General features: G+C 37.0%; 1 protein-coding gene across 1 annotated transcript; it reads right to left on the bottom strand.

The window, feature by feature from the left end:
• Nucleotides 1-26,563: 26,563 nt before the first annotated feature.
• On the bottom strand, nt 26,564-87,377 carry SMC2 (structural maintenance of chromosomes 2). Its single transcript, XM_021691350.1, has 24 exons — nt 87,210-87,377; nt 86,442-86,591; nt 83,769-83,891; nt 82,734-82,772; nt 79,648-79,758; nt 79,429-79,473; nt 77,963-78,196; nt 77,392-77,541; nt 75,145-75,378; nt 73,380-73,539; nt 66,345-66,462; nt 64,955-65,093; nt 64,480-64,599; nt 62,409-62,613; nt 51,760-51,895; nt 49,211-49,335; nt 44,688-44,881; nt 43,588-43,731; nt 40,128-40,322; nt 37,787-37,987; nt 35,100-35,216; nt 31,942-32,102; nt 27,776-27,923; nt 26,564-26,755 (listed from the first exon to the last, which is right to left on the bottom strand). Exons 1-24 carry the CDS (start codon nt 87,375-87,377, stop codon nt 26,597-26,599), a joined length of 3,576 nt encoding a protein of 1,191 aa, XP_021547025.1. The 3' UTR covers nt 26,564-26,596.
• Nucleotides 87,378-107,354: the final 19,977 nt, after the last annotated feature.

The raw sequence follows: 107,354 nt of genomic DNA, 5'->3' as shown, positions 1-107,354 counted from the left end.
CACACACACACACACACACACACACACACACACACACACACACACACAGTGTCTTCTTGTTGATCCTCTGGCCATTAAGCTGAAGTTTTAGTGTCTTGTGCTATCATAGACTTCCTAGAATTGGGTCTACCTCAGCCGCAAAATGGTGTGAGAAAAAAAGAGAAAAATAACATGAATCCCACACTCTTTGGACCATGGATACTTACTTTGTGGGTTCTTTTGGTCAGAATGAAGGATTTTTATCTCACAGTTTTAGGTGCCTGAGCAGTCATCACTGTAGTCCTTGCTAAGCAAGAGCAGCTTCATGGCTGGGGCTTTGCATAGGGCTGGACTGGGAGAATTTTTTTTAAACTAGAATTTCCTTTACAACTATTGGACAGGGCTCCCTTTCCTCAACCTTTGGCCAGAAAAGGAGGGAGAATTTCTTGGTGATTTTTTTCTGTCCATACCCACAGATTTGGGGTACCCTAAAACCTAAGGTAGGGGTCATGCGAGAAAAAAACAAAACAGGAGACTCAAGGCTGTATTGGTTATTCTTTGAGTTTTAATTTCTCTCTGAAATCTGCTTGCTGTTATTTACTTTTCAGGCTTCTCAGTTAGTGCCTTTATGTATTTGGTCTAGAGCTTTTAATTAGTCTTAATAAGTGGAAGAAGTAGGGTGGAGTGTATTTACTCCATCCTAATTGGAATTTGAACCCCAAAACCCAGTCTAAAAAATTTAGAAATAGATTATTGTGAACCTCACAAAAGAATGTTAAGCATTACTTAGTCATTACTATTCTGATAAATTAGGGTCATGACATTTAAGAAACCTAAACAAAATAACAGTAAGGAACATTCAGTAGTTTCTTTCTTATTAGACCATTTTTACTTGGCTGGTTTTTGAATTATCCTGTAGCTTCAGTTCTTATGCATTAAATGATTTCACCACTCCTTGACATAATAAAGACTTTAAGTGTTTGTTTGACAAATGGCTCATTTGACCTATTTATGAATGAATGCAGTTGTTTGACATTTCTAGTACAAAGAGTAAAGATCTCTTAATTTTTCTGTGTTTTTCTTTCTAAGTGAAATGACTTCTTAAATGTTAAGGATTTTAGTCATTTTTGAGAATAAATTGCTTTATTGAAAAAATGATTTTAACATCTACATCACAATAATATAATAGCATCTCTATATTCTCTTTGTGCAACTAAAACTTTTTTAAATGCAGCATAACAAGAACGTTGACCATAATACTATGTCTTGGTGATGCACTAAATTAAATAGTTCTTGTAATAAAAAGGAACAACTTAGCTTCTAATAATTGCCATGCCTCCTAAAAATTCTTACCTTCATCAAATTCCCATAAATATTTTAGTCCTGGTCATGACATTTAAATTAAAAAAATAAGACTTTTTTCTGTTCCCCCTCTTACTAACAACCACCCTAAGCAAGTTTCTTCATCTGTCTGTGCTGCAGCTTCTCTGAGTGGTGTTTGTGCGATATAGTCCTTCCTCTGTGCCTCTCGTTCTCTTATGTGAAAATCTTGCCAGAACAATGCACTATCATTGCACTGAGCAAAAATCACAAATTCTATTTTTTGTTACATTTTCATTAAAGTAGTGAGAGTCAGAGGCCTGCCATGGAACAAGAAAAGAATGAAGGATGCTATCTGCCCCGAAAGCACGGGTAGTCCTAGCAGCTCCTACAGTCTCGTGGACCCCAGGGAAGGACACACTTCTATGGCAGATTGCTTAAGCCTCTCGGCTTGCTTCTGGTTTCTGTAAGTGTGTTTCAGTGAGATATTGTAAATCCCCAGTCACATCTATTCTCTCTCCAGTTCTTCGTTTTAATCCATATAGCTCTGAATTCTCATCTCTAGGTTCTCTATAGGAACAAATACAAATATAGAGTGAGAGCAAGTTAAGCCTGGGGCATAAGTGAGGGCATAAGTGAGAAATAATTGAATTTGAAATAAAGATGTTGATTAAAATATATTACATATTTAAATGTGTTATACACTGTGGAGCATAGCCTCCAGCCCTGCCTGACGGGGAGGCCTGGTCAGAGCCCCGGGCAGACAGGTCTGCCCTACAGCTGTGTTACTGCATGAACTAAGGCCTGCCCTCGGTGCAGCATAGACTCAAGCTCCGCCTGACCAGGGGACCCTGATAAAGGACTCCAGGCAGCCATGGGGCCCAGACTTCTACATGTATTTTTTCCAGCACCACAAAGCAATTAACTCAATTCTCGGCAGACACTGACCCCATGTCCCACAAATTTAACTCCATTCTGATACTATCTACCTGGGGATGGTGTCAGATTCCACAGATTAAGGGCTCAGTCCCAGAAGACTGCCCAAACTTCAGATATTAATTTCAGGTCCAGATGGTTACCTATGTTTCTGACCACTGGCTATAAAGATCCCACAAGCTTCTCCTTGGGTTTCATTAATTTGCTAGAGCAGCTCACCAAACTCAGGAAACCAGTTTATTTATTAGATTATGGGTTTATTACAAAAGGTATTAAAGGATATGAATGAACAGCCACATGGAAAGATCCATAGGACAAGGTGTGGGGAAGGGGCCTGGAGCTTCCATGCCCACTCCCATTGTGTCACTCTCCCAGCACCTCCACAATTCACCAACCTGGAAGCCAGCCCAAGCCCAGCCTTTTGGGTTTTTATGGAGGCTTCATGATTAATTAAATCAATGGCCATTGGTAACTGAACTCAATCTCTGGAGTCTCTCCCTTCCTCAGAGGTTGGGGAGGGAGAGGGATATAAGGGCTGAAAGTTCCAACCCTCTAACCAGGCTGTTGGTTCCCCTAGCAACCAGCCCCAATCCTTAGGTTACCTGAGAGCGGTTCAATAGTCATTCATTAACATAACAAAAGACACCTTTATCATTCTCGTCACTTAGCAAATTCTAGGAGCTTTAGGAGCTCCTTGCTGATATCCCAGGGCTAGACCAACTGTAGATGTCCTATAATCACAATATTACAAACACCCACTCTTCAGAGAGCCCAGCCTACAGCTCCCCTCAGCAGCCAGTCCAGGCCAAGGCCCTACCCAAATGCAAAGCCCAGCCTGTGGCCTCTATCAGACAGGGAGCCCAGCCACTGACCCCACCCAACTATAAAGCACAGCTTCCATCCCCACTAAACTGCATGGTATAGCTAGAAGCCCTATCTGAATAGAGAGCCCAGGCAGAAACCATGTCCAAATGCAGAGCCTAACCAGCTGCCAGCCCATTCAGCAAGCCCAACTACTGGATGTACCGCGTGACCCCATCTGTGTCCCCATCCAATTGGGAAGCCCTGCCTGCAGTCTTACCTGAATGTGGAGTACAGCCAGTGGCACCATCCAGTGGGGGAGCACAGCCTGAGGTCCCACCCAACCAGGAATCATTGGGGAGCCCTCCCCCATTTTGGAATTCCACTGGGGGCACCAGCAGGCCAGGGAGCGCGGTCTGCCATTCCCACCCATCCGCTGTGACTGAGGAGTCCAAGGAGGGTCCCTGGCTGACTGCAGAGCCCAACTAGCAGCCCCACCGGCCAAGGAGCCCAGTAAGTGGCCATTCCTCACTAGCTCCCCACCTCAGAACATGGGCAGCATCCTCACCGGACTAGAGACCCCAACAGCAAGCCCCACCTGCTTGTGGATCTACCAGCTGACCCACGCAGCCCCCCAGGCTGAGCTGACTGAAGGTCTTTCCCTGCCAAAGCAAACCTGTAAACACTGGAGGAGATCTTATTTTCAAATGCAGTAAGATGTTATTCAAAGGGTACAAACTTCCAGCTACAGATGAGTAGGTTCTGGGGATCTAATGTATAGCATGGTGACTATAGTTAACAGTACTGTATTGTGTACCTGATAGCTGCTAAGAGAATAGATTTTAAGTGTTCTCACCACACCCACACAAATGGTATGATGGATGTGTTAACTAATCGTACTGTGGTAATCATTTTGCAATGTATATCAAATCATCATGTTTTCTACATTAAACCTATACAATGTGGGATGCCAATTATATCTCAATAAGCCTGGAAAAATAGAAGTGTTTTATTCTCTCCCTATGAGCCTGGTAAAAAGACCAGTGTAGAAATAAAGCTTGTTATTTGCCACTTGTAATTCATTTGAGCATTTCCTTTTCTCTTTTTTCCTCTGTTCCTTCAATCCCCACTTTCCAGAACCTCCTTCTCCACCATTGATTCCCCCCTCCACATCCTACCTCCCAACAACTGCTAGCATTGGTCTTCTCTGAGGCTTCACTGGTAGTCAGAATACCTTAGTATGTCAGGGATAAACCCTGGTGGTCCCTTAGATGCTAAATCATAACACTCCTTATTCACTCCCTCCTTGGCCCAGATCTTAGGACTGTGTTTCTTCTTTACTGTTCATGTTCTGCTTTCCTGGGAATGGAACTATATAAATTCAACTCCAAGTCATGTCCCCAGGACTACCTCCCTTTCCGATAATATTGCCAGTCCTAACTTCTCCCATACAGGTATTCTGGAAACAACGGGTCCCCAGCCACTTGGGTGGATGCATTCATTCTAATTCATCAAGCTATACTCTTATGATTTGTATACTTTTCTCTACCATGTTGTACTTAACAAGATGTTTATTAAAGTAAAAAATATAAGCAGAAAACAAGAGGGCTGAGTACAGAATGCCAAGGATGTGGGAAAAGTGGCTATATCTCTTAGAGGAAATAAGATTTGGTAAGAGAAAGTCTGCATGGTTGAGGGGACTGATAAAAGCTGCTCAGGGTGGGTGGATAAAGTCATCTCTGTTTGGCATGGAGAGGGGTGTGTGTGTGCAAAGAAGGCAAGCAGCTAGAAAGCCCCTGGAGATTGAGGAGTCTCGCCTTTTGGGTTAAACCCAGCAATGCTTTTAATAAAATGGCTTATCTCGTGCTTCTCTGCTTGATGTTTCCAGAGCTGCTTGGCGACTCCAGGTCTTCCTGGGTTCTCCTTGCTATGTCCCTAACTGCCTCAGTGGCATCTCCAGATGACAGAATAAGGACTCTTCCACCCCAGGGCCTTCTCAAGCATCAGCCTGTTTCAGGGTCTGTTTCTATAGGCCCTGCCCCACTCCCTGTGCCTGCCTGAACACCCATCCTGTAGTGACCCCAATATGCCCACATCAGCAGCCTGTTTTTGCACATAATATAAACGTTTCTGTTCTCTAATGTTGAGTCAGGTCATAAAACATACTCAGCACTGTTACTTAAAGTTCATCTTGACCTGGCTCCCTGGTTGACTGGGGTGAGAAAATTCAGAGCATGAGAAGGCTATGAGTTTCCATGAGTCAGGAAAGCTCATTTAAGTGATAAATCTGGAGGACAAGAGTAAAAATTGTCTATAGATAAGTTATATCATGACAAGACTGAATAACCCTAATCTACCTCAACGATGCTACCCTGGATAAAACTTTAATTCTTTTTCCTTTAGGACACTTTGAGGTCGCTCTAGGCCATACTTTCTAATTACTGTGGAGTTTTGTTTGTCTGTGGACTTCTCTCCTAGTCACACAAAGAAGAATACGGAGCTTGAGCAAAGAAAAAATGAAACCATATTATAGAGATTATATTTTAAATTCATTTTGTTTGAAACTGGAGATAGGTGAACTCCAGAAGTCAGTTGTAGTGTCTGTCTTTGCCAAAAAATGGACTTTGTAAATGCTAAGTTCCTGAGACTACCAGTTCTGCTCTGTAAAGTGTAACAGGATTTGGCCACTTTGATTACTGAAAGCGAGGTGCTGAAAATCATCAGGAGTGTGTGAAGCATTGTAGTTACTCTCTTTATTCTGAACCCGCTCTGAGGAAAATGGATTATTCATTAATTGTCATGAAGGTGCTAGGGAAACATAGGTGAAAATATTGTTCTTGAACCCAAGCAGTTGATGGTCTAATTTAGGATACAGAAATACAAACAAATACAGTTCAGAGTCGTGAGGGCTCTAACGGAAGAACTAGCTTCTCGGAAGCGTAGGTGTGTGGAGAAATGCATGATGCAAAGAAAGTCATGCTTACATTGGGCTTTCAAGAATGAGGGTTCATCAAGAAGAAATGCTGCCTGAGGTGTGGAGCAAGAATGAGCATGTGCCTCACGCTACGCCCGGAGCAAGCTGAGCAGGAGCCAAGGAGTCCTGTGGTGGAGGCTGGCCTGGCAGCGCAGACCAGTTTAAGTATGACAGCCCTTGCATACTTAGTTTGTAGCTAAAGGGGAATAAATAGAGAGTTTTAAGAGAATGAGATGATCAGATCTGCATTTTAGAAGGATACTGGAGGGGCGCCTGGGTGGCTCAGTCGGTTAAGCGTCTGCCTTCGGCTCAGGTCATGATCTCAGGGTCCTGGGATCGAGCCCCACATCGGGCTCCCTGCTCTGTGGGAGGCCTGCTTCTCCCTCTCCCACTCCCCCTGCTTGTGTTCCCTCTCTTGCTGTGTCTCTCTCTGTCAAATAAATAAATAAAATCTTTAAAAAAAAAAAAAAAGAAGGATACTGGAAGTAGCGTGAGCAATGGACTCACGAAAAATAGACAAAAGACGAGACCTGTTACAAGGCCCTGGCAAAAATCTCAGAAATAAAACTATCATATTTAACATATTTTAAGTGTTGGAAAGATCTTATCAAAGGCAGAATTATATGTTTGAAATTACATCTATAAAGGCTTTGAAAATTATTCATTTAATAAACACATTCATTTAATACACTATCATGTATCAAGCATTGAAAAAGCAGATATATAGGATGTGTGCAAAAGATTTAATTATAGCACTGTTCATTGCAAAGTTACAACTAAATATCTGCAAATAATCAAAGGACCCACAATTATGAGATTGCCTAAAATATTTTTCTACTTTATACATACACATTATACATATATAGTATGTATATACACAACTTTTTTAAAAGGCACATGACTTTTGTACATTTTTTTTTCAAAATATGAACAATTTCCATAATTATTTGTCATTTAAATGTAAATGCATTCCATCATAATGTTATCAGATAGAGAACCGGTTCCAAACTCAGGTTCAGCTGCTCGCTGCTTGAAAATCAGTACTCTAGAAACAAGTGATGGTGGGAAAGAAAAGGTTGCTTTATTCAGGAAATCGGCAACCTAGGAAGATGGTGAAATAATGTCTCAAAGGCCATCTTCCCCGTCCAGGCGAAGCTAGAGGGCTTTAAAGGGGAAGACATGGGGAAAACGGGGGAGGGGGGGAGGCGCGCGCTATGTGCAGGACAAGCAGGTGCCCAGGCGGTGAGTGGAATGTGGACATGACCCTGAACAGACTCTCTGACATCTGTATGAGAATGAAGTTAGGCCTTACCTTCTGGGGAAGTTTGGTCCTCCACTCCTAAGGCCCGTGGTCTGCAAATCTCAAAGAAAGTAAGTTCTGCTACAGATCAAGAGGCTTAGGCCAATAAGCAAGGAGTGCATAAACTTGAAGCAAGTTAACCCTTAAGCCCAGCTGGTGCTGTGTACAGCCCAGATGCAGACTGTAACTTATATGTGTATAGTAAGATGTCACATATAAAAACAAATGCTATAACTGATGGAAGGAGTTTAATTATACATACCATTTTAAATTATGTAGTAAAAGAACATTTAAAGATATGCAAGTTTTGTTCATATGTTGTTAAAGAAAAAATAATGTCATAAAAACACGCACCTTTAAAAAAAAAGAAAGTAGGGCGCCTGGGTGGCTCAGATGGTTAAGCGTCTGCCTTCGGCTCAGGTCATGATCTCAGGGTCCTGGGATCGAGTCCCGCGTCGGGCTCCCTGCTCCTTGGGAGCCTGCTTCTCCCTCTGCCTTTCTCTCTCGCTCTGTCTCTCATGAATAAAAAAAATAAAATAAAAAATAAAAAATAAATAAATAAATAAATAAAAATTAAAAAAAAGAAAGTATATGCCTTACATATAATAGAAGTACCAAAACGTGACCATCTGGACAGGTCATAACTGGGTAATGACACTGCAAGTGATTTTTATGTTTTTGATTTATTTTATTTCTTTCCAAGTGATTTTTATTATCTTTTGTGTGTTTTCAATAGCAAACCACATTTTTGTGAAAAGCTTGTTAAAAAACATATAGTCAGAACTTGTCCTTCGTTTTATGAGGTTGCAAAGGCCAATAAAAATTTGTACCATCTATTTCATGACCTGTGTATGCAAGATGGAAGGTGAATATGTTTGCCTGTGTTTGAACTGGTGACTATCTATACATGATGGTTACTTATAAATCTTTTGAACTTAAGTATCAATATCTGAGTCTTAGTTCTGTCATGGTTTTCCTGCGTTTCTGAATGTTACCTTAACTTTAGAGCAGAGTGGCTTATACCAGATTATGACTGTCTCCAAGTTCATGGCATTGAAGTATTCATCCTAAATCCAGATCCATGGACACCAATCTGAACCACATGCACTTAATTAATGTTTAAATGCACACATTGAGTTAATTTGGCCTGTGAGGTTGACTTTTTCTTTAACAGTATGTCAGTATATTGGGAGCTAAATTGTTTCTAATTTTATTTTAGTGCTTCTAATAAAATTTAAAGCCCCAATAAATTTAAGGCAAAATAATTATAATACATTATGATTATAACAAATTTTTATTTTCATGAAATACAGATTTGTGACCACTTAATAATTAAAATGTAGACTTCTAATGGAAATGTAGTAAACATCACTATGCTGTACAGCTTCTCTGTTTTATGAAACTCAGTTGTACATTGTAAATCTAACCTATTTGAATTCTGTTCAGGTAGTTTGTTAAATTTAAAAATCAGAAGGAAAAGCATTTAAGTTGGGCACCACTGGGATATAATAAAGACTACATGCAATTTAAAATTTAATTCTGGTATAGTTAACATATAGGGCTAGATTAGTTTCAGGTGTACAATACAGTGATTCAACAATTCTGTACATTACTCAGTGCTCATCCTGGTAAGTGTGCTCTTGATCCCCTTCACCTGTTTCACCCATCCCCCACCTGCCTTTCCTCTGGTGACTAGTTTGTTCTCTATGGTTAAAAGTATGTTTTTTGGTTTGTCTTTTTTTCTTTGCTTGTGTCTTAAATTACACATGAGTGAAACCATGTGTTATTTGTCTTTCTCTGACTTATTTCACTGAGCATTATACTCTCTAGCTCCACGCATGTTGTTGCAAATAGCAAGATTTCATTCTTTTTTATGGCTGAGTAATATTCCAGTGTGTGTGTGTGTGTGTGTGTGTGTGTGTGTGTGTGTGTTTGACATCTTTGTCCATTCATCTATCAATGGACACTTGGGCTGCTTCCATAATTTGATTATTGTAAATAATGCTGTAATAAAGATGGGGTGCATATTTTTTCAAATTAGTGTTTTCTAATCTTTGGGTAAATACCCAGTAGTGGAATCACTGGATCATATGATAGCTCCATTTTTTAATTTTTTGAGGAACCTCCATACTATTTTCCATAGTGGCTACACCAGCTTGCATTCCCACCAATGGTGCATGAAGGTTCCTTTTTCTTTGCATTGTCGTCACCACTTACTGTCTCTTGTGTTTTTGATTTTAGCCTTTCTGACAAGTGTGAGGTGATCTCATTGTGGTTTTGATTTGCTTTTCCCTGATGATGAGTGATGTTGAGCATCTTTTCATGTGTCTGTTGGCCATCTGTATGTCTTCTTTGGAGAAATGTCTGTTCATGTCTTCTGCCCATTTTGAATTGGATTATTTGGTTTTTTTGGTGTTGAGTTATATAAGTTCTTTATATATTTTGGATACTAATCCTTTATTGGATATGTCATTTACAAATATCTCCTCCCATTCAGTAGGTTGTCTTTTAGTTTTGTTGACTGTTGCCTTCGCTGTACAGAAGCTTTTTATTTTGATGGAGTCCCAGTTGTCTATTTTTGGTTTTGTTTCCCTTGCCTCAGGAAACATACCTAGAAAATGTTACTGTGGCTGATGTCAGAGGAATGAATGCCTGCGCTCCCTTCTAAGGATTGGTTTCAGGTCTCACATTTAGGTCCTTAGTCCATTTTGAGTTTATTTTTGTGTATGAGGTTAAAAAGTGGCCCAGTTTCATTCTTTTGCATGTAGCTATCCAGTTTTCTCCACACTGTTGAACAGACTGTCTTTTTCCCATTACATATTCTTGCCTCCTTTATCAAAGATGAATTTACTGTATAACTGTGGGTCTATTTCTGGGCTCCTTGTTCTGTTCTATTGATCAATGTGTGTATTTTTGTGCCAGTACCATACTGTTTTGATTACTACAGCTTTGTAGTATATGTTGAAACCTGGGATTGTGATACCTCCAGTTTTGTTCTTTTTTCAAGATTGCTTTGGCTATTTGGGGTCTTTTGTGGCTCCATACAAATTTTAGGATTATTTGTTCTAGTTCTGTGAAAAATGCTATTGGTATTTTGATAGGGATTGCATTACATCTGTAGATTGCAGACTATATACAATTTTAAATGGAAACATTGCTTTGGAATTATTTTGCTGTGTGAAATCACTATTAGGACATGTTTATTGGGGGTTTTCCTGTTTTAAAAGGTGATATATATATGGTTCTCTGTGATGATTCGTGAGAACAATCATGGATTTTAAAATGGGTCAAACAGGTGTAATCTTAGAATAATTTATACAGTACACATTGTCTATTGAAAAAACAGAGGCTGCTCAATGTTAAACTGCTAAGTTTAGCCTAGGATAAGATGAAGATAAAAAGTTTCTGTCTTAAGTGATTCGTGAAACCGTTTAACTGGACATTGATGGGAATGGTATAATGGGGACAGGAAATGCCCAGGCTTTGGAATGGAATGTCCAGGCTTTGGAATGACATGACCTGTATTCAAATCTTAGCTCTATCGTATATTATCCATACAACCTTGGACACATTACTTAACAGCCTGATTCTTATTGTCCACATCTGTATAATAGACTTGATGATACTACCTTTCAACATGTTGTAAGAATTAAGCATGCAAAAATAGCACCCAGTAGAGACAGTAAAGTGCCTAGTAGAGATATTATACAAATATTAACTAAAACAATTGTTTTCTATCCACTTTATTCCATTTCCTATGGACAAATAGGGCATCAGTACTTGTTAGTGTACATCTATGGAAGCAGGATTAAAGCCTTTTTCCCTGATAATTTTTTAAGAAAAGTATGTGATATTTTGGCACACCTCAAAGATTGATTCTGTTCTCCATTTGTTGACCAGGTACATCTCATGGTGAATTGATTGTTTTCTTTCAGTAATTATTTTTACATTTGCATTATTTTATAAGATCATTTAAAAATAATTTCAACAATCCCAATTTCAGTGGTCACCATTAAACATCTTAAACTGCACCCTCCCTATTTGATTCTGTATTTTGATTTATCCCTTGTGTACCTGGACTATTTATTGGAGGTTTTGTTGTTGTTGTTGGTTTGTTTTGCTTTCCCAGGAAGACTAAGTAGGTGATACTTCTTTTTTTCTAACTTTGCATATCTGAGATACTATTCTATTGCTTTCTCACCTGATTTAACAAATTGGCTGAATATAGAATTCATCTGTTACAATTTTTTCCATTGTAGATTCTAAACATCTTCTGATATATAATATTGTGATGGAGATGTCAAGACCAGCCAGAGTTTTTCCCTTGGTACAGAATCTTTGCCAAAATGCTTATGAAATTATTTATATTTTAAATGAATATTTATATATTATCTATGTACATTTAAATTTTATATATATTTAAATATCATATATTTAAAGGATTTATCCATGTGTTTTTATTAAGCATTAAACACTCAGACCTTTTCAGCTCAAATCTTTTTTCACCTTAGGAAAATATTCTTCTCTTATGTCTTAATTTTTTGGTCCATTTGTTCTGGACTCTTCTTCAAGAAGTAATTATTGTGTGTTGTCTCTTTTGGCTAAACTCTACATTGTTATTTTAATTCTTTTTCTCTGTTCTTTCTTTTTCTGTAACTGAAAGAGTACCTTGCATTTTTTCCCGTAATATCAATTTGATTTTTCAGACTGATCTTAACTGCTGGTAATGTAAATTTTAATTCTATTTGCTATCACCATAAATTTTCTTGTCTTATGCTGTTTCTTTTAATTTGTCTCTCAGCACTATTTTATTTCAGGCTCTTGTTTCATTTATCATATATTGTTTTATGTATTTTATCTTGTTTCATAAATATTGGGAAAAGGAATTGCTTAATTCCTAATTTTTTGAGTATTTATAGTTTTAAAAGTTTTAAAGCATATTTTCTCTGTATTGGGAATACTTTATTCTTTATATTTATATTGCAGAATCATGTCATATGCAATATTCTAGGTGATTTTTTTTTTTTGGTTAATTTGTTTACTAGAAGCTTCTGACAGCCTACTGCTTCTTCATATGTAGGTGGTTATTTCTTAGATATTCTCTCTATCCACTTTCACTGCTGTTAGAATCTTCCTTTTTTCAGATGATGGCTAATAAATTGCTATAAATGTGTATGATCAGCTCAGACTAGACTGATTTGGAAACAAAATAGAGTTAAGGATATCCTGTTTAAGCAGGGAAATTTCACATCACAAGGCTTCTTCTACACTGAATCTGTTTTAACTTCCTTTGTGTCCCAGCATCCAATTCGGATACAAACTATGGTTGTTCCTAGCCTTTTTCACAATGTTATCCTGAAAAACACTTTAAACATGAAGTATACTACTATAACAATAATATGGATGAATTATTCGAATATAAAGAATTCATTATACCACTATCCTGTGATTTCACATTTTTTGCATACCATCTTCTAAACCTTTTATGTAATCTTTTACCACTTGATATAATAAGCAAAAAAAGTAAACATATGTAGTATTCTCCTAAAAGCGTTCACATTTATAAATAAGGAAAAATTAGGAATAAATAAGCAAAAATTCCTATTTGTTTGAACCAAGAAAACCTTTATAAGGCTCTGGGGCCTAGAGAGTTTGTTCCTCCCTCAGGATATAATTTTCTTTCTACCCAGAGGGGAGTGAGAAAGGTCAGTGGACCATGGTAAAATTGATTCAACATTATCTAAACAAAGTTCAAACTATATAGAAACTATACCATTCATTGTTGAATGGTATAGATAGACTAGATACACGAGCAGCAGCAGAAAACCTGACACAAAACATTGTCTTGAATTCTTTTGTAAAAATAACTGAATGGGATCAGAGACAAACTCATGTTCTATGTTTAGAGTAGAAGTGAAGGATTGTTATAGCACTCAAATCTGAGTCTTAGGCTAGAGTTGATCTGCCATGTCTAGCTTGTGAGAAGTCCAATACCCAACAAGGAGTAGTCAGATGACAGTATTTAATTGAGAATGCAAATAAGAAGTACAACGCATGGACACCTGGGTGGCTCAGTTGGTTAAGCGTCTGCTTTCGGCTCAGGTGGTGAACCTGGGGTCCTGGGATCGAGCCCCGTATGGGGTTCGTTGCTTGTGTTCTCTCTCTCTGTGTCAAATAATTTTTTTTTAAAAATCTTAATTAAAAACAAAAAACACATGATGGAATTTCTGTTCAAAGCCAGTTAAATAGGAAGGTCACTTCCATATCTTCTAGATCAACAAGTAACTTGCTCAAATAAAACCTTGGAACTTGGCGATACTGACAGGTGATCCTAATGCAGTGGGATGGGAATACTGATTAGAAAAGCAAGACTAAAACAGAAGTGATCTAAAGGGGTTAGTCTGGAGATAGGAATGTGGGTGGAGAGGGGGAGAAACCATTTTCTTTTTCATTTACAGATATCAATTTTGCACTTCTTTTGCTGTGCACATCCATTTTTCTTATAACTCAGAATAAATTTTTAAAAATTTCATGATTTTAATGATGTAAAGTTTGAAAAGAGGAGAATACCCCAGAATAATTCTAAAATCCTAGCACTACTGTTAGTACATTTTAATTTTGTTCCATATGCATAGGGAATGGAAAACCTGTATGTTGTTTGAGGCTGTTTTGCTCTAAGAAATGTCCGATAGCACAAGTGTTCAGCGTATAGCTTGCCTCCATATTTTCTCTCGAAATAATTGCTGCATACTTATTTTATATCCTGAATCATATTAATCAAAAAGAAGATGTAGGTTTTATTAAAAAAAAAAAAAACAAACTCATTCTGAAACCTTTTAACATTCAGTAATCTGTACATGCTGTAAGAACATACCAATTGAAATGGAATGTTTTCTGCAAACAGGAATTCAGATTAAGAATGGCAATTTGGGTGAGGTTAAAAACTAGGACTGAAAGGCTGTGAGCATGTGTTCTCAGGAAAGATGTAAAAACACAAAGACTGCTAATTGCAGTTTCAGTGGAATCTGTAACAAACTGCACATGACTAAAACAGGCTTGTGTACACTTAGTTAATCTGATGTTTTTGACCCTGAATGATTCAGCACTAAGAAATCCTTCCATTCGTGGCAGTTGCTACATATATAAACTTAACGTGCAATAAGACTTTTTATCTGGATTATTTGCTAATGTTCCCAGTGATATGTTAGAGGACATCATTGATTTAAAGGATTCTGCAATAACTGATTGCTTAGATTAGTTGGCATTACTCTCAAACTTTTTTTTTAAAGATTTTATTTATTTGACAGAGAGAGAACACAAGCAGGGGGAGCAGCAGAGGGAGAGGGAGAAGCAGACTCCCCGCTGAGTAGGGGGCCTGATGCGGGGCTCGATCCCAGGACCCTGGGATCATGACCTGAGCCAAAGGCAGAAACTTACCCGACTGAACCACTCAGGCGCCCCACTCTCAAACTTTTGATGTTCTTTTAGATAAAGAAAAAATGTAATGACTCACGTTGCCCTTTAGAATATTTTTAGTTAAAAATATTACAAGGATCCAAACTTCCTTCCCAGACAAGCAGGGGATCCAAGGCTTAGCCTAGCCTGCACTATTGTTCTAGAAGCTAAGGCTGGACCTGGGAGTCTGGTAGGAACAGGGCTTTGGAGGAAAAACTGTGGTTTGAGAGGAAAAATGTCCTGCAGAAATTCTGGCATGGGACCTACAAGAGCTTGACAGTGATTAAAGACCAAAAGGAGGCTGGGTGAAAATATGAGCTCAGGTTTGTCAGCAAGACTTGACTGGGTAGGTTCAGGAGGAAGGAAGGAGAGAGGGGGCTACCTGAGGCGGGTTAAAGACACTTGATTCTGATACTCTGTCAGGCAGACTCAGAGATCTCTAAGGGTTAAACATCTAATATGGGTCAAGCCTGATTCCCATCCTTGTTACTGTTAGGTCTGTCATCATGTCTGTAGTTTACACAAAGCAAGTGGCAGCAAAAAAGTAGTAGATTTTCATAGTGTGCCTGGAGTTAGTGAATTGACAATTGACACACCGTGAATTCAAGTCTGAATGTATCAAACTTCAAATTTCAATTTAGTTATGGATGATGCCTTTGACAAAAAGCAAATCATAAGTGGATAGTTTCTGTTGTGTTTTCTTTTCCACTGATTTTGCCAAAAATACATGAATATCGTTTACCTGCCTCTGCAGCGTTTTTCTCCCCATTCAGGAAGATTTTAATCATGTCTCTGGTTACTGCTTTTGTTAGAATTGTGCTAAATTTCCAAGGTTGCATCTTGGGTCCATATCCACATATTATTGACTTTCGTCATATTGTTTTTCTCTTGTTTGACTGTTTTCCTTTTTTTTAATTTTTAAATTTATTTTTTAATTTTTTAATTTTTTTTATTTTTTTAAAGATTTTATTTATTTATTTGACAGAGAGAGGAACACAAGCAGGGGGAGTGGGAGAGGGACAAGCAGGCTCCCCGCTGAGCGGGGAGCCCGATATGGGGCTCAATCCCAGGATCCTGGGATCATGACCTGAGCTGAAGGCAGACGCTTAATGACTGAGCCACCCAGGTGCCCCTAAATTTATTTTTTTAAAGATTTTATCTATTTTAGAGAGCGAGCGAGCAGGGGAGGAGCACAGGGAGCGGGAGAGGGAAACAATCACCAGCAGACTCCATGCTGAATGCAGAGCCTGATGCGGGGCTCAATCCCAGGACCAAGACCATGACCTGAGCTAAAACCAAGAGTTGGACACTTAACCAACTGAGCCACCCAGGTACCCCTGACCATTTTCTTTTTATATTTTAGGAGGGAGTTTCCATTTTTATTTTCCTGATTGCTGATTAGATTTTCTAGCATCAATTTTCCATTCACATCAGACTTGTTAAGAGGACAGTTTAAAGTCAAATCGTTTTTTCAGTCCAGTCCTTGACTGCTTTTCCAGCTTCATTTTCTTTTACTGACCTGTAACATTATATTAGTTTCTGGTATACAACATAATGATTCAATATTTGTATGTGTTAAAATGATCACCACAATAAGTCTAGTTAACATCTGTCACCATGCATTGTTACAAATTCTTTTCTTGTGATGGGAACTTTTAAGATACCTTTAAGAACTATCAAATGTACACTACCGTATGGCTAACTACGGTCCCCATGCTGTACATCCCCATGACTAAATGTTTGTACCTTTTGACCCCCTTCACCCATTTTGCACACCCCCCGCCTCTGGCAACCACCAGTCTACTCTGTATCTGTGAGCTTGGGGGTTTTGTTGGTTTATTTTACATTCCACATTTAAGTGAGATCATACAATATTTGTCTTTCTCTGACTTACTTCACTTTGCAAAATGCCCTCAAACTCCAACCATATTGTCACAAATGGCAAGGTTTCCTTCTTTTTTTTTTTTAAGGCTAGATAATATTCCACTGTGTATATACACACCACATTTTCTTTATCCATTCATCCGTCGATGGATGCACAGGCTGTTTTAATATTTTGGATATTGTAAATAATGCTGCAGTGAACACAGGGGTGCAGGTATCTTTTCAAGTAAGTATTTTTGTTTTCTTCAGATAGTGTTTTGTTTTCTTCATATGGCAGTCCTACTTTCAATTTTTTGAGGGTCTTCCAAACTATGTTTTCTGTAGTTCCTGCACCAATTTACATTCCCACCAACAGAACCAAGGGTTCCTTTTTCCTCCTTATCCTTCAGCTTCATTTCTTGATTACATGTGCACAGTCTATAATCCAGGCATATAGAAAAAAATTCATTTCCCCAACATTCAGTGTCCTGTTGTCATGACTTACGCATGTTCTTCTCTCTTGCCTGGAATGGCATCGCCTTCTGTTTCCAGTCTGTTTTTCCTTCTGCTTCTCTCAGTGAAGCAGTCCCTCCATAATATTCTCATCAACAGCATACCCATTCTTCAAGGTTCTATTCAAAAGACACCACATCTATGGATCCTTCTCTATTCCCATCTCCCTTTCATAAGGCATCAAAAAAAAATTCTATAATAGTAACTGACACATCTATCTTTTTGAATTAGTGTTTTTGTCTTTGAGTAAATGCCTAGTAGTGGGATGCTGGATAGTATACTAATTCTATTTTTAATTCTTTGAGGAACCTCCATGCTATTTTGCACAGTGGCTGCACCAATCTACATTCCCACCAACAGTGGGTTCCTTTTTTTCCATATCCTCACGAACACTTTTTATTTTTTTTGATTTTAGCCATTCTGACAGGACTAAGGTGATCTCATTGTTTTGGTCTGTATTTCCCTGATGATGAGTGATGTTGAGCATCTTTTCATGTGTCTGTTGGCCATCGGTAGTCTTCTTTGAAGAAATGTCTATTCAGGTCCTCTGCCCATTTTTTAATAGGATTATTTGTTTTTGTTTTTTTTGTGTGTGTTGAGTTGCCTAGGTTCTTTATATATTTTGGATATTAACTCCTTTTTGGATATATCGTTTGCAAATACCTTCTCCCACTCAGTAGATTACCTTTGGTTTTGCTGATGGTTCCATTTGCTGTGCAAAATCTTATTTTGGTATTGTCTCAATTGTTTATTTTTGCTTTTGCTTCCCTTGCCTGAGGGGAGAACAGGATTATTCTTAATCTGTATATGGTGTATTCCTAGTAGGTGATGACCAAATGCCATTATGGCACACTGTGCAAGGTTTTATTGTGGTGCAAGGTGAGGGCAGTGGTGGGAAAAATTAGTCATGGTTCACATTAACATGTGAAAATTAAAAGAATTTGCTCTGCAGCAGATAGCACCATAGTCTCTTTCTAAGCAACAACTTTATTTTACCCTTCATCTGCATAATTAGATAAATGCTGAGCTAAACTTTTGTTTCTGTGGTGGTTTGTACTTATTTTGTATTTTCTTGTTATTTTACAGTTTTATGAGACTGGAGGCAAAAGGAGTTCATTTCAAAGTTTATGCTCATACATATTTAAATCTCCCGTGAAAAGTTTTTCCCTTTAAATAGTTTTTACATTACTAAATAATGTGTTGGAAACAATTGTGTAGTTGAAAGATCATGAACTTTGGACTTAAAGAAACATAATCAAATTCTGATTGGCTGCACCTTAACTGAGCAAGGAAAGGAATTTGTCTTGAGCCTGTGTTTTCTCATCTGTGAGAATGCTAATGGCAACTTTGTTGAGCTGTTAAAATCAGGTCATAGATGAAACTGGGTGCAGTCACTGTATGCTTGTTTTCTTTTCTTTATCCTAAATCTACATTTTGCCGTCTAAATTTTTTAGCAGCAACCAGGGAATAGCATGGGCATAGATTAGCAGCATAGTACATTTTTGGTCCATTTAGCCCTGATAGAAATTATGAGAGAGGGAGTGGAAAATATGGCTTAAAGCATTGGAATTATTTATAAAAGTAAATTAACTCATACTCTTTCTGGTCCCGAAAGCAGAGGCAATCAGGATGTGTTTAATTTCTGCTTCCTTATGTTGAGCTAGAAGCAATCTCAGGATAAACATTTTTTTAGGTATTTTTTTTTCCTCTTCTTCAAACTAATATGCCTTGAATTTTTAATCTTAATTAGTACAAAAGCAAACTTCTAGATCTAAATTACTAAGCGATTTAAAGTTTTGTATATTCTTGCCTCCTTTGTGGCAGATTGATTACCATATAAGCAGTTTTATTTTTGAACACTTTATCCTGTTCCACTTATCTATGGGTCGACTTTTGTGCCCGTACCACACTATTTTGATTATTATAACTTTGTGGTGGATCTTGATCCTGGGGATTGTGATACCTCCAGCTTTGTTCTTTAAGATTGCTTTGGCTATCTTGTGACTCCATACAAATTTTAGTATCATTTGTTCTAGTTCAGTGAAAAATGCTGGTGGTATAATAGGGATTGCACTGAATCTGCAGATTGCTTTGGGTAGTGTGGACATTTTAACACAATTCTTCCAATCCATAAGCACAGAACATATTTCCATTTGTGTGTGTCATCTTCAATTTTTCATGAAAGCTGACAGATGTGAAATAAAAACCTTTCAACTCTGGAACACAATAGTTTAGACAACTTATATACTTCCCACACCTACAAAACATAGAAGAGAAAGTAATAGATACAACATATAAAAAGGGCTGATACTATAGATTCTTTGAATTCCTTGGAGGAAAAGTCTCTAGCATGAAATCTTTGCTTATAAAATTTTACTGTGGGACTTCATTACACATATGATTGTATGTCAAACCCCAATGGTAACTTTTCATAGTGAATGTGGGTCAATCTCAGTTTGCTAATCCATAGCGTGGTACATGAGCTAAGTACCATGGTCTATTTCATCTTTAACTTTTATGAGTTCTTACACTCTTTCATTAAGGGTATCATCTTTGAGATCATTTAGTAGGTTATGGGCTCTAAAGAGTTGCACTTAGCAATTTTCAATCTACTAGAACTTTAATACGATGAGTACAGTTACTATTAGGCAATATTTTTTGATGACTTATGAAAGGAACATGGGAATAGAGAATGATCCATAGAGGTCATGTTTTCTGAGTAGAACCCTGCAAGATGGGTTGATAGGAATGGTACAGAATGACTTGAGAAGAACATGAACCAAAACAAAGCAGCAAGCTGTGTCCAGGAGTGGCAACTGTTGCAGCTTGGGTGGCATGTGGGGTTCATAAAGGCAGTTAGGTTAGCATAGGCTGGAACTCCATAAAGTGGGTGCTTAGAGGTATAGAATGCCAAACTGTTAAACAGGGCAGTAATGTACACAAGGAACAATATACAGAAAGGAGCAATGAGCCTTGAGGTAAACTTTAGAAGATACTTAGGACCATCGAGTAACAGAGCCCATCCTACAATCCACATAAGAAAAGTTGTCTTGGGGCGCCTGGGTGGCTCAGTTGGTTAAGCGACTGCCTTCGGCTCAGGTCATGATCCTGGAGTCCCTGGATCGAGTCCCACATCGGGCTCCTTGCTCAGCAGGGAGTCTGCTTCTCCCTCTGACCCTCCCCCCTCTCATGTGCTTGCTCTCTCTCATTCTCTCTCAAATAAATAAATAAAATCTTAAAAAAAAAAAGTTGTCTTGGGTAACATGTAAAGCCTCAACCCATGAAAGAAAACTCTGGTCCTTAACTGGTGGCAAGAAATGGGGCAGCTTATGCCTACCATTCTGTCATACAATTAAGGAATAGTAGCCACATTATCTCCCTAGATTGGCATAAAATGACCAGTGGCATGAGCTTTAGCTGCAATCTTTGTTTTCTACAATGGATTTAAATGTCTCTCTCCTTGCTCCCACCCATGCATGGCAAGTAACAAGAGAATCTTGTCTATGCAAGGTAGAATGGGAGTGTTATCTCAGCTCTAGGCACAAACACAGGAGTATACCTAACTCATTGTTTGTTATATTCTAACAGCTAAGAGTATGGGTGGGGTCTTTAGCTAGATAGTCCAAGTTTAAATCCTGGCTTCCCCCCTCCCACCCCTCATTTTCTAGCTGTGTAACACTGGACAAGTTATTTCAAGTTTCATACCTAGAGTTGAGAATAAGTATGTAGCTGGAAAGGAGGAGTATTAGATAATGTAGATATTCTTTCTTGACACTAACAACAATGCAACAAGTGATCACTTCTTAATAGTCTGTTGCCACGTGGAATCTGAAACCTTATCAATTATTATACTCTGTAACATTAAAATTGGTCTTGAGTACAAGATTAGTACAATTTTAATGTTACAGGGTACAATAATGAAGGGCTATTTTACCCATGCAAGATTTTGTAGCATCATACATTTATCATGGGAAAATACCATTTATTTATACAAATCTTCAAAATGTTAACACACACATTTCAGAATACAATATATTAAAAAAAAATCCTGCTTGTTAATATTACCGCCAGTATTATCAGAAAAGTCTTTATTGAGATGTCCAGCTCACAATGACAAATACAAGTTTGACAAAATTCTAATTTTCATTAGAAAGCTACAATTTTATTATTTGCAACAAATGTCAGGTTAATATGACAGGCTCACTTTGTTCATTTTTAAGAAATGTCTACCAAATACCATAGACTCAATAACCATAGTTTGTCTTAGTCATCTATTCAAATAAAAATGGTATTCATGAAAACGGTTACTTCAGACTCCAACTGAAATAACTGCATTGCTTCATTAAAATAACCATGTTTTGGTATGCAGAGTGCTTTTTATCTAATTCCCACTTTATCACTCAGATTCTGAAAGATGTAGGAGGAGATAAAAAAATTAATTTTTACGGCTTCATCAAAGACACTCTTAAGTGAGTCTACCCTTAAGAAACACTCAAATGCACAGCAGTGAAAAAATGCAGTCAGTATTGCTAATACAGTGCGCTGCCCTGCCTTGCTTTATGTTCAGGTGACAGTTTTTCCCACCCTTCATGCAAATGTTCACATGGGAGTTGCAAGTTCTTTATACATTCTGCATGCAATTCTGTCAGCTCTGTACATTGCAAATAATTTTGCCTATTCTGTGCTTTGTCTTTTCATTTTAAGAGTCTTTGGATGATATATTTTTAAATTTAATTTTTGTGTGTGTGTGTGTTCTAGGAAATCTTTGCCTAATCTAAGGTCACAAAGATTTTGTTTCTTCTAGAAGTGTTAAAACTTCTGCTTTTAGGCTATGACTCATCTTTATTTTTTTGTGTATGTTGTGAAGGGCAGTGTTTGTTTTTCTGTATAAATATCTAGCTGTCAGTACCATCTGTTAAAAACATGAAAACGGTTTATTATCTTTTATAGATGTCATTAGATTCAGTCTGCTAATATTTTCTGGATTTCTGCTATGTTCATGAGGACTACTGCCCTGTAATTTTGTTTTGTAATGTCTTTGTCAAGTTTTAGTATTAAAACCCTGGCCTCATAAAAAAAGTTGGAAGTGTTCCTCTCCCCCTCTGTTTTCTGAAAGACTGTTATTACTTCTTCCTTGAATGGTAAAATTTACAAGTGAAACCCCATGGGACTAAAGTGTTCCTTGTGGGAGGATAGTCATTTGAATTGCATTAATAGATGTGAGGCTATTCTGGTTTTGTCTATTCTTGTCAGTTTTGGTTGAGTTTTATCTTTCCAATTTGTCTAAATTGCTGCATTTATTGGCATAAAAAATCATAATTTTTTTAGGTATCCTTTTAATTAGGTAAGAGCCATAGTAGTAACTCTTCTTTCCGTCTTGATATTAGACTGATTTTGTTGTTCTTTTGAGAACCAGTTAGCAGTTTCACTAATTTTTTCTCCACTGTTCTTCGGTCCTATATATGCTGACTTCTACCTTTTATTATTTCCACCTTTCTATTTACTTTGTTTTTATTTATTTAGAAAATGGAATATTAGACCATTGAATTTGCACCTCTTTTGGTTTTCTAAATCTATCATTTTTTTTTAACCGCGCCCCCCCCCCAAAAAAGGGATTCCTGACCATAACAGAAAAAACTAGAAATCTGTAAGAAAATATTACCTGGAAATTAAATACATTCCAAAAGAATCCAACAGTCAGAAGAAATGTCAAAGCAAATTAGAATATATTTTGAACTTAAAGATGAAAATGCAACATATCAAATTTTGTGAGATGAAGCTAAATGATATAGCTTGCTAGAAAGAAAGGTCTCAAGTCAATAATCTAACCTTCTACCATAAAGCTAGAAAAGAGCAAAGTAAGCCCAAAGCAAGCAGAAAAAAAAAGAAAGAGCAGAAGTCAAAGAATTGAAAACTGAAAGGCAATAAAGTCAATGAAACAAAAAACTGGTTCTTTGAAAAGACAATAAAATCGACAAACTTCAGCAAGATTGACACAGAGAAAAAAACATAAATTACCCATACCAGGAATGAAACAAGTGATACCACTTCAGAGCTTGAAGACATCAAAAGGATAATGAGGAAATACCATGACCGCTAAACAAATTACAAATTTGACAATTTAGGAGGAAAAAATTCCACAAAAAAACACAAAGCTATCCATTATAAAATAGATAAATTTAAGTAGCCCCATAACTATTAAAGAAATTGTACTTTACATTCTCCCATCCCACCCTCCAATCTCTAGGCCCAGACAGTTTCACAGGAAAATGCTAATATTTAAAGGATTAAGAAAAATTCTATATGATTCTACAGAAAATGGAAGAAAGAACATTTCCCAATTCATTTTATAAAGGTAGCATTATCCCAAAACCAAAGAAAGCCAGTAGGGAAAAACAGAAAAGAAAAAGAAAACATACTGGTCAAAGTCCTTCATGAACATACACAAAAATCATGACCAAACTATAAGCAAACAGAATCCTGTAATAAAGGCATACCCTGGAGCTATTTCAGGTTCTGTTCCATACAACCACAACAAAGCAAGTATCACAAGGCAAAATTTGGGGTTTCCCAGTGCATATAAAAATATTTATAATAGTCTATTAAATGTGCGACAGCATATGCATATACCTTAATTAAAAAATACCTTATTGCTAAAAAATGCTAACCATCATCTGAGCTTTCAGTGAGTTGTAATCACTGATCACGGATCACCATAACAAATAATGAAAAAATTTGAAATTATTATGGGAATTACCAAACTGACAGACTCAAAGAGAACAAAGGCTGTCAGAAAAATGGTGCTGGCAGACTTGCTTGCTGCACAGTTGCCACAAACCTTCAATTTGTATAAAAAAAACAAACATGCAGCTATCCGTGAATCATAATAAAACAAGGTATGCCTATACATAAAAAGAATTATAGATCATGGCCAAATGGGGTTTAATTTAGGAATACCAGGTAGGTTTAATATTCAAAAATTATGTAATATAATTCATAATATAAACAGGTTAAAGAAGTTACATGATCATATCAATCAATGCAGAAAGGGCAATGAAAATTCAGTAACGCATCCATGACAAAAGCGATCAAACTAGGAAAAGAAGGAAACTTATCTTGATAAGGAATGTAAACCAAAAGCCTACAGCTAACATTTAGGTGGTGAAAGACTGAATGCTTTCCTCAGAATTCTGGGGAAAAGGTAAATATGCCAGCTGTCATTATTACTCTTACACAACACTGGCCTGGAACCTCAAGCCAGGGCAGTTAAGAAAAGGAAATAAAAGGCACACAGATCGAAAAGGAAGAAAACCTGCCTCGATTTGCAGATGACATGATTGTGGAAGTGGCTGGCCTATTTGATTGCTTCGCCATATTAGAAAAGGGATTCTCAAGTTTTTGCTTTTGCCTTTGTTAGTGTACCTGAAATGCCCAAACCCAACAAAAAAAAGGAATCCTTTTCAAATGTTTGACATTCTTCCTAAAATAATTTTCTCACATTCTGCATACTGCTCATCGAGGTGGGTCTTAAATTTATTACGTACAACACACACAAATGTTCCACCTCTCAGAAGGGTAATATATAATCTATCAGAGAGTCTGCAGACCAGCTGCCAAGACTGGTATCTTGGCTCTGCCTCTAACTGTGTTGCCACCGTGAACAAGTTTCTTAACTTGTCTGCTCAGTTTCCTCAATTATATAATGCTGATCAACAGTACTTACCTCAAATGTGAGAACATGTGCAAATGAGAATAGCATCTGATGTAGAAAAGAGCTCAGTAAATGTCAGTTACTCCTATTATTGCAGATCTGTGAAATAAATGTCCTCATTTCCCCTTCATGTCTTCTTCTAGTCAAAGAATATGAATAACATGACTCAACAAAAATTTAATGTTTGAGGATTTTCATCCAAGAGCAAGATTATATATGACACAAATTAGGGAAGCAAACACAGAAAATATGCAGTAAAGAAAACTGGTTCGTATGGCAAAATATTCAACCTCACAAGTTATTGAGAAAGTGCTAGTTAAAACAGCAATGAAGTACCATTTTATAACTAGCAAATCAGAAGTAATAAAACTAACAGCCAGTGCTGACTGGGTTGTGGTCAACAGGTATGTGACCTTGCTGCAAGTGTGAACTGACTGGCAAACAATTTGCAATGCATTTGAGAGGAAATAAACTCCTGTCTGTCTCATATGTGGTATTAGATTAAATTAGCTTTGTCTCCCTCTCCTCCCACAATGGACAAGAACTAACTCCAGATTCAATCCTTTCCGACGTGTTATCTGACATGAGAAGGAAGGATGAGAAATGTTAAAGCCAAGGCCAAGAACTATAAGCATATATAGGGGAAGGATAACATAAAGGAACTAATAAGACTCAAGTATCAAGAAGGGATGTGGGGCCAAAATAACATACTCAAGATGGGATTAGATCATATGAGGGCTTTCAAGATTCAAAGTTTGGAGACACTGCTCTGGCGATGTACCTAGAGATAACAGGACCTACATATAGTAATCTTATGGTGGGTGGTAGTGCTTCTTTTGAGTTCTTAAAGGAAATTCAACCTTTGAACTGGAAAGCAGGAGACATTAAGAAATATAATAATCAACAAATTTTGAGTTCTTTTGGTAAAATAGATGGATCTTTTTATAAATGTATAAGAATGAAGGAAAATAAATACATTCTCATTCACCAATAGATTGTACTGATTGGACTATGAAAAACCTGACAAAAATCTCTGAAAACAGGAGACTTCAGATAAACGTGGAGGGCAGCATGCAACAGACCTTCTCCCAGACTTCTATTAAAAACCGGTGAAGACTTTTGAAAAACTTAAGATTGCACAGACCAATTACTAAGCATATAGAAACATGATATCCAAACATCACTAAGTCTACATCAGGGCTCTGGCATTGTATCTTCACAGAACTAACCACAAACAGCTCCTGCATGCCTAACAGCATCCTTTGTGTTCCCATTGTTGGTCCAGATACTTGCTTTATGTCTTCCTTACCTAAATGACTTTCTTAACAACAGAAAACACACTAATATTACCTTAGGAATTAAACTAATTAAAAGCTGACTATCAGCTATATTTATCCTATAATTTAATTTCATCTGTTTCTTTGATTTTTAATTTTGCAAACAGAATTTACCCACCAACCATGTATCTCAGGCTCCCCAATATATATATATATATAAAAGAATTGTGTAAGAAAACGTTTGAGGACATGCATAAAATCACAATCACAGTAATTGGACCACAGTTACACTAATTAAGAAGAGAGGAATCTATACTCATTTATAAGTGATTACATAAAGGAAGAGAAGATACGGGTTAAGTAACAAAACATTACATTTTTACATAAATAAGTAAAGCCAAAGTTCTTTGTTTAAAAAACAGGTCAAGGTGAAAGAGTAAATTTGTACTTTTAACTTCCAGATGTGGTCATTTGGGTCCTTTTGCCTTGGATGTGGTTTCCTTTGGAATCTTTCCATTTTGACACTGAGTAAATCTGGCTACTGTAGAAACACCATCCACAAACTTGGTTTTGAAAAGGACATTTGCATTGTTGAACATACCCTCCTTCAGTGACACCACAATGAACTTAAGGGAAAAAAAGAAAACATAGAAGATACTTTTTGTAATCTGAAGAAATGCACTCCTGTTTTTATTCTGTGGTTATGAACTGTGTGGAGATATGCTGATTTTGTTACTTCTTTCAAAGCTTGGCTCAAAGCAAAGGCACCATCCTCAAATGCAAGTAACAAATAGTTCTAATATTAGGCACCTAGATGAATTCTAGCTTTCTAAATTTGGTTTTAGGAGTCTCTTAATTTTACCTGGAGTGCGTCATCACCCAGGTTTACTAATTCCTACTGCCTGTTGCTGTCCTCTGCAGCTAGCTGGCATCACTGTTTTGCTGCTAGCTCTAAATGCCCCGCTGAAATAGCCTTCTCTCTGATATTTTAAGAGTATCAAAGAAGGCTACTAGTTCCTACACGCACTACCACTAGGTCAGATGGAACATTTACAGAATTAAGAAAGGGTACCACTTCACTGTTACCTGCTAAAAAGACTACCATAATAATAGTCTGTGATAACTACGATAAGTGAAGCCCCCCGGAGTTGTACGGTGCATTATCAATATAACCATGTGTGGCAGCCCCAGTTCCTGCAGCAACAGTTCGATAAAAAACAAACTGTTCTTAAAGGGGCTTTTCTCTATTTCCTACCCAGGAAAAATGACGAGTGCCCCCATCAAGTACCACATGATTTTCTGATTTCCTAAAACAGTCTTGCTTTGGGTGTGTATCCTCTGGCAGCTAGCTAGAGAAAAAAATAATGTTAAATTAATTCCAAATTATAGGAAATTTAAGATTCTCCCTCAGGGTACAACCAACAATGGTAATGCCTGGCTCTTTCTTTAATAGGAAACCAAACCTTTTTTCCTCCTATATCCATTTGAATGTAAGTATATGTAAATATTCACTATATATTTAAAGAGATACACAACGCTTTAATATTTCTCAATCCTAAATATCTTCATATTGGCCATTACTAAAGAACAGTTTCAGAAGAATAAATAACTAAAACTATCCCGGAGACGTCTTTTCTGGTTCTTACCTGAGAATGTGTGAAATGAGTACGCAGCATCTGTCCAATATTCTGGGTGTGAGAAAGGTCCAAGGCTGCATCTACCTCATCCAGGATATAAATTGGAGCAGGTTTGAAGAGGAGCATGGATAATATTAATGACAAAGCTACTAACGACCTGCAAAAAAGACCAAAAGAGAAGTTATCAAAAGTTGATTTTACCACTCTTTACCAAAACACTGAAGCAAATCTGCTATCCTCTTATTATGGAATAGTGCAGATTTAACTGAAAGATCACCATAGAAATAAAGAATCTTAAAGTTTCAAACTTCAACATTTTTGCTGTATTAAAATGGTTCTCTTATTTTAGCTTTCCCTTTTTTCTCTTCAATGGAGTTTTATTTTACAGGTTTATATTCTTTCCAATCAAAGAATCAGGATAATTGGCACTTACTCTTAAGGAAAGATCATGTTAAGTATTCTCTTTCCTTCCCCCATTGCTGTTAGATGCCTAGGTAGCAGGCGAGTGAGGGCCATATACTTACTGGTTAAGACAACCGCTAGTGCTTGGTGATACTGTAACTGGTTTAGGTGCCCTCTTTCAAACTTTTACTATGCATGCATCTATGAGTACATACACACACATTCTTTAAAATATTTCCCATGTTTGTTTTTTTTTTTTTAAGATTTTATTTATTTATTTGAGAGAGAGAGAGAATGAGAGAGAGCACATGAGAGGGGGGAGGGTCAGAGGGAGAAGCAGACTCCCTGCCGAGCAGGGAGCCCGATGTGGGACTCGATCCAGGGACTCCAGGATCATGACCTGAGCCGAAGGCAGCCGCTCAACCAACTGAGCCACCCAGGCGCCCCATACACACACATTCTTATTGGCACCATTTAAGAGTAAGTTGTATAGATTATAGCCCATTACTTCCCAGTGTCAGAAGTTCAAACAATTATTATGTGATGGTTAATTTTGTGTGTCAACTTATTTGGATTACGGACTACTCAAATATTTGGCTGAACTTTATTTCTGGGTATGTCTGTGAGGGTATTTCTGGGTGACATCTGCCTTTGAATTGGAAGACTCAGTAAAGCAGTTTGTCCTCTCCAATGTGGGTGGACATCACAGTCTGCTGAAGGACTCAATATTAAGAAAGGTAGAGGAAAGAATCTGTTTTTTCCTGCCTCATTACTTGAGCTGGGACATGGATATTCTGCCTCAGTGTTCCTGGTTCTCAGGCCTTCACACCCAGACTGAATTACACCACTGGCCCTCCTGGATTTCTAGCTTGCAGACAACAAATTGTGGGACTTCTCAGTCTCCACAATAAGACGAGCCAATTCCTTATTAAAAAACAACCTCTTCATACACATACACACCCTGCTGGTTCTGTTTCTCCGGAGAACCCTAATAATACACCTTATTTAAAATTTGTAGTTAGGCATCTCAGATTCTATAGGTCTTTTTCAGTTCTCTTCTAGCTAACCATCCCCTGTAACTGTAGCTGGTTTTGTTCAGAATCCTAATAATTCTTATATTTTTTTCTTAAACATTTTATTTAAAAAAGCCTTTTTTTTTTTTTTTTAAGGTGAAACCAAAATATCTAGCAAGGGAAATGTATGAAACAGTGCAAAAAACAGTGAGACTGACTCTACCTCAATAGAGGGGAGCTGAGGTCATTCAAGCAACCTAAAATTATTTTTCATTGGCCTTCTCTATGCCAAATGCTTATGGCACTGAGCTTTCTTCCAACTTAATTTTTCAGAAAAAAAAAATCTCACCAAGAGTTAAAACTACTGTGCTGGATATACATCTAAAATAATGGTATATATCTAAAAATAATTTTGTATCTTAATTATGCAAATAATTTTCAGGTCCAATAAGAAAATAAGCATACTAAATTTTAGGTTTTCCTCAAAATATTTTCTAGGACTTTGGCAAAAAAAGTTAGATATTGGGATCTGAACTGTGGAATTCAATTTTAACAGTCACCAGAATGGGTCTTATACTGTTAAAATATTTAGGAATCTTACAATGAAATAAATCAAGGGACCACTATTCTAATTATAAAAATGACAAAGGATTTCACAAGGAAAATGAACAGGTCTTAGTATTTTCTACATATGTAAGAGTAACATGATGGCATCATATGGCACATGAGAACAATTTAAGGACTAGGATTGCACATCCTGAAAGGGAAAAATAAATAATAACCATCTTTAATTAATGTGAATATTCACGATTTTCTCTTAGTAGGTTTTAATTATTTGGTTCTCTGCAGCAGGTAAGGAGGGAGGCCACATGACCTCTTAAGTTTCTCCTTAGTATGCTGATTATCTGAATTCACTCCTTTATGTAGATCCAAGTTTCCTTCTGGTAAATCCTTTTCCTTTCACCTGAAAACTTCCTTTAACTTGTACAGTTCTGCTGGGATCAAACTCCTCCAGCTTTTGCTTTTCTGAAAAAAATATTTATATTGACTTCAATTTAAAGAATATTTCAATTAGACATAGAATTCTTGGTTGACATGCTTTTCTTTTAGCACTTTCTAGATGTTGTTCCAGACTTCTGGCTTGCACAGTTTTGACAATAAGCCCGAAGTCGTTTTTCTCTTTGTCCCTTGCTGCTTTAAGATTTTTCTAATCATTGGCATATAAAAATCACAATTTCATATAACATGCTTTGCTATGTTATTGTATGTATGTGGGGGGGGCAGGGGATGTGTTTATCCTACCGAGCGTTCACAGAAATGAAGATTGTGGGTTTATAGAACTCATCAAATTGGGAAAATCTGGGGCCATTATTTCAAGTATTTTTCTGTTTTGCCTCTTCCTTTCTTCTTGGAACTCCAAATATACGTATGTTAGACGGCTTGATAGTCACTGAAGCTCTGTTTTTATAGTTTTGTGCTTCTCAGTTTAGCTTTAATAGTTTCTATTTGCTGTGCCTTCAAAGTCATTCATGTTTCTTTTACACTGTCTAATCTGTTAATGTCATGTGGTGAACTTTTCCTTTCAGGCATATTTTTTTTTTTTTTTAAGATTTTTTATTTATTTATTTGAGACAGAGAGAATGAGAGAGAGAGCACATGAGAGGGGGGAGGGTCAGAGGGAGAAGCAGGCTCCCCGCCGAGCAGGGAGCCCGATGCGGGACTCGATCCAGGGACTCCAGGATCATGACCTGAGCTGAACGCAGTCGCTTAACCAACTGAGCCACCCAGGCACCCTCAGGCATATTTTTTTATCTCCAGAAATTCCACTAGGTTTTTTCCCCTGTAATTCTTGGAAATAACTAACATAATTCTATAACTTCCTTGTCTCCTATTTTTATCACCTGCCACTTCTGGGTCTGTTTCCATCGAATAATTTTTCTCTAGGCTATAAGTCACATTTTCTTGATTTCTGTCCAGTGCTTTTATCAGATGCCAGACACTGTGTTATGTTAGAGTCTCAAGTTACATGAGGATCAGCTTGCTCTCTTCAGGGTATGTGATGAACTCTGCTGTGTGTGTAGAGTAGCTTTCACTTCGGGAACAGTACAGACTGAATGCTAAGCAGGGGCCTCCCAAAATTCTAATCTGTTTCTTTAACTTAGTGAGACTACTAGGCTTCATATGGATTCCCCTCCCTGCACCTGCAAACCAGAAATTCTCCTATGGAGAAAGCTGGGGTGAACACTGAGCTCAGCAGTTTTGTTTCATTGCTCTCAGGTATCATATTCTTGGCCTATTCATTTCCCAAAGTCTGAAAACAGTTGTTTTTCATATATTTTATCTAGTTTTCTAATCGCTTACCCTTATTTCTCCTTTGTTGCCTACTATCTTAAAGGTTTATTTATTTATTTGAGAGAGAGCATGCACATGCAAGCGGGCGGAGAGGGAGAGAATCCCAAGCAGACTCCCAACTGAGTGTGGAGCCCAATGTGAGGCTCAATCCCATGACCCTGATATCATGACCTGAGCCAAAATCAGGTGTTGGATGCTCAACCAAGCATCCAGGCGCCCCTGTTGCCTATTATTTTAATCAAATGTTTTTAAAAAAAATCTGCAGTCTTACATATAAAGCTCCTTAAATTCTACATGTAAAGATTACCTACCAATTTTCAATTTTGTTTTGCTTAGCTATGAGATCACGATGGATTATAATACAATAAGAGGAATGAGAAATTATAATACTGCAAAGGGATTGCTTACCTCTGACCACCACTAAGTTCTGTTAGGTTTTCTTTCCAAGTATTTCCTAAAGCAACCTTGAACTCCAAACCATCCAATACAGTTTGCCCCTCTGGTGGTGCAAGCATAGCATTAGCACCAGGCAAGAGAGTAGAAAAAATAGACCCAAAGTCCTTGTTCACCTGGATTTAAAAAAAAAAAAAAGATTAATATAGAAAGCTTTCCAAGAATAATCAAATGTTGGTATGTATATATTCAATCTAGCAGATGCATTTTGTTGTCTGTTACTAACTCAGGTTTTGACATATTATGGCCCATGTGACAAATCTGGCCATGCCCATTCATTTATATACTGTCTATGGCTGTTAGCACTAAAACAGTAGTCTAGTAATTGCAACAGAGATTATATGGCTCACAAAGCCAGAAATATTTATTACCTGCCCCTTTACAGAAAAAATTTACTGAGCTCTGCTCTAACTTCCAAGGGGGAACTACAGGCTATACTTCTAACTCTATCCTGGAATTCTGATACTTTTGTAAGCTATATTACAGGAATCTTCAGAAACACACAACTGTATAATATAGGAAACTGAAGTTGCAGTTGGGAGAGGCAGAAAAGGAAAACTCTCTTTTGGCATAAAATGTTCTCTTATAAAACTTGTTTTCTTTTGACTGTTTTGATAGGCCAGTGGTTATCAGCCAACCTTAAAAAGCCTAAGATCAAGGTGAAGTCTAGGAAAAAAAGAGGCATGAAATCAAACCGCCAGATCTGTTCAAGGTGTTGAATGGTCCTTTTCTGTAGGCTTCTTCTCAGCCAAAGAAGTTGTCAAAAGACAGGAGCAGGACTGGACCCCAACAGAAAAAGGCTAAAGAAGCTGTCTGGTTTATCCCCATTAAGCCACAGATTTACCTAGAGATTTAAGTCAATATTTGAATTGTGATTGGGTAATTTCTGTGCATACACACTTGATCAATGATTTGAGAATTTTCAAATACACAACTAATAATCTTAGAGTTCATCAAATTTGAGTGTGTACATTCACAGGCACAAACCCATGAGGATCTGACAGTCATGTTCTCCAAAGAAATCCCCAAATTCAAGTGCATGAATATTGGTACTAATGAGATCCAGATACAATCAAGCAGTGCTACTGAATATAGATGTATTAAGGAATACAGTTTTAAGAGCAACTGCATTACATGCTGAGTAATATTCTACACAGAGTTAATAGGTTTTAGTTTTATCTGGGATAGATTTCTAGAGCTAGGTGAGGTTCATCACAATGGAGAGGACCACTGTCTTTTTTTGGGAATGATAAAGATAGCAGCATTTATAAACACCTTTGGTTCTTTTTCTTTTCTTTAATTTTTTGGCCAGGCAAGAGAAAAGCACTAAACAGAGGATTAAAACAGTAGACTACTACTAAACCCTTAACATGACCATGGATACCATGTGGAAATTCCTCCAAAGGGTAAAAGAGAAACTTATCAGTTAATGGGCAGAGAAGAATACAGCCCTATTCAAGATAGAAAATGCACTACATTCATGTACAGATATAAAGGTGAAATGCAATCAAATTCTGAAAATCCAATACGTTAAGAAGGAAACAGAAAAATAAACATAGCCAATGCCGAAAATACTCTGGCTTTCTGAATGAAGTGTGCTAGAAGCCAGAAGGAAATATATAATACTAATAATAACACTACTACCTCAATAGGTTATTGTGAGGATTAAATGAGAAAATTAATATGAGAATGGTACTTGACATATAATAAGTATTCAATAAATTTACCTGCTTTGAGAGAACCTTGGAAATTGGGGGAACATCAATTTAAAGGATAAATCTGTACTTGCACTAAGTCCAGGACCCATGGGGAAAACAAGAGACAAAACCTCTCAGACCCAGTGTTAAGTCCACATTTATACAAGAATAATGGGACCAACTTTTTGCATGTATTTTAAAACAAACACCACAGAGAGATGGAACACTGAAAATAAGTTATAGAGTAGTAAAAACAAGGTGACTAAAAGGGATAATTATGCTGCCATTACTGAAAATGAATTTTTCAGAATTATGAATAATTACAGAATTAAAAAGCAAAAAAAGAGGCGAGGTGCCCAATTAAATCCCAGAGGCATGGGACTGTTGAAGTACCAAATAGCACGGTAACTATGTTTGGAATCTTTTGGCTGAGAGTCTTTTGCTAGGACAGATACAGGAAAACTTCCACATAAGAGGCTAAGGAATTATCCTACAGGAGACAAATACATGCAGTCAGGGAAGTAGAAATAATAGTAAAGAATCTTGAAATCTGCCAAAGTTGTCATAAGATAAAACAAAAAAGGCACTTAGGACAGTCCAGTGAAAGAATTCTAAACTTCCTTGCTTACTGCCCTTTTAAGGGCAACAAGGGCGACAGCAGTTAGCAACTAAAGGCAATTTTAACTTTGGTTCTAATCTAGAAAAAGAGAATTCCAGTTTTTCCACCTTTGGCTATATGATCTTAGGCTATTTCAACTTTCTAGGCTTTGATTTCTTCATCTATAAAATATGGATGGCTAACTATCAGTTATGGAATTGTTAATTTACATATAAAATGCTTTGCTAAAAACCTACAGAATGCATAATTATGAATTCTGAAATGCAGTTAATAACTTGTAAGTGGTAAGGAATATGCCAATCTTGTTAGAGTAATGTTCTGAGAATATTTGACTTCTCTGAGCCTGGGCCAGAGAAACCAAGGAAGTTAGAACCAAAGGGGTCCTTGGGAGGTGCTTTCCAACAAGCAGAGCTTCCCCAGTGCGAAACTGAGACTGCTTCCAGCTTCCCAGCAGTGGGGTATGGCAGAAATCGGACAGAATCTAAGGTTTCAGACAAATGGTATCTCCTTTGAAAGTAACACAGACGTGGAAACAAGGTTAAGAATGAAAAATAAAGAAATCTAGAAAGTTAGAAATTTAATATAACTTAGGAACCAGAGAAGTAGACTATGAGAGTATGATGGAGGGACACAAATTTACCTTTGCAAATCGGTAGCAGTCAAGTCTAGAAGGTTTTAATTAAAGCATGAGTGTGTGCAAATCATCCATTTTAAATTCATCTCAGTGTATAAACCTACTGACCATTCTTCATCCTTTCCTCATATAGAATAAATGATAATATTTTTGGTTCAAATACCTTTTGCCAAGCAATATTTAGGGCTTGGTTTTTCTTCTGGTCAAGGTCTTCTATAGTTGCAAGGATTTTGGATTTGTCATTTTCTACAATTCTCTTCTTCTTCATCAAGTCATTATACTAGTAAGATAAAAAGCATGCTTAATTGGAAAAATATAAAATTTTCTTTATATTCTAGAATTCAGTCAGGATTAGAGGTTTAATTTTTATATATAATATGTACACTTCTGTGTAACAAAGATATACTGCATTAAGAGTTATAATGTAAACCAAATCATGAAAGTAAATATATCACCTATAGGTAAAATTTAGTTGCTATTGAGAATTTATAGGACAAGCTCCTGAAGTATTTTGATTCCACTAATACTCCCACCAGATCTTTCTAACAGCCAAGGCAAAAAAGAAAATGTGTCGTATGTAAACTCAAAAGTAGCTCTAGCATGCTTTTTTTTTTATTCTTATGTTAACCCTCATACATTACATCATTAGTTTTAGATGAAGTGTTCCATGATTCATTGTTTGTGCATAACACCCAGTGCTCATGCAGAATGTGCCCTCCTCAATACCCACCACCAGGCTAACCCATCCTCCCACCCCCCTCCCCTCTAGAACCCTCAGTTTGTTTTTCAGAGTCCATCGTCTCTCATGGTTCGTCTACCCCTCCGATTTCCCCCGCTTCATTCTTCCCCTCCTGCTACCTTCTTCTTCTTCTTCTTTTTTTTTTTTTCTTAACATATATTGCATTATTTGTTTCAGAGGTACAGATCTGAGATTCAACAGTCTTGCACAATTCACAGCGCTTACCAGAGCACATACCCTCCCCAGTGTCTATCACCCAGTCACCCCATCCCTCCCACCCCACCCCCCACTCCAGCAACCCTCAGTTTGTTTCCTACAATTAAGAATTCCTCATATCAGTGAGATCATATGATACATGTCTTTCTCTGTTTGACTTATTTCACTCAACATAATACCCTCCAGTTCCATCCACGTCGTTGCAAATGGCAAGATCTCATTCCTTTTGATGACATGCTTTCTTCTTAAGGTCAGTTTTAGCAGTGACACAAAAGTTCAATTCCTCATCATGATGTATGAGTCCTACATAATTTGGCTCTTACTTATCTGACTTTTTGGCATCCCACTCCTCCCCAGGCTCCAGCCATATGGTCTTTTTTTCAGTTCCTTGAACATAATAAGCTCATTATAGCCTTCTAGCCCCTGCATTGTTCTCTCTTCCCAGAATGCTCTTTCTCTGTATCTGACATAATTGGTGCCTCAAGTTTCAGCTCAAACAGCACATCTTCAGATTGGTCTTTTCCTGGTTAATGTAGAAACTCACTGAAAAAAATTTGAGGGAGGCTGCAGAGGGATAATTACACCATGAGTAGCAGCAGCACTTTCTAAAAATCCTCTTAACTCATTTCTCCTCAAAGCTTCAAAGGAGGCTTCAAATTCTCCCTGAAAAGTTCTAGCCAGTCCTGCTCGCTTCCTTGCTGTCTCTCTGCTTAATGGCCAAGCTCCTAAAACTCCTCTCTACAATTTTCTCTTATTCCTTGCATAATTCCATGTAGTTTCTTATTTGGACAAACACAAAATACAACAAAACAAAAGGCCATCTTACTTAACGATAGAGCCTTTCCTTCTGGTAAGGAAATGGGAGTTGGAGAATTCTTTTAAAAAATATTAGACCAGTTTTCATTATCTAATAAAAGCAAACAAGTGAATAAGTTTCACAATATGCAGTTCAAATTCAGACCAAAGATTTCTCCTCCACAAATATGGCATATATTGCAAAGCTTCAATGGAGAAATAAAAACCAGGAACATTTTATAGATAGATCACAACATGAGCATTATTAGCCTATTTGGTATCTAACATTATATTCTTTGTAGACACTAATGTCAATAACAGTTACAAAAAACCCCATTATAGCAAAACTTCTTAAAAGTAATTGAACTCATAAGTATTACCACTTTTAGAGAGCTCTCATAACTCTATGATACAAATTCAAACAGAATTTTGCAAAATTAAAGGTGGTATAAGGCATAACATAAAATTACTCAGCTATTTCCTATGGAGCTGTCAAGAATATGGATTGCTTTCCCCTGTGGATTTTTCTAGTAACATGGCAGACTATAAAAGTTTTGTCAGGGTTGGGGAGATGGATAACATTATCAAGTAAGTGAGCATTAAAACAGAAGACGCTGCTGGACTTACAGATTAATAGAGGAATGGTTATGCATATAACAATATTAATCATTACTTAGGTAATGGTTCTAGTATACCCTAGAGTCAAAAGGAAGACAATAGTTATGGAATGACTGGTAAGGAGGCAGATAGCAGAGTACACCTTATTTTTCAAAGCCCTTTCAAGGCAAGTGAAAGAAAGGATAGAAATGTGAGAAGTTAACTAGAACAAAAAGTAGAGTTTTTATTTACACCAAGAATAAGAAAAGGGTAGAATATGTTTGTGGCAAAGCCAATAGAAAAGTTATTCAAGGTACAACAGAATATATAAATAATTGATGATGCAAAACAATGAAATAAGAAAGAACTGAAAAAGAAAGGGAAAATAGAAAGAAATTCGGTATCAAGGGCATCAAGCAACAGATTTCCTCTAGTACTTGTTGCCGGGGTCCTAGATAGCCATTGAAGCTACTCGGGTGGCCGGTCCAAGGAAAAGGACTTACCCGCTCTTCAGCTTCTGTCAGAACATTCATAGCTCTCATGTTGACATTTCTCCCCAGTTTCTCCTTCATTTCTTGCAACTTCTGAAGTCTCTGACCAGCTTCTTTTGGGTTGTTGGTTTTGAAATCATAGGCACTATTAGGTTGCCCAAAGAGGTGTTTCTCTGCATTAATCCAGTCATAGTCTTTCAACATTTTGGAGACCTAGACACAGAGGATAATAGAAACATCTATCATTGTTTGCAAATGGACATTTAGAAACGAGTTTCTTGGGGCGCCTGGGTGGCTCAGTCGATTGAGGCTCTGACTCTTGGTTTTGGGTCAGGTCATGATCTCAGGGTCCTGGGCTCTGAGCTCAGCAGGGAGTCTGCTTGAGGATTCTCTCCCTCTCCCTCTGCCCCTACCCCTGCTTGTGCTCTCTCAAAAAAGTTTCTTAAATATTTAGTAATTTTAAATCAATGACTCATTTGTAAAAATGAGGTTCACTGTGAACAGTAAACCTACACTAAGTATGAATATTTTTACCTGGAGGATAGGCTCAAAAAAAAGATCTTCCCATTACTTAAGCACTGAAAGAATAGCCAGCCAGCTCAAATTTATACAAAGTATATGTAAAACACCTCCGTTAGAATGAAATATAAGTCAAACTCAATCAATTGCTTCAAAAACAACTTGTGAAAGTTAAAATTCTTATAGGAATACTTAAGTCATAGATTTGGTAAATTTATGGAAGCCTAATCCTGACTGACAATTCTGAGGAGAATTATTAGATAAATAAAAAACTCCCTAAACGTTGACTCCATTCCCTTAGCCGCTCCCTTTTAACTATAATTTAAAATTATAGTGCTTAAGGAAGACTTTCTTCTAGTAAAATTGTTTAAGGTTGGTTCTGACTGGTAGAATCGAATCCTTGTCCATTGGTTTGTCCTTATTAATTCCATGGGTACTGTCTCACCTCCAGGCTCCAAAGAGGATCCTTTCCAGTCTGCCTTCCCTGCTGATCCATAAGCTCTATGAAGGCATTCTGGGTACATGTTGCTTATCCTTATCTTCAGGGCCTGGCTACTATCTGATACTACTTCGTATGCAATAAATATTTGATAAATTATATACTTCAAAGAATCCTTGACTTTTTAGCAGTTCCACTTGTGAGTCTCCTTTTCACTTCCTTAACTGTAAATAAAATCCCCCAGCAATCACCACTACTGGCATTTTCAATTACAAAAAACTATTAACAATATTAACATTGGTAATATTTCAGTGAATCCACTAATATTAGGCTACCAGCCTAATGGGAAATCGACAATAAAATATTAGGATATTAATGATGTGGCTATGAAAATATTTGTATTTTTTAAATTAAGGAACGAACCTGAACAGGCACACTTGGCTCTTTCAGAGGGTAGGGTGACTGTTTTGTATGTTCTGACTTTTTTGAAGTTAAATCTCTTCTACTTTTAAGGTGTTAAAGAAGATTTAAAAGGCACCAAACTGTTACACACTCATCAGAAAACATGATGGGTGAATTACTAAGACTTCATGGGTACAGCCTCTTAACCAAGCAATGAATTTCTGCAAAAGCATGTATTCTTTTTAAAGTACTTAAGACACTGTGATACATAGAAGGAAGAAACTTTTTAAGAGTGACCAAAAACTGAGATAACCTCAAAAAGATAGCTGCTTAGCAAAACATCAGATTTCAGGGGCGCCTGGGTGGCTCAGTTATTAAACGTCTGCCTTTGGCTCAGGTCATGATCCCACGGTCCTGGGATCAAACCCCACATCAGGCTTCCTGCTCAGCGGGAAGCCTGCTTCTCCCTCTCCCACTCCCCCTGCTTGTGTTCCCTCTCTCACTGTATCTCTCTCTCTCAAATAAATAAAATCCTTAAAAAAAAAAAATCAGATTTCAGATGAGGCTGCAAAATTGACTGTACAGATCCTCACAAGGACATCCGGAAGCCAATTAAGTCCTTATTTTAGAAGGTGCCTGTATATATATTTCTCTGAGTTTTTAATTCATTTTGAAATAATATATACTATTACTATTAATATATTAATAGTTCTATGAATATTTGGGTATTAAAAAATGGTCAGTTCCATGGGAGACCACTATTCAGTAAAACATCTTGGAGATAGGAATACCTGAAATTTAGAAACAAAACATTTATGCCATTTGGTGAAAATGAACATTGATGAGAAGCCGTTAAAATAGCTGTAAGCCTCAAAATTATGTTACACAGTTCTGCCATTTTATTGAATTCTTCATTGAGCAGTTTACCAGAATATTTCAACAACTTAGAAGTAAAAATCTGATTACGGGTAAAAATAAACAACACAAACGTGCCTTTGCAGCAGCATCTTCAGCTTCCCGTTTATGTTTGCTGATGTTGTGGTCCAGTTCCTTAATTTTAAGCTGAGAATCATTGTTTTGTTCCTTATGTGTTGCTACTTCGCCATATTTAGCTTTAATTACGTTGTCTTGGGCTGTTATCACTTCTTTTTGCTTGGTCACCTCTTCTTGGGCTTTATTTACAGACTCCTGAAACATAATTCAAAGACAACATATAGCAAGGTAATATGGACCTATTTTTAGTTTATTAAAAGATCTAACAAACTTTAGGGCAAGACGGGAATGTGATTACAGGCAAATGGTCACCTAACCCTCTACATTTCATATCCCCATTAAAATGGCTAATTTACATACAGGAGAAAACTTGTTTTACCACTAGAAATAAGATGCGTTGCAGTGTTCATGCTGGAAGCAACAAAGTTTCTGCTGGATACAGCTTAGTTGGGATCAACTTGCAGAGGGGAGGAGAGACTATAGGAATCTGACTTTTGAGGTCTCAGAAAAGTGGCATTTTTTGGTACTTAACAAGAAGATAATATGACAGATCCCCAAATATCATTTACCAGGAGGGGTAGAATGTGGGCTGGGGCTTTCTCCTTTTCCCTTCTATAGTTATAAGCCATATTTACCAGTGACAATGGAAGGTCATAATGTTTGGTTCTAGCACAAGGGTCAAAACAGAAAAATAAGAGAGAAACTTTCTGAATAAATAGATCTGTGGCACAAAGAAAAACTTTCTTGCTTTGATTTTTATTTTCCCCTACTTCCTGAGGCTGAAGCTACTCAATCTCCAAAGTGGTAATTATAACTGCAGTTCAGTCTATCACTAATCCCCTGCCCCGCAAACCCCTTTGCTTCATCTTAGATCTTAAAAGAAATCACAAAAATATCTAAACCAAAAAAAAACCTAGTTCAACTCATATTTAGGTAGGGGGAAAACCTAAGTAAGACAACTTGCTACAAGCATCTGAGGAAGAACAGTTCTTCATGATGAAAAGCACAAATAAAAAATCTAGCAGTATTTTAGGCATGCTCATTAGGAAATTATCATTTTGAGCAACAAAGAATACTTAATGTTATGGTTAGGTTATTGAATGTTCTCAAAGTGCTTTAAATTCCTTGTAATGTTTAAACTGTGTCATTAGAGGGTCTTTTGAGGAAGGAAAATAAATCATGGCATTCATATAAAGACCTAAAGATATTTTAGCTTTTTGAAACCTTTGAAGAACAAGAAAAGCAAGTGAAAAATACTCTGGTGATATTAACCAAAGGGAAAAATAACAGACACAGGTTTATTAACTAACAAACACCATATGTAAAAAAAAAAAAAAAACATGTTTATGAAGATTCTCTCAGGGCTACAGGTTAAAAATTGCATTGCAGGGGCACCTGGGTGGCTCAGTAGGTTGACTGTCTGCCTTTGGCTCAGGTCATAATCCCAGTGTCCTGGGATGGAGCCCTGCATTGGGTTCCCTGCTCTGTGGGGAGCCTGCTTCTCCCTCTCCCACTGTAGCTACCCCTGCTTGTGCTTCTCTCTCTCAAATAATAAAATCCTTAAAAAAAATAGTTTTGACTATTTTCATCTTTTTTATAATAGAAATCTGTCACTAAGGTTGAGCAGAAATGAAATTTTCATTTTGTCTAATTAGTTATAGGCAGTTTCTTTTCTTAGCCTCCTGGGAGTGTCCTTTGATACTCTCATCAAGGAAAGGAAACAATTTAGAATGCAGAGCCTGAAAGAACAACCTTTAAAAACTAAGTGATCCATTTTATACTTTTCCATAAAGAGAAATGGAAATAGGTACATGTTCTCACTTTGACTTTATTTAGAGAAAGGAGTACCTAACTATTTTCACATTTATTTTGGAAACACGTATCTAATTTTTAAATGCTACATGAAAAATATGAGATTAAGACAACAAATCAGAAAAAAAACTAAAGATAGTTTTAAAAAACGAAAATGTACTTTGGAGGCAAAATAGAAACTGAACAGAAACTAGAAAATTTAATCAGCAACACAAAACACAAAGTTGAGAAGCATTTTGATCTCTTAATTTCAAAAAAAGAGTAAAAACTGTTATTCTAGTGATATGACAATGTGCTACAAACAAAAGAACTTGAATTTAGCCAAGAGGAGGATCAAGAGGAAAGACCTACTTTCCAAAATACCACATACTATAACATTAAAATAATCATTTCAAAGGAAAAACATAAAAGAAAATGTAGAAGTAGACGACACAAGTAAGGCAAAAACACCACAATAAACGTCAAATGAACGCAACTCTCTTTTCAAAAGCTATCTACATTCAGTTACAATGAAAATGAAGGATATTTACCGATAGTATCAATAGCAACATGACAGAAAACTTTAACAGCATGGTGACTATCATGATACGGTACTGTATATTTAAAAGTTGCTGAGAAAGATTGTAACAGTTCTGATCACAAGAAAAAAAAATTATAACTGTGTGGTGACAGATCTTAACTAGACTCACTGGGGTGGTCATTTTGCAATATATACAAATAAATCATTATGCTGTAGTACTCTTGAAACTAATACATATCAATTATACCTCAGTATGAAACAATTCAAAGTCAAAATCAAAGAAAGGGACAAGAGAGTAGCCAATATTCAGGAGGGACAATCTCTAATAAAGACATACCACAATATGAATTTGCAGGTGACAGAATGTCTAACATGGGAAATCCCCTCAGCCCTAAATCCTTTACTTCCCCGCTTCTGATATCAGAACATTTCTCCCCCACCAGCAGCAACTATAGTCAGCCTCACCAGTAAAGGATGCTGTAGGGAAACTGTAGAAAGAGGTTTTACATCCCAGTTCTGGCATGCTTTTCTCAAAAGCAAGTTTGTCATGTGCCAGGGCTAGCAGCTTGCATGGCTGTCCCAACATCAAGCGGGGGGGCAGGGCGGGGGGGAGGGAGAGGAGAGCGGGGCTTCGCAGCATGTTCACATGGCCAATGCCCCTGGCATCCCATGTGGCATTTCAAACTTCACCACCAGGGGGCCACAGTTATGTCTTCTCCAACTAGATCAGGTTTGCAGCCCTACAAAGTGCAATGAGGCTCTTTGCCAGATTTGTTCCTTCCATGGGTGAACTTCCTCAGCCCCACTCCCCATATCTGCTGCTCCTATATCATTGAACATTCTCTTTACTCTTTAGTGACCCAGCACACATCATTCCAAACTCCTATTGCAGTCAGTTTTTTAAACTTATCCTGTTCGAATTACTGTGTATTTTTTGTCTTCAGAGTAGAGCCAGACTAAAACAATTAGTATTATTTCAGGACTCTTTCTGGATCAGTAATCACTGTTTTTGCCTCTCATCAACACAAGAATGAAGAGATTGAGACCTCTAAAGTCAAACATCTTCAAGCCAACATTTTGTAAGTGATTAACATTTGCTATTTCTCCAATATGGTAAGTAAACATTACCTTATTTTTAGCCACCTCAGCTGCCATTACTTCAATCTGTACTTCATAGGATTTGATAGCTTCATTTACAGCTTCAAGCTGTTGCTTATAGGATGCGTGCTCTCTCTTGAGCTCTTCCAGCTCCAGAGTGATAGCTTCAACTTCCTATAAGAAATCATTATCTACACATTCAACAGGCTATTAATTACTGAAAAATGAATACATACATATCAACAAACTTTGTAAGATTCTCATTCAGGTAAGACCCACATCGTAGTTATTCAACTACCAAAACACATGTAAGCTGTTTCCCCTGAAGAAAGGAGAAAGGAAATTTATTTTCCTACGCTTAAAAAAAAAATGACAAACGTATGTAGTTTTTACAGGTTCAAAGAATTTAGCATAAACTATTTCCTTTATCCTTTTATTCCTACAGAGAAAAATATAGAATTCTACATAAGAGATAAATTAGCAGAGGAAAAGCCTTTTTTAAAACAATTATTCAATGTAAAAAAAAATAGTTTCTCAATTTTCTTCTTTCCCATTATACTCTTTAGTTCGTTAGAAAATACTCTGTGCAGGTATTTAGTGACAGAATATGAAGAAAAATAGATTTAAATAAAATCATCTAGAAAAGCGATTCAGAGCACAGCCTTTGGAGACAGAAAAGGCTAGGTTCAAATTTCAGCTTTGGCACTATCCAGAAGATAAAAACAGTTATCACCACCAGTCTACAACTGAATGGCACTTTGTAAAGTAACATGCTTTGTCTTGTATCTATCTTTCACAGTATCCATTCACATAGATGATCACCTAATAGAAATGTCACCACTCAAGCCGATAGGACATAGCTCTACTACAGGATACAAGCTTTGGTCTACTCTTAAGTGAAGCATTTACAAAAAGGCAATTTTGCTCTTTCTCGAAAATTAGCAAGACATTGCAACCCATCCTTATGACATCCATTACAAGGTTTTCAGCAAAATGACTTAGAAGATGAATACTTTATTTCCTAAAGAACCATAGTGTGCTTTTAGATGTTATGAATACTGATGAGTAAGGCCACCTTCAGCTCTATATTGACAATAGAAGATTGGTTCCACTTCAAGAAAGGTTATTACCTGTTGTTTTTCTTTCATTTTCTTACTAGAAGCATCTGCTTTCGTTTTGGCAAAATCCAGTTTTTCCTGAGCATCCTTCAGTTCTTGCTCCCTTTCAGCCTCTGCATTTTTCATTTTATTCTCCAATACTTCATATTTTTCTTCTGCTTTTTTCTGAATTTCTTTGGTATTTTTTAAGGTCTCCTCACTTTCCTCTGCATCATAAAGTAGGCAAATGTGGCTTAATGAGATCCTCCAACTATTAGTAGTTACAGGTAATGGTTTATTAATGCCTTATAAATGCATCTTTTAATAGAAGAAATGGTCTGAAAAATTGGAGGCTAAAATTTAAAAAAATTAACTGTTCCAACCTTATTCTAGAAATGTTATGTTGAAACACAGATCCTACCTAAGAGCCATACTTGAATCATCTAAAGATCTATGAAGAAAGTATTTCCAAGCATATGAACTTGAGGAACATAATAAACTTTACCTGCAACTTACTTAAAAGATCACAGATCATCTTTTTAATACCTTTAGTACGCTTCTTAAACCAGAATCGACAGTATAACTATGGTATTTTCCCCTTACTTAATTGCCAAAGGCTTACAGTTAATTTCATAAATAAGCTTATATTGTATTCTTTGCTCATTTATGCCTTTTCTTAAAGTAGAGAAACACTGAGAAAACTTTTCTAGGATGAAGCATAGGAGAAATATCTCTAATTTACAAAGAAAAAAATAAAACCAAGATAAAATGAGCACATTACTGTTACAACTGCCATACACTGTTTTAGAATGTAGATACAAATATAACCCTGGAGACCATGACTACACAATGTCCTATACTACTTTTCAGTGCATAATATCACTATAAGAAATCAAAGAAAATTTTTAAAAAATACCTTAAGACAAATGAAAATGGAAATACAACATACCAAAACTTAATGGGATGCAGCAAAAGCAGTTCTAAGAGTAAAGTTTATAACAACTGCCTACATTAAGAAACAAGAAAAATCTCTAACAATCTAACTTACATGTAAAGGAACTAAAAAACAAAAAACAAAGCCCAGGTTAGTAGAAGGGATGAAATAAAGATCAGAGCAAAGGTAAAATGAAAGAGACCAAAAAATAATAGAAAAGATCCATGAAAGTAAAAGCTAGTTCTAAGAAAGAAGGAATCGACACACTTTAAGCTAGCCTAAGAAAGGGCTCAGATAAAATCAGAAAAACAAGGAAGACATTACAACTGATACCACAGAAATACAAAGGATCCCAAGAGACTACTATGAACAATTATATACCAAGAAATAGGACAACCTAGAAGAAAGAGATAAATTCCTAGAAACCTACAACCTACAAAGACTGAATCATGAGAAACAAAATCTGAACAGACCAATTAGTAATTGGTAAGGACATTGAATCAGTAATCAAAAACCTCTTAACAAACAAAAGCCCAGTACCAGATGGCTTTACTGGTGAATTCTACCAAACATTCAAAGATTTAATACCTATCTTGAAGTCTTTCAAAAAACAGAAGAGGAGGGCACACTTCGAAACTCATAAGGCCAGCATTACCCTGATATCAAAACCAGACAAGGACACCAGAGGAAAAAAAAATTATAGCCTAATAACCCTGATGAACCCAGACACAAAAATCTTCAGCAAATATTAGCACACTGAATTAAACGATACATTAAAAGGATGATACACCGTGATCAAGTGGGATTTATTCCAAGGATGCAAGGCTGGTTTAACATCTGCAATCAATATGCTATACCAAATTAACCAAATGAAGGATAAAGAGCATGTTTTCAATAGATGCAGAAAAACATTAGACCAATTTCAACATCCATTTATGGTAAAACTCAACGAAGTGGATATAAAGAAATGTATCTCAACATAAAAAAGGCCATGCAAGACAAGCCCACAGCTAACATCGTACTCAATACTGAGAGGCTGAGTTTTTCCTCTAAGATCAGAAACAAGACAAGGAGGACTCTTGCCACTTTTACTCAACATAGTACTGGAAGTCCTAATCAGAGCAATGAGGCGAAAGAAAGAAACAAGCAAAGGCATCCAAATTAGAAAGGAGTTAAACTATCTCTATTTGCACATGACATATTATATACAGAAAATCTAAAGACTCCACTAAAAAACTGTCAGAACTAATAAACAAATTCAGTAAAGTTGCAAGATACAACACCAATGTACAAAAATCTGTTGCATTTCTATATACTAATAATGAACTGTCAGAGAAATTAAAAAAAACAATCCTATTTATAATTGCATCAAAAAGAACAAAATACGAAGGAATAAATTTACCAAGGAAGTAGAAAGTTGTGTACACAGAAAACTAAAGCACTGATAAAAGAAACTGAAGAAGGCACAAATAAATGGAAAGATCTACTGTACTCATGGATTGGGAGAATACTGTTAAAATGTTCAGACTACCCAAAGCAATCTGCAGATTTGTTGAAATCCCTATCAAAATTGTAATGGCATTTTTTCAGAAATAAAACAATCCTAAAATCTGTAGGGAACCATAAAAGATCCTGAGTAGCCAAAGCTATCTTAAGAACAACAAAGGTGGAGGCATCATACTCCCTGATTTCAACTATAATACAAAGCTTTAGTAATCAAACAGTATGGAATTGGCATTAAAAACAGACACATTGATCAATGGAACAAAACGAGCCCAGGAATAAACCCATGCATGTATGGTCAATTAATTTATGGCAAAGGAGCCAAGAACATGCAATGAAGGGACAGTTTCTTCAATAAATGGTGCTAGGAAAATTGGACAGCCACATGCAAACGAATGAAACTGGACCACTACCTTATACTACACATAAAACTTCACTCAAAATAGATTAAAGACTTAAATGTAAGACCTAAAACTATAAAACTCCTAGAAGAAAACATGAGTGAAAACCACCTTGGCACTGGTCTCAGCAGTGATTTTTTTGGATTTCACACTAAAAGCAAACGCAGCAAAAGCAAAGATAAGTGGACAATATCAAACTAAAAAGCTAGAGCAAAAAAACCCATCAACAAAAGGCAACCTAACGAATGAGAGAAAATATCTGCACATCATTTATCAATAAGGGGTTAATACCCCAAATACATAAAGAACCCATACAACTCAAAAGAAAAAGCCAGTCTAATTAAAAAATGGGTAAAGTATCTGAATACACACTTTTCTACAGAAGACACACAGTCAATAGTTACATGAAAAGATGCTCAACATCACTAAGCATCAGGGAAATGCAAATCTTAAAACTACAAGGAGGTACCATCTCACACCTGTTACAAGGGCTATTATCAAAAAAAAAAAAAAAACAAGTGCTGGAGATGACGTGGAGAAAAAGGAACCCTCACACACTGTTGGTAGGAATGCAAATTGGTGCAGCAACTATGAAAAACAGTACAGAGGTTCCTCAAATAATTAAAAAATAGATATGATCTAAATAAAAGTTCCACTTCTGGGTATTTGAAGAAAACAAAAACACTCAAAAAAATATATATGCACCCCTATGTTCACTGCAGCATTATTTATAACAACCAAGATATGGAAACAACCTAAGCATCCACCCATGGATGAACAGATAAAGAAAATGTATGTGTATATACAATGGAATATTATTCAGCCAAAAAAAGAAAACCTTGCCATTTGCAACAACATGGATGAACCTTGAAGGCATTATGCTAAGTTAAAAAAGAGAAAGAGAAATATGATACAATATCACTTACATGTGGCATCTTATTTTAACCAATTTAAAAAAATCTTAGCTAATGCATACAGAGAACAGATTAATGGTTGGCAGAGGTGGGGGGGTGAACAAAATGGGTAAATTACTTTTATAAAAAGGGAAGAAAATATATTAGTGGGAATATTGTCCTAAAGAATGAGAAAAACTAAAACTACCATATACAATTAAATTCTAATTAAGTGTTAGACAAGTTCTTAAAATTAGGGGTAGAGGCGGCTATAAATTGAATCATGTCAAACATTAAAAATTTCTGTTTAATAAAAATACTATAAACAAAGTTAAAAGACAAGCACATAAACCAAAAGATATTCGTAATGCAGATAATCTACAAGAAATCAGCACTCAAGTATGAGAATAGAAACAAACCATAAACAACTCAAAAGAAAAATGGGGAAAAGAAATAGAAAATTCAGAAAATAGAAGTAGAAACCAAAAGGTCCAAGGAACATATATAGATCCTAAGCTTCACCAGCAAATCAAGGATCTGCAAGTTAAAATACTAATATGCTATCTCTTCAGGACAATCAGATTTGGAGATATTTTAGTCTTTCCAGAAAAGAAAGGATTTGGAAAAATGAGAACTTTCATATGCCACTGGTGGAAATGTATACTGCTGCAAATGGGCAGAACTTGGCAATATAATAATAATAATATCTAATAAAAATATTTAGAGTGATTACTTCAAATAAATATATAATAAAGAGGAGATCTAAAATGTCTAAAGTAAGGTTATCAGTAGAAATAAGACAAAAACATTCTATGTTTAACCTACCAATGATTTTTTTAAGAGCATCTAATTCTTCTTGTTGCTTATGATATGAGCTTTGCTGAAGCTTGGTTTGCAATAAATCTGCCTCCTCAGTTTTCATCTCCCATTGCTGTTTTAGTTGGCGATACCTTAGAAAAAGAAATTTACAATAAATGATCACAACTTTTCTGATATTTGAGATATGCATTTAAACTGTAGGCTCTTAGCTAAAGTAATCTCACAATATAAAATAACCTTGGAATAAATAGGTTCCCTTAAAAATGGTCTCTCCTACTGATCCTTACCAAGAAGAAAAACTCCACAATAGCTCCCCACCACAAAAACACATTAAAATGTAACCACCACACAAAATTTCAAAAATCTGGTTATCAATTCCCATTTTCAAATATTAAAGTTCCCTACATTTTGTAATGAGACCGATAGTTTAAAAAGGCACAGTACTGGGGCGCCTGGGTGGCTCAATCGGTTAAGCGTCTGCCTTCAGCTCAGGTCATGATCTCAGGGTCCTGGGATCGAGTCCCGCATCAGGCTCCCTGCTCGGTGGGGAGCCTGCTTCTCCCTCTCCCTCTGCTGCTCTCCCCTGCTGATGCTCTCTCTCTCTCTCTCTCGCAAAAACAAAAAAAATAAAAAAATAAAAGGCACAGTACTGAACTTAAACATTACAGTGTGCTCTTCTTGCAAATCCTGTAATTCTAGCCCATTTCTAGCTGCTGAATATTCTTTCTTTGGAAGTTATTTAGCTAATTCAGCTGCAGTGAAATTTCAAGCTGTAATAAATTCACAAGGAAGCTCGGCACTAGAAATTCATGAGGTCTGAGGAAAAAGGAAGGAAGCAACTTATAAAACATAAATATTCCCTTGAGTATTCTTGCCTGAGAATGCTTGACAGCAATTAAAACCATAATTTTCAAGCCATTTCTCAATTCGTTTAAAAATGTGGAATGCAGAAATTTGAAAAAAGTTAGAAACTTTTTTCATAATATAGTCTGTGAAAGAATGGCTTTAGGACCTTTCCACGCTCATATTTTTTAAGCAGGCTCCATGCACCTTGCATGGAGCCTAACACAGGGCTTGAACTCACGACACTGAGATCAAGACCTGAGCTGAAATGAAGAGTTGGATGCTTAACTGACTGAGCCACCCAGGGGCCCTCTACTCTCATATTTTTAACAATCTATTTCCTTTCCTTGACCTCAATGCCACTATCAGTCCACAAGACAATTCTGTAAAATAACTTTATTCAGTAGTATTGGATCATTTAACAGGAAGCCAAATGCAACTACAAACTCATTGCCTTGCCAAAGCTTCCACAGATCTCAGAAATCTTCTTCCCATCTTTTTCCGAGAAAAGTTCATTCACTTTTTGGTAATTTATGTTAATGAAGGTAAAATCAGGCTTTACATATGTATGTTTGAAAGTGGGCATTTTGATACAATTTCTATCTTAGAACGATTATGACCATCTTTTCCATATGTATAGTATTCCAAAAAAGTTTTGGCACCATTCTAAGCTTTCATAATTCAGAAAATGAAAGCTAAAAATTTACAAATATATATATATTAAAGTTTATCTACATACATATTTTAACCTTTATTCAGTATTGCAAATTCCAAATAAAGTGATTTTAATTTTAACTCTGTTCCCATTTGTCATCTTCAGAGAGACTGGAAAAAAAATCAGAAAGTTTCAAATAATGTACTTTTTAAGTTTGTGGCATTTTTCCTCTTAGAACTTAGTATTATCTAATATGTTTTACCAATTTAACTTTTTTTTATTGTGTTTTCCCAGCTATATATATGAAAACAAGAAGGAAGAGATTTATCTGTTTGGTTCACTGCTATATTCCCGCTCCTAAAAGAGTACTTGGGACATAGGAGACACTTAGTAGTAAATAACATTAATTGACAAAAAGAGGTTACATTAAATAGCATGATCCCAATTTCAAAAAAATAAAAATATGTATCTACCTATATCATACACAAACAGAAGTAATGTTGAAAAGCACACATGCATACCCATATCCACACCTACACAGAAGAAACATTGTTAAGGAAACACTTTACAGTGACTTTCTACATGAACTTGTTTACTTCCTCAGTGGGAAACCCAGTGATCTTTATTATCTATCAGACAGCAACAAGCTGCTAAACTTAATGTTGACATGTGATTGATGCTATACTGTTTATCATTTCAAATCAAGGACTCCAGTATCCTCTGGTATCAACCTCCAGAGTATCTATGGATTTCCCCATCAATCCCAGTAGAATGTTAACAGTATATCTCAACAGGGAAAGAAAAATATCTGGCTGATGTTTTCTTCCTTTTGTTTAATTAGCTTTCCCTATTTTCTTATAACAAAGACATTATTTTTATCAGAAAAAATAACTGATATGTAAGTTATCAACTCACAATTTATTCAAATAAAACCAAGGATATTATGAAAAAAGGCAAAAGTTATATTTCTTTAGATAAAATTCTTTCATTTTCTACCATGCAAGTCTTTGACCAGAAAGAAACTTTAATATATAATTTAATCTGACAGAAGTCTTACTTTTCAGCTGTGTTTTTAAGACCTGCTAATTCCTCGTCTAGAGTCTGTAGCTTATTCTCCTTGATTCTCAGCTCATCTTGAACATCTTTGAGTTCTTGAAACTTGGTTAAAATAGAAGCTGCCTGGGATCGAGCACCTGATAGAAACAAATTTTAACAGGCCTTAGACATTAAGTTACAACATACTTAGTAGACAAAAACTTTCTAAGACTTATACTTGAAAAGATTCAATGGCAAATCTTTTATAGTAAGCTTATAAAGATATAGAATTCATTTTATCATTAGAATCTTAGGGCATATATACTTGATAAGAAAATACTTCTAAGCAGATGTGGTGGATTTTTTATTCAAAATAATCACTGCCCCTTCTTACTGGGCCCATCCCTCTCAGGGCCATTTTCCTCTCTAATATCAGCTTAGCCATGTAGTTTTCTCTGGCCAATGAAATGGAAAATGTGCCTCTTTTGAAAGTAAGCTTTAAAAGGGAGCACATAATTCACCATTTGTTTTCCCTCTCCCCTGAGAAAAGCATGTTCAAAGTAGGGGCTATTTTTCCTTTAGCCTGGGTTCCAGAATGAGAATAACACAGAACAGAGAGAAAAATGACCTACAGGTAAAGTAGCATAATTATGGTACTATTTTAAGCCACTGAGATTTGGGGGCTATTTTTTACTGCATCATAATCTGGCCTAAACTTTGATATAGCAGAGGAAGCAGAGGAAATTGGTTTCACTTTACAAGCAACTATAATTATCTGACAAGTTATGTTATGTTGGCAAGAAAACTCTAGGTTTGATGGGAGAATGCAAAGGTCAATTAGCAATGCTATTACGAGCACTTTGGTAATATGATACAGGCATAGATATTTGCCATCCCTGAAGTAGGAACTTCAAGAACATCCAAATCAATGAAATCTAAAAAGTTTCTTCTATTTTACACATTTAAAAATATTTGATCTCTCTTTATCTTCCAATTACAGATATTAATCCTCTTATTGTATATACTGGAATTCATTTCGCTGGCTATTGTTTTCTTGGCCTAGAAAGAAATTAAGTCACTTGATACCTCAACAGGCATTATACTTGGCTTTGTTAAAAGCACAAACTGGGAAAACAGATAACCTGAATTCAAATCCTGGGCTTTGCCACTTACCCGCAAGTTATTTAACCACCCTGTGAGTTAGTTTCTACAACTGTATACTGCAGATGATAGTAATACACCTGCCACATTGTTGCTATAAGGATGAAAAGAGTTCATTATTTAAAGCCCTGAGAATAGGTCTTCATAAAATGATAAAAATGTTGTGTATCTGCATTGCGCAGTTACCCATTAACTATTTGTGGTCACAGAGTCCTTGAAATGTGACTAGGACAATCGAGTAAATTATTTTATTTAACTTTAATTATCTTAATTAAATGTAAAGAGCCACATTTGGCTGCTGTACTGAATGGCACAGTCTTAGAATGTTGCCTGGTACACAGGAAGTACTATTCAGTGTTTGTTAGCTACTCGATCACTCAACATAGATCTGGAAACTCAATGTGGCAAATATTAGAATAAGAAGAATATGATCATTATTTCATTCTCAAGGGCAGATTTAATTCTTTCGTTTTACTTTTCACAGATGCAGTGGCATATACTCAAATTAGAACTTAGCGTTTCCTGAACAAGGGTAAAAATGTACTGAATTAAAAAAAATTTTCCAGTGACTAGAATATCCTAATAGGGCAAAATGCAAGAGAAAAAAACAAAACAAAACAAAACAACCCAAAAAAAACAGGAACAGACTTACTTGAGAAAAATTAAAAAAAGCAACAGGACTGATTACTACACTATGAGCTCCTTGAGGGCTAAAATACTTCAAAATTTCTCAGTATTTAATTAAATAGCTGTGACACGGTAGGTAATCAAAAGAAAACCCAATCCTTAAGTTAGAAATAAAACTCTGGATTAAGTCATTCCAAAACCACAATTTCCTATTTTAAAAAACAAAAGAGTCCCATCCTATTTACCACACAGAATTCTGAGGACAAAATAATATAAAACTTACCTCCGAGATTTGCGGGGAAGATGGAAGCAGAATAGAAGGACCCTAGGGTCACCTCACACCATGAATAGAACTAGATAACTATGAAATCATCCAAAATGCCCCAGAAATCTACCTGAAGACTGGCAGAACAAACTCCACAAGTAAAGGCAGAAAAGAGACCACATCAAAGAAGGTAGGAAGTGTGGAGACGTGGTTTGGGAGAGAAACGGCTGCCGTGATGGGGTGGGAGTTAATGCTGAACTAGCACACAGGGGAGGCCACACAGGGAAGACAGATCCCCTAACGACTAGCTTCGAAAGTGAGAGGGGCCAAATTTCCTGAGTTTTGGCAACCGACAGAGCTTAGAACCTACAATTTTAAAGGTCAGTGTGCTTGGGTCTGGGAGAGCCCCAAAGGTATTGTTCTTTGGACAGAGTAGGGCAAACAGCCCACCAGCAAACAGCATGGTAACAGCTTTTTGCAGAGCACCTGGGGCACACAGTGGGGAGGTTGTGAGCTCATCTGGAAGCATGTCCCAGAGAGGCAGCGTTCACAGAGAGACCCCTCCTAGAACAAAGGAACGAGTAGGCATCATTTCCCTCTCCCACCTCTCAGTATAAATATAGGGCCACATGTGAGAACCAACCCAGCAGACACTTGCTACCTAACATCCTTACACCAAACTCCATCTCCCATGCTCAGGTGGTTTCCCCCTTCCCAATCACTCTTGCCTCAGTCCCAGAATAGCAGGCTCCCACCCCCAGAAGACCAGTGCAAACCCCTGGCAACACCATGTCTCCCGACCTGGGAATTTTACAGGGCTTCGGTTCCACTGGCAACAGGTCTCATTTCACGAACAGACCAGAGCACACCTAGTTAAAAATGCTCCACATTCAGGCCAGGGACTAAACAGTGTTGCCCACAATAGGCAAAGAGAGCCTCTGCAGACAATTGGCCTGAAGGATAAAGAGGCCAGGACACACTGCAGACACTCGTGGAAACACCAGGTCCTGGAGAATAGGGGACACTATACTGCTAGGCACTACAGAGACCTCTTCTCCATCAAGCCATTACCATCAAGAAAAGGAGATGACTTTCCTAACACAGAGAAACAGGCAGAAACTTAGACAAAATGAGAAGACAGAGGAATCTGTCCCAAAGAACAGGAAAAGGCCACAGCCACAGATCCAAGCAAAACAAATACAAGTAACATGAGTGAAAGAGAATTTATTTATTTAATTTTAAAGATTTTATTTTTGCGAGAGAAAGAGCAAGCACGTGAGTACACAGGCAGAGGGGAGGGGCAGAGGGAGAAGCAGACTCCCCACTGAGCAGGGAGCCCGATGTGGGACTTGATCCCAGGACCCTGGGATCATGACCTGAGCTGAAGGCAGCCACCCAGGTGCCCTGAAAGAGAATCTAAAGTAATGATCATAAAGGTACTGCACTTTAAAGAAAAGTGGAAGACATCAGTGAGACCCTTAAGGCAGAAATAAAAAAAGAACCAATCAAGAGATGAAGAGTGCAATAAATGAGATTACAAACACCCATGATGCAACAAACAGTAGGCTGGGAGAAGCAGAAAAACAAATTAATGATGTAGAAGACAGAGGGATGGAAAATAAACTTAACAGGAGAGAGAAAAAAGAATTATGCAAATAGAATAGACTTAGGGAACTCAGTGACTTCCATTAAATGTAATAATATTCATATTGTAGGAATCCTAGAAGAATAAGAGAGAAAAGGGGGTAGAAAGTTTGAAGAAATCATACCTGAAAACTTCCCTAATCTGGGGAAGGAAACAGATAACCAGACCCAGGAGACATGAAGAACCCCCCCCAAAAATCCACAAAAGCAGATCCACATGAAGACATATTATAATTAAGATGTCTAAATGTAGTGATAAATTTTAAAAAGGAGCAAAACAAAAGAAGACAGTAACCTACCAGGGAAACTACATAAGGCTATCAGCAGATTTTTCAGCAAAATCTTTGAAGGCCAGAAGGGAGTGGCATGATATACTGAAAGTGAATGAGAAAAAGATGCAGCCAAGAATACTCTATCCAGCAAGGCTATAACTCAGAATAAAAGGAGAAAGAAAGTTTCCCAAAGAAACAAAAATTAAAGCAGTTCATGACCACTAAACCAGACCTGCAAGAGAACTGACTAGGAAGGAAAGACCAAAGTGACAGTAAGAAAGCAGGAAACACAAAAGTAATAAAAATGAGTATTTCTGTAAGAAATCAGTCAATGAACTCACAAAACACAATGATGTAAAATATCCAAATACCTAAATGTGGGGAGGAGAATGGTAAAAATGGGTTCAAACTTAAGCAAACTGCTTCCTAATATAGACTGCTATATTCAAAAGATATTATATACAAATCAAAAGATAGCCAGAAATTAAAAACGACTAAAAGAAATGCAAAGGAGTAAAAGGAATGCAAATATAGCACTAAAGAAAACCAGCACACCATGAAAGAAAGAGAAAGGATGAGAAAAACTTCAGAAACAAGTAACAAAATGACAGTAAGTACACACCTATCAAAAATTATTTTGAATGTAAATGGACTAAATGCTCCAATCAAAATAGGGTGACAGAATGCATTAAAAAAAAAAAAAAGACCCATCTATATGCTGCCTATAAGAGACACATTTTAGACCTAAAGACACCTGAAGTTGAAAGTGAAGGAATGGAGAAACATTTATCATACAAACGGATGTCAAAAGAAAGCTGGAACAGACATATCAGACAAAATAGATTTTAAAACAAAGACTGTAACAAGAGACAAAGACACCATAAAATAATAAAGGGGACTATCCAACAAAAAGACATAACAATTGTAGATATTTACACACTCAACATGGGAGTACCCAAATACATAAAACAGTTAATAACATAAATGAACTAATCAATAGCCACACAATAATAGTAGGGGGACTTTAACACCCCCACTTACATCAATGGATAGATCAATCAGAAAATCCACAAGGAAACAGTGGCTTTGAAGGACACACTGGACCAAATGGGTTTAACAAATATAGTCAGAACATTCCATCCTAAATAGCAGAATACACATTCTATTCAGGTACACATGGAAAATTCTCCAGAATAAATCACATATTGGGCCACAAAAGAAGTCTCAACAAATTCAAAAAGAACTGAAGTTGTACCATGCATCTTTTCAGACCACAACACTATGAAACTAGAAATCAACCACAAGAAAAAAATCCACAAAGAGCACAAATACATGGAGGACAAAAACATGCTACTAAATAATGAATGGGTCAACCAAAAAAAAAAAATCAAAGAAGAAATCCAAAGATACACAGAAACAAATAAAAATGAAAACACAACAGTCCAAAAACTTTGAGATGCAGCAAAAGCAGTTCCAATAGGGAAGGTTACAGCAATACAGTCCTACCTCAAGAAGCAAGAAAAATTTCAAGTAAATAACCTAACCTTATACCCAAAGGAGCTAAAAAAAGAACAAAAATCAAAACCAGCAGAAGGAAGGGAATCATAAGGATTAGAGCAGGAATAAATGATATAGAAATTAAAAGAACAGAATAAATGAAACCAGGAGCTGATTCTTTAAAAAGATGGATAAAACTGATAAATCTTCAGTTAGGCTCATGAAAGAACAAGAGGAAAGACTCAAATAAATAAAATTACAAATGAAAGAGAATAACAACCAACCACACAGATAATACAAACAACTCTAAGAAAATATTATGAAGAACTATATGCCAACGAATTGGAGAACCTAGAAGAAATAGATAAACTAGAAACATAAACTACTAAAACTGAAACAGAAAGAAATAGAGAATTTGAATAGAGTGATTACCAGCAAGGAGACTGAATCGGTAATATAAAAACTGCCAAAAAGCCGAAGTCCAGGACGAGATGGCTTCACACGCAAATTCTACCAAACATTTAAAGAACAGTTAACATACCTATTCTTCTCAAACTAGTCCAAAAAAAATAGAAAAAGGAAAATTCCTTCCAAATTCCTTTTCTGAGGCCAGCATTACCCTTATACCAAAACCAAATAAAGACACCATAAAAAAAGAGAACCATAGGCTAGTATCTCTGATGAATATATATGCAAAAATCCTCAACAAAATGTTAGCAAACCAAATCCAAAACTACATTTTAAAAAAAATCATTCACCATAATCAAGTGGGATTTACTCCCAGGATGCAAGGGTGGGTCAACATTCGCAAATTAATCATTGTGATACATCACATCATCAAGAGAAAGGACAAAAACCATATGATCATTTCAACAGATGCAGAAAAAGCATCCCAGAGAGTAGAACATCCATTCATAATAAAAGCCCTCAAAAAAGTAGGTTTAGAGGGAACATACCTCAACATAATAATGGCCATCTATCCACAAAAAACCTACAGCTCACATTCTACTCAATGGGGAAAAACAGAGCTTTTACTCGAAGGTATGGAACATGACAAGGATGCCCACTCTCACCATTTCTATTCAACATGGTACTGAAGTCCTAGCCAGAGCAATCAGCCAACAAAAAAGAAATAAAAGGCATCCAAATTGGTAAGGAAGAAGTAAAACTTGCACAATTTCCAAATGACATTATACAATATATAGAAAACCCTAAAGACTCCACCAAAAAACTCCTAGAACTGATCAGTGAATTCAGTAAAGATTCAGGATACAAAAAATCAATGTGCATAAATGTTGTACTTCTATATACTAATAATGAAGCACCCGAAAGAGAAACTTAATCAAGGGGGTGAAACACCTGTATTTCCAAACTCTACAAAAAACTGATGAAAGAAATAGAGGTGACAGAAAAGATACTCCATGCTCATGGAATGGAACAGATATTGTTGAAATGTCCAAACTACGCAAAGCAATCTACACATTTAATGCAATCCCTCTCAAAATACCAACCAGGGTTTTTCACAGACTAGAAGAATCCTCAAATTTGTATGGAACCCCAAAAGACCCCAAATAGTCAAAGCAATCTTGAAAAAGAAAAGCAAATCTGGAGGTATCACAGTTCCAGACTTCAAGTTATATTAAAAATCTGTATTCAAAATAATATGGTACTGGCACAAAAACATACACACAAATCAATGGAACAGAACAGAAAACCTAGAAATAAATTCACAATTATATAGTCAATTAATCTTTGACAAAGGAAGAAAGATATCCAATGGGAAAAAGATATCTCTTCAACAAATGGTGTTGGGAAACTGGTCAGCTACATGCAATAAAAGTAGACCACTTTCCTATACCACACACACAAATAAACTCAAGATGGAATAGACGGAACTGTAAGACCTAAAACCATAAAATTCCTGGAAGACAATACCGACAGTAATGTCACTGATATAGGTCATGGCAACATTTTTCTAGACACATCTCTCAAGGAAAGGGAAATAGAAGCAAAAATAAACATTTGGGACTACATGAAAATAAAAAGCTTCCGCACAGCAAAGGAAACAATCAACAATACTAAAAGACAGCCTACAGAATGGGAGACGATATTTGCACCTGACATATCTAATAAGTATCCAAAATATATAAAAAACTGATAAAACTCAACACCCAAAACCCAAAAAATCCAATTAAAAAATGAGAAGACAGGGCGCCTGGGTGGTTCAGTTGGTTAAGTGACTGCCTTCGGCTCAGGTCATGATCCTGGAGTCCCTGGATCAAGTCCCGCATCGGGCTCCCTGCTCGGCAGGGAGCCTGCTTCTCCCTCTGACCCTCCCCACTCTCATGTGCTCTCTCTCTCTCTCTCATTCTGTCTCAAATAAATAAATAAAATCTTTAAAAAAAAAAATATGAGAAGACATGAAGAGGCATTTCTCCAAATAAGAAATATAGATGGCCATTAGACACATGAAAAGATGCTCATCACTCTGCAAGGAAATGCAAATCAGAACTATGAGGTATCACCTCCCATCTGTCAGAATGGCTAAAATGAAAAACACAAGAGACAAGTGTGGCAGAGGATGTTAAAAAACAGGAACTCTTTTGCACTGCCAGTGGGAACGCAAACTAGTGCAACTACTGTGAAAAACAGTATGGAGGTTCCTCAAAAGGTTAAAAATGGAACTACCCTATGGTCTATCAATCACACCACTGGGTATTTACACAAAAAATACAAAAACACTAATTCAAAGGGATACATGCACCTTATGTCTACTGCAGTATTTACAATATCCAAATTATGGAACCAGCCCACCTGTCCATCGAATGATGAATGGCTAAAGAAGAGGTGGTGTATGTGTGTGTGTGTATGTATGTATGTACACACACACACACACACACACACACACACCCATGGAATATTATTCAGCTATAAGAAATAAGGAAATCTTGCCATTTGCAAAGACATGGATAGAACTAGGAAGTATAAGGCTAAGTGAAATAAGTCAGTCAGAGAAATACCATATGACTTCATTCATATGTGGAATTTAAGAAACAAAGAAGAAAAAGAGAGATAAGCCAAGAAACAGACTCTAAACTATAGAGAACAAACTGATGGTTACCAGATGGAGGGCTGGTAAGGTGATGGGTGAAATGGGTTACAGGGATTAAGGAGTGTACTTGTTGGGATGAGCACTAGGTATTGCATGTAATTGTCAAATCACTAAATTGTACACCTGAAATTAATACATCACTGTATGTTACAAAGAAAAAACTGATACAATCAATATTGCATAATGATTCTTTTTACTTTTTTGTTTGAGTCTTATTTAAATTCAATTTAACTAACACATACTGTATTATTAGTTTCAGAGGTAGAATTTAGTGATTCACAAGTTGCATATAACACCTAATGCTCATTCCATCAAGTGCCCTCCTTAATGCCCCCATTACCCAGTTACCCCATCGCCCCCACCTTCCCTCCAGCAACCCTGTTTGTTTCCTAGAGTTAAGAGTCTCTTATGGTTTGCCTTCCTGTTTTCCTCATTTTTCCTTCCCTTCCCTTATGTTCATTGCTGTCTTAAATTCCACATATGAGTGCAATCGTATGATTTTTGTCTTTCTCGGAACTTATTTCACTTAGCATAATACCCTCTAGTTCTATCCATGTCATTGCAAATGGCAAGATTTCATTCTTTTTGATGGCTGAGTAATAGTCCATTATGTAAATATATGTGTATTTTATACCATATCTTCTTTATCCATTCATCTGTAGATGGACATCTGGGCTCTTTCCATAGTTTGGCTATTATGGCCATTGTGGCTATAAACATTGGGGTGCATGTGCCCCTTCGGATCACTATGTTTGTATCTTTGGGGTAAATACCCAGTAGTGCAATTGCTGGGTGGTAGGGTAGCTCTATTTTGAACTTTTTGAGGAACCTCCATACTGTTTTCCAGAGTGGCTGCACCAGTTCTCATTCCTACCAACAGTATAAGACGGTTCCCCTTTTTCCACATCCTCGGCAACACCTGTTATCTCCGGAGTTGTTAAATTTAGCCATTCTGACTGGTGTGAGGTGGTATCTCATTGTAGTTTTTGATTTGTATTTCCCTGATGCCAAGTGACATTGAGCATTTTTTCTTTCATGTGTCTGCTGGCCATTTGTATGTCTTCTTTGGAGAAATACCTGTTCATTTCTTCTGTCCACTTCTTGACTGGATTGTTTTTTCGGTGTTGAATTTAATAAGTTCTTTATAGATTTTGGATTCTAGCCCTTTATCTGATAAGACATTTGTAAATATCTTCTCCCATTCCATAGGTTGCCTTTTAATTTTGTCAACCATTTTCCTTTACTGTGCAAAAGCTTTTTATCTTGATGAAGTCCCAATAGTTCATTTTTGCTTTTGTTTCCCTTGCCTTTGGAGATGTATCTTGAAAGAAGTTGCTGTGGCCGAGGTCAAAGAGGTTGCTGCCTGTGTTTTCCTCTAGGATTTTGATGGATTCCTGTCTCACATTTAGGTCTTTCATCCATTTTGAGTTTAAAGTTCCAGTTCCTTTTGACTCAATACATTTAGTACTGAGTATTAATCTTGTCTTCTAGGCTTTCTTTTTGTTGCTGTTTGTCTCATATCTTGTGTATTTTTTTAGTTATTTATTTTTACTTTTTTTTTTTAATCATTTAGGTTTAAGCCCAAAAGTAAAGCCCAAAAAAACCACAACCAACCCTAAAAGTAAATAAATAAAAAGTCAAATCCATAAATCTTTGCACTTCAATATTACATTTTTAAGTCACTAGTAAACTGATATGCTTAATAACTCTGTTTCTGCTTCTCCTTTTTACAATCTTACCTATCTCTTAGAGCTATTGAAACATTAAATGAACTAATGGTATGGTTCCTGGCATATCCTAAGTTCTCAATAAACACACAGAGGAAAGAATATTTAGTAGAAGTTCAACATTAGCTCTGAAATCCAACTCTTTGAGTTAAAATACTAGCTCTAACACTATTTGCTATTGAATGCATTACTAAACTTTTCTAATTTCAATTTCATTCCCTAAAAAAGTGGGAAAATAAAACTTCATAGAATAGTTGTAAGGAATAAATGAGGGGGAAAAAAAAAAAGCAAATATATATAGCACCTGGCATAGAATGAATCAAATATTAGCTATTTTTATTCCTTGCAAACAAAAAAGCAACCTACCTCCACTCAATGTCCCATGAGGATCAAATACATCACCCCCTAGAGTTACAGTTCTAGTCATTATCCTTTTATCAAAGGCCACTTTTTTTGCATTATCCATATTATTACAAACAAACGTTGTTCCAAAGACAAATTCCATCGCTTTCTGAAGTTCTGGTTTGTATTCAACCAGGGAAAGAGCCACGTGAACATTGTTAGGACCAACCTATGGGAAAACAACAAATATATCACAGTACATACTACCCCTTTCTTTTCAAATATTTTACAAAACAGAACTGCTATACTAGAAATTTAAGTACCACTTACCTAGCACTACAATTCCTTTTGACTTTCTAAAATACTATGGAAAACAAGAGTTTTAGAAAAAATTTCAAGTTTAAACATTGAAACTTCTATGGCTAAGTAAAATATTTAAAGTACCAGGTACTATGAGAGTGTCTATTAAGCAGGAGCCAGTACCAAGTTTCTAAATCCAAAATGGACTATTTGGACACACTCTCTTAGTTAAAATACGGTAATTGCTGGATCAACACAATTATATAAAATGTTTTATTTCAATTATTAATTTGCTTTTTCTATAGTGAATACATTTTCATTCAAATTAAACATGCTAAGCAGCCACCTATCAGTTACAGAAAAACACAACTAGCCATTGAGAGGGTAAAAAAAATTTTAAATCCCTCGGTGTTGTATTTTGATCCAACTGCCTCTTCTCAACCTTTGTTGATGTGTACTTCTGCCCATCTTTTTAGAACAACTAAGCATCCTTTAAGGAGCTTAGCAGCAGCAAGACAAATCAAAATGAAGGCAGCTCTGTATAACAAATGTTCAGCATTGCCCTCTGACATAGCAGCTATCATTAAAAAGGTTTGGCTAAGGGACCTGGCTAGAAGTATTTTTGCTACTACCTGAAACCCCACTTCTTACACTGGGACTTGTCCAAAAGCTGAAGTAACTTCCAAAATCTTCCAGACCTAATGGTGATTTTTCAAAGTAAACAAAGTACTAACCAGAAACACTACCTTTTTTTTTTTTTATTCTTATGTTAATCCCCATACATTACATCATTAGTTTTAGATGAAGTGTTCCATGATTCATTGTTTGTGCATAACACCCAGTGCTCCATGCAGAATGTGCCCTCCTCAATACCCACCACCAGGCTAACCCATCCTCCCACCCCCCTCCCCTCTAGAACCCTCAGTTTGTTTTTCAGAAACACTACCTTTCAATTACTCTGCACTCATTTTCCTTCTGAGAGTATACATGTCAATACAACTGTATTTTAAAATAATTTTCACTGAAGGCTTCTCAATACCAGCAAGAACACTGAGTATCCATTTAGTATCTTAATTATAAATGCATTTCTAAGTTTCACAGAACTGTGTTTTCAACTGATGCACTTGGAATGCCTGCTCAATAACAAACTGGTAACACTGCTGAACATTAGGATTGGCTTCATGTTATTACCCAATATTACACAACTATAATTGCCTTTTAAATGTATTGCCTTGTACTCCTCTGGGGTTTGTTTTTATTTTTTTTACTAATAGCAATACCACTTTAGATCCACCTCAGCAGCTGAATGGGTATCCTGGTCCCCTGCTTTGTATGTCCAGAGGCTGGAAGGCAACCGAGAGAAACTCTAATAGAGAAGCATCTCTATAAGATTGATAGATAACAGATGTCACTGTGGGCAGTTTAACTGTGTCTGGCATGAAAAAAAAACTGAAGAATTCTGGTATTTATAAACTCTGTAATTCTCGTAACTCAGAGATTGGAAATTTAATATCATGTGATTGTCATGTGACCGGACTGAAGGTTTAAAGACATTTTAACATTACAACTTTGTAATATCAAAGGTAGTTTTAGTTTTCCACTGTTTCTACTGGTCCTTCCATCTATTTTCACAAAAGCCAACCCTTTTTTTGTAGCTTAAATGTTTAAGGCATGGTAACAACAAAATTTTGTGGTTCTACATATGATTATGTCCCCCAAGTTAATGTCCTCTAACTAAAACAAAACAAAACCAAACTAAAAAACAAGATGTACATAAAACATAAAGAAGACTTACAAGATTCTGAGCGACCCTCAGAGTTTCTGGAGCAATACATCGGGCTGAAATTTTATTGAGTGGAATTATAGTGTATCGACGTTTCAATTCCCCCTTTTCTAGTAACTTTTTTCCAGTAATCTAAAAAATTGTGCAATTGAAATAAGGAAATATTAATGACAGAAAACGTTCAGAGGGAAAGAGTGCAAGTTTAGGAATCCACAATTAAATGTTTAGTGCCTAGTATCCTGAACAATGGAAAGTCTAAAACTGATAATATGCATTCTGGATTCCTAAGTAAACATAAGACTTCTTTGGGAATACAGTTTATCAAATATACTATAATCAATAATATAATAAAAAGTCATTAACTGAACAGCTATACCTGTAAAGATAACCAACCTTAGGAATAGCTTAAAACATCAAGAAAGTACTTAATTCTAGCAGCTCATGATTTTTCCAGCTAAGGAGGAATTGTAAATTTTAATTAATTTACCTCTGTGTCTACTATAACATTGTAGAGCCGTTCCCCAGCCACCAATTCTAAAGCTGTGGTTGCAGAAGTATCTTTCACACTAATCAGGGAAGCTACAAGTCCTTTCACACAATTTCTATTCCAGTTCTTCTCTGGATCCCTAAAATAGAACAGTTGACAAAAATTAATCTGAAACAATAAAACAGAAAAATTTGTATTTTACTAGTGAAGAGCTCGTCCTAGCAACACATCAAAAGCATGTACACCTTCAAGAAAAACAAAAATTTGGGCGCCTGGGTGGCTCAGTTGGTTAAGCGACTGCCTTCGGCTCAGGTCATGATCCTGGAGTCCTGGGATCGAGTCCTGCATCAGGCTCCCTGCCGAGCAGGGAGCCCGATAAAAAAAAAAAAAAAAAAAAAAAAAATAAGATGAAGGGAGCTCCTTTACGGCCTCAAAAAAATAAAAAAAATCTTTAAAAAAAAAAAAAAAAAAAGAAAAAAGAAAAAAAAATTTAATGTTCAGATGACTAGTCAACTCTTGTTTTAAGTCACTCAAAAGATCTTTCAGTACATATTGTTTTCAATGAAACAAAAATAACTTTGGTGTTATAATCTTTTTTTTTAAGATTTATTTCAGGGGCGCTCAGTCATTAAGCATCTGCCTTCAGCTCAGGTCATGATCCCAGGGTCCTGGGATCAAGCCCCACATCAGGCTCCCTGCTCCGTGGTAAGCCTGCTTCTCCCTCTCCCACTCCCCCTGCTTGTGTTCCTGGCTCTATCTCTCTCTCTATCTTTAAAAAAAAAAACAAAAAACAAAAAACTTTATTTCAGAGAGAGTGAGTGCAGAGCCCCACACAGGGCTCAATCTCAGAAGCCTGAGATCATGACCTGAGCTGAAACCAAGAGTCAGACACTCAACTGCCTGAGCCACCGAGGCTCCCCTGAGGCTATAATCTTTGTAATACATATATTACTCTAAGTATTCCATGAAAAAAACCCATGTAAATTTGTAAATTGTAAAATGTTAATGTTAGATATTTAAAGAAACTTTGGACTGAGATCTAATTTCCCTCATTTTGGTCTTAAGAATTCCCACTGCCAACACTTGAAACATTTCAATAAACATTTAAGGAAAAAAAATGCCAATTAAGGAAAAGCAGCTTACAATATTTTTCATACAAAAATCTTAATGTTAACAAAATTTTCAGATTGTCTTCCATCTTAAATGAAAATATATCTTGGTTAACATTTCAGTAAGTGTTTAGGGAAAAAATACCAATTAAGGAAAAGTAGCTTACAATATTTTTCATACAGAAATCTTGATGTAATGAAATTTTCAGATTGTCTTTGAGCTTAAATAAAAATGTATCTTGGCTATTACCACGTTAAAATTTAAGGTTTAAATCTCTTACCTGTAGGCAAATTGAATATTAGGAAATCTGGCTAAGAGAGCTTCATATGTTTCTTTCAATCTACTGATATCACGAGATAGCTGCCTGCGCTTTTCCAGAAGTCCTTCCTCTTTGTTTTCTGAACAGTAAATCACAAGTAAATTGAAACAGAGTTTTAAAAATGCAAATATTCTACAGTTTTAAAGAAACTATCAGTAACCTCTATTTCCAGAGCATTCCTAGAAGCAAAATACAAATTTCTGGTATTAAATAAAAAGCATGCTTAATATGAAAGATCAAGTAGACAATTATTACCAACAAGTAAGAGAAATTTTCATTCCAAAAACAATATATGAATTGAATAACTACGAATGTGGAAATATACAAATGACATTTTGGGAGTTTTCAAATGGCACTTTGGTGACCAAAGCAGGAAACTGTCAGTAGTGAGTTTTCAAAAATTCAAAGAGCTGGGAAGATGGTAAAGTGGAGAATCTTAACCTCACCACATCCCATGGATTCAACTAGATAACACCTACATCAGTGTAACCCAGAAAATTGCCCAAATGCTGACAGAACAGACTCTCCACAGCTAAATGTAGAGAAGAGGCCACATGAAACAGGGTAGGAAGGGCAGAGATACAGTCAGGAGCCAAGAAGACCTGCAGGATTGTCAATGGAAGGGAGGGACACCGAGGGCACAGAAACGGGAGAGAAATGGACTGTAGTCACACCAGGCACCCCAAGCACAGGGAACCGCAAGGGGAAGACAAATCCCCACTGAACGGCGCCTGGGTGGCCCTGCTCAGCAGTCGGCTTCTCCCTCTACCTGCTTGTGCTCTCTCGTGCTCATTCTCTCTCTCTCCCCTCTCAAATAAATAAAATCTTAAAAAACAAACAAAACAGAAAAACCATTTCCCTTTGAAAACCAGAGGGGCATAATTTCACAAGTTCTTATGATCCGTAGGGACTAACACTTGGAACTTTAAAACTCAGCAGGCTCAGCTCTAAGAGAGCTGAGAGGGTGAGAGGAAACAGACTCCCCATCCTTAAAGAGATAGCACGACAAATAGCCCCACAGAGACACAGCATAAAAGCAGCAGTTTGAAAAGCTGCCTAGACTATTCTGGTGGGAGATTTGTTTACCAGTCTCAGAGCATGTGCTGGAGGGGCAGGGGTCCTTGGGAGACTTCTCCGGGAACAAAAGAGCTGGCAGGCACTATTTTCCTCCTCTACCACCCTCCGGATCCTAGACACACAGACACTTGCAGGAACCAGCATAGGTCTCCACCTAGCTTGCTAACAGTGCATCTCACCCAAGTTTTGCAGACTTGTCCCTTTCCACAACAGACCTGTGCAAACCTTGATAAAACTGCTGCCGCACTCTGCTTTCTCGTGTGGACCTGCCCCCTCCAATATGCCCTGGGTCAGAGCCCATCCAAAGCAGTCCAAGCCAGGCAGGGTACAAACAGCCCCAACAGGGACCAGCCCAAATCTAAAATAACTCCCTATGCTGCAGAGAGGGGGAAGATAACTACATATACCAGTCCTACTGAGGCCTCAGCAGTAGGCTGGGGTCATATACCTGGTCTGACTGTAGGCCTCACCCACCAAGGGCTTTCTCCGGGGAAAACAACAAGCAGTTCTGTGCTACCCCAGCAGTTCTGTGCTAATGGGCCATCACTACCAACCTCTTCTCCCCTCCCCTCCCTCACTTCCCCTGACACTAGATGCTGACTGCCCCATGATTTAGGAGCAGTGCTGGGGTATCCGTGTGGTCTCAGCAGCTTCTTCCTCTCTGGCAAACACCTGGTCTGACTCAACTCAAGCCCAAGGCAGCCCCAGACTGGCCCACTAACAACTCAGGGTTCAAACTCTGTCCATGACAGGCAAAGAGAGACATTCCCGACAACTAGACTGAAGGCAAAAGCAGCTTAGCCACAAGAGTAGGGTACACATATCACATAGGAGATACCACTGAAGCATCAGGTTCTGGTGAACAGGGGACACTGTGCTGAGGGCATTACAGGAACTCTTCTTCAGAAGGTCATTACTCTCAAGAGCACGAGACGTAGCTAATGTTCCTAACATGTAGAAACAGACACAGAGAGACAAAATGAGGAGATGCAGGGATATATCCCCAAAGGAAAGAAGAGGACAAAAATCACAGCAAGAGAGCTCAATGAAACAGAGAGGAGTAATATGCCTGATAAAGAATTTAAAGTAATGATCATAAAAATACTCACTGGACCTGGAAAAGAGTGAACTTCAGTGAGACCCTTAACAAAGAGACAGAAAACATAAAGGAGAACCAATCAGATGAAGAACTCAATAAACGAAATTAAAAATACTCAAGATGGAACAAATAGACTAGAGGAGGCAGAAGAACAGATCAGCAACCTAGAGGACAAAGTAACAGAAGGCAATCAAGCTGAACAGGTGATAGACAAAATAACAAAAAATGATTACAGACTTAGAGAACTCAGCAATACCATCAAGTGTAATAACTTTCCCACTATAGAGATTCCAGGAGAGAGAAAAAAGGGGGCAGAAAATTTGAAGAAAGAGTAACTGAAAACTTCTTGAATCTAGGGAAGAAAACAAGTCTAGATCCAGGAGGCAAAGAGAGACCCCAACAAAATCAACTCAGTGGGGTCCAAACCAAGACACAGAGTAATTAAAATGGCAAAAAGTTGTTATAGAGAATTTTAAAAGCATCAAGAGAAAACAGTTACAAGCAAGGGAAACTCCGTAGGCTATCAGTTGATTTTTCGTTGCAAACCTTGTAAGCCAGAAGGGAGTGGAATGCTATATTCAAGTGCTGAAAGAAAAAAAAGCCTGTATTCTATCCAGCAAGGCCATCATTCTTTTCAAGTGCACATGGAACATTTTACAGAATAGATCACATATTAGGCCACAAAAGAAGTCTCAACAAATTCATACCACAATGCTAAGAAACTAGAAATCAACCACAAGAAAGTCTTCAAAAAGTACAAAAACATGAAGGATAAAAACATGCTACTAAAGAATGAATGGGACAACCAAGAGAAAAAAAAAAAAAAAGGAAATAAGTACATGGAGACAAATGAAAATGAAAACACAGTGGTCCAAAATCTTTGGGATGCAGCAAGCTGTTCTAAGAGGGAATTTTATAGCAATACAGGCCTACCTCAAGAAGCAAGAAATACCTCAAACATCCTAACCTTATACCTAAAGGAGCTAGAAAAAGAACAAACAAAACCCAAAACCAGCAGAAAGAAATAATATAGAGTAGAAACAAATGAAAGGGAAACTAAAAGAAAAGAATAAAAGAAACCAGGAGTTGGTTTTTTTAAAAAAGATCAACAAAATTAATAAACCTTTAGCCAGGCTCAGCAAGAAAATAAAGAAGACTCAAATGAAATCAGAAATGAGAAGAAATAAAAACCAACACCACAGAAATACAAATAACTGTAAGACAATATTATGAAGAAATATATACCAACAAATTGGACAACCTAGAATGGATAAATTCCTAGAAACATATAACCCAACAAAAATTTATTTCTTCCTGTTTCAGTTTAACAGACTGACTACCAAAAATGAAACTGAGTCAGTCAGTTTAAATATAAAAACTCCCAAAAAGCCGAAGTCCAGGACCAGACGGTTTCATAGGCAAATTCTACCAAACTTTTTTTTAAGATTTTTATTTATTTGACAGAGAGAGACACAGCAAGAGAGGAAACACAAGCAGGGAGAGTGGGAGAGCGAGAGGGAGAAGAAGGTTTCCCGCAGAGCAGGGAGCCTGACGTGGGGCTTGATCCCAGGACCCTGGGATCATGACCTGAGCTGAAGGCAGACGATTAACAACTGAGCCACCCAGGTGCCCCTCTACCAAACATTTAAGGAACAGTTAATACCTATTCTTCTCAAACTATTCCAAAAAATAGAAAAGGAAGGAAAACTTCCAAATTCATTCTATGAAGCCAGCATTACCCTGATTAAAAAAAAAAAAAAACAGATAAAGACACTAAAAAAAGAGAACTACAGGCAGTATCTCTGATGAATATAAATGCAAAAATCCTCAACAAAATATTAATAAACCAAAACCAACAATACATTAAAAGAAATCATTCACCACAATCAAATTTATTTATTTATTTATTCCTGGGTTGCAAAGGTGGTTAAATATTCACAAATCAGTCAATGTGATATATCACATCAACAAAATAAGGGATAAAAACCATACAATCATTTCAATAGATGGAGAAAAAGCATTTGACAAAGTACAACATCCATTCACGATAAAAGCCCTCAACAAACTAGGTTTAGAGGATATATACCTCAACATAATAAAGGCCCTATATAAATAACCCACAGCTAACAACATATTCGATGGGGAAAAACAGAGCTTTTCCCCTAAGATCAGGAACAAGACAAGAATGCCTACTCTCACCACTTGTATGCAACATGATACTAAAGTCCTAGCCACACCAATCAGCCAACAAAAAGAAATAAAAGGCATCCAAACTGGTAAGGAAGAAGTAAAACTCTCACAATTTCCAGATGACATGATACTATATATAGAAAAATCAAAAGATCTACCAAAAAACTGCTAGAACTGATAAATGAATTCAGTAAAGTTGCAGGATACAAAATCAATGTACAGAAATCTGTTGCCTTCTATGTACCAATAATCAAACAGCAGAAAGAAAAATTATACACCAATAATGAAACAGCAGAAAGAAAAATTAATATTCCCATTTACAATTGCACCAAAAATAATAAAACACCTAGAAATAAACTTAACCAAGAGGGTAAGAGACTTGTATACTGAAAACTATAAAGCACTGATGAATAAAATTATAGATAACAAACAAATGGGAAGGTATTCCAGGTTCATGGACTGGAAGAACAAATAATGTTAAATTCACCATACCACCCAAAGCAATCTACAGATGTAATGCAATCTCTATCAAAATACCAGTATCATTTTTCACAGAACTACAACAAACAATCCCAAAATTTGTATGGAACCACAAAAGACCCTGAAGAGCCAAAGCAAATCTTGAAAAAGAAGAACAAAGCTGGAGGTATCACAATCCTACATTTCAAGATATACTATAAAGTTGCAGTAATCAAAACAGTATGGTACAGGCACAAAAGTAGACACATAGATCAATGGAATAGAATAGAGCGCCCCAAAATAGATCCATGATTAAATGGTCAATCAACCTTCGACTAAGCAGAAAAGAATATACAATGGGAAAAAGTCTCTTCAACAAACAGTGTTGGGGAACTGGACACTTTCTTACACCATACACAAAAATAAACTCAAAATGAATTAAGGACCTAAACATGAGACTTGAAACCATAAAAATCCTAGAAGAAAGCATAGGCAATAATGTCTCTGACATCAGCTATACCAACATTTTTCTAGATAGGTCTCCTGAGGCACAGGAAACAAAAGCAAAAATAAACTATTGGACTATGTCAAAATAAAAAGCTTCTACACAGCAAAGGAAACAACCAACAAAATTAAGACAACCTATGGAATGGGAGAAGATATTTACAAATGACACATCCATTAACGGTTAGTATCCAAAATATACAAAGAAAAACAACTCAACACTAAAAAAACAAATAATCCAATTAAAAATGGGCAGAAGACATAAACAGACCTTTCTGCAAAGAAGACACAGAGATGGCCAACAGACACATGAAAAGATGCTCAACATCACTAATCACCAGGGAAATGCAAATCCAAACCACAATGAGATATTACTTCACACCTGTCAGAATAGCTATATTCAAAACAAGAGACAATAAGTGTTGGCAAAGTTGTGGAGAAAAAGGAACACTTGTACACTGTTGGTGGGAACGCAAACTGGTGTAGCCACTATGGAAAACAGCATGGAGGCTCCTCAAAAAATTAAAAATATGGTTACCATCTAATCCAATAATTTCAATACTGGGTATTTACCCAAAGAAAATGAAAACACTAATTTGAAAAAATATACACCCCTATGTTTATTGCTGCATTATTTGCAATAGCCAAATTATGGAAGCAGCCCATGTGTCTATCAATAGATGAATGGATAAAGATATGATATAGATATACAATGGAATATTACTCAGCCACAAAAAAGAATGAAATCTTGCCATTTGCAACGCAGATAGATCTAGTGAGTATAACACTAAGTGAAATAAGTCAGTCAGAAAAAGACAATTACCATGATTTCACTCATGTGGAATTTAAGAAACAAAGCAGCAAATAGGGAAAAAAAAGAGACAAACCAAAAAACCACTAAATATAGTTAACAAATTGATGGGGAAGGTGGTAGGCGGATGGGTGAAATGAAACAGGTAAAGTGGATTAAAAGTACACTTAATCATGATGAGCACTGAGTAATGTATAGAACTGTTGAATCACTATACTCTACACCTGAAACTAAAATAACACTGTATATTAACTATACTGGGATTAAAAAGAACAGCTGTTTTATACTTAGTTGACCCTTAAACAATGGGGTGACTTGGGAGGAGGTTGGGGCACTGACACCCCTGCCCCACAAAGTTCTAAATCCATGATTTTTTTTTTTTTTTTTAAGTAACCTCCATGCCCAACATAGGGTTTGAATTCACCACCCTGAGATCAAGAGTTGTATGCTCTACCCACTGAAGCAGACACCCCTAAATTTGTGTTTAACTTTTGACCCTCAAACTTAACTAATGGTCAAATGTTCACAAGAAGCTTTATGGAGAAGATAAATGGTTAACACATAGTTTGTATGTTTTATGTATTATATATTGTGTTCTTACAATTAAGTAAGTTAAAGAAAATACATTTACAGTACTAAATTGTATTTATCAAAACAAAAAAAAGCCTCAAGTAAGCAGACCCATGCAGTTCAAGCTAATGTTCAGGGATCAACTGTATTTAGAAATATTTCTTACACTAACACCCATTAATAGAGTAAAAAAAAAATTCGTACTTGCTATTTCCTTTATTTAATTTCGTTTCTATCAACAATCACTACCTCCTAATGATTTAATATCAAGTGTTTAAATGCAAACCTTCATAATTTAGCTTTTTCATTTCGGCTTCAAGTTTTTCTTTAAGTTTCTTCACAGCCTCTAAAGCTTCTTGATCCTTCCTGTAGCCACTATCCATCTTCTTAACTTCAGCCTGTTTAGTCTTTAATTCTTGTTGGGCATGTTTCAACTTCATCTGCGCCTGTTATTGAAAATTTAATAGACTATGTGAGGCAAACAGTGCTAATGATTAAATGGCCACAAATGCAGATTGGTTTAAGAAACATCAGCCTTGAAAATGTAACTGTTAGGTCACTTGCATTAATATCTCAAGGGATGAATCATTTCCCAGTATTTTCTCCTCAGAAAACTACTCAGAGTCTAAATGAATATATGCTTAACATAATTCATCAAATAATTTATAATTTAAGTCCATATTTTTAATACTTATTAAAGATTACATTACTGAGTTCAAAAATTATATCCAAGAATAACTGTCATTAGCTGGTTAAGTTAAAAACACAATAGAAAGCTAGTAATCAGAACTCTAGTTCTCTTCCTTTCATATGTATATTTGTATTTGTGTATTTGTGACTGTTGTTCAATTAACAGTGGAGAAACTGTATTGAGCAGTAAGAAAATTACACTGGAATGGGAAACTAAACTGACCAGAGAAATTTCAGTGCTAGGAGTTGGATATTCAAATGCTAGTTTATGTAACTGAGTACACTGTTCCTTAAAAGAATGAACCAGTATTCTGAGATCTAGGTGGATGTCACCTCATCTAAAACTGAATAATGGTGGACTTTTCCCAATATATAGTAAGTTAACAGAAAAACTGAGAGGACCTGAAAGTTTTTCTATTGATTTCTTACAGATTTTTGTGACCACCATCTTTGAAAAGTTGCAAACATGTAACAGAAAATGTTGAACAGGATTAATACCAACACAGATACGAACATCTGTATATATTTTTAAAGAGGAGTTGTCTTTTAAAAAAATTTAAAAATGCGTGAAAAAATATATGTATTTTTTCTTTCTGCCCTCAAAACTCTTGCATCCATAGGACTTTAAAAGCTGCACAACTATCTAAACAAATTTGAGGGGCGCCTGGGTGGCTCCGTCGTTAAGCATCTGCCTTCGGCTCAGGTCATGATCCCAGGGTCCTGGGATCAAGCCCCGCATCGGGCTCCCTGCTCAGCAGGGAGCCTGCTTCTCCTTCTCCCACTCCCCCTGCTTGTATTCCCTCTCTCGCTGTGTCTCTCTCTGTCAAATAAATAAAATCTTTAAAAAATATATATATACAAATTTGAAAGCCTTCACTGACAAGCCTTAAAGATTATGAAATTAGTGTAGGGAAAGGGAAGACTAGAATGGGGGTGAGAGGGAGGTAGAGGTACTTCCAAGGACAAAAGGTAAGGACTAAGTGCGGTGGGCACAGAAATGGACAGGATGTTTGTTTTCCTGTTAAAGCTTAAGACTGCAACTTTATGTTGCCAACAAAAACAGGGAAAAGAAATAAGAAAAAACAAGAAATTAACCTCAAATATTCCATACAATACTACAAATAAAGCACTTACTGAATTTACAATTTCAACTAACCTATGAAGGTACTTAATGTTGTATAGCATCTTAAACTACTGTCATCAATATTTAGCAGTTAAGATATAGAGTGGCAGAAGAACAAATTCCATGACACTGATCTGAATATTGTCAATGTTTTACAACAACTGCTAAAGCATAATGTGAAGCAGCTTCTTAAAAAAAAAAAAAAAAAGCAATCACAGTCGTTAACGTCTGTATTTACCTGTTTGGCTTCTGTCTGAGCTTTACTTATGTCATTCTTACAGGCCATCATTTGACCAGCAAGAGTTGCTTCGGCCCCGTCATCACTGCTAGACAGGCCGGCGGAAACAGCATTGAAGTGCTGCTGTGCAGCAGCCAAAGCTTCAGCATCTTTGTTACCTGCTTCCTGAAGGGCGTTCAGCCCATCTGTTATCTTTTTAACCTCTTTTTCCTTTGCTGCTAAAGTTCTAGAATCCTTAAGAAAGAGTTTAAGATTGGAAAGTATTAGGTTTTAGGAAAGACATCCATTTTTTCCTATACACCTATACCTTTAGGTCATCAAATTTCATAGCATTTTGAAGTGGACATGGTTAAAAGGAAAATAATTTAACCATCATAACTTTAAATACTTTATTTCCATTTTGAAATTCACCCTGTTTTTCAGATAAACGTGCCCTTATACTACCAGAAATACTTTCATTCCATATGTTAGTCTAATCTAGAAATTAGCTAAAATATTATAGTGCAAACCAACCATTTGAAGAAACTAAAAATCACCTTCTAGAGCTTTAAAATTGAATAACCATTCTACTCTAAGCTTCAAAGTAGAGACTGTAGGATTAGGAGCGTGTACACGAAAATTTATAAACTATCAAAGGCCATAAAATTTAAATATTAAATACTTATGGGAACAGCATTACTAATACTTAACATCTTTTAAGTTATATGCACTGTAACACCACATATACTAAGATACCAGCACTGGAAAAAAATAGAATCCAGCAATATTATTTACATGAAAGTGACCAGAAATTTTGGCCCACATGTTTAACTCATGATTCATTAAATATTTATTAGATGTTTACCATGTACCAGGCATTGTTCTAGACATTAAAGACATGGTCCTCAGGGACCCTATATTCTAGAATGGAAGACAGAGGGAAAAATAAAGCAAGGTAAAGGGACGGAAAGTGATGGAAACTACTATTTTAAGAACAATGAGGGAAGGCCTTTTTGTGGTGACATTTTGAGAAGAAACCTACATGAAATAAAAGGAATGATCATGCTGATACTAGGGGGACAAATAATAGGCAAACTCTGCAGAACATGCTTAGGTGTTTGAGGAACTGTGGTTGGAGCACAGTGAGCAAGTGGAAGGGAGCCAGGAGTCCTATCAGGTAGGGATGGTAAAGGCTCAATTATACATGTGACTTTGAAACCATTAAGGAATTTTAAGTACAAGAGTGATGTGATCCAATTTATATTTCAGCTTCTGTAAAGAGCTGACTGTAGAGCAGCAAGAGTAAAAGCAGGATAACTGATATGGACACTATTATAGCATCCCTCATGGGTGATGATGGCTTGCAGGTTAGCAGTGATGGAGGTGATGAAAAGTGGCTGTATTCAGGATGTACTTTTAAAGTCAAGAGAGTTTGCTGATGGATTAGATATGGAGTTTGAGAATAAAGGTGGAATGCAGGAAGACTCCAGGATTTCTGGACTGAACAATTAGGTTAATAGTGGTGCCTGGTACCATTTTCTAACATAGGGAAAATTCAGCTACTAAAAGAGGTTTGGGGGGGCGCATGGGTGGCTCAGTAGTTAAGTGTCTGCCTTCGATCCTGGGATCGAGCCCCACATTGGGATCCCTGCTTGGCGGGAAGCCTGCTTCTCCCTCTCCCACTCCTCCTGCTTGTGTTCCTGCTCTCACTGTCAAATAAATAAATAAAATCTTTAAAAAAAATAAAATAAAAGAGGTTTGAGTAGGCAGGGAATATTTAAGAGTTCTCTTTTTGATACATTAAATTTTAGACTTTTTGTTAATCATGTATGTAAAAACGTCAATCCAATAGCTGGACAAATATTCAGGGAAGGAGTCAAGGTTAATTATAGATCTGAACATCACCCTGCAGATGGTATTTTAGGGCTACCAGGCTGGATGGGATTACCTAAGAAATGAGTGCATATAAAAGAAGCCTTTTTGTGGTTTGTCTATCTAGACTGGATTCAATATTCCCATATTCAACTACCTAATCAACATCTCTACTTAGATGTTTAACAGGCACCTCAAGCCTTTTATGTTCACACTGTACTTCTTTCTATTCTCTACTAAGCTAATGGTAACAATATTTCCAATTGTCAGAGACAAAAATCCACTGCTATATTCCTAGCCCAAACTATACTTGGTCCATAGCACACACTCAATAAATATTAATGTAACAGACAAATGTATACTAGTGTAATTAAACTGAACTTCATATTTACTTACCTCAATCATATTTTTCTCTAGCTCTTTGCGTTTGTTCTCTTCACTTGCCAGATTTTTCTTCTTGAGATCAAAGGCACTTTGAGATTTAGTATTAACTCGCTGAGCTTCTGCAAGAGCATCTTCTAAAGATCGGAGTATACCTCCAATTTCCTATAATCAAATGCACCCAATTCAATCAACGTACTTATAATTTACTCATGTCATCATCTTCTTGTATGACTTCTAGAAGATTTACTTTTTTTTTTTTTTTTAAAGATTTTATTTTTTAGAGAGCGAGCGAGAGAGAAACAGCATGAGAGGGGAGAGAGTCAGAGGGAGAAGCAGGCTCCCCGCTGAGCCGGGAGCCCGATGCGGGACTCGATCCCAGGACCCTGGGATCATGACCTGAGCCGAAGGCAGACGCTTAACCATCTGAGCCACCCAGGCGCCCTAGAAGATTTACTTTTTATAAGCTATTTATTATCATACATTAAGATTAACAAATCAATATGGAAAACCATGCCCAGTGAATATTAGTTATTGTATATAACTTTTTCACAGTATATTATCTATTCTTACGTATATATCTGACCTTATCTTTTCCTTTTTCCAACTCTTCTATTTCATGACTAAGTGCTTTTATTTTTTTATCATTCTCAGACAATTTTTCTTGAAGCTTTACAACTTTATCTTGCATTTCTTTTAACTCCTCGGCTGAGCGTTCTTTTGTATCTTCAGCCAGCAAAAACTGATAGGCAATATATAAACGACTCAAATGTTCTATTTCCCTCATTACTTTTTGGTACTCCAAGTAGGAAGATCTTTCCTAGAAAAGAAATCACCAATAAAGTATAACTCAAACTTCGTATTTTTCAACAAATTTGGAAAGACTCAAACTATAGCAACATGTATAAAATTTCCCATCACATAATAGATTTTGTCTTAGATTAGTGATCATGGATTATAGAAACTTTAACATTAGACCTCTGGCTTTTCAGACAGAATTATACCATCTCCAGTGAATCCCATGTGGCTATTTCTTCCAATATATAATCAGGCAGTTGGGATTAACAAAGAAATGTAGACATAAGGTTCATAAACTGGGGTTAGTAAGTAGTCTATAAATATGACCTATACAACCACCAATGATATACTATTACACGTATTTTGTAGTAGTATTACCAAGATGCCTACCCAACATTCAATCATGTAACTACTTACAAACATATGCTCACACATTACTAAACTTGATTCCAATAAGGACCTGCTAGGGCAAACAGAATAATAATTAAAATCTCGAACTTGCAGGAGAAGAAATGAATTCAGTGTGGTTAAATGACCTCTCCATGTTGTCAGATTTAGAAAGAATTTGGCAAAAGCAGGTATAAAACCTAGGTTTAAACTCATGATCTAGTGTTTTCTACTAACCGTTCATATAAACAGGATACCTTCAAGATCACTTTTCAGTTTTTCTAATAACATCCACACTACTATATGGATTAAGACAACTTTTGAGAAGTATCGAATTTTAATGAGCATTTAATGAATTCCTAAATGCATAACTTTAAAATCAATGCGCTCTAAGTGCATTTTTTCACTGAAACATTGATGTCAGAAGCTACAAAGATTATAGAAAAAATCTGGACATCTGTTTCAGTACCCCTCACTTACCAACTGTCTTGACAGCAGTAATTGCAGTGATAGCCCCTATTATCCTAGAAGTTATTCACTCTACCAACAGGGTTACTAGGACTGTGATAGCCTCAAGAAATAGTTCACTAATTCCAATTATCCAGGAAAATTCAGACTTCTCTTCAACAAAGTATTACAATCTGGCATATCATTTTCTGAGATTATAAAGAGCAATGATTAATAGATATGAAGAACATGCCCTCTACAAGCAGAAGGCTGATTATCAAGTACCAACTCTTAACTCCTATCTCTCCCACAGAAAAATTCCTGAGACGTGGTATACATTTCATCTCTATTTGTATAATCTTGAATATGTCACCATTTTTGAGAGATGTTCTAGCTGGCTATCCTCTATATAGTATATACCTCTTTTAATTTTTGAATGGTTGGAGTAATCTCTTCTTCAAGTATCTGGAAAATAAAGGAAAATCAAATTTTTCAGTATGAAAGTACCATTAAAAAAAACTGAAAAGGAAAGGAAGCATGAAGTCCAAGGAAAACTAGGGAGGGGGAACTTCCTCTTTACAGCAGAGAAACTCTGAAATTACTCTCGTCTTTAAAAACGTTTTATGTAAATTTAATTACCGTCTTAATTTCTTTCAGCTTAGCCTCTTTTTTTTCTATAGTTTTCTGGGCAGCTATTTTTTTGTACTCATACATCCTGGTTCCAGCTGCTTCTTCTATCATGGACAAAATCTGGAAAGACAATTATATTGTTTTTAGAATCCAAGATAAAGAACTTCACTGGAGTTTACAAAAAGTATATAATTTAAGGTCTTAACTTCACTAAGCATTTTACCAAAGTATCCCAAATGGATCAGAGATGTTAAGTGCATGTATTACCCATAGCCCTAACATTCAAGAAATATTTCTGACCTTTACTCCAATCCTAAAATCAAACTGCATGCTACACTGAGGTTGCAGAGTAAATCTCTTTTAAAATTGAAGCCAGGGGTGTCTGACTGGCTCAGTCAGCTGAGCATGTAGACTCTTGATTTTGGGGTTGTGGGTTTGAGCCCCATGTTGGATATACAAATTACCTAAAAATTTAAAAATAAAAATAAAATTGAAGCCAGTAATTCCTCCCTCCTCTTTTCCTTCACATATAAGTCTAAAAAAGTAAAGACTAACAACACTCAGTTGTCACTTTAGAAATTCCTAATTTTTTGTGCCACAGTTTCTTCATCCACAGGGTACTTAACATCTCACAACACTATTGAGAATTACACAAAGTAATTCATGTGAAAAGCACTCTGAAAAAGGCAAACACTAATCAATTATGTTTTAAAAGTAGAACAATTTTACCAGCACTCCTTTTTCAGAAGCTTCTACTCACCATCAATCCTTATCTCAAGAGGATTATTTCTCTCAAAACCATTTTGATTTCTATGTATTTGACAGGTTTCAAATTAGAAGTTTCCCTTAAGATGTTACTAAAGAAGATATGCATGACCTATGTTCAAACCAGACTGGTGTTATCAATTATCACTTTTTTCTTCTTAGTTCTTCTCAATAGAAAAGAGTAACTATAGAGACTTTGTTCTTATACAAAACATTCATTCCTTCATACCAACTCTTTTCAAGGGGGCTCCAAGAAAAAAATTAAGTCTTAATACCCTATGCCCTAAGCAATCCACTGTATTCAATGAATTAATTTCACTCAAATCTTCTTCTGTAGGGTTTTTTTTTTTCTAAAGATTTTATTTATTTATTTGAGAGAGAGAATGAGAGACAGAGAGCACGAGAGGGAAGAGGGTCAGAGGGAGAAGCAGACCTCCCGCTGAGCAGGGAGCCCGATGTGGGACTCGATCCCGGGACTCCAGGATCATGATCTGAGCCGAAGGCAGTCGCTCAACCAACTGAGCCACCCAGGCGCCCCTTCTGTAGGGTTTAACTCTGACACAGAACACTGGTTGAGAAAGGCTGCTTGATACAGTCAAATTTCTTTTAATATTGGGCACATAAAACTCTTAGAAGAAAACACAGGAGGTTAAGCTCCTTGACATCGGTCATGGTGAGGATTTTTTTGGATTTAACACCAAAGCAAAAGCAACAAAGGCAAAAATAAACAAGTGGGATTATATCAAGCTGAAAACCTACACAACAAAGGAAACCAAAAACAAAATGAAAAGGCAACCTACAGAACGGGAGAAAATAGTTGTAAGTCATGAATCTGCTAAGGGGTTAATATCCAAATACATAAGGAACATGTGTATGGGAACAAACATTTTTCACAAAAAACATACAGATGGCCAATATGTATATAAACGGTACTCAACATCACTAATCATCTGGGAAATTCAAATTAAAACCATGAGCTACTACTTCTGTCAGAATGGCTATTATCACAAAGACAAGAAAAAACAAGCATTGGTGAGGCTGTGGAGAAAAGGGAAACCTTATGTACTGTTGGTAGGAATGTAAATTGGGTGCAGCCATTATCGAAAACTATGAAGGTTCCTCAAAAAATTAAAAATAGAACTACTATATAATCCAACAATTCGACTTCTGGATATTTATCCAAAGAATACAAAAACACTAACTTGAAAAGGTATCTGCAACCTCATTTATAATACCAAGACATGGAAACAAAGTGTCCACTGACAGATGAATGGATAAAAAAAATGTGATATGTATATACACAATGGAATATTATTCAGTTATTTAAAAAAATACAATCTTGCCATTTGTGACAACATGGATGGAACTTGAGGGCATTATGCTAAGTGAAATAAGTCAGACAGAGAAAGACAAATACTGTATAATCTTACTTGTATGTGGAATCTAAAAAGAAAAAAAAGAAAAACCTGAGCTCAGAGAGAACATATTAGTGGTTGCCAGAGATGGGGATTAGTGGGTGGGCAATATGGGTACAGGTGATCAAAGCTACAACCTTCATTACAAAAGTCCTGGGGATATAATATATAGCATGGTGACTATAGTTAATACTGTATTGTATATTTGAAAGTTGCTAAGAGAGTAAATCTTAAAGTTCTCATAAGAAAAAGAAAATTCTGGGGCGCCTGGGTGGCTCAGTCGTTAAGTGCCTGCCATCGGCTCAGGTCGTGATCCCAGGGTCCTGGGATGGAACCCCGCATCGGGCTCCCTGCTCAGTGGGGAGCCTGCTTCTCCCTCTCCCACTCCCCCTGCTTGTGTTCCTGCTCTCACTCTCTCTCTCTCTCTGTCAAATAAACAAATAAATAAATAAAATCTTTAAAAAAGAAAATTTTAATTGTGGTGATGGCTGTTAAATGACTTATAAGGATCATTTTGCAATGACGACATATATTTAATCACTATGCTGCACACTTGAAACTAGTATATCACTTATACCTACATTAAAAAATATCTGCTCAACAATGACCCGTGGCTTTTCTTAAATGTTCTCATTTAATCCTCAAAATACCTGAGGTAAGGACTTTTGACTCTAATCTACAGATGAGGAAACACAGGCTCAGAAGGGTTATGTTATACAGCTTTAAAAAGGTGGGGTGACACAGTGCCAAATAGTAAAAAACAAACAAAAAACCAAAAAATGACTGTCTTTACTAATCACTTAGTAATGTTTCCAAGAATTTTAATGGAAGAAATTATGCTTAAAAAATTGATTTAAAAGATTAAAAATAATATCTACAATTATAATTTTTACTGTCCACAAATAGTATCCTTACCTCTGGAGGTTTCATATTCAATACTTTTGTAATTCGGCCCTGAAAAATAAAATGGCAGTTACTATAATGATAGAGTCATATAGGCATACATGTTTATCTGCCCTGAAGTTGTTCCATCCTAATATACAAATCTTTTGGGAGTTCTTTTACCTACATTACATTTGAGACCAAAGGTACCTTATAATTCCAGAAATTTGCTATTTACCTTTTCACTTACCAGTGACATACAGTTATTAAATAATACAAAGTTAACTCAGACCATATTTCTGAAACAATAATGACATAGAAGTCTCCAGCAAGTATATAAATATATAAATGTTGGCGTAACTGTTGAACACTTCTTGTTTTTTTTTTAATGGCTGTGCTCCAAGATAATTTCTAGAAATACACTGCACACTTCTGGGCCTCAAATAAAAGAGTAAAATCTTTTATTTCAATGCCAGCATATCACTATCAAAAAACAAAACAAAACCCTACTAACCCAACTCTCGGGGCATCATATTACTTAGGATTTAGATTCATTTGAAATCAATTTTCAGCTTTGAGGCTGTGATGTGGTAAAAATAATGTTATTTTGGTTGCATTAGGATCCTGCCATTGGCCTTGCTGTGATTTTCTAAGAGGATAGATGGATGGGTCAAGTGAGGTAATATAAGGGCAAGACAATATTAGCACTTATTTTTCATTTGAATAAGTTTCTAAGGAAGAAAATTACTTAAAATTTAGTATATATTTGAAATAATGAAATGCTTGAATCCAGTACTTTAAAAGGATACATTATGACAATATATTTTTAAAAATTTTTACAGTGACCGTGTATTATTCTTGCAATAATAAAATAAGTCAAGGAAAATTACTTCTAGACATTCTTCAAATGTGTATCTTAGAACATATCAGTACATATAAACCTATACTCTTAACAGGTACCCAAATACCAGTACAATAGAAAACCCAAAAAGAAGCACTTCTCCTATTATAATAACTTAAAAAATAAACGATGTCAAAACCATTATATAAAGACCATAAATAAAATACCTGCATGATGAGAAAGTGAGGGTTGTTAACATTAAGGCCAACAGAACAGAAGAGATCTTGTACTCTGGTATTGTTTGCATTTACTCCATTGATTAAATATTTATTTCTACCACCAATAACCACCTAAAAGGGAAATATTTTAAAATATATAAATGAACATACACATCTTGAACTAAGATGATAAATTCCCAAATATGTTTCACTTGTTTGTTCTGTCCAACTAATGGTAAATAAAACCAATCCTGAGTAAATAATGGAGGAAGTGTGAGATGGTCAACAAGAATATAGACGTCAATTGTCCTGACTCAATCCAAAGACTTTTGCTAACTAGTTATATAACCATGCACAATCCTCCTAACCTCCCCTGCATTGGACTAGATCTCTAAGGTCACTTTTGACTTTGTTTCCAAGCATGTGTAAAACATATTCTAACCCTGATCACTCTTTCTGCAATTTTTCCACGCTCAGAGGTTAACCCCTCTTTCCTCGTTTTAATTTCCAAAGAACAGAAGTCAGATACTAAAAACTAAAGACAAGCAGTTTTGTTTTGGTTTTTCTCATTTTGTTTTTGTTTTTAAGAGGGAAAGGGAAAGAGAATCTTAAGCAGGTTTCACGCCCCGCGTTAAGAACCACGAGGGGGCTTGATCTCACAACCCCGAGATCATGACCTGAGCTGAAATCAAGAATCAGATGCTTAACCGAATGAGCCACCCAGGGGCCCCAAAGACAAGCAGTTTGATAACAATCCTTGACAAGATTCTAAAAGGGCTTAATAAAGACATGACTTGTGAATTCTTGAAAGAAAAAGAGTAATCATAGAGCTTCAAAGAACTTATACCAGACACCAGCTTGTTCAGACTCTACTATTGCACTTCTATTGTCACCTAAATAATCATCTCACCCATAGTATTTTGAGGTCCTTAATAAGATGTTACTCATTCTTCTATCTATATTTCCCAGTGCCTTCAAGAATGCCCAGCACACAGCAAACATTTAATAAAATACTGAATGAGTGTTAATTCATTTCTTGACAGGAGTATGAAGCTGATCATATATTAATATATTTGAACAGACCTAATATACATAAATATTTTAACAAAATCCTTATGACAAAATTTTGGTGAAAATACAGGCATATGGAATGCATGAGGAAAGGATTTTTAGGTAGATTAGTAGCAGACTTACTGAAAATTCCTAAAAGTATTTCATGGATACTTAATGACACACAACAGGATTTTATCCTAGTCAATGCCTTATTTTTTTTTTAGCCAGAGGTTTTTATTAAAATAGAAAGGGGATTCATAAGTTACATAATGCTAAGATGGAGAGTAAACAGGACTTAACAGAATTTTTAAAAATAAAACTGACAAAGTAACATTGTATGACTATAAGAAAAAGGGACAGATGTATGGTCCTGCACTGGTTTTAAAAACCTGCATACAGAAATGGCAGTAACGGGCGCCTGGGTGGCTCAGTTGGTTAAGCGACTGCCTTCGGCTCAGGTCATGATCCTGGGGTCCCAGGATCGAGTCCCGCATCGGGCTCCCTGCTCGGCAGGGAGTCTGCTTTTCCCTCTGACCCTCCCCTGTCTCATGCTCTCTCTCTCTATCTCATTCTCTCTCTCAAATAAATAAATAAAATCTTTAAAAAAAAAAAAAAAAGAAATGGCAGTAACATAGCTAATAACACACATTTAAAAAATTAGATTTTAAGTAAATCAGATATGAATTCATAATGTATTATGAACTCTCCAATGTCATATAGGGGAAAACAGAAGGGCACTTAAAATTAAAGAAATGACAATTCTGCTTAATCCTGTCCTAAGGAGACTATTTCTGGTAAATGCAATTTAAGGTGACATGCATTAAAAATAGTAAGGGCATAAAAAAACTAGAGCAAGTTTGTATTCAGTGTGATCAGACAAGTGAAGGAAATAGAAACAATTATCAGTTGAAAGACCTAGAGAGATTTAGCTTAAATATTAAATATTTAACACCTAAATATTAAACCTAAATATTAAAATATGGAATACATTAGATTTGCTTTTCGATGCTTTCAAGGAACCAGATTTAATGTGTAAAAGCTGATGACAATACTTTGGCTCATTTTATAGGAATAACTAATTAGACCTGACCAGTAACAGAATATATTACCTCAGAAGATAACAAGATCCCAACTATAGGTATTCCAGCACAGAGAAGATTCAAGTATGGTTCAAGATTTAAGCATGGTTGAGTGTCTACACTGATTGATGGCTTTTCAGATTCCTTTCAATCCTCTTGGTAAATGGTAGAATTTGCATGATCAAATTTTTAACATAAGGAAGATACTCTTAAGAAATCTAGTCAGGGGGTGCCTGAGTGGCTCAGTCAGTGAAACATGTACCTTCAGCTTAGGTCATGATCCCAGGGTCCTGGGATGGAACCCTGCATCGCATCGGGCTCCCTGCTCAGCAGGAAGCCTGCTTCTCCCTCTCCCACTCCCTCTGCTTGTGTTCCCTCTCTCGCTGTCTCTCTGTCAAATAAATAAATAAAATCTTAAAAAAAAAAAAAAAAGAAATCTAGTCAGTATTTGATCAATTTTGCTCATAAACTTTCTCTCCACGAAAGTCATATAGCCAAAAACACCTCAGACATAAGTTCTTAGATATCCAGATATTTTGAAACCACTCACCTGCCTTGTTACTGTAATTTCATCATGAACCTCAAATCCTAAAGGGCTTTGCTTTTTGTCAGAATTATCAAATGTGATTGACACTGAGGCTTTGGTTATACCAGCCTGCCCATTTTTGTAAACTAAATCTTGTAAATTAGAAGCCCGAACCTAAAACAAAGAAAAGTTTATCAATTACAAAACCCCATACTGCACAAAATGGCATTAAAATTGGGTTTCTTGCTGTTGGAAAACCACCCATGTAGTATCCATTAAGTAGCCAAGGACAGACAGTTGCATTCAGAACCAAGAAAAGCAAGGAAAATGGGAAACCACCTAAAATGAGTGCCTTTCTCCACAGGACTTTTCCACCCCTGCACTGAATGGTTTTCCACTCATTTCTTAACTGAAGTTTATTTCAAAGATTTAGGAAGACAGCATCTAAGAATTTCACTGTTCATCCAATTCCTTTAGATCCTGAAAAGGCATTATAATGCAGGGTGAGTGGATAGGAATACAGACTCTGGAAGAAGACCGCCTTAAAGAATACCTGACTTTGAGTGTTGCTCCGAACATCTTAAAAGGGATGAACCTTACGCAACACCAAGTTTCTGTTTTCTCACCTGAAAAACGGAGTAATATCTACCTCTAAAGGATTGTGGTGAGGTATAAGATAATTTGCATAAACAAAAATGCAAATGAAGAGAATACTGGCAATAGTCTCTAAGTCCAATGTGGATTCCCCTGAGGGTCCCCAAACTTATAATCCACATAAATCAGAAAGTTTACCTGAGAGAGGTTGGAGATGCCCAGTAAAAAGCAGATGGAGTCCAATATGTTGGATTTCCCACTACCATTTAAACCAGTGATAGCATTGAAGAGGGGGTCAAAACCATTGACTTCAGTCCTCTGAGCATAGGACTTAAATCCTTCAAGGATGATTGACTTAACATGCATTTTCACTACTGACTTGGACAGGTAAACGTCTGCTAGGAATCCAACAGGCCACAAAGCAGCTCTGTATAAAACAGAAATAGATAAGTGGGACAGAAATCTGTAATCATAATGTATGTAAAAGACTAAAACGCAGGAATGACAGCTTAATAGAAAACAGCCACTTGCCGAGCTACTTCCTCTAATGTAAAGACACCTTTTTCCAACTTAATTAATTGGAATTAAACCATTAATTCAACCTGAAGTCAACGACTTACTTTTCTAGGTTTACCTTCCATCTTTATCCTACTCTAACAGAAACTGATTATTTCATATCCCACTCCCTTTGTCCATAATGTCCTGCTCCCCAAAAATGACATGACTCGCTCTTTACTACACTCAAGTCCTTGCTCAAACGTAATCTTACTAGGGTCTTTTCTGACTTCCCTATTTAAAAACGCACCCGTCCCCATCCCCTCACTCTGCCTTTTCCTTCATCGTACTTAGGATGACACTAAACAGTATTTATTTACTCGTCTATCCAGACTATCTGTAATGCAAGTTCCTGTAGAATCTTTGCCTGCGTCCACAGCTGTATTCCGGAATAGTGCCTGACTCCAGGGCGCCGGGAAAGGGAAGTGCCATCAATATTCACTAAATAGATGAATCCCACATACTCTCCAGCTTGTTTTCACTCTGCCTGTTCCCTAGCCCCACCAGGCCTTTCTATCAACACGTTTGCCCTACTCCAAGGCTGGAAAGGAAGTAGCCACTCTGTCAGGGAACCCATTAGGACTCACTTTAGTTTGAGGGCCCTTCTTGCTAACCCCTCTCTCCCCTGGCACACACAAAAAAACCCTTCCTCCTCTCCAGCCAAGGAATGCCAGACTAGGCCCAACCAGCCGCGCGCACTCACCCGCCTCACCGCTGCGCCAGACCGCCCCGGCTTGAGGCGCCCTAGAAGCTACTCCTGGTTACAAGAGCAGAAAGCCGGCCCACTCTGCCAGGCTTCGGGCGCTACCAAGAGAAGCCCTCCATAGCGGCTGCAACACTCGCCCCGCGCTCCACATCAGGGCCGGAAATATTTATACCTTTGAATTTCGGCGCGAGCAAAGGACCCCACCTCCACTGTCTATTTCATTGGCCGGTGCCTAGGAGATGCCTGACTTAGAGGTTCCATTTTTCCCTCCCATCGAACAACCAAAGTGACAGGGAGATAGGAAAGAGCGTCACGACATGGGCAGCTCTGGGGATGCGACGGCTGGGGCCTGAGGACTAAAAGAGCAAGTGGCATGTGTCGAACTCAGCATCCGGCACTCCTTGGGCAGCCACGCACCTCAGCCTCGGGGCCTCGCGCCGCGCCGGCCCCGCCCCACCCCAGGCCCCGTAGGCCTCGGGTCCTCCCAGCGGCCCCGCCCCGTCCGGAGTCCCGCGGGCTTGGCGGGGCTTGGTTGTACGGACGCTGTAGCCTTAGAGTCGTGGAGGCAGGGAGGCGGGAATCCTTGTTGCCGGTGTCCTCGTTGTACTTCAGAAGCCTCAGGATTTACCCGATTTGGCTCACATTTATCAAGAACGGGAGGCTACGCTTTGTCCGGGCTGGGAAGGCGCGGAATTTGGGCGGACTGTGGGGCGCGTTCTGGCTCCGCCCCTCCTGGCTCCGGACCCTGGCGGGCTTTTTCATCTCAAATTTCGCAATGGGGTGGGACGTTAGTTTTCGCGGACGCTCCCGGAAGCCGTGCTGATCCCAGAGGAGAAATTGTGTGGGGCCGGCAGCGGGAGGTGGACAAATAGGTGCTCCCCTCCCTGCACTTCGATAAAGCAGTGGCAGAACTAACATTTCAGAGAATTTCTTTGGAAACCCGACAGCTAGTATTTATTGAGCTTTGTGTGACAGGCTGGGTTCCAAGGGCTTTAAAATCCTGCAACAACTCTGTGATACTGCCCTAACTTGGAGAGGGAAGGGCTGGAAGTAAAGATAGACCATAGGGTAAATGTAAAAATAAAACACTGTTCTTGTTTCATCACCATGGATCAAAATCTTCTGAAAGGTTCAAGATTGACAGGCCGGGGGAGTTTTAGTCCTTATGTACAAGGCGGGCAGCACCAACAAAGGCACTGATAAAGCCATAAGGGGGACCTAGGAAAAAGATTTGGTCTACTCTTCCAGGACACGGAAGGATAGCCTTTCCCTGGGTGCACATTTCTAATTTTAGAGTTCTAAAGTAGCTCTTCTTGGGACTTAGATGAATTCTCTCACCCTGCAACTTACGACTGAAGAAAAAATGAAAGGACTTTACCTTCCCTGCAGACATAAGGAAAGGTTGATTCATTTTGTTGAGAGATTAACTTGGGGTTCAAAGGAATGAATTGATAATGACGGGAAGTCCATATTGTAAAACTGTATTGCATAGCAGCACATTTTGAATACACCAAGTATAACCTGTTTGACAAGAAATATAGCTGAACATAAGTAATAGAAAAGGACTTGACCATTCATTCACCTATGGGATCCAGTTAGACCCATTCACTTTCATTTCAATGACAAAACTGTTTTCAGTACTACATGTTATGTTTGGTTCTTTGTGAAATCTGTCTATATTCTTTCATCATAATTTCTGCTATTTTGCCTCTTTAATCAAATATCTTTATCTTCTCTTTCAGGTACTTCCAGCTTTTGAGTTCCTAACTCTACTATTTACAACATTTGCTGAGTTTTACTCATAGTGATTTATATCCTCCCCTGGTACTGTTCTGGGATGGGGTGGTTTTGTTTATGGGAGTCTCTTATGCCAAGTTGTGAAAGAGTCCCTTCAGAACAGTTATGTATTTGTTTCTGCCAGGGTTTTTTGCCGCTTAAATATCCTGGGGCATTTGTGAATGATTATTTCTCAGTTTGTGGTTCCTGAATTATGCAGATATTGTAAATTTATGTCATGCAGGCCTGGGGTTTTTATTTCTCACAGGTACCTTTTGTTTGTAACCCCTATTCAAAGCCCCAGGCAAAGAACAAACTTCTCTACTTCCCCAGACTAGCAGGTGGGATTTTTCAGTCCCAGTGACTGGCAGTTGCTTAAGGCTTGAGGTTTTACCTAAGGGCTTAGTTCCTGCTCCTCTGCCTCACTGAGGCTCCAGGCCTTATGCTTGTGCCCTGAAACCCAGCCACTGGCTCCTGAGCCATATAGCCAGTTTATAAAATGTGGGAACGTTGCAATTTTTCAGTTTGTTTCTGGCACTGAGAATTTCCTGTTGTGTTTTTTTGTTTTTTGTTTTTTGGGTTTTTTTTGTTTTTGTTATTGAGCTGGGCATATGGTTTATATAATTATTATTATATTTTATCCAGTATTACTATATAAAGGGAAGTTCAGTCAACAGTATTAGAGGAGGTCTTCTTGATGTAGTTTTTTAATGTAGATGAGTTGGTGTTGGTGGGGTGAGGTCTGGAGCCAGCAATCAAGAAAGAATTCTTGAGACCTCTTTGGTGCAAAAAGGTGGTTTTATTAAAGCACGGGGACAGGACCCATGGGCAGAAAGAGTTGCTGCACTGAAGTTTTGAGGAATGGCTGATTACATACTTGGGAGTTGGGGGGGGAGGTAAGGGAGAAGGGAAGTTTTCAAAAGAACATTTTTATGCTAATGAGGACCCACAGGATATTGAGACCTTGCCATTGTCAAGTTAAGGTGGTTTTTCCCTCTAGCAAATCATTAACATTAAGACACTTGGGAGGTTGTTATACTCTGCCTATCACAAGTCCTTGTCCATGGGCTGCAGGTTACAAGGAAATTTTATTTTATTTACATTCCCTTCTACCTTTGTTTCCCACATCACTATGGGTGGGTAGGTGATGTTAGGGCTCCAGGAAATTGAGTCTATGGGTCTATGGAAGTTGGTCTATTGATAAGAATGCTTTTTCCTTGTAAATCATTAAGACATTTGTAAACTGATAGAGGCTCATGTCTTGTGGGACTGTGATCTCTGTTAGTTAACCATTTGTTTTTGTTGGGTTTTTTTTTCCCTTTCCTTAGTTTGAGGGCAGCCAGGAGTGCCTGAGGAATGTCACATATATCCCACGTGGGAGTGGGGGTGGAGGTTTGCAGGGTGTCAGCTTGTGCTTTGTCCTCAGCTTGCTTTCTGTTCCCTCATCATTCTCATTTACTTTTCATGAAGAACATCAATGATCTCTGTTTTGCACCTGCCGAGCATTGCGTTCAGATTCTTACATTCCATATAGAAAGTAGCTTTTCCTAAAAAACAGAAGTCTGGTACCAACTAGCTCTTAAGAAAATATTTTCACACAGTACTCATAAAATGCAAAATTTTCTTATTTCATATTTGTAATTTCAGTTTTTCAGCTCTCTTTGGCTTTTATCACTTCCATGCTGGCTTATGGCCAAAGCTACTCATCTCCTTTTTTCTGTTTTGCCACACCCCTTCCTTTATGAAGATGATTACTGGCTCCCCTTTCTCAAATGTAATTCTCATTTCATTGTTCTCTTTGTCATCATGGTATCTTTTTATTTCAAATCCATACACATCTGCTTGATCTTCCTCCAACTGGTTTCCTTTTATTACTAAGTTAGTTCTTATTAGATTCAGACTCTTCACCTTTGGATGTTTATTTCACAAACTCTGCATCTTCTGTAATTAACATTTTCCCTGTACTCCTCTACATCATTCTTCAGTCCTCTAGAGTCACAAGTATTTCTTATTCTTTGAATTCTGACTTAAATTCCCATTCAACAAATATGTATTAGTACCAGTCTCTGCCCTCTCTAAAGTTGTACAAAATACTTATGTTTCTGTATCAGAAATATGATATCTCTGGCTATTCCCTTTCAGTCTCCACTCTTCCTCTCCCCAAATCCCACTCCTACACATAAGGGTGGGGTCTTGCCCTTTGTTTCCCAAGGGACTTCAGACCAGGATAATGTAACATCAATACATTTCTAAGAGTTTGAGGGTGTTTTTCCTTCAAAATACAGCATTTTATGGACATTCACGGCAGAGCTCATGTGGGGCTTCAGCAATCCAGATCTAATTCTTTATATCCTTTGTCAGTGGGCAATGAAAATCATGTCTCCCAGTCTTCTCTGTCATTTGCAGTTCCCCTCTTCCAATTTCTATGGGTCACTGTTTGGAAAAAAATAAATTGCTTATTGACTTTTATAAGGACAAGCAATAATGTACGGCATAGAATAATTTAGATTCATACATAGTAAAGAACCATTTTTTTTAAAGATTTTATTTATTCATTTGAGACACAGAGATAGAGAGAGAGAGAGAAAGCATGAGCAGGGAGAGAGGGAGAGGGAGAAGCAGGCTCCTCTCTGAGCCAGGAGCCCCATGTGGGGCTCGATCCCAGGACCCTGGGATCATGACCTGAGCCCAAGGCAGACGCTGAACCATCTGAGCCACCCAGGCGCCCCAAGGACCATGTGTTTAAGAGAAACAGATTTTGCCTACAGTAATATAAATATGTTATAATATTAAGCAAAGCTGTTTATTTTCTTGATGCTATATATCTAAAATCTTTCTATTCTAGCAGAGAACCATTGCTCTACATTTGTGTAAATTTGAGTATCCATTCAGATGATTCTCTAAAAACAAAGCCTTTTAATCCCTAAAAGTTTAAGCCTTCACATTTTAGGGGAAAAAACAGGCCTTGCCACTTTCAGACAACAGTTATGCCCATCACTGCCTTCAAGGATTTAAAATAATCTTATTTCAGACTTGGCTTGAGTCATCTTATTGTTATAAGTAATTCTGTTGCTTAAAATATTGATGTATACTTGTGCTGTGCCAAGTTCCAAACACTTTTCCTAAGTTACTTTATGTAACTCAGCAAGTATTTATTTATTTATTTATTATTATTATTTTTTTTTAAGTATGTCCACGCCCAGCATGGAGCCCAATGTGGGGCTTGAACTCACAACCCTGAGATCAAGAACTGAGCTGAGGTGAGGAGTCAGACTCTTAACCAACTGAGTCAGCCAGGCACCCCAACAATTCTTTTATTATCCCCACTCTATAGATGAAGAAGTAGGATCATAGAACTAGACTTTGATCACAGAGAAAAGCCAGGGCTGAAGTCCATCCATTTATTCAACAAATGCTCGAATGCTTACAATGTCAGTGGGCAGTACAACAAAAATTTCTGCCTTATGGAGCTTAGATTGTAGTGGATATCAGTTTTTATTTTATTGATTACAAAGCATAACTTTTTGCAATAATCTTATACTGCCCTAGAAATAACTAGCAGTCTTAATGCCTCCAGTATTTTCCTCTTCACGTGACTACCGAAGCCCTCAGGTCATTGAAACCCCAGCTGACCTATTTCACCAGATGCTGGACATTCTCAGTCAAGTTTGGATTTATAGTGGGTACCCAGGTTTAGGTCAAAAACATAAAACCTGAACAATTTTAACCACTGCTCACAGGGAGTGGACTCTTAGTGAAGAAGTAATATCCCACTAAGAATAAATGACAGTCTAGACAGGTAGATTTGTAAATGTTTATAAAAAGCAGATTGGATTTAGCATAGGTGGAAGTGCTGAGCAGGGACGATGGGAGGAAATATTCTTCATGGTGCTGGCCAGTGGCATCTTCTTTTTATACAAAGAAATGTTGCCAGCAATTCTGCTTAGTCTACTTTGGAGTAATTTTTTTATTTTGAATATTTTTTACTAGTTAATGGGATCTAGGAGTGTAATAACCTGGTGAGAATTTCTCTATAAACGGCAATCGGATTAGTCTTATTCATGAAGCTCATAAATAAGCTATAATTCAACATTTTACATCTAGGGAAAATAAAACTGGGGTCATGCTGTTTAAGAGGGTAAGGGTATTTAACCAAACACTGGGGGATTTATAGCAGATTTATGATGAAGATACATTCTAACTGGAAGCTGCATTGTGATTTAAATTACAGGTCAAGCTGTGCAATGTGTTTTCTTTTTAGGGGAAAATCTTTGGGGAGGTAGAGTGTGCTTGTTTAAAGAAGAAACAGCAAGCAAATAAGAAAAGATTGCATTTTCTGCTTTTCTTTTAAAATTTCAAGCTGCTTTAAGTCAAATTGTCCCTGAGTTCCTGATGGTGGCTGTTGTGAAATTTCTTTGTTTTACTTTCTTTGTGTTATTCTCGCCCTCTGTTCCAGAGCAGTTATTTCACTTGACAGTAACAAAAAGATGTGGGCAGTATATCTGCCAGCAAACTAATACGGAAACCCGAGATAAGGTATTCTCAACCTTTCTAGAATTGTGACATCCTATCATTTTAGGCTGACTCACATAAAATTAGTAAGTTCTACAGGGGGAAGAACCCTTGAAGAATTATAGCCACTCATTTTGCCAATGGGAAAATTAAGTCTTCTAGTAATTTTCCTAAATTTACTCTTTATCTCAAGTAAATTAAGGTCTAATGAAGAAATAAAACACGCGTATGAATAATTTTAATTTAAAGCATAAAGAAATTACTTCCCTGCAAAATAAAAATTAAAACAGATAATCAGAGGTTGACTCTGTAGGGAGACATTCTGCTGGGAAAAGAACAGTTAGACCTGACAGCTCAGATTCTTACTCTCTGACATTTCCCTCACCCTCAGCAAAATTCCTCCATACTTACCACAACCACCATGCAGGATTCAGCCATGAATGGGATGGGGTCAGAGGTGGGGAATGGGGACAGAAGGCCTTGAAATGACCTGCTCTCCCTTTAAGTCTCTGAAACAAGGCCAAGTCAAGAATGGAACATTTAACCAATCTTCTACTGAAGCTTCAGAATAACAGGGAAACAGTCCATAGAATATGGTGAAAGAGAGAAGAACCTAGCTTACAAGTCATGATACGGGACAGCAGATACTCTGGGACTCCCAGGTTTAGGGTCATCTGTGCGAGACCCCAGAGAATCAAATGGCACTAGAATGTCCTGTCTTAATTTCTCATGTTATACCCCCCACCCCCCACCATCTTCCATCTTAGTTTCTCTATGTCTCAGGCTTGAGGAGCAGCTTCATAGTCATTCACTTAGCGGGACTTCCCCATTCAAAGCAAACATAACACAGGACTGGTGTAGAGTGCCAAGAGAGTTCAAAAGAGGAAAAAAAATTATGGTTGAAAACAGCATCATTTCCTGGTAGGGTTTCCCTAGATGGCTTTTGAGCTGAATCCTTAAAGGTAAATATGCTTTTGACAGTTGGAGATTGGGAAACAACAGTCCAAGTGGACAGATCGTTGTGGACAAAAACTAAGAGGTAACGGTTTCCATAAGAGAGAACCTGGTACAGGGGCCAATAATTTTATTAGGAATTTATATTACTCTTGTCGTAGAGGATGTGTTGTCCCACACAGAATACCCTTCAGGACAGAGGCAGAAGTTCTTTCAGCTGCCAGGAGTGATAGCACACAGCTGAGCCCCTTCCCAGGCACTGCTCTCCCCTGAAGCAAGCTGCCTTGCTGAAATTACACCTCCTCTTCTGTGACCAGCTACATCCAATGACTGGCTGATGCTCAGACACAAAAGCCCCTTTGCTTCAACCAGGACAAATATAAAGGGTCATCTAAACAGTTGCCCATACAGTCAGCAGGGGCCTTGTGATAGCCTCGCAGTTCAGCATCTCCCTGGGGCCAGTTCTGTTTTCTGCATTTGGTCACAGGTGTTGTTCTGGACAGCACTCTTGAACTGGCTTTCTGCATAGCAATCTCTGGGTCTCACTGTATTCTCTGGGGAACCCCCTAAGAAAACTCCAGACATAATTTGAGACACTCTAGGCTATTTTAACAACATTTAACAAAGAATTGGGAAAGCCTAAATAGTATATATGATTAGAAGTGCTGGCTTGTGGTCTCTGTGGTAACAAGTTGGCATCGCAAATTAAATGCTGAATTACTAAACCAATTTATATTCCACTGACAAAGAACTGGAAAGGAGAGAAATTGTACTTGAGCTGTGAGTTCGCTGTCCTCAAGCTTTGCCAAGCCCATCAATCAGTTCTGGTCACTAAGTGTTAAGAGCTCTATCAGTAAGATTGTACCACGAAGTTATGCTGTGGGAAAACTAAACAAAACCAAAACCAAACAAAAATTATCAAAGGCTTAAAAAGCAACAGTAGTTTATTTCTTGTTCATGCTATATATCCACTGTAGGCCAGCAGGGGGAAGAGATATTGCTGCTTATAGTCACCATCGGAGATAGTCTAATGGAGTAGTCTCTCCCTTAGAACCTTATAGATCTCAGGCGCCTGGGTGATTCAGTTAGTTAAGCATCCGATTCTTGGTTTCAGCTCAGGTCATGATCTCAGGGTTGTGAGATAGAGCCCTGTGTCAGGCTCCATTGGTGCAGAGTATGCTTGAGATTCTCTCTCTACCCCTCCCCCTTGCTCACTCTCTCTCTCTCTCTCTCTAGAAAATAAAAAAAAAATTTAAAGAAAAATCTGGTTAAGGTGGTAGTTGAATTCTCAATTTTCAATGGAATTTTTAAAAAGCTTGGTAGTAAGTACCTTTATTATCCTTTATTATCTTTTAAATCATATTTGCACTGTTTAGATTTTACATTTATTTTATAAACATGTGTTAGGTACCTTCTATTTAAAAAGTGCTATGATTGTTACTCTTGGAGCATAACTATGAAATAACTCTGGAATGTTTCTTTAAATACATTTGTATCTAGTTGGAGATATAGGCTTCTGAAGTATATAGGAGAAGAGAACAAAGACGAGATAGAGGCAATGTTAAGTGAATGCAAAGGAGGCAATTGTTAAGTGCCAAGTTTTATGTTTGAAGCTGGACAGGACAAAACTGTACCCTCTACAAATACACTTGAAAAGACTCTTCTGGGGTGCCTAGGTGGCTCAGTCAGTTAAGCGTCTGCCTTCGGCTCAGGTCATGATCCCAGGGTCCTGGGATCAAGCCCTGCATTGGGCTCCCTGTTCAGCAGTAAGTCTGCTTCTCTCTCTCCCTCTGCCTGTCACTCCCCCTGCTTGTGCTCTCGCTTTCTCTCTCTGACAAATAAATAAATAAAATCTTAAAAAAAAAAAAAAGAAAATACTCTTCTGACTTGAGCTATATAGAAGAGCTAGATAAGGAAAAGTGAATGTTATACTATTGTTTTTAAACCCACTTCTTGATTTTCATTTCCCCCTTCCCATTTAAGACCTTTCTATTTACATCTAAAATTTTTTTCCATATACAGCACCACAAATCTTCATGTGCTTAGGATAAATTATAATGAGCTGAAAGCTAATATCATTGCTCCTTGAAACCAGGAGCCATGCTTTTTTGGTATTCTGTACACTCTCTTCCAAGTTAATGATGATTTATGGTGATAATTACAATAAATTGCACCTCTAATGCCTCTTACAGCTTATAAAGCAAGTTTACATATACTATTAAAGTTACTTCCACAACATGCTCATGAAATAGGTTGAGGAAGTTTTAATAAAATTATTCCCATATCATAGATAGAGAAATTGAGGCTGAAAGAAATAATTTAATTTAATTATAGTTGCAGTTATTTATAGCTGTGAACAAACCACCTTCAAATGGTGGCTTAAGATAATGGCACTCATTTATTTTGCTCATCTGAGGGCTGACTGGGCTCAGCTAGTCAATCCTCACTTGGGATCATGCAATCACGTGATCACTGGGGCTGAGGTCACCTCAAAGATTTCACTCACTGTTTGATGCCTGGGCTGGGAAGATTCAAACATCCTATATGAGAACTGTTGGGGCTTCTCAAGGCCCAACTTTCTCTGTGGCCTGCCCACAGTCTTTCCACTTTATTTTTTAAGGTATTTATTTATTTATTTATTTATTTATTTATTATTTATTTATTTGACAGAGAGAGACACAGCAAGAGAGGGAACACAAGCAGGGGGAGTGGGAGAGGGAGAAGCAGGCTTCCCGCCGAGCAGAGAGCCCGATGTGGGGCTCGATCCCAGGACTCTGAGATCATGACCTGAGCCGAAGGCAGACGCTTAATGACTGAGCCACCCAGGTGCCCCAGTCTTTCCACTTTAGATGTGGGCCACCCCAGGAAGGGGTATGAAGTTAGCAAACATGGTTCTCTGTGGCTGAAGCAGTCCCTGAAGGTGGTGGCAGCTGACGACCGTCTGCCAGCAGGACTCCCAGCAGCTGAGGCAACAAATTCTTCATTAAGGGAGAATTACTTACTTTGGCTCCAAATCCAGTACCCTCGTATTATACCATACTGTCTCCACTAATATAACATCACTACTCTGTAGACATTAATAAATGTTAATTGTGAATTAATTATACAGTGAAAATATATAATCACATTGGGACACTTTAGCAATTATCTAGCACTTTGCATGTACATCTATTACCAGAACATGCCATACCTTCCTAATTTGAAGGTATCAATGAGATCACATCAGCATTAGCCCTCAAATCTTCTTGCTCGCTTTAAATTCCCACATACTTCTCCAACAATTCCAGCTCCTTTCCTTTCAGAGTAACCATCCTTGAACATATATGGGAATGCCCCTAGATGGGATATATGGACTACAAGTCAGTCCAGGGTACCAGTGGCTGTCAGCCTTTATTTACTGCTCCAGGCTGCACTACCAATGCTCCTATCCCTAATTCCAGGGTTGCTGCAGTGGAGAGTCATTGCTGTGATCCAACCTATCCATCAAGCTCCAAAGACTCCTTTATCCAACTGCTTAATCAACATTTCCATTAATATTGAGTCAGCATCTCAAAATATACTGGTCCAAAACCAAACACCCGATTTTGCCCACTGAAAACCCTATGCTTCCATATTTCAGTAAATGGCATAACCATTCTCCAAAACCTAGAAGTCATCCTTGACTCCTTTCTTTTGCATCCTGCATGAAAATACCTGAAATTATATTACTTATTTGCTCATCTATTTATTTTCTGTTTCCTCCTCCTCAAATTTTAGCTCCATAAGAGCAGAAAATTCATTTGTTCCATTCCCTAGTGTGTGTCCAGCACCTGCAAAAACTTAGGTCTACGATTTACATAGAGTAAGCACTAGGTAAATATATGACAAATAAATTGGTGAAGAAATGAACTAATTAAATTCTTTTAACTATTTCAGGAATCCACAGGCACCAGCTTCAACAATTCTATAGAGATGCTGCCCCAAGAAGATATATCTGCCCTAAGCAGAGATAGCTCTTAGTGGCCTTAGAATCAGGCCATCTCTACCACCACTACTTATTGAATACCAGCCACTCTCAAGATCTGCTGATGTCATAGCCAGGATCACACATATGATGGAGATTTCCCAGGTGCTGGCCTCTGAAACTGTTTTGTCTTTATTTTAATGGCACCATGTCCAGTGGCCTGTGATGGCATCAGCCAACATTACTGCTACCACTGTGCTAACACCACAGCATTTGTTAAGTATGTTATGTTCAGTTGTAAAAAGAAGTATTCCACAGCAGAGATATTTGGGTCCCAAATCATTACTGAGTCTAGTGAAACAGACCTTTCAATTGATACATAGCCCCTTTTATTCTCCCTGGACCTATACACAATCATAGCTGGGTTAGATGGATACAAATAAAAACTTAACACCGAAAAGGGCCAGTTTCTTTTCAGACTAATGCCTGCCATTCTTAAAGAGAATTCTCTTGGCAGAAGCTCTATTGTCCATTACAACAGTCTGTTTCCAATGTAACACAATGCATCTTTCCTACTTTCCTTCCTTCTCCCTCTTTCTCCTTCCTACTTATCTTTAACAAATATTCACAGAGCACCTATTCTGTTAAATACGGGGGAAACGAAGAATTAGAGTCTATAATCCCAAGGTACAGACATATCTTTGGAAAGGTGCAAAATAATTATTTCAGGTTCATGACAAATATATATATGTTCAAGCCACAGTGGGTCACAAAGATAGGAGAGGCCAATTGTTAGTAATTAATAAGATCTTAATTCAGGAGGAGAAACGATGTATCTGGAGATGTGGTTAAGTTTTCTTCTTCAGGGTGATAATGGAGTGTTGGAGGCAAAAAAAACAAAGGGGATACAGGCAGTTGGAACAACACAGGTAAAGCCATGAAGAGGTAGCCTAACTCATGACATAAAGTATCAAATCAGTCTAAGTTGGACACCTGCAGATTTGTCTTTATCTTCAATTAAAAATATGTATTGTGTTTCAGATAGAAACAATTCACAGAAGGGAGAAGACATCCCTTCATTTTTCTTTTATGAATTTTCTTATTATAAAAGTACCATAATTCATCCTAGGAATTCAGAAAAGTACATGATAACATCCTGGCATATTTTTTCCTAATTTAAATATGTGTTTGTATATTATGTACATATTCTTAATATACAAATTTTTTTATAGCTAGCTAAGGTCATATTTCATAGACGTTGTCACTTTTTTTCTGATCTGTAATGCACATATAACTCTAACTGTTCCAGACGAAGGTGTGGTTGGGTGTGTGATGCAAATTCTCCCACTGAACTGATTGTCTGTTCCAGGACATAATTACTTCTTGGATGTGGCCCAGTAGGATGCCAACTCCTAATATAAAATCATGGTCAACATAGCTCAAATTTCTGATTGATCTGATAGATCCCTTTATAAAAAAGGAGAGAGGGCGCACCTGGGTGGCTCAGTCAAGCATCCGACTCCTGATCTTAGGGTCATGAGTTCAAGCCCCATGTTGGATTCCACACTGGGCGTGGAGCCTACTTAGAAAAAAAAAAAAAAAGGAGAGAGAAACACACACATTTAAAGAATATAGAGTAGCCTATGTAGAAACTATGTGTATATAGCCAAATAGAATACATATGAAATATAAAAGTATCTTTCCTATTATAATGAAGCACACAGTCTATGTTTTTACTTAGACAGAATAATAGTTATGCTTTATTGAGCACTGATAATTGGCAGATATTGTTCTCAGTTTTCTCATGTATTACACCTAACCCTCAAAACTATTTCCCGGTATTTACAGATGTGGGAAACTGAGGCTCAGGGAGATTAAATAATTTGCTCAAGTCACACATCTAATAAATGCCTAGACTGAAATTAAACCCAAGTGGATTACAGTAATTATTGTGGTATTAAATAAACACCCAATTTAGTTATCTATTCTCCTGTTAATGGATACTTCGACTGGAGAAACAATGATATTTTAATAGTTGTTATCTATATTTGGTAGGATTTTGTAGTTTAGTTTTATTCTTTACTGTTATGATGAGGAAAAATTACTATTTTTTCCACTATTTCAGACTGTGGCTCTGCCTGTTCCTAGCAGGACGACACTGGGCAAATACCCTCTTTATATTTAATTTTTCATCTTTGTCATATCTGGAAATTGAGAGTGTTGAGACAACTTTTTGAGGATCCCTTCTTGCTCTGAAATTCTGTGGCTTGTAAGGCTTGACAAGGGATAGAATATTGCATGCAGAGGACCTATATAATGTTGAGACTAAAGTTCATGTTTATATAATATTATTTCTAGAAATACATTATAAAACTCAATTTTCTCTAGAAAATACCCAAAAAAACCCTCAGAGGAAAAACTAGAGAAAGCAAAGGGAATCATTTTGGAAGAAAGGTATAGTAGAAAAGCATTTTTCTAAGAAGCAGGACTGAGTTACATTTCAGGAATTGCTACTTTCCAGCTGTGTTGAGAAAATGCTTTCCCTCTGATTCCCAATTGCCTCTCCCACCATAAATGAGGCAATTAGGAATTGAAGAAGTTAATGTCTTGCTGTAATATCAGGCAAACTTGGTACTACATGGAACATCAGAATCAGAGCAGTAAGCAAAGTAGGTTTATCACCTTCTGGGGGATGGAGGGAGGAAGGCAAACATTGCTGACTCTTGGACAGTAACACAACACATACCAAAGGTGCCTCATTCCAAAGACAAAATGAGCTTTTCAATATAACGCTTTCTAGGAGAATCTGGGGGTGGAAGGGTAAGGATGTTTAGTGATTCCCAGGCTACATAATAGCAAAAGTCTTGTCCTATGAGATCTGTATGCTTATTTGCAGAGGACTCACTTGTAGATAGTCAGCCTTTAATCAAACAGTCCTTCCGTATGGGAGCAGAGAGAGGTGCCCCTACTCAACATTCCTGATTTCTTCCTCCCACAGAATGAAACCTCTTTCTTGCTGCAAACCATGGTGGAGGAACTGATATGGTTCCTCTCTACTGTGTAATGATGATCCATGATCTTGATGAAGAAAGAGTCTGACAGTTACATAGTTGAGTACACACTGAGGGCAAAGAGGAAAAAGGGATCACAGCACATTACATGATAACAAGAAAGCATGTAACTTACTTTAGGGAAAAATGTGGATAAAGGGAACTCTCATATACAGTGAATGAATTGTAAATTGGTAATATCTAGTGATGTTGAAGGTGTATATTCCCTACAACTCAGCAGCTTCTTTTCTAGGAGAAATTCTGCCATGTGTATAAAAAGAGATATGTTCAAGATTTTATGGCGGCACTGGTTGAAAAGGGAAAGAATTAGAAACAAAGTGTCCATCAACAGGAGAAAAAATAAATTGTGTAATTTAGTCATGAAATAGAACGCTACAAATATAAAGCAGTCAAAATAAGCAAACCAGAACAACACATACATTAATATGGATGACACTCACAAACGTAATGTTAAATAAAACAAAGCACTTTGCAAAATAATACCTGTAATATGATACTATTTATATAAAGTTTAAAATTCTGCAAAATTATAATATATATTGTTTAGAGATAAATACAAGTGTACAAATAGTAGAAAACCTAACTATAAGTGATAAACATTGAATTAATGAGACTACCTCTGAGAAGGAACAAAGGTCATGGAAATACCAAGGATTTTAGAGAGAACCCCAACAATAACAAAAGCAAATATGGAATAATGTGAAAGTATGATAAAACTAGATGCTGAGCACATGATTTTTATTATGGCATTCAATATTGTTGTCTGAGTTTTTTGAACTACTTAATCTTGAAACACAAATTTAAAAAGTTTAAACATTATGTATAGCATGTTCAAGTTTGTGTATTTTTTAATGGGTATAAAAATTGCCTTTGACATGTATAAAAGATAAGATGCCAATCAAATGTTAGAAACATTGAATTATCACCTCTGGATTCTGTAGAAACATATGAACCTGTAAGAGGAGATAAATTAGGGAAATTATGGGTTTCATTATTATAGAGGATTTTATCCTCTTATTGAATGAAATTTTATCCATTTTTCTGACTAATATTCTGGCTCTGATTTTTACCACATATATAAGCACAGGTATTTCAATTTTGGTGTAATTTATCCATTTCTAAAATTGACATATTGGTTTTTTCAGATTATTGTTTCCAAGCTCTTTGACAAGAAAAAGTAGCTTCTAAAATTGTAAGTAAAGTCAGCACATTTGTTTGGCTACTAAACCTGATGTGTGCTTTATTTCAGCAAGTAAAACTCATAGGAATGCATTCTCACCGTGTCTGTCCAAGACACATTGAGACAGTGAAGTTCGAAGGTGTTATGTTCCTGTAGATTTCTATTATAGTAAAAATCCTTGAAGCATGAGAAGTGTGTAGCCATACTGATTTTCTCCCAGCAGGCGATGCAGAATTTATATACTCTATTTTGCTCCCATAAAAGAAAATCTATTGCCAAAAATAATGGTCCTGCACAAATTATATATTGAAAATGATCAAATACCTCCTTTTAAAATTCTCACTTTTTATGTGACATAAAAATACAAATTAGGAAACCAGAGTTTGAAGAAAAATGGTTAAAATTATCATAGCTTTTAGCATCAGTTTTTATTTTGCTATATATTTTACATAGCTTGAATTAAATAAAATTTTGAGGCAATAATGTGTCTATTTAATTGCATATTTTTATTAAAATATTTTTTAAAACTTTTCAGGAAGTCTTCTAAATTACATATTTCTATAATCCATTCATTTAGTACTTCTTGTAGACTTACCATGTGCAGGATATGGGGGACCAAGATGTATAAGGAACACACAATTTAGCATGTACTGAATTTATATATTCAAAGCATTTGCCAAGAACTTCTTAATATCTTATTTTACAGTAGCTCTGAAATGCAGATATTCCCATTATGTTGATTTTAGCAGCTCCTCTCATCAAGTAGAGTCTATTTCCCATGAGTTGACTCTGAACTTCTCTTTTGGTTAATTTTGGTCAACAGAATGCAGTAGAATTGACTGTCATTTCTGAGCTCAGGTTCTAAGAAATCTTCTACTTGCTTTCTCTTGGCATTCTCACTGCCATGTGAGATTTTCTAGCTCAGGCTAGCTTACTGGAGGATGAGAAATTATGTGGAAAGAGCCAGTTGTCCTAAGAGCCACTTGTCCTAACTGAGGTTATCCTACATCATCTTATTGCCAGCCAACTACCAAACATTGGAAGGAACCCAGCCACGATCAGTAAAGTTGTACCCTTTATACAAGTCTCATTGAAGATGTGTAAGCCCAGCCAAGCCCAGAAGAACCACCTAGCTTACTCATAGATTTAAGAGAAATAGGATTCTAAGTCAATAATAAAACTATAATTAATAATACTGTATTGTATATTTGAAAGTTGCTAAGAGTAAATCTTAAAAGTTCTCATTTTCTTAAAAAAAGCATTCAGAAATGCTTATTTTTTTTTCTAAAGATTTTATCCATTTATTTGAGAGAGAAAGAAAGAGAGCATGGGGAGCAGAGAGAGAGAGGGAGAAGCAGACTCCCCACTGAGCAGGGAGCCCAATGCCAGGCTCGATCCCAGGACCCTGAAATCATGACCTGAGCTGAAGGCAGATGCTTAACCAACTGAACCACCCAGGCACCCCAGAAATGCTTACTGTTTTAAGCCACTGAATTTTGAAATAATTTGTTACACAGCAATAGTTAAGTGACACACTGATTTCAAAAAAGGGACATAATTTAAATTAGAGGTGACTAGTGAATCACACCTGTATAACATCAAAGCTCATGTTCTTTCCATACATTACATGGGATATAAATAATGTAGAAGTGTATAGACCAAAGTAGTAAAGCTATTCCAAACAGGTAGGAGTAACTTCGAGCGACATGATTAAAAAAGCTGTTATAAGGAAGATTTTCTTTGGATTGTGCCCTTAATAGCTGGAGTTGGAGGAGGAGGCTTGCAGTTGAAAAATGAGCTAAGATACAAAAGCAAGAAGGTGAAAATTATGTTCAAAGAATGGTCAATGAGGCTGTTACCCAGAAAGTACAGTTGGCAGAAAAGAGCATTGGGAGATAAGGTCCCAAGAGTGGTTTTTATTCATACTAGTTTTTTTTTTTCATTCAGATAAAATTTATATGGAAAGAAATTGCTATTAGTTCATAAGCAGAAATAGTAATTGGTTGAGTGTTTTGATTACTTGATTATAATTTCATCATGTTTTGAATTAAAATATACAAATGTCAAAGCATAATTTATAATAAAAAATTGGTGTTTCAAGAAGAAAATATACTTACCTTTTGAAATGACTCGATATAACTGAAAGGTCAGAGATGTTGGAGAGGCAACACTGGATGTGAAATTCACCTTAGCCATTTACTGCCTGGACACGGACAAGATCCTTAACATCTCTGAGACCTAGTTTCCTAACCGGCAGAATGGAGGCAATGAATAACTATTTCATAGGATTGCTGGGAAAATTAGGCATAAGGTATATAGAAATGTCCAGCACATAGTAGGCACTTGATACATAGTAGCTATTTTTACAAAACCAGCATTTAATACATTTTTAAAAATCCTCTTAGAATCAGAGTTTCACTAGTGATCTTAAAGATGGACACAACCATGAATAAATTCAGTGGTGTTCTTAAGTGCAGTGATTCTTCATATTTTACTTACATGATTTCTTAGGTTATATGTCAAATAGAAGTGTTTATGCTATTCTGCAATTTTGGAACCTGCAGAAACTCATCTTAATCCCTGCTTCCTCCACAAGATGAAATATATCGCGTTCCAACACCAGAAAACATTGAATTAGTGATTTTGTGGTAAGAATAAAGTGTAAAATGAATTTCTATCAAACACAGTTGAAGAATGAACCAGCAAATTGGAAAGGGGTAAATTAGGGGGGGATCATTTTCCCCTCAGAGGTTTATCAACTGTCCTTATAAACTTGCCATTGTCTTAAGAGACCTATCAGGGAGCAGCAATCTAGAAGGGGACAATGAATCCACACACCAACAGTCACATATGAAACAAAACTAGTGTGACTATTAAAGGAGTAAAATCCAATGCTGTATCTTTTTCCAATTATTAACAAATATGTGCAAGTGAGTTTGTACTGAAACTAGTGCACTAACTCATACTTCTGAGAATATAAATCATAGTCATCTTTTGAAAACAAAGTAGCAAAAACTTGGAAAACTGTCAAGTTTTTTGACCTGCTATTGCTATTGCTGACTATTATTTTAAGGAAAAAGTAAAAATCACATGCAAAAGTACTCATTGCTAACTTATTTTTTTAATTGAGTTTTATTATGTTATGTTAATCACCATACATTACATCATTTGATTTTGATGTAGTGTTCCATGATTCATTGTTTTCGTACAACACCCAGTGCTCCATGCAGTACATGCCCTCCTTAACACCCATCACCAGGCAACCAATCCCCCCATCCCCTCCCCTCTAGAACCCTCAGTTTGTTTCTCAGAGTCCATAGTCTCTCATGGTTCATCTCTCCTTCTGATTTCCCCTGCTTCATTTTTCCCTTCTTTCTCCTAATGTCCTCCATGCTATTTCTTATGTTCCACAAATAAGTGAAACCATAAGAGAATTGACTTTCTCTGCTTGACTTATTTCACTTAGCATAATCTCCTCCAGTCCCATCCATGTTGACGTAAAAGTTGGGTATTCATCCTTTCTGATGGCTGAGTAATATTCCATTGTACATATGGACCACATCTTTATCCATTTGTCTGTTGAAGGGCATCTCGGCTCTTTCCACAGTTTGGCTATTGTGGACATTGCTGCTATGAACATTGGGGT

This window comes from Neomonachus schauinslandi, chromosome 13, assembly GCF_002201575.2.
Source record: "Neomonachus schauinslandi chromosome 13, ASM220157v2, whole genome shotgun sequence".
NCBI classification, from domain to species: domain Eukaryota; kingdom Metazoa; phylum Chordata; class Mammalia; order Carnivora; family Phocidae; genus Neomonachus; species Neomonachus schauinslandi.
This window is presented reverse-complemented; position numbering and strand designations above follow the sequence as displayed.

Excerpts from the sequence above, each read along its gene's own strand:
- SMC2 (XM_021691350.1), bottom strand. The coding sequence starts at position 87,377 with ATGCATGTTAAGTCAATCATCCTTGAAGGATTTAAGTCCTATGCTCAG. Across the intron at positions 64,600-64,954 it reads ATGTTATAGTAGACACAGAG|ATTACTGGAAAAAAGTTACT; the intron begins GTAAATTAATTA and ends ACAATTTTTTAG. Across the intron at positions 26,756-27,775 it reads CTCATTTCACACATTCTCAG|TTCATTGTGGTGTCACTGAA; the intron begins GTAAGAACCAGA and ends TTTTCCCTTAAG.